Source organism: Myotis myotis, unplaced genomic scaffold (genome assembly GCF_014108235.1).
Source record: "Myotis myotis isolate mMyoMyo1 unplaced genomic scaffold, mMyoMyo1.p scaffold_m19_p_9, whole genome shotgun sequence".
Lineage (NCBI taxonomy): Eukaryota > Metazoa > Chordata > Mammalia > Chiroptera > Vespertilionidae > Myotis > Myotis myotis.
Genome location: NW_023416401.1, coordinates 44,048,746 through 44,192,924, shown reverse-complemented (window position 1 = coordinate 44,192,924; position 144,179 = coordinate 44,048,746). Strand labels below are relative to the sequence as shown.

General features: G+C 39.4%; 1 protein-coding gene across 2 annotated transcripts; it reads right to left on the bottom strand.

Moving 5' to 3' along the window:
- Positions 1-56,077: 56,077 nt before the first annotated feature.
- On the bottom strand, positions 56,078-142,730 carry NETO1 (neuropilin and tolloid like 1). 2 transcript variants are annotated; one of them, XM_036323430.1, is made up of 11 exons: positions 142,475-142,730; positions 140,442-140,495; positions 140,066-140,203; positions 133,619-133,867; positions 85,078-85,119; positions 84,834-84,961; positions 76,913-77,141; positions 63,901-64,014; positions 61,290-61,848; positions 60,008-60,082; positions 56,078-59,178 (listed from the first exon to the last, which is right to left on the bottom strand). In XM_036323430.1, exons 1-10 carry the CDS (start codon positions 142,500-142,502, stop codon positions 60,022-60,024), a joined length of 1,602 nt encoding a protein of 533 aa, XP_036179323.1. In that variant the 5' UTR covers positions 142,503-142,730; the 3' UTR covers positions 56,078-59,178; positions 60,008-60,021. The 2 variants fall into 2 exon arrangements, with proteins under 2 accessions (XP_036179323.1, XP_036179322.1); XM_036323429.1 differs by having other exon boundaries at positions 56,078-58,771.
- Positions 142,731-144,179: the final 1,449 nt, after the last annotated feature.

Here is a 144,179-nt window from a genome sequence, read left to right as displayed (position 1 = left end):
TAAGAGCACAGAGGAGGAGCAATATAGAAGTTTATTAAAAATAATCTATGCTATTTTGTAAGGTGAGCTGATATTAAGGATTCATCTTTGTAGTCACAGTGGCCTCCTGTGGCCATAAGGTATTTTACAAAGTAATAGCCTTTAGTTATTCTCAAATAAAAAAGCACAGCTTATTTATATATATATATATATATATATTGACACTTACTCTAGGATATAGGGAACTACAGGAAGTAGCCCAAAGTGAACCCTCTGATTTGTCACTTCTGTTAACTTAGAATGTTTGTTTTCAAAGATTTAAGAAATTCAACTAAGTGGAATAGGCAAAATTGGCCACATGGTGGTTTTTTCCTAGACAAACCAATTCTTTCTTGATTATATTCCCTGAAGAATGTTTTTGTTTTCTTTTCTCTCTTTTTGCCATGGTTTACATTTGTTCATATTGGTGTTTTTATTAGGGCATGGGTTGTCTCTCAGTTATCTGCTCAATCTCTTTATATTAGCCACGTTTTCCTGAACAGAGTCCCCACTGGGAAAATTGTTAAATGATTAAAAGTATACCTGAACTAGAGTAGCATTAATCCCACTCTCAAATTAACATCAGCATCAACTCACTTACGTGGCTTCTTCATTCTTGGTATCAAAAAAACAAGGTCCCTAACTCTGACCAACAAACAGCCATAAAACAATTTACTGAGCATATAAAAAGTCCTAATTTTTCAAGTCGCTGGAGACAGAATGGAGGAAAATAGAAAATAAATTCCCTGTTTTTCTGTTCTTATATTCAAGAGGGGTTAGGATGGAGCTTTCGGCAAATAAGCAAATAGATGCATATTAGAGGGTGGTGAGTGCTATGCAGAAAGCTCAGCATGGGAGAGCAGTCATGTTCTACGCCTTGCAGAGTCAAGCTACAAATACATATTTTAGCAATTATGATTTTCTTTTCATTATTTTTTGCCTTATTTGCTTAGGCCAACTGATTTTATAATATTTTCTAAAAGAATATACAGCAGACATTTTCAGAAAAATTATCACCCTTAATTATATTAAAATCAAACAAGTAGTCAAGAAAATAAAAGTATCCAAAACATGAGACACTCCAATAGTTATCTTTCAAAGTCCAACTTGGTTGGATGGGAAGGCCCTCTTCAAAATCATTCTACTATGTTATCATTCCCAAGGAACCACATCACAAACCTGTCCTATCAGAAAATAAATCAGCAATCATTGCCCTTAATCTTCATGTATACCTATGGGAAAGTCAGAGCAAGGGAAATGACAATATTCTTATACCTGAATATTATTGTAAAGTCAAAATAAAGAGAGAGATGAATAGATTTATCTTGAGTTAAACAGGTTGTTTATTTTTAAAATTTGATGTCCACTGTTTAAAAAGAAAAATCACTCTGTTGTTCATTTTAGAAGTTCCCAAAGAAACAGGTCATGCCAGAAATATCCAATGATTTCTTCTATTAATATTTATAATTTACATTTTCCAAACTCAGATTTATTTATTTAATTTCAAAATAAAACATTATCTAAAGAATTTTTTACTTAAAGTATTTAAATGCAAATAATATTGGTCTTAGAAAAAAAAATCTCACGTTCTGTTATATTTGTATAAGCAGGCATTTTTTTCCTGACTCAGTACAGATTACACAACACAGCAGAAATGTTTAACAAGTCAAAACGCAGTAAGATGATGTAATGTGGCCAATAAAATGACAAACGAAAACAATCATTAACTGTTAGGCAGGTGACACATTAAAGAGGGGATTTATGTCCTCATCTAATCTGGATCATTTCTTTATCTGGGCACAAATATTCCCTCATCATCCACAATATGTAGATATGCAATGGCACCTTCCCCTGTGGCTCCCTCTGTTGGTAACTGCCAGCTCTCTGTGTAGCGCATCTCCTCTTTCCCCTCAAAAGCAACAGAAAACACAGAACCCTGGCTTCCTATGGAGTTTGAGAACTGTATGCAGTCTTTTTTTTAAAAAAGTGTAGAAGAAATTCTATTGCAAAATAGAACCATGAGCCATGGATTTTCACATGTAAAATTGAAAGTATTTCTACTAAAGATGGTTGTTATAAGGCAGAAAGTTATATTTGCAAAGTCCTGCCAGGAAAGATTCACTCGAAATTTTATAATTATTGTCATTTTTGACTAGGACAACAAATGGGACTTGAATTTTTACATTTAAAGTTTCATTTTCAGTCATGCAGAAGGCTATACATATGAAAAATATGCCTTAAATCTTTCTATCATTTAAGTTAATAAGTCCTGACATACTCCATGCTTAGAGAAAACAAAACTTCAGTAAAGTCCAGTGGCAATGAGAATTCAACCCCAGAAGCAAAGAGCAAGGGAAAGGAAGACAGGAAATTTTTCCCTTTCCATGAATTTTGAACCTTAGTCAGCAATTTTTTAAAAATATTTTTATTGATTTCAGAGAGGACCGGGAGAGGAAGAAAGATAGAAACATCAATGATGAGAGAGAATCATTGATTGTCTGCCTCCTGCATGCCCAACACTGGGGATCCAGCCAGCAACCCAGGCATGTGCCCTGACCTGGAATCAAACCATGACCTCCTGGTTCATAGGTGGATGTTCAACCACTGAGCCTCACCGGCAGGGCCTTAATCAGCAATTTAGACAAATAATTGTAAAATATTATATGTTTCATTTCCTGGAAGACAAAATTCATTTTGTGATCAATACTTGTACCTATCTCAAAGTCCTGTGATTATGCCATAAAGCAAATAGAAAACAGTCCTCAAATTTCATAAAGTCTGGTTACCAGCGACCATCTCCAAAGAAGAAATTTGCAAAGAATTGGATTGTGGAGCAGTTCACTTGGTGATAGCAAGTGGAAGATCCTGAGTCACTGATTATGTTTTCTGAGCCGAGGAGCAGCCCCGACACCGGCAGCTGGAAGCTCTGTGGGCATTGGACTGGTGTGAATGGAAAGGGACAGCAGTGAGCTGCATGTCACATTTGAGTGCACAGCTACCATGACAAGACGACTTTTCTTGTCAACACTATAACTGTGGCTCTGTGAGAGCCGAGGTATGTGTTAGCTTCCCCTGGAGGGAAATCGGTACCTGATAAATAGACTTCCTTCAGTGAAGTCAACATGTATATATTTATTAAGTGTCTACATGCAGGCTCTGTAGTTACCCAGGGCCCTCATTCTCTTACAGGGAGCTTTCCTTCTTGAGAAATAGGGGAGAAAGATGTCAACCTGAAATCAAATTCATACATAAGACAATTATGAGTCAGGGTATGTGCTATGAATGAAGTCAACCATACTAAGGGCAAGGAGATAGAATGAGTGGGATGCAGGGAGTGCCTTAGTCAGGACCAGGCAATGGGACTGAGATTGGAATAAGAAGGAGATGCCCGTGAATTTGGAGGAAAGAAACAAGGAGACAGGAACAGAAAGGCAATGGTCTTCAGGAGAGCAAGCCTGGGGGTGCTTTGAAAATCTCAAGTTTAAGAGTGAGATGAGGTTCTGATAGTTTCATCTGCATAATCTGCATAATCCTATATAATAAAAGAGTAATATGCAAATTGACCCTAATGGTGGAACAACTGGGAATGACCAGTCGCTATGATGTGCACTGACCACCAGGGGGCAGATGCTCAATGCAGGAGCTTCCCCCTGTTGGTCAGTGCACTCCCACAGGGGGAGCTCCACTCAGTCACAAGCTGGGCTGATAGCTGCGAGCGCAGCGGCGGTGGTGGGAGCCTCTCCCAAATCCTCGGCACTGCTAAGGATGTCCGACTGTGGCTTAGGCCCACCCTCCGCGGACATCCCTCAAGAGCTCCTGGGCTGCCAGAGGGATGTCTCACTGCCAGCTTAGGCCCAATCGCCCGGGAAGCTCCTGGACTGCAAGAGGGTGCTGACTGAGCTGAAGGACCCCCCATGCACTAATTTGTGTGCACCGGGCCTCTAGTATATATATATATATGCTAAGACAATGATCGTGACCCCTGAAATAAATTCATGTTCAGAGTCTGTGGCTTTTGCAAAGTTCTAAAGAAATGTTTATTGTTAAGCAAACACAGGTAAGAACTTTGTATTGCATTCAGTTCTTAATTATTTATCACATCTACTTCTCTCTACTCTCTCCAAGAGCTGACATTTTCTAGGATAAAATGCTTATATTCCCTCTGGCCTAGTTTCCTCACTTACCCACCCCACTCCAGCCCAACACTCTTGGAAAGGAAAAATATTTCCCAGGAGATCTGGAGAAGAGTTGCCAAGTCAACTCAACTTATTTCAGTCTATATCTAATTTCTTAGGATTAGCCCAATGACAGACCTGCTGTCCTTCCTGTTGGACGCAAACACCTATTGGAAACTCTTAGCTCATTTAGGTTAATGATGATGTTTCTAGCAGAGCTTTCCTCAAATGACACATACCACATGCTCTCCCATGCCACCACAGGAGATTCGGACATTTTTCCTGTTGAAGAGCCTCCAGGGCCGTCAGCAGAGGTACCAGTGCTTATTGGGAACAGGGGATCACACTGCCCAGCAGCAAGCGCTGTTATGCCTCAGAGACTAAAACTCAGTGGTATGCTGAGAGAGAGAGGAGCACTTTCCCAGCTGTGTGATAGTTGATCGGTGTTTCATGGCAAGAGAGGACTCCTTTGTGTCCATGGCCTCGACAGCACATTCTCAAACCCCTGGAAAAGTACCATGGTTTTAGACCAGACAGCTAAAGTTTCAAGAGATGTCATTCATTTTGAAGGTTCAGTTTTAAGCTCAACTCATTATGTGTAGACATTGCTATTCAACAAGTGAGTTTTAGGGAATGAAAGTGTTAAGGAGTATATCATAGCATTAGCTTGTCATGTATGAAAGTCAATTTTTTCTTAAGGTAAAGTTACTTTAATTAGAAAAATGCTTCTTTGAGCTCAACTAGTATTTTCTAATGTTTAGCTTATAATGCCCGTGGTGTCGTGTGTGTGTGTGTGTGTGTGTGTGTGTGTGTGTGTGTGTGTGTGTAAGAAGGGGTGTCTTCAGAGAAACAGAGGAAAGTGTACCGAGCATCCTCTGGATGGAGTTTGCTTCAAACTACACACTGGTGACAGGACGCTACTGAGGCTTCATGTTGCTCATCCAGACAGGAGAAACCCAGGTGGGATGAACTCAACTGAATGTTTTCTCTTATTGACGCCATACCAGATTTCAGAATTATGGCACCAACACAAAGTTATCTGGAATAATTAGGCATCTACATTTACTTTTGTTGTTAGTCCTATTATTTCTAGAGACTCTAGACCTGCTTAGTTAAGTCTGTTAAAATTTTGGGGCATCTTTGTTCAAGGTCATCTCCATCGAGTACCAGGATGGAGATAGAGGACGCACCTGCATCTATTCGTGCACGTACAGAATGTAGGATATTTGATAGCATTACCACCCATTGGCTCAGAAGGTCCAAGTTCATGTCTCTCGTGGAATTAATGGGATTCACACAAAGATATTGTAGCTAGCACTGGGTATGTGAGCATGAAATGGGCAACAAAATTGTCTGCATTAGTGCCAGCAATAAGCCTTGGCCACTTAGCATTTATAAGGGGATCATGGCAAATGTTGCGTTTGGATGGATGGTTCTTACTGATGCCAGCATTATTGAAGTAGGAATTATTGTATCGAAGTCATACATGGTACAAATATAGGACTTAATTTTTTAGAGTATTAAGCATAGAAGTAGAAATATTGAGTCAAGAATTATAAACATTTTTAAAAACTTCTGCATATATATTTTATTAAAAAATCTTCCACTAATTTTATATTTTATATTAAAGAATAGCATTCCTTTGTAATGTTGATCACATTGAGTATTATTTTAATTCATCTTTGTTTATTTGGTGAGAGTAAATATTTTTTAATACAATTTAAATCATGCATTTTTACTCTTAACTAGAGGCCCGGTGCACAAAAATTTGTGCACTTGGGAGGGTCACTCAGCCCGGCCTGTGCCCTCTCGCAGTCTGGGACCCCTCGGGGGATGACAACCTGCTGGCTTAGGCCCGCTTCCCGGGGGATGGGGCCTAAGCTGGCAGTCAGACATCCCTCTGGCAGCCCGGGAGCCCTCAGGGGATGTCCACTTGCCAGTGGGGAGCAGGCCTAGCTGCAGTCAGACATCCTTAATGCTACTGAGGAGGCGGGAGAGGCTCCCATTACCACTGCTGTACTGGCAGCCATCAGCCTGGCTTGAGGCTGAGCAGAGCTCCCCCTTTGGGAGCACACTGACCACCAGGGGGCATCTCCTGCATTGAGCATCTGCCTCCTGGTGGTCAGTGTGTGTCACCAGTGATTCCCAGTCATTCTGCTGTTAGGGTCAATTTGCATATTACCCTTTATTATATAGGATAGAGGCCTGGTGCATGGGTGGGGGCCGGCTGGTTTGCCCTGAAAGGTGTCCAGGATCAGGGTGGGGGTCCCCGCTGGGGTGCCTGGCCAGCCTTGGTGAGGGGCTGAGGGACGTTTTCAGGCTGGCCACACCCCCTTCAGGGAGGGGGGTCCTGCTGGGGTTCCTGGCCAACCGGGGTAAGTGGCTGATGGATGTTTTCAGTCTGGCCACAGCCCCTTCAGGGTGGGGGTCCCCGCTGGGGTACCTGGCCATCCTGGGTGAGGGGCTGATGACTGTTTTCAGGCTGGCTAAGCCCCCCAGTGGGGACCCTTACCCCATGAGGGTGTGGCCAGCCTGGATGAGGGGATGATGGCTGTTTCCAGGCTGGCCACAGCCCCTTCAGGGTAGGGGTTCCCACTGGGGTGCCTGGCCAGCCTTGGTGAAGGGTTGAGGGCCATTTTTAGGCTGGCCACACCCTCTTCAGGGTGGGGGGTCCTGCTGGGGTGCCTGGCCAGTCTGAGTGAGGGGCTGGTGGCTGTTTGCAGGCTGGCCAAGGCCCCCAGTGGGGACCCTCACCCCATGAGGGTGTGGCCATCCTAGGTTAGGGGCTGATGGCTGTTTGCATGCTGACCACAGCCCCCAGCCACCCAAGCTCCCAGTGGAGGCTGGCTGGAAGCAGGTATCTGGGATTTATATAGCTGCTATAATTGAAGTTTTGTTGCCTTTTGCGCAGGCCACAGCTGGCCAGGGCAGGCGGGAAGCTTTGCTTCCCCCATTGCCGGGGCAACCAAGCCTCCTGCTTGCTCCAGCACCCTGGCTGCTGGCTGCCATCTTGGTTGGGTTAATTTGCATATAGTTGCTCTGATTGGCTGGTGGGCATGGCTTGGGCATAGCAAAGGTATGGTCAATTATCATCTTTGTCTTTTATTAGTGTAGATGAGTATGAATATTTATAATTTTTATTTGTTAATGCCATTTACACTTTTATAAACTGTAATTTTATGTCCATTTTTTAAATCTGCTGCATCAGTAAAAATATGTTTATAAGGGCTTCCTATGAATGAATTCTTTTTTTATCACTTTTCATAAAATATTTTTTCAAATTTATATGTGGTCAAATATACTTTCTTAAGTGGTCAAATGTATTTTTCTTATATTTTTATTGAAAAATATGATGCATTTGAGTTTTATACATATACATGTTGAAGCAAGGATGAACTCAATAAAAATTAGAAAGCTGTACCAAAAAAAATTAATGTGCTGATAACATGTAAAACTAAGTCATATAGATGAGATGGTTATCAGACTGAATGAGATATTGAAGGAAATATCTAGAGAGAAAAGAGAAAATATGGGGAAAGTTGGCATAAATCCAAAACAGGAGATAAACCGGGAGGGAGTTGGGGAGCCACTTTTAGAAGAACAAATAGGAGCTTTTCAGATTTGGGGAAGCAAGGAAGAGAGTTAGTGGGAAGCGAAATTCCTGGGTGGAGTGTGTTCATGGAGGAGAGAGCCATTAAGAGTGTCAGATGAGGCAGAGCTGTCAAGAAAAACAAAGATTGAGAAAAAGGCACTTGACTCTATCCGCTACTTGTAAAACCCTCAGCTACCACTCAAATGATCCAAGACTTTCATAATAAGCCCGAGTTAATGACTAAAGCAATCATCTGCAATGCAAGGGAGGTATGCAGAGAATTCCATTTAATACTCTTAAGAAACTGACATTTATCACTCCATTCCCAGCAATAAAGAATTTGTTAAAATAAAAGATCCTGACAGTGGGAAGAGGATGGAAATAGAAACACTGGCTAGGAGAGTTCAAAATGTGACATTTGTTCGTGAAGTTGTCATAGTGTCTTAGAGTTATATACTTTTAAAAATCCAATTCCAAGTAGCATTTCCCCAGAATAAGGACATATCTTACAACAGTCCGGATTGTAAAGTACAGTTTCTATTTGGGGAAGCAACGTGGAATCCACCACGGGGGAAATAATCAACCTGCGCTTCCCATGCTTGCCTTGCTGAGTTGTGCATTAATCTACATCCCCTCCATGTGCCAATCACTCTTGCCAAAGCTTACAAAGCCCATTTTCTACCCACAAGCCACTGTCCTATACTTCACCTAATTCTACACATCAGACTTTTGAAAAACAATCAATGGCCATTACAATTATTTATGTCTTAGGTGGCTCCTTACATACCTTGAAAGTCTGACTTATGCCCCTGACCCTCTTCTCAAACCATTCTTTATTATTCTTTTAACCATTACCACCAAGTTCAATGAATTTTATTTTTTTCTTATGTAACATTATCCTCTGCAGCACTTGACCTACAAACTAGTTCCTGCTTGGCTGCTGGGGTGTGACAGTTTCCTTGTCCCCTCTCTAATTGTACTCTCTCTGTGTCCTTCAGCATCCCAACCCATTTCCATCTTCTTATATTACCAGTCTTTTCCAAGGTTACACATTTCTCTCTCTTTCCATACAATCGTCTTCACCCAGTACACAACCTTAACCTGCTACAAAGATTGAACTCTGTGATGTCTATGTTAGGATTCAAGAAAAAGCTACAAGAGGAAATGGTAATACATTTTAAGGATTTGCCTTAAGGGGCATTTGCTTCTTGATGTGGTCATTCTAAATCCAGAACCTGGTCGGCTGTGTCGATATTTCTTAAATATGTTTTTATCCATTTCCCAGAGATAAGTACTAACGAAGGAGGGAATCTTCCCTGTGGGTTCATGAGGTTTTTGAGAGGTGAGTGACCAGCAAGGCTACTTCCCCCAATGGGAACAAAGTAATGGCCAGGAGGCTGCTCTTAGAGCAAAGGGAATAGGAGGTAAATGGTTTTCAAAGGAAATATCAAGCCATACATAGTAGCTGGATACATCACATGGCTCTATTTTCCATTGATTTTCCTCCAGATCAGCATTGTAGAATTTTCTTTCTGCCGTACAACATGGCAGTGATACTGACAAATTAAATCTCCTAATTCAGGGTTTCCTGCCACTTACCTGGTAGGTGTTCCTCATTACAACACTTCCTGTGCTAGACCTGTGCCCATTGCCAACAACACAGCTTTATGTTAATTGTTTTACATTTGGAGTTAAGATGCTTTATAAGACATTGGACCGCTCACTGAGATTTAGAAAACTGCTTCATCCTCTTATCACAACATGGAATGATCACTTCTTAGATGGGTTACTTGGTGAAATATTTATGAAAATAGCTCATATTACTCAAGTTGTTTGATTTTATTACTCTATATAAACATACAGTTATATGTTTTGATTTTAACCCAAGTGATTCCAGACATTTTTAAAAGCTCTCTGTAAGTTACTCTCTTGTTTCCACCTGTCTTTTGATCTCCCTACTATTTATTTAAACAACATCTGACATTTCCTCCACATTGTCATAAATAACAATTTAAACTAAGGCACATTAAAAATCAAATTTACATAGTCCCTGGCCCCTCCATCCTTTCCTCTTAGTCTCCCATATTTCCTGTTTTGAATATTATCAACACCTTACTATGCTTTGCAATATCACCATTGTCTTTGACTTCCAGTCTCCTACTTGTACCTGCCCTTGATGTGTTTCTAATTTCACCACTTCCATATGGTTCAAGCCCTCAATACTTGCACAGAATAGTGTAATGACCCTCTTCATTGTGCTCTACCTTCTAATTTCTTTTCAATCAATCTATTCAACATACTAGAGCCAGCAGAATCTTCCTAAACTACAGGCCTATTCATATTAAATTTCTGCTCTAAAGTCTTTATTGAATCTCCTTGGACTTACTAAAACCTAAAGTCATAAAGAGAATAATTAAAACTCAGGCTTGGTGAGGAAGAGCCAGGTCTGAATCTTCAACTGACCACCTTTTAGATCTGGAACTGGCCTACATCCCCTCTTTTGTCAGACAGCTTTAACAGCATTTCTTATCTCATGGTTCCTGGTAAGGACCGCACTGGTGAAATGTATAGTGTTTGGTACAGCACATGGCATGGCTTAAGCTGTTATCATTATCATATAAATTATTTATCAGAATATTTAAGGTGTCTGGTGATTTGTCTCCAAATAATTTTTTAATTTGAGCACCCTCAATCTATACTTTAACCAAACTGACCCCCAAATCAGTTCTCAATAGTCATTTCACTTCCCCATTTCTGTTATTTGTATTGCTACTTCATTTTTCTAAGAGAGACTCTAGGTGTCTACTTAGTAAATTCCTCTCATTCTTTCAAATCCAGATTCATTGCCATTATCTTTAATAACACAACTGTCCTCTTTATCTCAGCCAGAATAAAAGTGATAATATTGATGATAATAATAATGTGAATTGGACAATTACAACGTGCCTTCAGACCTTTACATATATTGCAAGGTAGTCTCCTTTTCTTGAATTCTCATAGCATTTTGACAACTCTAATTCATGTGCCAGTGGCAGAATCATATTTCCAAATTACTGTTGAGCCTGTGGCATCTCCCTGCTCAAAATCTTTTCCTGGATCCCAATGACACCCAATTACAAGAATGAGGCTAGAATTCCTCAGCTGCTGACTCATCACTACCCCTCACTGATGTGATACCCCTCTAGTGCCCTGGACACCCACACAGCCTTCTCAAGCTCCACACAGGAGCCTGCATATACTTCCTGCTTCTTGAGGTTATGTCTCTGCTCGTCCTGCTTCCCCTACCTAGGCAGCTGCCCATTTCTTCACCACCATTTTAAGACCCATCCTCCTGAAAGTGTCTTTAATTAAAGCTCCAATCCCTGTGATCTCACTCAATGAAGACGCAAACACTGTTTGAATCACTCCCTGGGCAACTAATAATATGAGGAGCTTTCTGTGTGTTTTGCTTTGTATTTGCTTCTTGAGTCTAGAGAAAATTCAGAAGATATTCAAGGACATGAATATGTTTCATGCTTGCTGTCTAATAGTTACTATTTGGGGATGACACACCTCCTGAGGTCATCTTCCTTGCAGCTCCCTCTCTCCTTGGCTAGGCCAAGAGCTGGAAGATCCCAAGGAGAGAGACTACAAGATTGACCAAAAGAGTCATAGATCAGCTTTGTGCTACATTGAAGACTGAATCCTATGCCAGACTATAATCTTGAAAGCCAAGTGCATGGAAATAAGGCCACACATTTCTCTGAAGTCCTTGAGCTGCCATTTAAAGTATCAAGAGGTAGGACTTACTAACTTACTCCTAGACCTGAAGAAGGAAGAACTTCATCTGTTCTGAGGAGGAGATGGAAAGCTGACCTGTCAGGGACCCTGAGAGCCTGCTTTCAAACTCAAGTCCTACAGGGAAGGCGTGAGGCATCCCTGTTACCCTGGGTGTGTAACACACCTCCCAAAATGGAATGCCTTGAAAGAACTGGCCTCTGCAGGCTGAGCCACCTTTGCTACTGTTTTGAAAAAATGGCAAGAATGACAACTCCAACTCAAAACTTCTTTCCACTTTTAATCAGTATTGGTGACTTCTGGTAGCAGAAATTCCAAGGGTAGAACACACTCAAGAGGCATGCTGCTTCAAGTGCAGCCTACTTCTTCAGAGCTTGTCCTGGAACATCTGAAGCAAAGTGAAAAATTGAGTACCTCGTCCAGAGGGGCTTATGAGTTATTTTCTCAGGCTTAGGGGCCTCACCAACCCACACCACCCACACTTACCCGGAACCTCAGGCCAGTCTCTTGGCTGTGCCACAATGATTCATAAATCACAGCTACTTTTGCAATTTGTTTCTTACAGTCCCATGGTGCCCACTAAGGCTGCAGGGTGACCTTGACCTGACAGAATTTAAGGTAAGTAGTCAGCTCAGAACTCACCCAATTCACTTAACATGTATCCTAAAGGTTGCAAGAAACATCAGGGAGGCTTTTTATGTGGAAGGTAATTTTCTGTATTATTTGGTACCAACGTAGATATACCAGACCAAAGACTGGCATGATGAAAGGGATGGGATGAGAAATGGAAACGTGAAGCATCAATGAGGTCTGATGGGGAGAGACACAATTATCTAAAGAGTGCTAGCTAGATGAGATGGGGAGCCCCGCCCACAAAATGATGTATGGAAACAGGACAAGTGGGCGGAGGCAAAGTCACCAAACACACAGGGCCCGAGGACAAATAGCTAGAACCGGGGTTTCCAGTCTGAGAAGTTAGTACAGTCATAGAGGTTTGGAATGGAATCCAGAATGGGTAGACTGTCACCCCCACTGCCGCACCCCCATCAATTATTCTTTTTACAACCAAACCTATGGCAATGAGTATAAGTGAGTCTATCCAAAATTAGAGAGAAGAAGACAATTGGTGGAAATGGTTCCCTAACATGATTTCTCAGTTGCCTGGGGCCTAGATAAAAGTCATAGAGATTTTAAACTACAGATATAATAGAAAATGGTTAATTGTACAGTCAATACCTGTGCCTAGCTGATGGTGTGATTGTATTGGTATATAATTTGAGCTTAATGCTTTTTGTGTATTTTCAGACCCGTAATCAACACCATGCTGCCTCAAAGACCCACATGGGTATTATCTAAGGGATCGTCTTTTTTTTTTCTTTTTCTTTTTTTTATTGCTTAAAGTATTACAAAGGGTATTACATATGTGTCCTTTTTTTTCCCCCGCCCTTGACAATCCCCTGGACTCCCCTACCCCCCAGTGTCTTATGTCCATTGGTTATGCTTATATGCATGCATACAAGTTAAGGGATCATCTTGATAATAGTTGTATTAACTTCTTCTTGGTCAATACGCTCCCTCTATTGAGAAGTGAAGAACTTTGAGGGCAGGGGTTTTGGCTTCTGTTTATTCTCCACAGTGTCCACAAGAGAGTCATACAATATGTGTCATGGTCCTTGGTTGGTGTCTGTTAAAGTGACAGCCTCAGGCAGCATTTATTCTCTGCCATTTGTGCAAAAATTGATAGAACCAACTCTGTATAATAGAGGTCATCCCCTGACCCTCATTCAGGGCTGAGAGAAAATACAGGGTCAGGCTTGGCAAATGTTTAATTTCTGCCAGGATTGTGTAGCCTCTGTCAATTCAATTTAATACAAAATAAGACTGGTGTCTGAGCACTGAATAATTCATATGTAACTTACAGAAACATATTTCCTTTTGTGCTGTACTGTGTACATTGAGGTTAACTTGGGCTTGGGTCCTTATCCCCTAAAATACACTCTTATTAAATTAAGTATCAATGTGTTATTTTAAATTAGAGCCCCAGCATATGAAATCTTACATGGGTAGGGTCCCTAGGCCTAGCCTGCGATCAGGGCCATCTTCCACCCGCTCGCCAGTCCCCAGTCCAGCCCCGCCATCACCAGCCACCCGGTTCCCCTCGCTGGCACCCGGCCACCCTGTTCCCCGTTCACCATCCGGCAATTGGAGCCTGCAGGCTGCAGGGGAGGGACTGAGAGGTGGTCAATGCACCTCATAGCGACTGGTCTAGCGGTTGTTCTGGTCATTATGCCATTATGATCCCTGGGTTTTTATTATATAGGATGCACTTGTTATTCCACAGGAGAAGATCTGCTGTGTCATCTTGCAACCACAGATTTAGGCAAATTGCATTACTTTTTAGATGGTTAAATTGGGTCAACAATATTGCTTTATAGTCATACTAGAGGCCCGGTGCACGAAATTCATGCGGGGGGGGGGAGTCACCTCAGCCCACCCTGCCCCTTCTCCAATATAAGACCCTTCGGGGGATGTCTGACTGCTCCAGAATTGGGCCTAAACCGGCAGTCGGACATCTCTCTTACAATCCGGGACTGCTGTCTCCTAACCACTCACCTGCCTGCCTTTCTGATTGCCCCTAACTCCCCCCCCCTGCCAGCCTGGTCACCCCTAACTGCCGCCCCCTCCTGCCTGGCCTGGTCGCCCCTCACTGCTTCCCTCTGTCAATCTGGTCACCCCTCACTGCAACCCCTGCCGGCCTGGTCGCCCCACACAGCCTGCTGTTCGGTTGTTGCATGAGGGTGTCCTGACCAATCTTCATATTACTCTTTTATTAGTATAGATCAGTGATGGTGAACCTATGACACGCATGTCAGAGGTGACATGCGAACTAATTTTTTTGGTTGATTTTTCTTTGTTAAATGGCATTTAAATATATAAAATAAATATCAAAAATATAAGTCTTTGTTTTACTATGGTTGCAAATATCAAAAAATTTCTATATGTGACACAGCACCAGAGTTAAGGTAGGGTTTTTCAAAATGCTGACACGCCAAGCTCAAAAGGTTCACCATCACTGGTATAGATGATACAGTTCCCAACAACAAATAAGAGGCAATTCATTAATAATACAGGAAGAAAAATGACTTTGATTTAAAGATGTTAGTCTTGCATTATTTAAAAACTAGAGGCCCAGTGTGCAGATTTGTGCACTAGTGGTGTCTCTCGGCCTGACCTGTGCCCTCTCAAAATCCAGGACCCCTTGGGGGAATGACAAACTGCTGGTTTTGGCTCAATCCCCACAGACCAGACCGAGGGACCCTACCAGTGCATGAATTCATGCACTGAGCCTCTAGTATGCATATAAGATCTTTGGTTAATCTCTTCCATCCCTTCCCCTCCCCCTTTCCCTCTGACATTCATCAGTTTGTTCCATGTTTCCATGCCTGTGTATTGAGTGTCTCCCCCCTTGTGGTCAGTGTGAGTTATAGCTACTGGTTGAATTGTGGAATGGTCAAACAGTTGCTTAAGCTTTTATATATACTAGAGGCCCGGTGCATGAAATTTGTGCATGGGGAGGGTGTCCCTCAGCCCAGCCTGCACCCTCTCCAATCCGGGACCACCAGCAGTCAGACAACCCCTTCGCAATCTGGGACCACTGGCTCCTAACTGTTCACCTACCTACCTGCCTGATTACCCCTAACTGCCTCTGCCTGCCAGCCTGGCCATCCCTAACTGCCCTCCCCTGTCAGCCTAATCGCCCCCTAGCTGCTCCCCCTGCCAGCCTGATTGCCCCTAACTGCCTCTGCCTTGGCCCCACCCCATGGCTTTGTCTAGAAGGACGTCTAGAAGATGTCTGGCCTAAATAGAATATTACCCTTTTATTAGTATAGATAGCTACACTGAGTGGCCAGATTATTATGACCACCTGACGTTTGTAGGCAAATTAGCCATACACTGCATCATATGGGATATGGAAGCCGAAGGCCTGTTTGAACACCTTTGCTGTCTGCAGTTACCAAGATAAAATATCTCCAGTTCGCACAGGAACACAAGGATTGGACAGTCGAGCACTGGAAAAAAAATCATGTGGTCTGATGAATCACGTTTCCAGTTGCATCATGCAGATGACAGAGTGAGAATTTGGCGAAACAGCATGAAAGCATGCACCCCACATGCATGAGTACAACCCTTTACGTTGGTGGGGGCAGTGTTATGATTTGGGGCATGTTTTCCTGGCATGACTTGGGCCCTTTAATTCATGTGGAACAACATCTGAATAGCACAACATACCTAAATATCATTGCTGATCAAGTTCATCCTATCATGTTGATGGCGTATCCCAATGGAAATGGTTTCTTCCAATAAGACAACATGCCATGCCACGGTGCTCGTATTGTGCAGAAGTGGTTTCAAGAACATGAGGGAGACTTTATCTTGCTTAGATGGCCCCCACAATCACCAGATCTCAATCCAATTGAGCATTTGTGGGACGAAGTTAAAAGAGCCATCAGGCAGCTGGTTCCACAACCATCAAATCTCACAGAACTGGACAGTGCTATTCATCAGGCATGGTGTCAGATTCCTCGCATCACCTTTCAACATCTCGTGGAGTCAATGCCAAGAAGAATCGCTGCAGTATTGAAGGCAAAAGGTGGCCCAACGAAGTACTGATTGGGTGGTCATAATAATCTGGCCACTCAGTGTAATTCTTTTACATGTTTTCTCTATTTTTTTAATTGAACTTATTGGGGTGACATTGGTTAATAAAATGATATAGGTTTCGGGTGTACAATTCTATAATACATCATCTGTATGTTCATTAGTATGTTCACCACCCCAAGTTAAGTCTCCTTTCATCACCATTTATCTCCCCTTTACCCTCTTCTACCCCCTCCTACCACTCTTTCCCTCTAGTAATCACCTTATTATTGTCTGTCTATGAGGGTTTTAATATCTCTATTGAGAAATAATTCACACATCATAAAATGTGTAATGCCATGTTTTTAGTCTATTCACAGAATAGTAGTACAGCCATCACTACAATCCTCCCAAAAAGAGACAGGTGTCACTCCGAGCTCTCCTAATGCTCAGCTGTATGTGACCTGTATCTGTTTTCTATTTCCAGCCTGTCCTGGACAATTCAAATAAATTAGATCCTACAATACATATGGTCTCCTGTCACTTCCATCACTTAGCACGTTTTCACAGTTCATCCATGTCAGAGCGTGGATCAGTACTTCATCCTTTTAATTGTGAATAATGTATCACTGTATGGATACACCACGTTTTGTCTATCCATTCACCAGTTGATGGACATTCAGTTGTTTTCTTTTTCTGTCTAAATCCAGTCGTATTTTAAAGAGATGCATTTCCAAAAATGTAAAAAGCCCATTTTTGCTTTAACACTTTGCAAGTGTGAAAAGCAGCCTTCCTCCACACTTATTGGCAGAGCAACCTCCCAAGATTGTGCTGCATTTACTCTAAACACGGACTTTCCTAGGATTAAGATAAATTCCTTCATATTCTCTCATTCACTGGCTGGATCCACATCACCAAAAGACATCATAATGATGGAATAAAAATAAATACTTTCAAAGGTTTAACACAAAGAGCCCTGATATGGTCATTAGAAATACCAGTTTCTTTCTTCAGGTTCTGCCATTGTGTATTGGGGAAAACAACATAGTCTTCATTTCCCCTGTACTCAGAGTTGTATTACAGTAGAGCAACCTAGCTGATAGTCTACCCAATGAGTTTAAAACCTTGATGAGGAAGGAACAGCTCCTAAAATAGACACTTGCACCAAACCAAATGAAAAACCAAAGCCAAAGCCCAAAACTAACATAACCCGCATTGCTATGTGTTTTGTTTGTTTTCTTGCCCTGCTTGTTAATTTCTTAATTGCTAGCATTTTCTGTATCTAGACATGAAAATTTTAGTGCACACTCACACACACACACACACACACACTAAGCATTCAGTTCAGTTGGTAAAATAAGTTATTGAATTATTACTTTCTCTCTCTCTCTCTCTCTCTCTCTCTCTCTCTCTCTCTCTCTCTCTCCCTCCCTCCCTCCCTCCCTCCCTCTCTCCCTTCTCCCCCCAGAGCTGGTTTCCAGAGACTATCCCTAACAGTGTAGGAATTGAGCTCTCACTATAACCTAGTTTTGCTTGTTTTTGTGGAGCTGCCTGTCTGGGAAAGATGTGGCAAATGTGGGAAACTGCATGAATGGCCTGCCAGAAGTTAGGGACAATGCCAAGAAATAGAATGGGCTGGATCTATAAAGACATATTTGAGAGCAGTTATGTGATGCACCTTGAAAACAAAGTATGCAGAAAATTGGGGAGATGGCCAGCACCAACTAGGTTTAGGTTCTGTTGCATTTTACAAAAAAAAATGAAATGCAATAAAGTGGCTAATTACAAGAAAAATTGTTACCTCTCGTGTAAGATAAATCTAGAGGTCAGAAATCTATGGCTAGCATGGAGGTTCCTAAGTCTCTTTCAGGACAAGGCTGTGGTTGTTCTATTCAATCATCTCAGCTTCTATTTCCATCCTTCAGCTCAACTCATGGCACAAGATGACTGATGAATTTCCAGTCATATTGCTCTATTACAAGCTTCAGGGATGAGAAAGAAAGTGGGCAAAAGGAGCCATCAATCTTAGATGATTTCACTTTTTTTTAAGATTTTAAAATTTATTTTTAGAGAGAGAGGAAGGGAGAGGGAGAGAGAGAAACATCAATGTGAGAGCAAAACATTGATCAGCTGCCTCCTGTATGCCCTACCCCCCACTTCGCCCCCTACCACCACCAGAGACCAAACCCAACCCAGGCATGTGCCCTGAATCAAACCAGGAATGGTTTGGGTACATGGGACCACACCCAAACAACTGAGCCACTCTGAAGAGGGCAATTTAGCATTTGTTAAGCTCATCTTCCCTGATGTCATGCATTAAAGTAGCTCAAACTTAATCACCCATTCCAATCTATTTGCAAGAGAAAAGGGAAGGTAGCCCCTTAGCTAGCTTCACAGCTGCCCCATTTAGAACCTGGTGGTGTTAAGGGGAGAGTGGAGACCTATGCTGGGCTGTCTCTGCTGCAGGGCCCCTCTCCTCAGGTCTTCACAGAACGCAGCACCCATCTGACTGCCCGAGATCTTGACTTCTGGGTCCTTCATTGAGAGCAACATTAACACATTATTTGGAGCCTATGAGCACAAACATGAACAGGGTCCAAAACTCAGTTCTGGGGGCAGTGCACATCAGCCTGGGGGAGATGGCATGAGAGAGTGTGACTGATAGCATCTTCTGGACTTGTCCAGAGGAACAAAGAGAGGAATTAGAAAGATGGAGCAGGAAAACAAGATCCATTGCCAAAGCAGCCAGAGTCCAGCTCCAACAATTTGTTATGACTCTTAGGGAGACCCTACCCCATCCTCATGGACTATACACACTCATGGAAGCAGTCCATTCTAGCATCCTTCACATGTTTCCATCATGTCCACACCTCTATCAAAAAGATGGAGTCAAGCAAACACTCTCAAAGTATGCATCTATAAATTATGAATTAAATATGTATACTACAAATACATATATTTTATTTAAAAAATTATGTACAAAATAGAGATTTGAAAATAAATATTAAGATAATTTCTAATACTCCCCCTGAATAGTCTCCTGCCCCAATGAGATATTATCAATGGCCACTATTTGACCAGTCTGCTGACAACTTTCCCTGATTTAATTCTTATATGAATTCCAATCTACTTGTCATGCAGCAGTTGAAGAGTTTTTCCACATAAATATGAGTATGTTAGTCCACTTCTCAACTTCTTTTTACCATTCACTTGGGATAAACCTGACTCCCCACCATAGCCCACAGGACACTTGGTCTGACCTGGCCTCCACTCGCCTCTCCACCCTCAGTTAGGTTTCTCAGTCCTACACTTGAACCTGAATGATCTCCCTCTGCTCCCTCCTCCCAGGACTCTGACCTCCTTTCTATGAAGGGCCTATGAGGAAGCCATATAGTCCTCATAGATGACTCTTCCCCTACTCTTCACTGATTGACTGTCTTCAACCTTTGCTTTTCTACTTAAACTGACTATTCAGAGATTGTCAATGGTCCCCTAATCAAAACTAGGTCTTCTTGGTACACTCATTCATTTCCTATGTTCTCTTTATAATGTGTATCATGAATATAGATCTCAAATCACAAACTCATGTGGATAAACACATAGCTTTTGTTGTATATATTGTACATTTAGTTGTTGTTGTTTTTTTTAAATAAACTCATTTGCTAGGTCATCAGAAACTTAATCATGGACCTTTGAAGATGCTCTCCATTCCACAGGTTCTGAGGGGCTGTGTTTCACCCAGGCACTGTGGGTTGGGTGTGACTTTCTGGGAGGGAATTGTTCTTCATTGTCAACCTCTGTGTGCAGTAACTTCCTTGAAGCCCTCCTGGCCCTCAATCCCTTCTGGTCTCCACTCAATGATCCTCTGAGAATCTATGTGCCAGACCTCTTGCCTCTCTCCCCAGGTTCCAGGTCATAGAGAAGAATCTTGGCTCACCTACCACAGGAAGACAGGAGAACATCTGTGAAGCTGTGTCTAGTCTGCTGAGATCAACCATGGGCAGTTTCTGAACTTGGGTGTCCCTTTCTTCCCAGATATTCCCTAGGAAGAACAAATGTGCCCAATGTTCCCAGATTCCTCAAATCTATTCAGGAGTTTTATCCCCCTCTGAGGAACTTGGTCAACAGTAGGTTGAGAAAAACCCCATTCTCAGGAATTCTCCAACATAAAAAGCTTTCTTTCCCTCTGACTGTTTCTCTTCCCACATTTGGGGATATACTTGCTCAGGGGCCAATAGCTTTATTCTGAGTGTGGCGTGGGTGTTTTCAAAGTTGTCACTTTTGCTTGTGTGCTTTCTCATGTCTGCCATGGCCTTTGGCCTGCCTTTAGTGTTGACTATTTCTGAGTTTCTCGGAGACCAGGATGGAGTTTGGTGAACACAGAGCCCCTTAATCATGTCATCATACATAACACTGATTTCTTTTAAAATTCATAAGAAATCTCAGCCAAATAAATGAAAGTTCATTCAACTGAGAACTAAATATAAACGTAAATGTTTAATTGAGCCTCTCCCACCTCTGTCCTCGTCATCTTCACTTAGTGATGTGACGCATAAGCGAGTTCCCCACTCGCTGCTTAAATTAACTGTGAAAACTGGTTGAAAAGAATCCACTTTTCCAGTTACTGTGGCTCATCTTTCCAGAGAGATGACAGCAGTTACTCAGAGAAAACAACATTCTTTTGACGCTGAACTTCAATTAGCATGACCCACCAAGAGTTCAAGGGCTGTATTTTTTTTTTTTTTAACACTAGATAAACTTTAAATGGATACCCTGAGGAAGAGTCATTGCTTTGAAATTGATTCGGCTGTTCAAGTGACTGTTCACTTTGGAAAAACAAAGTTTTCCACTTCTGGGCCTCAGTTCCTGGGATAATTGGGCATCAGAATTCTTGGGGATGCACGTAAGAGATGAGGGGCAGAGGAGCATACAAAGATCAGCCTCGTGCTGACATCCTTTCTTCATTGCTCTCTCGTGCTCCTGCAGCCAGCTCTGAAGTAGGAGATGTTATGTGAATGTCAGAGCCCTACTGGCGTTGATGGCTGCATACACATTTTTGCATAATTAGTCCAATGTCCCCCAAGGCAATGTAAGCTTGATGTTTGCAAATCCATCAACACTCATAGCGTGCTGCAGGCATGCAAAGCAAATTCCAAAGTATGGAAGCGGGTGTTCATTCTGTGGGCTGCACAGGAAACAGAGGGATATGGATATTGTTGAACACAGGGCCAGCTGAAATCAGAAATTATGGGATGTTAGTCCTCCACGCTATCATTTCAGATATAGGTGGCCATGGAAATTTTTTGTTGTTGTTGTTATTGTTTTTTCCTAAGATTTTTGGACAATTATATCTGTATCCAGAAAACTTTTGTAGGGATAAACATATTAGTGTATATATATTATCTAAATGTCAAGTTATCATTGCATAATAAGAGATTGATACTACAGATACACACATAGAAAGTCTCTGCCCATAGTGTTATTTCTTTATCAAATGGAATTAAGATATTGATATTACTTAGTGTAACCAAATTGCTTAAGTTCACCTTCTGAGGTTTGGGTTAAATCCTAGTTGAATAAACATTTACTTTTGTTTATTCAACTAGGATTTAACCCATTTACTCTAAGTAACTACTTAGATGGTGTTATAATAAAAGGACAATGGTGGAATGTTTGTTATTTCCACACAAATGGAACCCACTAAGTTCCTCTTTAAGTCAGCCACTGCACTTCAGCAGTAATACTAAGAATTGGGTTCCTCTGTCCCCTCCTCTAATGATACGCCACACTGCTTGGCATGTTCAGGAGTAGAGAGGTTTTAAATGAAGTTTCTAGAAATACCTGGTCAAAGCAGGCACGCTGCTCAATGTACATGCCTGTTACCACTAAATGTCACAATGTATGGAAGGGAGTTAATCTATTTCGGACCCATCATCTTAAAAAAAAAAAAGTTTCTATTGATTTCAGAGAGAGGAAAGGAGAGGAAGAGAGAGAGAGAGAAACATTCATGGGCTGCCTACTGGGGATCAAGCCTGCAACCTGGGCACATGCCCTAACTAGGAATCAAACGAGTGACCTCCTGGTGTATAGGATGAGCCACACTGGGCAGGCAGACCCCTCACCTCTTCTTTCTCTCTCTATAGGTAAAGCCCTAGAAGAATCCACCTGGCTTACAGCATGGATTCAGGTCTCCTCCTTCGAGTAAGATTAAGAACTTGAAGAAGTAAAGGGTGACAGTGCTTTTCCCCACAATCACAAGCAACTAATCTAGAATCAGTGCAGGACCCTCCATGTCCTGCCACTTGGCCACAGACCACAGGTCTGAGGGGCACAGAGGTCCACAGCCACTTTCCCACTAGGGCAGTGGTTCTCAACCTTCTGGCCCTTTAAATACAGTTCCTCATGTTGTGACCCAACCATAAAATGATTTTCGTTGCTACTTCATAACTGTAATGTTGCTACTGTTATGAATCATAATGTAAATATCTGATATGCAGGATGGTCTTAGGCGACCCCTGTGAAAGGGTCGTTCGACCGCCAAAGGGGTCGCGACCCACAGGTTGAAAACCGCTGCACTAGAGTGTATTTTCACAGTTCTGTCACATTGGGGGAGCCCTAATTGACAGAGTAAGATGTTTGTTTGTTTTTATCCTGAAGTTTTAATTGGCTCGATAAACAATGTAAATATAGAGCCCTCCCCCATTTTCAAGTTATTCTGAAAGAAGAGTTCCTTTGGAAATATGCTTTATCCTGAAATTACACCACAAAACTCACACAGCCAAGAAAATCTTTGTCATGGGGAAACCACCTAACAATTTGGAAATAGGAAGTGTGAATTTGTGAGTAATGAACTGTCCCAAACAGACAAAATAAAGTAAATACGACCAGGGCTGATGTGACTTAGGAGTGAAAAGAAGATTAGGGAGCTGGGCAACATTAATTATGGCAGGAGAGGGCTTAGACTGGCTGGAGAGGGGTCGGGGGTGGGCAGCATCAAGGTGTGGCACAGTTTTATGTGGGTTGCCATAAGAATAAGCAGTTTGCAGTTCAAATTGATATTTTGTCCTATTTGAGAAAACAGCTACTTACAGAATTAATTATTCAATAATGTCACTTTTGGATAAGGTGATGGTCAGTTGAGACCCTGGGATAACTTATCCACTAGAAAGTCCTCGCTTTTATTTTAGACCTACTTGTTGACTTCCTTTCCAATAGAATAGTTGGTAGATTTTTTTTTCATGTGAGTCAGTACCTAGTTACTCAGTTGCCCTTATCAAGTATATGTTTCATATTAGACTTGCTTCATCTGTCTGCTTTCATTATTGTCATTGACCTCTCAGGATATTAAAGGAAGAAACATTGACTATTTTTTTTTAATGTTTCTAGTCCATAAGGTGTGGTAGTTGATCAATTTATCAAAAAAGCAGCTTAAATTGGGGAATCAAAAATGTGATACTTACATATGTTAAAAAATCATATTGGAACATGAAACAAATGTGAATATTCACTTGAAGTCTATTGATACAGGCCAGAATCTTTGACTTTGAGCCCACTTTTCAGGTTAAATCTAGTCTATCTTTAGTATATTATAGCTGCGTAGCTTCTTTTACCATTTTTTGATTCATTTCTTCAATGTGGAGTGGGAATCTGCAAGATTGTGAAGACTCTGACTTCAGATTCAGAATGAGTTTTTACATTTTTCCCATCTTTTCAATTTCTACTCATACATAAACAGTGCTTTTATTTTACTTATTCTTATAAAGTTTTTAAAAAAACATTTCAACATAATTTTATAAGAAAAAACCTTCTAGATTTGCGCCACAGTTTGTCTCTCTAGATCAGCGGTTCTCAACCTGTGGGTCGCGACCCCTTTGGCGGTTGAATGACCCTTTCACAGGAGTCGCCTAAGACCATCCTGCATATCAGATATTTACATTACAATTCATAACAGTAGCAACATTACAGTTATGAAGTAGCAACGAAAATAATTTTATGGTTGGGTCACAACATGAGAAACTGTATTTAAAGGGCCAGAAGGTTGAGAACCACTGCTCTAGATGATATTTAATTGCATCATGTAATTAAAATAATAAGCTCAGCCACTACAGATATCATTTTGAATAAACAAAACTATCTCTTGGTAAGCACACACATTCACTACAGGAAGCAGAAATTCTAAACTCTATAATCCAGAGGGTGCTCAGCGAGCCAGGAGCAGCCCTAGGCCAAGGGCAGACATCAGCACGTTTAAGAAACAGAAAAATAAAATGAAAGAAGCAATCTGAGTTCTAGGATAATTCATTCAAGGAACATCTCCATGAACTCCAATTCAATTCTGAAATAATTATTGCCTAATCTCTTCCAAGAAGCATAAAGTAAATCCATGCTCACAGGACCTTGCTTGATATATAAGGGAACTGAGGTCCCAGAGGTAGGATAGCAGGTTTCCCTTTCACACCTGCATGCACACACATTCCTGAATGCCCCACCTGCCCAGGGGTAACCATAAGGCGCTTAAACAGGCATATAAAACAAGCGGTTTGTAAGCTTGTCTCAGTTCTACTCTCAAATGCCTACATTCAAATAGGCAAGTCAATTGCAAAAAGAATTTATTAATAGCAAAAAGTTACTGCATTAACAAACTAGAAGCTAACCATGAATTTTTAATCTGATTTAGAAACAGGATGTCCAGATCTATTTTGCAATTAATATTGCATTTATATTATTCGTGATCAATATCTGTATAGAGCTATGAGTGGAGTGTGGAAGGTGAAAGCACTTATTTGTACATACAAGTGTCTGGGCAGTATCTCCTTTAACTTTCGTTCCTACTACACTTCATTGTTTCTGGAGGCAGAGAGAGGGGGCAGGCATTAGCACAAAATACTTTTTTTTAAGTCTTGAATTACATTAAGAAATCTGTACACACTTTTGTAATTTTAGTTCATTGGATGAGATACAGCATCAAAGTAAAATTTTAGAACCTCTGTGTTTATAGGAAAGTTTCTGCTTAGAAATAATAGTTCATGTGAAGTTCACTTGCCCCCTCTGGTGGCATGTTGAACATATTACCACCTCTCACCTTTGGAAGGGTTTTAGGAAGTCCCTGGATTTTATCCTATTACTGGGAAATCATTTGGAAGAGGTAATAGAGATTTTTGTTTGTTTGTTTCTATAATGACACCCTACTTTAAATTTTTTAAAATATATTTTTATTGATTTTTTTACAGAGAGGAAGGGAGAGGGATAGAGAGTTAGAAACATTGATGAGAGAGAAACATCGATCAGCTGCCTCCTGCACACTCCCTATTGGGGATGTGTCCGCAACCAAGGTATATGCCCTTGACCAGAATCAAACCTGGGACCCTTCAGTCCACAGGCCCACGCTCTATCCACTGAGCCAAACCGGTTAGGGCACTCTACTTTAAATTTTACTAACTAATCTATATTTGTACTAATACAAATGATCATTTTCCCTTAAAAAGTCTGACTCTTCAATACATCTGACAGATAGATGTCTCTGGTTGGAGACTGTTAAATCATTTTTACCTGGAGCAAACCCTGAAATGAAAGCAGAAGTATGTCAGTGGTCATCTGGAGATTTTGAGCTGAAGAGGCTGACATGGTGAGACAAGCGTTCCCGCTTTGCTGGTTTCTACCCAGCCAAGCAGAAGATTACACACAATCCCGCAAGCACTCACAGAGAGAAAGGGCACAGAAAACCCACACATGCCGAATGAAGAAGGGCATGAGGGCAGGGCCAGCTGGAACCTGACCGGAGGCCCCATGCGGCCTCATTCCCCTCTGCCTTCCAGTGACATGTGGTGACTGACAGCCTGGGGAATGTCATGGCTGTCACCTTGGAGGCTCAGAAGCACACACAACATGCAGGTGAAGGAAAGCTTACAAGAGATTTAATATGTTGAGTTACACCAGTGTGGTTCAGGTGTGTACAACACATTCACATAGGGACAAGGAGGCAGCCAGATGACAACCTTAGGTAACTGGACTGCAAAAATGAGTGTCAATGCCCAGCTGGTGTGGCTCAGTGATTGAGCATCATGGTTCAATTCCCAGTCAGGGTACTTGCCCAGGTGCAAGCTTGATCCTCAGTGTGGGACATACTAGAGGCAGTCAATCAATGATTCTCTCTCATTATTGGTGTTTCTATCTCTTTTTCCCTCTCCCTTTCTCTCTGAAATCAATAAAAATATATATATATTTTTAAAAAATGAGTGTCAAGCCTTGATAGATATTTCTCTGCTTAATAATAGGTCCAAATTAAAAGAACATGATCAAAATAGAGCTTAGAAAGCATGTTAACGAATTGCTTGTGCCTTGGTTCCTTAACAAGCTGAAAGAGAAGTGACTGTATTCACCAACATACTTGGAGGTTCCCCAATAACTCTTCTATCCCTTTTATGTTCTCAGAAGTCACTAGGAATTTTCCCAGGGATATGAGTGCAAACAATTTCATTCTGGATTCACAGAGGTCAACCTTTCTTTGCAAAGTGAGTAAGGAGAGACTGGGGGTGTCAGGAAAGGAGAAACACCATGCAGCGGGAACACACACTGATATTGGGGTGTTGTGGGGATTAATTGAGTGACTGCATGGAGAGTGTTCAGAAAGCACCACAGAGAGCAGATCCAATAATGTTTGCTCTCTCTCTTTTTTAAAAAAATATATTTTATTGATTTTTTACAGAGAGGAAGGGAAAGGGATAGAGAGAGTTAGAAACATTGATGAGAGAGAAACATCGATCAGCTGCCTCCTGCACACAGCCTATTGGGTATGTGCCTGCAACCAAGGTACATGCCCTTAGACGGAATCGAACCTGGGACCCTCCAGTCTGCAGGCTGACGCTCTATCCACTGAGCCAAACATGTTAGGGCAATGTTTGCTCTCTTATTCATTATCGGTTAAAGTCTGTCTCAAAACTGTTCAGGAGGACATCCTGCATTGGATGCAGGGAAATCATATGATCCTGAAATGGATGAGACATCCTATGTAATAGTAGACATTTAATAAACATTAGCTGAAAATTGGTATCTTCCAAGGGAAAAAAAATTACCTTTTCTTTGAACAACTTTTTCAGAAAATACTTCTTTATATAAAACTTGAATGATTCACCCTATACGCTCCACAATTTTTATTCATATTTATATACAAAACAAGCAGAACATGAATCCATGTGGACGCTCTTCCAGCTGAAGGCCACTAGACTGTCAATATTCTCTATATGACTCAGGATTTAGTCCCACCCTGATCCCTGCCCTCCTGAACCCCTGCAGCTCATCTACCTTCCCTCCATTAGGGGACACACTACCCCAGATGCCATGTGACTAGAATAGAGTTTTATTCTCTTTTCAGATTCTGTTCTTGTATTTAGACGAAGGCTGTATTAGAAGGTCCTGTAGCCATTGCATTTTGTGGCCGCAAACAGAGGTGACTTGCCACATAACACTGTTTTGCATTCACAGCTCCTCCTTATTTCTCTCACACCTTTTATACCCAAATCTAAATGCTAGTTTTGTGAGATGAATTTAATGTTTTAAAATTCACTCTTTTATTCAAAGTTGTTGAGTGCTTTTGGCATTCTTATTCATTTACTAGAGGCCCGATGCACACAATTCATGCAAGAGTAGGCCTTTCTTCCCCTGGCTGCCAGCACTGGCTTCCCTCTGGCACATGGGACCTGGGCTTTTCTTGCAGCCCTGGCTTCATCTGGAAGGTAGTCCGGAAGATCGTCCAGAAGGATGTCTGGTCTAATTAGCATGTTACCCATTTATTATTATAGACTAGAGGCCCGATGCACAAAAATTTGTGCACTCGGGCCGGGGGGGGGGGGGGGTGGTCGTCCCTCAGCCTGGCTCATGCCCTCTGAGTCTGGGACCCCTCGGGGGATGACCACCTGCTGACTTAGGCCCACTCCCCGGGGGATTGGGCCTAAGCTGGCAATCAGACATCCCTCTGGCAGCCTGGGAGCCCTCAGGGGATGTCCACTTGCCAGTGGGGAGCAGGTCTAAACTGCAGTCGGACACCCTTAGTGCTGCTGAGGAGGCAGGAGAGGCTCCCACCACCACCGCTGTACTGGCAGCCATCAGCCCAGCTCGTGGCTGAGCAGAGCTCCCCCATGTGGGAGCTCACTGACCACCAGAGGGCAGCTTCTGCATTGAGCGTCTGCCCCCTGGTGGTCAGTGTGTGTTATAGTGACCAGTCATTCCCAGTCCTTCTGCTATTAGGGTCAGTTTGCATATTGCCCTTTTACTATATAGGATAGAGGCCTGGTGCATGGGTGGGGGCCAGCTGGTTTGCCCTGAAGGGTGTCCTGGATCAGGGTGGGGGTCCCGCTTGGGTGCCTGGCCAGCCTGGATGAAGGGCTGATGGCTGTTTGCAGCTGGTCACACCCCCTTCAGGGTGGGGGTTCCCACTGGGGTGCCTGGCCAGCCTGGATGAAGGGCTGATGGCTATTTTCAGGCTGGCCACACCCCCTTTAGGGTGGGGGTCCCCACTGGGGTGCCTGGCCAGTCTGGGTGAGGGACTGAGGGCTGTTTTCAGGCTTGCTGGCGACTGAAGCTCCCAGCCTCTCCTTTTTTTAATTTTTTTTATTCTGGGATTTATTTACCTTCTATTATTGAAACTTTGTTGCCATCACTGGAGCTAAGAGTGGGGCTCCTGCTCACTCCAGCTCTGTGGCCACAGCCTGCTGAAAGAAGGTATCTGGGGTTTGTTTAGCTCTATAATTTAAACTTTGTTGCTTTCGGAGCTCAGAGCCGGGCCGCGGCAGGCAGGGAACCTTGGCTTCCTCCATCACTGGAGCAAGCAAGCCTCCTGCTTGCTTCAGCTGCACGGCTGCCGGCCGCCATCTCGGTTGGGCTAATTTGCATATCTTGCTGATTAGCCAATGGGGGGCGTAGCAAAGGTATGGTCAATTACCATGTTTGTCTATTAGATAGGATGCTATGTATCTTCTCTAATATTAACCAATCTTAATCAGTATATTTTTATTAACAGATGTATTGAGGTATAATTTTTTTAAAAAGCATATATCTAATATACATATTAGATATATGCTAATATATATATTAGATATGAGTTTGGACACATGCATATCCCCATGAAGCCATCATCACAATCAAGGTAATAAACATATTCCTTTTTTCCAAAAGTTTCTTCATGCCTCCCTTTTTTTTTGTGGTAAGAACACTTAACGTGAGATTTATTCTCTTTGCAAATGTTTTAAGACAAGGTACAGTATCTTTGCCCAGGCTGGGTAATGGTTGGAGCATCATCCTGTATACCAAAAGATTGTGGGTTCAATTCCCAGTCAGGGCACATACCTGATAGGGGCTCAAACAGGAGGCAACTGATTGATGTTTTTCTCTCACATCCATATCTTTCTCTCGCTCTCTCCATTCCTTTCTCTCTAAAATCGATAAACATATCCTTAGGTGAGGATTAAAAAACACAGCATTGTTAACTATAAGTGCAATGTTGGACAGCAGGTCTCTAGAACTCATCTTGCATAACTGAGACTCTATCCCCGTTATGTTCTCCTGCCCCAGCCCCTGACCATCCTCTTTCTACTTTGCTTCGATGAATATGACTACGGTAAGATCTCAAATAATGGGGCACATAGAGGACTTGTCCTTTGGCAAGATGAATGAATAGTTGATATTTAATACTTGTTTTTAAAATGTTCAATTGATATGTGTCCTCTATGATGGCTTCATTTGGTATCAAAGATTAATACAAATGATGTATACATGGACCTACCAAGATGATAAAATTGTGCAGAACTTAATTCTCACATGTGAGTACACATATAATGGGGAAATCTGAATAACATTGGTTGATTATATAAATGTCAAAATCTTGTTTCTTGAGTTATATATAGTTATGTAAAATGTTACCATTTGGGAAGCCAGGCAAAGTATACAAGAGATTGTCTGTATTATTTCTTATAATTGCATGTAACTAACTATAGAATTATCTTAATAAAAATTTCAATTTAAAATTAATGAAAGTACTTTAAGGCCAATGAAGTTAAATAAATCACATGCTTTACCATGCTAAGATTATTTTCCAATTCAATATTTACAAAATTCCCATCTTAAAATTCCAGAAAATAGGTTCTATTAGAATAGTCCCAGATATCTAAATGGCCTTTGCTCTAGTTCTAAAGATTTAAATCCAGTATTATGTAAACCAGGCTTGTCAGCATGAGAGCAAACAATGTGGGTGATTTCTGAATATTATGGGCTGAATGTTTGTGTCCCGGCAACGTGTATGTTGAAACCCTAAGCCCCGATGTGATGTTATTTGAAATGGGAGCAACTGAGCGTCCAGGTTTATGTGACTTTCAAGTGCTTGGAATTATCCATCCACAGACACTACAAATAGTGAGTGAGCAGGACCTACAGTCGCACCTTGTTATGTTCTGGAAACTGTTCATTTATCAGCTGTGTATCTAGCTGGCCTTTCTTCTGGATCATTCAGAGAAGCAACACTTGTTGGGTTTACCTAAGTGATTTCTATATTCAGCTTCTGAATCAGAATTAGTCATCTCCTGACAACTGACCATATGGTGCTCACACATTTCTATAAATGAATCTACATAACTATGGTAACATGCTGATCTTTGAACTATACAGTATAAAATTCTAGGGCAATGGAAATATCATTGCATTATTTTCCCGGAACTGAAAATTCAACTGATAACATCCTGTTCTCACCAGTAGATGTCTCTCTTATATTTTCTTAAGAATCGAGAAAATCCAATGGGTAATGATGTCTTTAAAATATATATTTCTATAGGTGTTTAGTGATACTTCCCATTCTGTCATCTTTGTGATTTTTGAAAATCAATTTCAGGACATGTCACCATTAGGGAAATATTTTCCAACCATTTACACATAACTTGAAATAAATTGGAGAATGATTGGAACAATCACAAAAACTGGACGACCTCTCACTTATTCCTGATTCTGACCAAAAATGTAGGAAAGAGATGCTCTCTATGCCCTGATATTTGCAATCTCGATTTCCACTTATTGACAAGGAGGAGAGTGGATCTGCCAGCTTCTGTAAATGCAAATGTGATGGTCATGCTGCAGGCAGCCCCTGGGGATCAGATCCTGGTGAACTTCAGGCTGCTACCTCACTTGGCAGAAACATCTGGCTGCAGCTGCTGGGTAGCAGGTGGCATTTTCCTCTAATGTGTAAAATGAGTCTTGAAATCAGGGTAAGAAGTTGTTCTCTTGAAATGTTTTCTTGACGTTAGTTCCCACTGAATGTTGAGTGAGACAATGTGTGAAATTACTCTTCAATGTGTTTTGAATTACTCTTCCCCAAAAAAGGTTATTCCAAATCACTCAAATCTGCAAAATTTATAATCCATTTCCCCCCATTTTATAAGGGAGGCAACTAACTGAATGGATAATGAGGAAATTGAAATCTGTGCTCAGAAAACACATAATTTGTATGATAATCACTTAAGTTGTTTACCTTAAATTTAATAAGCCTTCTTTTTTACTATGTTTTTAAACTAATCTCAAATAGGAATATGAAAATAGAAATCTTATCTTAGACCAAGAGTTTGGATCCCATAGATTTCTGTACCTCCAAAACATGAAGTTTTATGATTTTACTTATCATATGTCTTTCAAGTTACATAAATATAGTAACATTTATTTGAAAGCTTTCTTCAATTGTCAATTCTGTCCACTGAAAAATATCTTGATAAAGCTAATAAAAAGGAACAACAGCAACAAAGTGAACCAGGTGCCTCTAAATAACAGATATTGAATGCTAATGTGCAAAATCTAAATATTCAATTAGCCTGTAGAAAGCCAACATCCCTCTAGAATACAATGGTATTGACAGTACCTATTTCAATGTTAAAGGTTCCAAATTATACTCAACTTCCTTCAGTGAAGGAGGTGAATGAAAATGTTTATGCTAAACAAATTGTATACTTCTGCCTTACATAATAAAACAACCTGCATTGTTATCTCAGCAAGACTAGCACAGGGCAACATGAATCATAAAGATTGTGAAAATTGGGTGGGTCATCTGTAGAGGTACAAGTTTTGTTTGCTACTGATATTTCAAGGTCCTAAATAAGTTTCAGAGACAAATGGGAAATAATCCCAACAATAATAAAAATGTCTTGGTTAGAAGAGTATTACTTTTTTAATCACACTTATTAATTTTACATCAGTCATGGATACCCTCATGAAATATCTGAGTGATTATTTGTAGAGTGATATGAGCTTATGATTTTATATGTCACAGGTCTCCAACTCTTCCTCTATGAGTCAATCCCTATAAACTCTTGCTGTCCCCTAGAAACAATGTAATCTCAAGCTTTAAGGGTCCCATCACTCCAACTCCACTGCTGGCTATGGGAGGGATGACTCCACCATTTAAAAGAATTGTTTTTATTTTTCAATTATAGTTATTTTTCAATACTCAATCAGCATCAGGTGTACAACATGCTGATTAAACATTTATATACCTTACAAAGTGATCCCTCCCCAATGAGTCTAATACCCACCTTACCCAACACCATTCACAGTTATTATACACACACCACCATATTTAAATTGTTAATGGATAGGACATTTCACCTTTTTAATAAATTGATGGAATGCCAGCCTTGTAGATATTCTTTAAAAGAACTATATAGAGGGCTTCTGCTTTGGTAGAGGACTCCTCACCTTTTCCTTCTGCTGAACCTTAAGAGAGCTTTGAACATTGCACACAATACAATCATAAGAAGACTCCAAAAAGCGGAGAGAAGGAATCAGACCAGTTGAAACTCCAGGAAGGAACCCACTGAGTTTCTAGGTTTCCTTTTGTCTCAGAGATCCCAGGCCCACCAGCCACCAAGAAGCAGGTGAAGGAGAAAAACAAAATTTCTTTTTTAAGAGAAATTTGATTCCACAACCCTGATTACAACAGGGAAAAGTTAGCTTCAGCAAGGAAAGGAAGACAGTCCAAGTACTTTCTAAACATATTACAATACATTTTAAAGCATTGAGTTTACACACTGGGAGGGGAAAGGGTTCCAGGACCCAATTCCAATGTGTGTGTGGTCTTCCTTCCACCAACAAACAATTCTCAGATGTCACCACCTACCTGGAGATTACATCAGATTCCATAGATAAAGGGCTCAGTCCCACCAGAACACCCTCCACATATGAAGCCAGTTGTTACCTGTGCTTCTGACCAACCTCCTACAACAACAACCCCCTTCTTGGGTTCAATTAATTAGCTAGAATGGCTCATAGGAAACCCATTTAATCACTAGGTTGCCGATTTACTATGAAGGCTATTAAAGAAAAGGAATCAAGAGATGAAGAGATACAAAGGGCAAGGTCAGGAACAAAGGCGCTCCCACCCTTGTAAAGCTTGAGGCCTGGCAAAGGCCTGCTTAAGGGTCTGGTTCCCCAATATGGAGGCTCCCCCAAAGAGCTGTCCTTTTGAGTTTTTGTGGAGATTTCATTCCATAAGCATGATGATTGATTAACTCATTGACCATTGGTCATTGGTTCAACCTCCAGCCCCTTTCCCTGCATAGGGTAGGACTGGAGGGTCCAAGCCTCTAATCCCTATTTTGTCTTTCCTGGTAACCAGCCCCCTCAGTAGGTGTGGTCCAAAAATCACCTGCTAAAATATCAAAAGTCACCTTCCTTGTTCTCATCACTTAAGGTAAGTTTTAAGATCTCTCTCTGTGCCAGAAATTGGACAAAGACAACTCCATATTATGAATCAATGGCACAGGTGGAGTTAGAGAAGGTACCTCAAAACCCTGCTAATAGTTGTTATCTAAGATAAAAAAAATAAAATGCCATCTGCTATTCCTAATAGCAAGTGAATACTATGGGCTCTACCTAGTGCTGTTGATGTAAAATGCAAAGAAGATGCATATACACCAATCAAAATATGAAGATTGATCAATAGGACATGCCGCTTTCAACAGCCAGCTGCCTCAGGCAGACAAGACAACTGCAGCGTCCAGTAGGAGTCACACCAAGAACATGCCCTCTCCTGGGAGCCCCCTGCTAGGTGGTCACAACTGTTCTCCTCACCTCCATCCGCATTCCCCCAGTGAAAGCTCACCTGCTTGCCTAGCTCAGGTGAGAAAATAGCGTAAACAAAAGATGAGTCAAGTCAGAAGTCAGTGCCACAGATAGGATAATCCTATCTAATAATAGAGAAACATGGTAATTAACCATAACTTCGCTACCCTTCCCATTGGCTAATCAGCGAGATATGCAAATTAACTGCCAACCAAGATGGCGGCCGGCAGCCAGGCAGCTGAAGTGAACAGGAGGCTTGCTTGCTCCAGTGATGGAGGAAGCCAACATTCCCCGCCTGCTGCTGCCGGCCTCTGAGCTGCAATCTAAGAAACAATGTTGCAAATATAGAAGCTTAAACAATCCCCATGCTTTCAGCCAGCCAGCCAAGCTGGAGTTGCAACAGTGTTTCAATTATAGAAGGTAAATAAATCCCAGAGACCTGCTTTTAGCAGCCGAGGTCTCAGAGCTGGAGCTGAGCCTCAGAGCTAAAGCCGGCTCTCAGCTCCAGTGACAGCCATAGAAAGTAAATAAATCCCAGAATAATAAAAAAAAAAAGAATAAAAGGAGAGGTTGGGAGCTTCAGTCACCCGCCAGCCTGAAAACGGCCCTCAGCCCTTCACCCAGACTGGCCAGGCACCCCAGTGGGGACCCCCACCCCAAAGGGGGTGTGACCAGCTGGAAACAGCCATCAGCCCCTCATCCAGGCTGGCCAGGCTCCCAAGCGGGACCCCCACCCTGATCCGGGACACCCTTCAGGGCAAACCAGCCAGCCCCCACCCGTGCACCAGGCCTCTATCCTATATAGTAAAAGGGTAATATGCAAACTGACCCTAATAGCAGAAGGACTGGGAATGACTGGTCACTATGACACACACTGACCACCAGTGAGCAGATGCTCAATGCAGGAGCTGCCCCCTGGTGGTCAGGGCACTCTCACATGGGAGGAGCTCTGTTCAGCCACAAGCCAGGCTGATGGCTGCCAGTACAGCGGTGGTGGTGGGAGCCTCTCCTGCCTCCTCAGCAGCGCTAAGGATGTCTGACTGCAGCTTAGGTCTGCTCCCCGCTGGCAAGTGGACATCCCCCGAGGGCTGCCGGGCTGCCAGAGGGATGTCTGATTGCCAGCTTAGGCCCAATCCCCTGGGGAGCGGGCCTAAGCCAGCAGGTGGTCATCCCCTGAGGGGTCCCAGACTGTGAGAGGGCACAGGCAGGGCTGAGGGACCCCCCTCATCCCCTGAGTGCATAAATTTTTGTGCATCAGGCCTCTAGTTAGTATATAATCAGGATATGATTAATCTAAAATTAGGGTATGGCAGGGAGAGAGAGGTAATTTATTTATTAGAAAGTAGTTGCTTGGGAGACTGTGAACACTATATTAATGCCTTTAGGCAGATACTTTCGATTTGACATGTAAACTGAATTTTAGAGCTAGGAGGGTCCTTGGAAATCATTTGGTTTTTCATTTTACACAAGGGGAAACTGCAGAGTTCAATGACTTCCTCAAGGTCACAGCAAGTCAGTAGCAGACCTGATAATAGAATCTCTGCTTCCAATTCTCAACTTATTTCTGATCAGACTGTTTATCCTTCTCCCCAATGCAGGTGTCAAACAGAGCTCTGATTTCTTTTTTCAGTTTTTATATACAGAACTGTACTTGCTTGGGCTGACAAATAGCAAGTCTGCCGATCCATTCAGGACAAGGTGAGAAGTGGATGCTTGTGGCCTAGCCAGGGAGGAGACAAGTGAGTGCTCCCTGACCCCAGAGACCTGTGGAGTCTCTGTGTCTACGGAGAAAATGCATTGTTGTGTTGTAAACACACCATACACCTGGCCTTTGCTTTTTCATCAACAGGCATAGCAAGAAGAGAAGGACCACATAAAGGAGGAGGTAGGTAGTAAGATATAAACCAACAAAATTCTGGCTTTCCTGTTTGTTCTGCACATACCATGAATCTCATGAAAGTTAAGTTCTACACTTTGCATGGTCACTAATTAGGCAAGTCTATCACCACTTAGGCTCTTAGTTTCCTATGTTTTCAATGAGGAGTATGATTAGATACATTTATGTTTATATACCTGATTCCTAACTCTGCAAATTCAGGGTTATTATTTACCTTTCTCTGAGCTATGGCTGAGCTGAGGAGATTTCCTTCTGCATTATAAATGTCAAAAAACAAAAGTAGGCCACATTAGTGATGACTGGAAGGGAAGAGACCTTCGAGCTCATTGCCTTTATTCCTCTAGCAGAGCAGAGTGGAGATGAAAAGGATCCTTAGCTATGATCTATGACCTTAATAAGCCAAATCCTTATAGTTAATCATTCACAACTCCCCACTGTGATATATCTAAGCCTTTGAATTTCCATTTTTTAGATGGAGAACTGGAGTCTGTAATAAATCTGCAGCCTCCTGGGGAAGTTATTTTCAAGCCTCGCTTAAATTTTAGGCTTACAAACTTTGTGATATGTTATTCGACTGGAAAATCCCAAATCATGAACTGGAATAGAGGCAGAACCTATGGGACTCATTGTGCACCAAGACACTTAGGGCCTTTGAGTCAAAGGACCAGAGTTGCAATCACAGGCCCCCTCCTGATTTTTCTTCAACCACATACACACAGACAAAAGGCAGAAGGGTAGCCTAACCACATGGATAACTCCCCATGGGGTTTCTAGAAAGCCAACCTATTGAACAGTCAATGACGTGTAATTATTCCCTTAGAAACAAGAGTACATTATTTTTTAAAAAAAAATATATAGGAACTCTTACCATTGGCAACAGCATGGATGGACCTGGAGAGCATTATGCTAAGTGAAATAAGCCAGTCAGAGAAAGATAAATATCACATGATCTCACTCATTTGTGGAACATAATGAACAACATAAACTGATGAACTAAAATAGACCCAGAGACATAGAAGCATCAAACAGACCATCCAACGTCAGAGGTGATGGTTCTGTTCTTCGCCCTGACCTCCTGGTTCATAGGTCAACGCTCAATCACTAGAGCCACACTGGCCAGGTCAGAAGTACTTTAAAATGTTATTCTCATCATATACATTTCAGAGACCATTTTTAAAATCACAAAGAAGAGTATTAACCAGAATCACAGAAATAAAAGTCTTGTACTAAAAAGAAATAAGAATACAAAACATTGGCAGTATATTGTAGGAGCTTTGGAAACTAAAGCTAAACAGACGTGGGTCTCAGCCCCGCTGAGTAACCTTTGGCAAGATCCTCACTCTTACTAAAGCTTCAGAACTTTAAAATGGGAAAAAGCATAAATTCCTTTCATAGGGCTGCTGTAGGCCTTAGGATGATGCCTGTAACTTGGTGAGCACAATGCCTGGCATACTGTAGGCACTTAATAAATACTAACTACTAGAAAAAATATTTAGGATTACACTAGTTTGTACCTATAAGTGATAAAATGTGTTAATCTTAATTTCAAAGATCTAGTTATTTCTAAAATCTATGAAAATCTCAATCTAATTCTTTAAAGAGATCAATAAAGTCAGTGTATTTTTATGGCATCATACCTTTAGGTTTTATATGTTATGCAAGTATTTTTAGTAACACTTCTTTCATGAGGAATTCCTGCTTCTAAAAGAGGTTGATTATATCTGTATAATGTTGCCTTATCTGTTTTGGACTAACGAACAACATAAAGTGTAAGTTAAAAATAAGTCATCAAATAGTAAATGGTTTTTATATTTTAAGCTATTTTTTTTCTCTGCCATTTCAGCATGTGTTACTAGGATTGAGAAAGACATTCTGCATGATGAGAATAGTGATATGACCACAGAGATATGTCTTATTTATATCAAGGACATTTTTAATCCAAATTTATTTCCTAAAGCAATATACACCCCTCAACTACAGACGACTCTGTGTCTCGTGCCAAAATAATTGGATAGTGAAGGAAAAACATTCACTTACCTAATCAGAGGCATATATGAGAATTTCAGGATGAAATTGGAGTTTTCTTTTTTTGCAAAAATTAAAAAGCATGAGAAACATGTACCTATTTTTATTTATTTGATTACCTATTATTTCTGGAATAAAAAAAGAAAAAAATGCATTTCTCTTTTCTGGATTATACATATAATCTTGACTATGATTCTAAAATACAACAGCTCAGCCCTTTCAGAGGGATCCAGTGATGAGTATTCACACCACACAGAACGCTGAAATCCCACAGTGGGAAACCCTTCTGCCTTTATTCTGCCTGGCAGCTCTATAGACTATGGGTGCTGATTTAGGCCAATAATCCTCAGCTGCATCACAAACTCTTTAAATCACCTATTTTATCTTCTCTCCCTATAACTACCTGCAAATGGTTTCACTTGCAGAGAAAGGGAGTATCACTTTATAATGAATCATCCTGAGTTCCACACAAGTGGGGTGCATTCTGTGAGGAGTTTTCCACATCAGAAATCTCTATTTCAGGGTGTTTGTTTGAGAGCACTGGTTTCCTTCTGTGTTACTGTTTAGCAGTGATCATTACATAGTAATGTGCTACAGACTGGAGTACCTATCACTCCCTGGAATAACAAGCTCATTTTCTGAATTAATGCTCAATAGAATACAGGGTGGGGCAAACGTATATTTACAGTTGTGAGTACATAAAACACAGAGTTTATGATGTATTATCATTTATGAATTATTGTATTATTTTCCATACAAACAAACCTACTTTTGTCAACCCTGTATATCTTGAAAATGGAAATCTAAGGCAAACTGCAGTGATCAAGATTCAGATCTAGTTTGGGTTAAAAAATTATAGTTCACAAAGTGAAACTTAAAAAATAAGTCATGAAATAGTAGATGGTTTTCATACTTTAAGCTATTTTTTGTCATCTTTCTCAATAGAAAACTAAAATTTGTCATCTTTCTCAATAGAAAATCAATAAAAACACCTCTACCATTTTACAGCATTTCTCTGTTGTCTCAGGCAGGCTGTGTTTATAGTCTCATTGACCTTTGAAACTATCTAATGACCATAGTGCTATTATTTGTTGAGTAGATAAAAATTCAAGATGATACAAAGATACAAATTGTTGCATAACAACTCTCTTCTAAACCATGTGAGTTGCCTGCTATGCAACCCTTCAAAACCTTCTGAGATTCTACTGATATTTTAGGAGACATTTCTAAAGTCTATATCTGCCCTTTGAAGTGGAAATATAATTATGATGGCCCATGTAAATATAAAACTAAATCTAAATCCATATTAACATGTATTCATAAATTACTCTTTTATGTATAACAAAGTGAAACAATCTTTATCTCTTAACACCTGAAACCAATATTTTTCCTAATAAACAACAAAATATTTTCTACCCAGTTGAGGTAGAAAGTCAGGCTTTGTGTGGTGTTATGATGGCTTCCAAAAGTAAGAATCCAACTATTTCTCACAAGATAAAGAGAGGGAGTTGTTTTGAAACTTTCAAAGAGAAGTTGTAGGTAAACAAAATGTGAGCATTGAGGGGTGGAGAGAAAATCCCAGGGGCCTAATCTTTACATGGAAAGTTGTCCAGAAAAATCTCCATTTTGTGAAATCCAAGAAAACAGACAAAATTAAAAATCTCTGTTAGGTAATTTAAAATGTGTATTGGAATTCAACAATACAAAACCCTTCTTGTGATCCTCAGCTCTTCAATGGAGTCTTCTTTACTCACAAACACTTCTTGGGGGTAGAATGTGAGTGTGCTGAGAAGAGAGGGGCTGCATGGTTTCACCTGTATTTTCAGGATGATGGGCAAACTCATCATCATACATAAGCAAAGGTGAACAATAAGATATTAGACTTGTTGGCTTAATTGACAAAAGTATTCCAGGAAAAGTTTAGATACCCTGGGGTTTGATGTGTCATTCTGATCTGTCAGAAGGGGATTTGGGTCTCTTATCACCCTGGGCAGTCCAGAGTGGTGCATGGCCACAGGAGGCCTTTCTATCTTGGGCTCTATCCATTCTTCTGCACTTTCACTCTTATCATGAGGATTTTGTGCTCATGAAATCAAATTAACCACTTTAAATTCAGGCACTATATCTATAGCCAAAGTGGGAAAAAGAGAAAGTAAAAGTTATAGGATACCTGAGTCTTTTTGGGTAAAGATGGTCTTCCCAGAATCCACACTCAGTGGACTTTTATTTAGCTACTAGAGGCCCAGTGCACAGATTCGTGCACTGGTGAAGTCCCTTGGCCTGGCCTGCAGGGACTGGGCTGAAACCAGCTCTCCAACATCCATGAGGGGTCTCAAATTGCAAGAGGGCGCAGGCCAGGCCGGGGCACCCCACCGGTACACAGGCACCAGGCCTTCGACATCGTCCGATGGGTCCGGGGTGCAGGTGAAGCAAATTCAGGGCTGACAGTGCCCCAGCAGCAACCTAACACATGGCCTATTCCTCGAGGAATTGGGCATCTTCCTCTACTGGTCGGTGTGTCTTCCCTCTGATGGTCATTGCATGTCATAGCTACAGGGTTAATGGTCAGATGGTCGCTGAGGCTTTTATATATATAGATCATGGACTAGAACTGGTTCTTGTGGTCATGCCTAGTTGGGGAGGTGAACGTTTCACTGGGAACATTGATGCCCTGAACAAAATTGAGATTCTATCATGAAAGGAAGAGGGTGCTATAGTGATGACCCTTTCACAGGGGTTGACTAAATACATCCTGTATATCAGATATTTACATTACGATTCATAACAGTAGCAAAATTACAGTTATGAGCTAGCAACGAAAAATAATTTTATGGTTGGGCGTCACCACAATATGAGGAATTGTATTAAAGGGTCGCGGCATTAGGAAGGTTGAGAACCACTGTTCTAAAGGCTAAGGGGTTCCCGATGGTACTGGGGATGGCATGCTTCTTTAAAAAACAATCATAAATTGGAAGAGTCTGAAGGTTCAGAGAAATGAGAGTTTGTCATTGTCACCTCAATTTTAACTACCCTCTAAATGCTCCCTATTCATACCATGCAGTTAATTAATGTAAATGGTAGTTTCTTGGAATAGACTCATTAGGTAAATCCCAAATGAATCTCAGGCTGCCAGTTAGAAATAAAAAGAAGTAGGCTGCATACAGCTACTGCATTAATTAGAACCCATCTGGTTTCAGGAAAGGACGCCAACTCCTCCACAGGCCAAAAGGACTTGTTTTATCTACTCTGACAATATCAACACCTAAAGCTCTGTGTCAACTGAGTTGATGATTGGTATGCCAAAGGGGCTGCAGCTGTTTCTTCTGGGGCTCCCACGGTTCTCTAACTCCAACTTGCTTCTAGGAGTCATTAAATTCCATAACATTATAGCCAAAGATATGTAGTATTTAAATTTGCTTTATAAAGAGACAACATTTTCTCCTTTGAGATTTTGTTAGTATGGAATCAAACGTGGTCTTGGGAAATGAAAGCCTCTTTGCAGATGTATTGGGATCTGTCTTGTTGCTTCCCAACATCATTCATTTTGTAGACTATGTGGGGCATTATTCAAGCAGCACTGAACGAGCAGTTGGGAGAATGAAATTGTATTCTCTGATCTGCTGCAAGACATTTCTGGCCCTGAATTTCTCATGTCTAAAGCCAGCATTTTGCAGCAGATGACTCCCAGATGGCTGTCATCTCATACACACTCTCCACCATAAGGCAGGCCTTCACTGTGTGCCTTTCAATATACTCTTCAGATGCCCACATGTCTCTATGGAGACCATTTGACATTGTTTTCTTTTATTAGAAGGTAAAGAGTCACATAAGTGGTGTGGACTTTGTAGTTAGGCCAACTGCATTGGAATCCTCCCAGAGAAGATGGTGGTCACTGTGAGGTCAAGAGGAGACAACATACATAAAACAATATCCCAATATCAGGTATGTGGGAACATATCTTTTTAAATTTCTCAGGGAAGTAGCTGCTTTCACATATTCAATTTATAGTTACAGTCTGCAATATAAGTTTATATACATCATTGCATTTATGCCTTCCTACAGCTTGAATCTATGATACAAGAGTTATCTATTGACTTATCTTCCATATGAGGATATGTTCATATTTAAATTTCTAGTCCCAAATAGGTGTCTGGCACAGAAACTGCACTTCATAAGTGTTTATTTCATATATGAACCCATGGTTGAAGGATTAAGTGGACACATATGTAGTTTTTGGGATACAAAAATGAGAAAGCTTTTCCATGAGCACAAATTATTTTATTGCAAAATGTTTTACGTATATAATATGTACACATATAATTACATATACATTAAAGCACTTTCAATACTTACCATAAAGATATATTTTAGGGTTTTTTTTTTTGGCTAATCAAATTAATAAACAATCTTGTTTTTTTACCAAGAGTCTGAGAAGACCTGTAGAAAAGGATCAAATTGTCATGAAGCTACATAAAATCTATGTGTACAGGACTACTCATATTTGTTAATTAAAGTTTAACATTTTAATTTAAGTTTAGATTCTTTTCAGGAGCAATCTGTCAAATTATTTCAAGTTGGAAGACAATACAGTACTTTATTGCTTTGGAAGAATGTGGGTGGGAGACAAGTTTCTTCGTGAACAAAATTGAAAAGTTGAGTTTCTTGCTTCCAATAACTAAACTCTTACATATGGTTCTCAATACCTTTTTCATAAAAGGATTCAGGAAAGGACTGAGGCAATGGCAGAGACCTAGGACAGCTCTAGAGTGAAAAAGAAAAAAAAAACGAAAAAACAGCCCTCTCTCATTTATCTGTAATACTGTACTGTGGGGAGATGGACAACACACCTGAAACCATGGACCTGGAGGTGAGAACAAAGCCCCAGCTTTCAGCTCCATCAAAGCCAGCTGTGAAAAGTTAGCTCAGGTGTTTTCTTATTAAAAATGCTAAGAGAAGATAGAGTTCAGAAAGGCAAAAGTTACTGAGCAAAGCATAAACATATTTGGAGAAATGAAAAGAGAAAGAGAAGAGAGGGAGAGAGAGCGAGAAAGAGAGAGAGAGAGAGAGCCACTCCAAGCAAGTCTGGAGTTGGCCTTGGAACTTTTTTATATTATCATATAATTTACACAAAAACTCTATAAGGTGTGTATTTTAGTTCAATTTTTTTTACATATACTGACAGTAAGGCTCAAAGAGGGCCATGAAACTTACAAAAGTCACTGATATTTTCATTTTAAATCTCAAATTTAGTGTGCTGCATGCCAAAGATCTTTCTAATTTCTATTATTTTAATTAAACATTTTAAATAACAAATTCTGGTCCTTGAATTTCACACTTCAAATTAAGATATCTTTCTGAAAGACACCTGCCCTACAGGACTCATGTCATAGAGAGGTGAGGTGGATTGTGTAATTGTCTCCAACTATTTGTTCTCCCTTTTTTCTAAGATAACCTTACATCCCTCCCATTGAGTCTGGGTCTGGTCATGTGACAGTTTTGGCCAATGGAATGTGAGCAAATGTGCAATGAGCCAAGACCAAGCAGATGCCTCAGAAATATCACTGGAGTTTCCTCCAACTCTCTTGGTTTTTCCTCTCCAATGAAGATAGCATGTCCTGAGTTAGGACTCCTCCTGCAGATGAGATTCCGGAATGAGAACCATGGGGAGCAGAGCTGGTGGAGCCCACTCACAGCCCCTGACAGGCCAGGAGAGTAAAATCAATGTGGTTCACATGAGCCATTGAGTTAGTATTTTACTGATGCCAAGCTGAGCATTGTAGCAGAACCATGCCCTGGTGCATGAAACATCAAAGCTAAAGTAGTCCATCTAGAATATTGGCCCTTGATATGAAAAAACACACCTAAACCTAAACTATATTTAAAAATATATTTAATTTAAATCACTGATACATTCATTTATCAAATATATATTGATAGTCTGGTCTGTTCCTTGGCCTAGATTAGACCCTGCAAATAGACAAATAATTAAAACATTCAATACAGAGTGCCTGCCTACTATGGAGTTTTCAGTCAAGGGATGACTTTTCTATCCTAACTGTTGGCACCTAGGAGCAATGTTTATTTCCCTAGGGGTGGGATTAAGGAATGGACAGTGAGCGCCACCCAGCAGGAATACAGGAGTGCAGTACTGAGAGTTCACTGAAGACCAGTAACAGAATTTCAGCCAAAAAGAAGGTTAAATAACAGGGTTACACAGGAAAAGTGGATACTTAAAAGCTCTAAAATTTAGTAACCAAGATAGAAGTCTCCCAAGACCACAGTAACAAGTGTGTGTGTGTGTGTGTGTGTGTGTGTGTGTGTGTGTGTGTGTGTTTCTGAGACAGTCGTTTAACTCTTTAAGTTTACATATTAAAACTTGGCATGACCTTGTTGAACACATGTAGAGATAAACACTATCAAATAAATTTCCTCTTTGGCATTTGTCATCACTCATGGTGGTGAGTGCAAGCAACGGAGCATTCTAAGTAAAACAGGCAGAAACCAGGGACCTTTGTTGTAATTGGACGTGATATTCTCCATTGGGAATGGGCCCCTAAGACATCCTCTATGACACTGTTTGGGAAAGTTTCACTATACGTTTGCCATATTAGAGACCTCGGTCTTTCTCAAATATACATTGATAGTCTTGTAAATAGTATCCTCAATAAATCACATTTTGAATTCACAACAGCATTCACTTATGTCTAACCAGATATTGTCTATCATCTGTGTTGATCAGAAATTGGCAGTGTTGTATGGAAGAGTTTGATAAGACTATGGAGTGAAATACTAATACATTTGTGTATACCTTGATAGTAATTCAATGATAAATCCACAGAAGTATAATGGATAAAGAATATTTTATCCCTCAGAGACATAGATAGAATAGGAATAAGAAACACCTGCGGTGGAGAGACAGTCATTAATCTTTATTTAGTGAATGCTGATAGATGTGTCTGAATCTCATAATGTTAATTGCATTGAGCATTTAATAGCAGGTTTTATTTTCAAAACATTTCCTCTGCATTAATCTCCATGACAGCATCATGACAGTAGGCATCCTTTTATATGCCTAGGTTTGTATACTCTGCAAAAGAGAAGCTGTTTTTTCCCACCATACTAGCATTTAATAGGCTACCACTTGGTCCAGAGTAAGACCTTATATTTACAATAAAAAATTCCAGACTTTAAAAATATATGCTTACCTGAACGTGTTATTTTTATGTTCTTGTACTACATTACCTATTAAAAAAATATACAATTTCAGGTAATCTCAATGGGCTCAACATTTGAATACACCGATTAAAAGGCAGCCATATTAATAATAAAAAGTAAAGTACATTCTTTAGAGTAAAATTTTTTAAAAATATAGTCAATATATACCAGAATCATGATCAACATATTAAATCATTAGTCTCATTACTAGATATTGATAAGAATATTGTTACTATTTCTGTTTTTATGATGTTCATAGCCATTCCCAGATGTGTGTTCAATCTACCTCTTCTCCTAAAAGTGCTCCTTGACCTGTAAAAGCAATTAGGGTAAAGCATTCACTTCATTTCTGCAGGCTTCTTTGCACATGTTAATCATTTATCTGGCACCTTCTACCTTTCTCTCCCACACTCAATTATGTAGAATTAAGTGAACTTATTGCAATTTAAAAAAAAATTTTAAGATTCAAGTGTCGCCCTAACTGGTTTGGCTCAGTGGATAGAGTGTCGGTCTGTGGACTGAAGGGTCCCAGGTTCGATTCCAGTCAAGGGCATGTACTTTGGCTGCGGGCACATCTCCAGTAGGGGTGTGCAGGAGGCAACTGATCGATGTTTCTCTCTCATAGATGTTTCTAACTCTCTATCCCTCTCCCTTCCTCTCTGAAAAAAAAAAATCAGTAAAATATATATTAAAAAAAAGATTCAAGTGTGATACACCAAAGACCGTTCTTTCTCTTTCAGAAAAGAATCTCTGCACCTACCGGGGTGATAGCAGAATTGGATTAGGCCACAGGACAACTCTTCCATCCTTATCAGTCAGGAAGACAAAGTTTCTATAGCGTTATAAGAATAAGGGGTTTACTAGAGGAACGGGATTGCACAGACATGATAGGAGATGGGGAGTGCAAGTCCAGAAGGCACAGCTGAAGGAGTGGAGAGGCCATCCCTTGGACCTTTTATAGAAGCTCAGTGGCCGGACAGAAGCCAGAGCTACTGGGTGGGATGTTGGAGCCTCCATGTGTGATCATGACAGTGGAGAATGGAGAGCTTGTAGATGTGGCCACTGAGCTGCTGCCTTTGCCTACCATGACCTTGAGAAGAATGACTTCAACTCTATTGTCCTTCCAAATCCTGCATGAGTTTCTCTCACTGAAAAACTCCACGCAGAGCCAGAGAGGAAAGGAATGCTTCTAAAATTAGTCACGTGATCTTGGGAATGTTATTTAACTCCTTTGGACCCATCTCCTCATCTGTAAAACAAAGCTAATAATTATACCTTATAAGGTTGTTGTGAGGCTTAACTGGGTAAATACCTGTAAAAAACTTAGAACAATGTCTCCCACAAACTGAACATTCAACAATGGTTACTTGGAATATATGCATGTGAGTGTTTTGGTGAAAATCCATCTTTAAGTACTGTCAAGATTATTTTTTTGTATGGAATGAGTTTATCATGTCAAGCTATAGTTTCATCTTATTAAGCCAGAAAAATGAATTTCCCCCCTATATAATCAGAAAGTGCAGGGAACCACAATTTAAACAGACCACTGGCTGGGTCAAAATTACTCAATTCATCTATCAGCCATGTTTCCTTGTCTCCCTGTCCCCTTGAGATAAAGTTTGATGGTGTCTGACTTTAGAAAGATTAAAATCCTTGTCACTGGGTGATTAGATTTGGAGTCATTCCCTGTGAAAAAAATGGAAGTTTTAAAATTTTAACTTTTCAAGACCTGTGGCTAATTAGTTGGAATGTAAGTTTTGAACCCTCCTAGGAAATGCTCTGGAAGTGCTAGTAGACGAGGGGAGAATCTGTAAGGCACCAGTACCTACGCATATACTGCCCTGCCATTTTGAAAAGGACTTTGTTACTAGAGAATAAAGTAAAATTTTGAGACCTGCAATAATTAATTAGGGTGCCCATAAATAAATTACGAAGTTGCCAAGAGTTGGTCAGGTCAGGAATATAAATGAGAACTGGTACCCATGTTGCTTTTTTATTTTAATAGAAATTATATCCCTCCTATTCAGTCCCCATGAGAACTGAGGAATACCCACTCCACAGAAGAGAATATTATAAACCTATGTATTATGACCATATCAAATAGAATAGCTCATGCTATAGAACTAATATTTGGGAAATAATTTTGCCAAATACTTTTTTTATACTGTGAAATTTAATTAGGCAAAGTACCGGGGTTCTTATTCCGGCATCTAGAAGGGTTCAGGAAATCTGGAAAAGGGGCTGTGCGTATCTTTTTTTTCCAAATTAAAGGCATTGGGGGTCAGAGAAGCTTAGCTAAAAGGAACTAAGGTCGCCTATTCTCAGGACCCCATGCTCTTTATTAACACAATTTGTCCTGAGGTGAGGCAGAGATATACAACACTTCAAAGGGGTAGGGTTTTGTACACAAAGGCATTGTCAGAATGGGGGAATTAGCCCATGGCTGTTCAGGTGTTTGGCCAGTAGGAGCCAATAACATGTAGATTAAGATGCCCTGAGCTGTCTGGCAGCCAAGCAATCATCCCTTTTCAGGTTTGGGGAAATGCTTTTAGCCATTCCCAACAGGTGACAACATATGTGACTCAGCCCTTGTTGAGACCTCAAGTTCCATCAACCTTTTGATGAAACTCTTGAAATTATGACATGCTAGAATTGGCTTCCAGCAGCAAAGTTTCATAAGTTAAAAGAATTTCAGGAGAGAATTTAAAAATGTCCTTAGTGATGGAAACTATTCTAGTTAAAATTCATCCTAGTCCTCTGGTTAGTAAAACAGAAAACACACTAGCTATATATCAGCAGGTAAAAGGAATATTACACAACTTGAAAGGCTCGGAAAACAAAAGGGAGTGAAGAGGTAACACATGGATAATAAGCTCTACGAAGCTTGACCCGCCCTAAGACAGAGGAAACAATAGGAACAAATGGGAGGCTTCAGACTCTGGAATCCAGAAGGCTTTCTGCAGAGGCAGCAGTCAGGGCTCCCAGGAGGGCACCTGGCCTGGTGCAGATGCCTCTGAGGACAGCAGGGGGCTTGGTGCAAGTATTAACAGCAGCTAGAGTTAAATCCATGTACCATTTCTTAGACCAGTGGTTCTCAACCTGTGGGTCGCGACCCTTTTGGCGGTCAAACGACCCTTTCACAGGGGTCGCCTAAGACCATCCTGCATATCAGATATTTACATTAAGATTCATAACAGCAGCAACATTACACTTATGAAGTAGCAACAAAAATAATTTTATGGTTGGGTCACAACATGAGGAACTGTATTTAAAGGGCCAGAAGTTTGAGAACCACTGTCTTAGACGATGCTCACAGTAACAGGAAGAAACCAGAAAAGCAAGTCCTTAATGTCCCCTGCCCTGATTGAGTCTTTCAATTTTCCTCTGCTATCCTCTGTTAGGAGATCTGAATGGGGGTCAGCTGGCAAAGGAGTTGGTTAGTTAGCAGAGTCCCAGGCCTAGTAATTAGAATTTGAAGGTGAGACATATCTCACCAACTAGTATTGTTCTTAAAAAAAAAAAAATAGATGGCCGAAACCGGTTTGGCTCAGTGGATAGAGCGTCAGCCTGCGGACTGAAAGGTCTCAGGTACGATTCCGGTCAAGGGCATGTACCTGGGTTGCGGGCATATCTCCAGTAGGAGATGTGCAGGAGGCAGCTGATTGATGTTTCTCTCTCATCGATGTTTCTAACTCTCTATCTCTCTCCCTTCCTCTCTGTAAAAAATCAATAAAATATATTTAAAAAAAAATAGATGCCTATTTCTAAGTGCCTATAGGAAAGCATCTGGTCAGAAAATACCTACATAGTTTATCAAAGTCTCAGGATAGGTGGGAGAAAAAGCTTGGCTCTAGAACAGGAATAGAGAGAGAAAGCATTTTCTCCTCAGTGCATCAACATTTTATAAAATATTTTAATAGTATTGAGTAATGAGAGTTAATTAACTGTTTAAATACATAAAGACTATCCCTTCAGAAAGTTGGGCAAGTTTATTATATGCAAATGTGTTCCTAGAATACATAATTTAAAACAATAATCTATTTGGAACAGCTACCTTTTAAAGAGTAATTTTTAAAAAAAACAAAAAAAAACATTTATTCATAACCTAGCATATGTGAGAAACAAAAAATATCGACTGACCAAAGGTTTCTAAGTACCTGAATTGATATATACATTGAGCAATTCTACTTGAATATTATTCTAAGTTTTGTTGTTTTAAAACTTGCTTTTTTTTTGTATTTTATGTGTTTGTTTTGAAAACAACCTATAAATTACATGTGTTTTTAAAAAAGTATGTGCCCATAACTGGACTACATCAAAATAAAAAGCTTCTGCACAGCAAAAGAAACCATCAACAAAACAACGAGGAAACCCACTGTGTGGGAAAACAGATTTGCCAATGTCATATCTGATAAGGGCCTAATCTCCAAAATTTATAGGGAACTCATACAACTTAACAAAAGGAAGATAAACAATCCAATCAAAAAATGGGCAAAGGACCTAAATAGACACCTTTCAAAAGAGGACATTCAGAAAGCCAAGAGACATATGAAAACATGCTCAAAGTCACTAATCATCCCAGAGATGCAAATCAAAACAACAATGAGGTACCATCTCACACCTGTCAGACTGGCCATCATCAACAAATCAACAAACGACAAGTGCTGGAGAGGATGTGGAGAAAAAGGAACACTCGTGCACTGCTGGTGGGAATGCAGACTGGTGCAGCCACTATGGAAGACAGTATGGAGTTTCCTCAAAAAACTGAAAATGGAACTCCCATTTGACCCTGTGATCCCACTTCTAGGAATATATCCCAAGAAACCAGAAACACCAATCAGAAAGGATATATGCACCCCTATGTTCATAGCAGCACAATTCACCATAGCTAAGATCTGGAAACAGCCTAAGTGCCATCAGTAGGTGAATGGATTAGAAAACTGTGGTACATCTACATAATGGAATACTATGCTGCTGTAAAAAGGAAGGAACTCTTACCATTTGCAACGGCATGGATAGAACTGGAGAGCATTATGCTGAGTGAAATAAGCCAGTCAATGAAGGAAAAATACCACATGATATCACTCATTCATGGATAATAGAGACCATTATAAACTTTTGAACAATAATAGATACAGAGACAGAGCTGCCTCAAACAGATTGTCAAACTGCAGCAGGAAGGCCGGGGAGGGTTGGGGGGCAGGAGGGAGGGGGTAAGAGATCAACCGAAGGACTTGTATGAATGCATATAAGCATAACCAATGGACATAAGACACTGGGGGGTAGGGGAGGCTAGGGGACTGTCAAGTGTGGGGGGAAAAAAGGACACATATGTAATACCCTTTGTAATACTTTAAGCAATAAAAAAAATAAAATAAAAAAAATAAAAGAGTATGTGCCCATAACCATGGTTATTACATAGTACTTCTGGCTTTCTTTAGAATCTGGCTTAGTTCTGCAACTTCTAGAAAGAAGGGCTAAGCTGTACAAGCCAGGCATAAGGTCCGAACTGTGCTTCTGTGACCAATAAAGCAATTTATTTATGTAAAGTTATTTCTCTACTCATTTGCTCAATTAACAGGCTCATATTGACTATGCACTTAGCACCTATTTTGAAGGGTACCCAGATGGGTCAGTCCTGATGCCTGTGTTCAAATACTCTTGTTCTACAAAGGAGCCATTCTCAAGGCATGTTAATAGTAGACCTGTGTTGGTATCTGCTCCAGTATCATCCTCATTGATGCCAAATGATGACAGTAGAGCTAACAGGCCACGTGTGGGCATTGTTCTTTTCCATCTGACTATCCCTACATTCCTTCCAGTGACCTTGCTGTAACAACCCCTCATGAACTGATGCCAGCTGATGAGTGCCTTTGAAAGGTGAGGCCTTGTCCTGAGTTGTCTAAACCTAAGGCACTGACAAGATAGGAAGCTCCACTGTGTCAGTGATGCCTGGTTCACAGACTTATAAAAGCACAGCATAGAGGAGACACTGGTCCCACTCTGAAGGACCAACTGGTAAGACACAAAGGTGAAAATGATAGCCTCCACCCTGGCATCACTGATTTCACATTGTTTATGGACACCATCTCCAGTACTTCTAGCAACTATCTTCACTAGCTATAGTTTTCTCTGTCTTACAGAAAGGAACGTGAAGCTCAGAGGATTCAGACATTTCAGAACATACACATTGTACAAAGTAAAACTAAAATTTGAATTAGTCCTATAGAAAGCTATTTTCACTGCCTTATACCACATTTGTAGGTCATAGCTATGGTCACAAAACCCCAGTTATTGACATAACTGTGAATATGTGTATATAGGTGTGCTTATCCAAGATCGTGCTATCTTGGGAATTTACACAAGCAATTGTTGGGATCGAAAACAGGACTTTCTTTCAAGTGTTGCTATTTCTTGTATACTTGATGATGAGGGCTTTTGGGGTCACTTTGGAGCTCTGGAGTTCAATGTTATTGAATAAGATGTTACAATAAAATGTCCAAAACGTCACACGGGTGACACAAGAAAAAATCTGTGGACTCTAGAAATCACTCTTCATCATTGCTCTTTATAGATGGTACATTTGCTACATTAACTTTACATACAACTTAGAAAAAATATATTTATTTATAATGTACTAGAGGCCCAGTACACAAAATTCATGTGGGGGGGTGGTCCCTCAGCCCAGCCTGCCCCCTCTCACAGTCTGGGGCCCCTCAGGGTCTGTCCTACTGACGGCTCAGGCCCACTCCCCATGGCCTCCCTCTGCTGGAAGTGACCGGGTTGATCAAGGGAAGGTGCCACCCCATCGCCCCACTGCTGCTGCCACTGCTGGCCACTGCAGATGCCAAGGTGTTTTCATCAACACGGACTCCAGTCCCTTCACCACAAAAAAATGACAACTTTCTTTAGGCATTTTCAAGATGTCTCTTTCATAGGATATGACATTTCTTTCTTTCTTTTTTTTATCCTCACCTGAGGATATTTTTCCATTGATTTTTAGGGAGCATGGAAGAGAGAGGGAAAGACAGAGAAAAACATCAATGTGAGAGGCACACTTCAATTGGTTGCCTCCTGCATGAGCCCTGACCTGGGCCCCAGCCAGGGATAAGCCTGCAACCTAGGTACATGCCTTTGATCAGAATCGAACCCAGACCCTGCAGGCTGAGGCTCTATCCACTGAGCAAAACCAGCTAGGGCAGGATATGACATTTCTTAGCCCCTCCAGCAGCAGACCTTCGTTTATTCCTCCAGCAGTGAGGTGGAAAAACCCTAGATCACCTTCTTGGGTTCTTATTACCCAAGTTACCAAGAACACTGTGAGTAGTGTACAGGAAGCTTAGCCAATGAGCAGTAAGAAAAGCTGTTTCCTCTGCAGCTCATGCACAGAGGCGGGACTGCTGGCACGTGTGGCTACTGGGGTGGGCCCCCCTGTGTGTGTCTCCACTCTGGGGAAGGCCCCTCTGTCTCTGGGCCTGTGCCACCCGTGGCTTGCCTCACCACGCATGCAGCCTCCTCCTGAGCTGGTCATGACTGTTACAGCATCCTGGCAACTTTGAATATTACCTCTTTATATAGAGAGATTAGAGTATAAAAAAGATCTTCCAATGCTTTGCCATATGATCTCAAATGCTGTAGGGCAGAGAGAAGGTATGAAAATACATAGTTTTATAGATGAGGAAACAACCCTTTGGGGTTCCTATGAGTAAGTATCTACTTCTTTCAGGGAAACATACCATGTTGAGCACTGAAGGGCTGTATCACACATGGTGAGGGTTGCTGGTTGATTCTAGGGTGAATCCGCTTGGATTTAGGGCTAGATTTAGTCCCTATGGTGCAATCTTAGAAAAGTTACTGAAACTCTCTGGTTTTCTCATGTGTACAATGTAATTATAACAATAACCACCACCACCACCATAGAAAGTATCATCATTACTAGTGACAGAATTGCTAAGATTGCTAAGAGACTACTTACATGTAAAACGCTCAAATAGTGTTTAGCATATAGCATTTAACACAGTCAGCCATAATCTTTAAATGATAAAATATGGCAGAAAGTAACTTGAAAAGCAAGACAGATTTCTAGATACCAAACAATTCCATCAGTTATATTTTAGTGCTTTTTCTGTACTGTTTTGATTTTTCCTTTATTTATTCCAATCTCATTCAATTTAGCAAACACACTTCTGTCCAAGGATTCTACCAAAAGTACAATTTTAAAACCATCTTTTGCTGAGATACATGAAAATATTCTCCTTTGAATAAAATATAAACTCCTCTGGATGGCATGACACACACTCAGAAATCATGAAAGATAATGTCAACCTACTCTTCCAACTATATTCCCTATTTCTCCTTTTGTCTACTCCTATGCTCCTGCCAACTCAAGCATATGGCCTTCCAAGGCTGCCTCCACTCCAGTCTCTCCAGGTGGAAATCTCTCCCTGATCCACATCTGACAATGGTCTCCAGCCTTTCAGACCTGCTTAGAAGGACAACAATACAATAAACCTCTCCTGATCTCCTTAAGAACATATTTGTATCCCCATATTTATGCTACTTCTTCATTAGAAAACATCATCTGCATTACATTCTCTTATCAGTTGAATATATGTTATCTTCCATACAAAATTAGAAGGCAGAAATCAATTAGCTTTTCAAGATGAAAAACTTAAATAATTGTGGGCTTCATTTGCCTTATCTAGATCTTCTAAGCACACTTCCTTCTATAAGGCTCCATAATTATGGTTCCCTCTGGATCATCACCTTTCTTTCTCATCCCCAAAGCACTTAAGAAGAAGCTTGGAATATAGATTGTGCAGGCTCAAAAAAGGTTGCTTATGTTTAATATTGCACTTAAGTTATGAGAAAGCGAATAAAGAGCACAAATTTTATAATGTCATACAATAGAAGTGTTTTCTTTTAAATACTTTGTACATTATACCTTCTGGTCACTTTTAGATTTTGTGTCGATATCTGTGACTATTAAGAGGACAGGAAAAAAAAGTATTTCATAGAGTGAACCAACATAAAAACAGCATGCCTCAGGGCTGGGAGAGGGGTAAGAGTCGGAAACAAATAAGAGCATCTTGACTGGCCCTAGCCAGTTTGGCTCAGTGGATAGAATGTCGGCCTGCAGACCAAAGGGTAACGGGTTTGATTCCACTCAAGGGCACATACTTTGGTTGCAGGCTCCTCCCCTACCCGGGCCCTGGTCGGGGCTCCTGCAGGAGGCAACCAATTGATGTGTTTCTCTCACATCAATCCTCGGGTGAGGCTTAACAACAACAACAACAAAAAAGCATCTTGACTGGAATTGTCATGGATGTAAGGAAGTGGTTTAACTTTATGATCATGCTGGTGCAGGGATAAGAACCTTCTGGAAACCACCCCTAGAAAATGACAGGCGTCTGAAGTGGGTTGAGTCTATTATTCACACTTCTGAGGAACTGAAGACATAATCAGAGGGTGTTTACTTCTTTAATAACACACAAGGAAGTACAGAACCAGAGGCCATGATAAGAAATAATGAGAAATTAGGAGTGTCTGACATAATTACCCTGTTTGATTTTTTTGAATAATAAAACTAAGTGAAAGAAATCCAAAATACAACTTAAGTTCATTAATAAAATTAATCAGGATAATTCTATATTAACGAAGGGCCTCAGATTTATTGAAAAGGATTTTTAATAATAAAACACACTTCTGGCTATTTTAACAATATAATTTATTTTGCTATTTTACTCAACCTTTCAGAGGAGCATGGAAAATAGTAATTAAATGACTAAGAATAATTAATTCAAATCTATATAATTTCTTAACTAACAATTTCTTGGCTGGGATCTCTGTGTCATGAGTGATAGAAATGAGCAAAGGGAAGAAGTGTCAGTAAACATGAGATAGAAAGTCACTAATTGGCTTCAGTAAAGTTGTATAAAACTGAAACCTACTCTTCAAATCATACACATTTAGGATTCAGATAATTTTAAAAATTTTGTTTATTAAACCTACCCCCACCTTTGGAGTTGGATTCTGACAGAACTCATTTTCATCACTGAAATATACAAACTTCATAAAAAGATAAAATACTATTATTTATTTTATCATCAAAACACCAATAAAGTATTTATTATTATACTAGAGGCCAGTGCTCGAATTCGTGCACGGGTGGAGTCCCTCAGCCTGGCCAGCAATTGGGCCCATGGGAGGTTGGTCAAGGGGAGGAGCTGCAGGAAGTTGGCTGGCAGGGGGAGGGGCCTCAGGAGGTTGGGGCTATTGGGGCTGGCCGGCAGGGGTGAGGGGAGAGGCCGTGGGAGGTTGGCCAGCTGGCTGGAGGGAGGCGCCGCAGGAAGTTGGCTGTGGGAGCGCACTGACCACCAGGGGGCAGATCCCATGTTGATCATCTACCCCCTGGTGGTCAGTGCACGTCATAGCGACCAGTTGACCAGTCATTTGGTTGTTCAGTCATTTGGTCGCTTAAGCTTTTATATATATAGATTAATAAAGATAACAGAAACCACTATCATGTTTTGTAATTTATTATGATATTCTGAGGTCAAAGAAAATCCCTTCACGGACTTCTTTAAAAAGCTTATCTAATTTAAGGAAAACCCAAATTCCTAAGGGAAAAAATAGTTTAGGTGACTATTCAGATAATGTCAAAGATCTAACTTTATTAAACACCAAGAAAGACAATTTATGGAGTCGGACCCATTGAAATAATTCTAGTAGAAAAAAAATAACATGAAACAGAAAAGTCAGCATCTCCACAAAGTGGATTGGTCTCCTTGAAAAGTCCAACAACATGATCTCCAATTAGATTTGTAGCCACATTTTGATTTTTTAATCAAAGGGAAGTTAATTATGGCAAATCAAACATTGCATGCCTATTATGCAATATGATGCATAAAACGGCATGTGCGTAAAATCAGTCACAGAAAAATCACACAGGTATTTCCTAGTCAGCACATCAACCTGAATTAGGCCATTGAAAAGCACTTGGACAGAAAGAAAGAGCTCAGTTCAGGACCTCAGAGGCATTTCACATAATGACATGCCTCCCAGGTCTTGAAAGTGAATTCAAACAGAGAAATAAAACGGAAACAGCTATTTCCCAATTAACTAACATCATGTATAATTACATTATTGAAAACATGGAATTAGGATTATTTGAAATCACTTTATCAAAAATATAATTATTTCTTAAAATAACATGACTTGAAACATATTGAAACATCTCCAAAGTCTTGAAACCACTCCTTCCTTACCTACCTGAGTCTGCCCAATTAGGTGTAAACCAAAGGCTGGTATTCAGGTGACCTGGCCTGATATCGTCAGTAAATTGGAGTTTTTGACATATGGATATATTTCAATACTGGTCTTTAAAGAGTCTGTTCTGGGGGCATCCAAAGAACATCTCCCTGCTCAAAGACAACAGCCACCTCCAAGACTCTGCCTCAGCATTACCACTACTATCCTTTCTGATTAGTCAATGCTCACTGATAAGAATCTTTTAATATTACCCCTAAAGGGGCCTATTCTTCATTTGTTTTCCCATGAAGCTGATGTGTATTAAATAAATACATGCAATCCAGTGTTATTATTATAGTTGGTGTAGTTGGATATTTGTTTTTTAAGTCTCTATTAGTGGATTTCTGGTGCATATATATTTTATGCATTGAACTAGCAAATCAGAAGACTTCTGTATATTTAGAAGGAACTGTAGAAGAGCAAGGCCTTTGGATGGCTATGGACAGATGACTGTAGAGGGTTCACCTATTTTCCTGCCTTTTTGCTATTCTAAAGGGCCTTGGCATGTAGATTATACTTTTCTGATTCATTCAAAGTGTAAAGGGCCCTATGATGATGTCTAAATAAAGTAATATGAGTAAAATATAGCTAATCGCTTCCAAAAAATAATATCTGGATGCATTAAACTTGAATTACAGGGCATAAATATAGCCATGCTAATAAATAAACCAGTCAAGTCAAACAAAAAAGGCTAAATTTTAACATAAGCAATGTATATAAAAATATGTAGCAAAATAAAAACATATCTTTATTGTGCTCAATATATTTTTTTCTATTCACCAGCTAATCACATTCATGGGAGTGACTATTTCTGGAAATTGACATTTTAAAAAATATAGACTATTCAGAGTTATGATATTTGTTTATTTTTTCTGTCACTACATTTTTCTTTTTTTCCCCCATTTATTTGTGTGTGTGACATATATAAAATTGAATCCCTGATGGGGGTGTATGTGAGTAATTAATCTATTAGGTTTGTGAAGTCAACTTGATTTATAAGGTTTAAATTGTGATACATCAGACACCTTTGCTGTTTAAAGGACAGAATTCTACAGAATTCTGTAATTTTAAACATGTTTGCAAGCCAATTTATAATAATTATTTTTTAAAAATTTATTTTCTAGGAATACATATTCAATATTTAAAAAGTACCCAATCATTGAATCAAATTTAATAGAGTGTGTATATCATTCAACAGCACTTAAATATATTGCATGATTTGACTTTACTTATATATAAACACATCTTAATTAGTTAAGACTTCACGTATCATATGTGTGCCTCAGTATAAGAATGGTGTAATTTGGGTCCTAAAATGGCTGGTGGTTTAAAAGCATTTATAAAAGACTTTCCTATTCTAAAACCAGAATGCAATCCATAAAATTTTGGAGATAAGCCTCAATGCTAAAGGGCATCCTGACGCCTACAGTGAGGAAAAAGTTGATACAAAGTGTGTAAGTCATTTTTTTTTCACTCTAATGGAAGAAAACATTTCTCTTAACTCAAGTTAGGAAATTATTGTACATTTTTATATATCTTTATATAAAAAGTTACAAGGAGCAAGCAGATGATACAAAGACATGGAGGAGAGACAGCAGGGTTGGCGAACGCATGCTTTTTACAATGTGTCTCAGAGAGAGGGTATGTTCCAACCGAAATATCCAGAACTGACATGCAGGGGTTTTCTCAAACTGTCTGTCAATTCAGTCAAATTGCTAAGTGCTGAAGCAAAAACATTGCTATTGAAGGGTATAATAAATGGTGAAATGCTGATTTCAAAAACTATTTCTGAAACTGGGTATTTTCCTTTGAAATAAAATAAACAAAATAAGGAAATCAGGGGTACAGAAGAAATACCAAAGAATGAGACTTTTCTTATTGCCCTCTGGTCATTTTACTCATTACTTCTGGCTGCATTTATTCCTAATACAACAGACGTGTATTCTCAGTCCAGAAAACCTCTGGCTGCTGTTCCCATGGTCCACATTTTCACTGTTGCATGTTCAGACTCACTCAGGACGACTATTCTCAATCAGTCTATGTAATAAAAACAACGTACATGTGACACCAAGTTCATCCCAAATCGTGTTTTTTTCACATACCACACAATATACAATTATATAAGAGACGTGAAACAACATAGAAACAAAGTGGAAGTGAAAGTAAAAATGAATAGTCTGAATCAGGAACTAATTTCTTCTTCAAGTTTCCAGTAAATCTCGAAATGTATTTAAATACTAAGGAGCACTTGGTGGCCAGCAACCAAATTACGAAATGAACACATCATTGTGCAGCGGGGATGTCTTGCCGAAGAAATAACAAATGTCTGTAATTCTTAAGTTTGGGTAAAGGCAGTGGAATGGATTTAGAAATATGTCCACTTTTCACAATTCACTATAGAATTTTCTTTGCACAGTGCCCATGTTTGTATAAATAGTTCTTCTCTGAAAATGAAACACAGTTAAAACAATTTCTGCCAGTGAAAAATACATACAAATACACCAATTTATCAAGGTCATCTAGACTCAAGGTCATCTAGATTCTAGAGCAGGGAATTGCATTCACCTATTTTAGGAATAGTTGGTAGGTCTGAAGAATTTTTAAGAGACTAGCTGTCAAACAAATTTTATTGGAAACAAATTAGTCTAATATAGATATAGACTATTAAGTGATACAAGTAAAGCCATTCTGATACTCAATGACAAATAAGAGGCACACAAAGACAGCTGGTATTTATGAAACATTTTACATGTCAAGCATTCAACATAACTTGCATTTAATTTTCATGACATAAGCTACACGTTCATGCAAAAATAAGAGTGCACAAATTGTATGAGAGCCACAAAATTCTTAGTGTATGAATTTGGAGTAACATATTGCCAAATTATTATCTCAATATTAATATATTGAGACAATACTCAATTTTCAATTATGAAAATCTTGGGTTTCTTCTGGTATTTCTTTAAAGAGGTCACTAATTTTGTATCTTTAACTTAAATCATGTAAAATTTATCTGAATTGAATATCCTTTTCAATAACATTGCAATACAATGCTTGATGGTAAGAATATGAATATTTATTTTAAAGATACAGGTACTAAGAACCATCCTCCCATCAGCATTGAATTCATTCTATGAAATGTTATGAAACACATATTTAAAGAAATAATCAATAAGTAGCCCGTTCCCTAAAGAACTGCAAGACAGTTGCAACAAAACAAAACAAAAACGGAATACAACGAAGAAGGAGAAGGAACCAAGGGCATTTGCTTACCTTGAATTTTCTTTTTAGACCCTAGTGGTGTTGTATTCAGATTCGTGTTTGCTTAGAGACCCAATGAGGCAGAACCTGGAATGTTACGGCTGTTTCATTCAACAAAGTAATATTTGCACAAAAAATAAATGCACACACAAATATTTACTTAAAACCATTCCTAAAAATTCTCATAACTATGAAAATAGATTTTTTTGCTATCAGCATGCAAAAATATTAAATCAACTAAAATATTTTAGGTTTTGAAAATGTATGGTGAGTTGAGAAAGAATATACATTTATAAAACAAACCAAATGCTGGTGAACATGCAAAAGAACAAATCAAACATAAGTAGGTGGGAGTTGGGGATTTAAAATATTTTTCCCTAAATTTAAATTTTCTTTGCCTCAAATTTTTATAAATCTTAGGGCTAACGATACAATACAGATCACATTGCCTTTACATTAAAATAAAAATGAATCAAATGTTTCTACTAATCTTTGCTACACTTAAATATAAAGATTAGTATTTTAGCATACCATGCTATTCTATGCAATTTGTAATATTAATATTATGTAATATGTGGAAAAAAGTATTTCCATTTTCAAACCAAAAAAAATAATACATTATATTGAAAAAGTGCTATTTCTATATTAAAATTATTCAACAAGATGGGTTAATCATCTTGGTAAGGAAATTATTTCCAAATATCATTTCATATATTAAAAATATAAATATTGATTGGGACAACGTGGAAGCAAATTAGCAATGTAAATTTGTTATATAAATTAAAGCCTAAGTTTTGTAGAAATCAATGCTATGTATGTGTAGAAATAAGTGAAATATCTTTGTTCAGTATGTGCTCACAAGCACAGGTACACATATGGAGTTTTTGGAAGAGTCTGGATGGCACTGAAAAAGAAAAAGAGGAAAACATGGAGACATTGGCTTAAATCATTGATAAAAAGGAAAACTGAAGAATGAAGACAGCCCCGCTGGTGCGGCTCAGTGGTTGAGCATGTACCAATGAACCAGGAGGTTACAGTTTGATTCTTGGTTAGGGCCCATTGCCTGGGTTGCGGGCTCCACTCCAATAGGAGTGTGCAGGAGACAGTCGATCAGGGATTTTCTCTCATCACTGATGTTTCTCTCTCCCTCTCCCTTCCTCTCTGAAACCAATAAAAATATAGTATAAAAAAATTTAAAAAGAAAAAGAAACACGAAGACAAAACAGAACTCAATATTCTGGAAGCATTGCAGTCCTCAGGTTAGAGTTGTCATAAAATATCTACTGATACTGACCGCTGGACGGCTTTCTCGTGTCGGGACAGCCTGTGGCTCGTGGTTGGCACCTCCTCGATCTCGTCGATGTCGCAGGCGTCTGCAGCATCTTGTGAGTAGTTGTGTTTCATGACCAGGATGTTCCTCCTGTTTGTGGGCGGGACGAGGGGTTTGACGGGCTGGGGCGGCATCTCCGTCAGAACAGACGCGTCTCTTGTGCTGAGGTTGCTGCGGCTGCCTTTCGCGCTGGACAGCTGGGATCCACAGTGATGGTCATGGATGCACTTGGAAGAGGACCTCCGCAGTTTATGGTAGTTGTCAAAGTCATCGCCCACGTCCGCAAAGTCGGCCGTGGCCCCCGCCCCTCTGAGAGTGCATAACTCGTAGTGAGGGGGCTCAAACACCTCCTGGAAAACGGTCTGGTCAAAGTCTGACTTCCTCTGGACATATTTTTTACGAGGCTGTTTGATCTGCACGATGACGGAAATGATAATGAGGATGATGACAATGCAGGAAGTCACCCCGATGACGGTCCCACTGGTGTTGGTCAGCTGGTCCAGCAGGCCCGCTTTCCTCTTTTCTGTGGGTTGAAAAGAGTGAAAACAAATAAAGCCAGACACAGCCCATCAGGTATAAACATGGCAGCCACAGCATCTACGGATAACTTTAAGATGAACTGGGGTGAGCCTGGAGTTTTTAAGAATTAAAAATGTTTACTAGTAAAGTAACACAAAGCGATATTTAAAAATAAACCAAAATGTTCACTTTTTGCAAGGACCTTATTTTCTAGCCTCAGCCATGGCCAACATCCCTGCCTTAATGTAAATTTATGTTTGGAGAAGGTCTTAGGAGACCGTTTGAGTGACCTTTGGGAATGAGATCTTAATTTTAAAAGCAGTACATTTTTTTGCCCTCAAAAGCCCCCAAAGTCAACCACTGAGCATGTGATTACATCTATATTCATGTGAGCTAATTCCTGATTGGATAACTGAAGTCAAAGCAGTAACAATATTCTGAACCTGAAAAGTAACTAACTTCAAGACAGATGTTTCTGGGATGGCGGCATGGAGGCATCTGTCAGCCATTTCCCCAATGAAACAACCATCATTGATAAAAATTATATTTAAAACCCAAACAAGTTATTGTCTGGGAACTTGTCCTAATGGTGAATGGAGGTAGATTTATTTTTTAAAATCTCCTTAATTTCCTTAAGGTCAGTGATGGTCTATGGCATGGAAGCTCCCGCAATCCCCAGGTCATCCTGAGCAAAACTCTGCTTGGAAAACTTCAGACAACACAGGCTTCCTCTCCCGGCAGCACCCAGAATAGAGCCACAGCACCTCCCCAGGAGGGCAAGACACCAGCATTTCTCACCCCCACCGATGTTGCAGATGCTCCATCTCAGGCAGGGGTGGCCCTAGTGTCTGGGGCTCCTTTCCTCCTCTCAGGCCCCCTGCTAGCACCGAGGCTCAGACCCAGGTGCAAAGGGTGAGGAGGCCGGGCCCCCACTCACTCACAGAAGGAACCATCTGGAGAGGCCAGTGGAGAAGACCAGGGCCCTGTTCATAAAGGGGTGTTACTCTAAAACAGCTGGCCACTGTCCCTGCCCCTTCATCCTGAGCCACGGTGCAGAAGTTTTGCCCATGAGAGAGTCAGACCACAAGAACAGACAGACTACAGCTTCCCTGAAGACTTACTCTATTGGGTCAGAGTGTAGAGGTGCCCAAACCAATGGAAATCTCAAAAACAATGGAAATGACCAGGACGGTATTAAGAGTCTTCACAAAATATTTACTTTCCCATTGATTCCAAAATGGTTCCTGGGACACAAAACTGACCATCGCCACATCTACTTTCAGATATTTGATGCCAGGTCTGCCTTCTTTATTGACCGCAGGAACCACAGCTGCTGTGGTCACCTCCCTGCTTCTACCCAGAGAAGGCGTTTTACTGGACGTTACGGGACTTGGAGTAAGAAAGAGTTGTCTGCCTGCTTGTCCTTTGCAAATTGGTTCTTACTGAATCTGAATAAAAGATGTCTGGCACTTTCAACTTCGCTGAAACATGCAACATTTATAACCAAGCCAAGGACTGGAAATGCTGTCGACAGAAACAGGCCTTTGTGCATCAGCCAGAGTGGGGAGCAGGGGATGGGAGCTACTTCCATTGCAATGGAAGAAAAGCATTAGGTAGTTGAGTTGAGTTGAGTTTAAGTGGCTGGAAGTAACTGAATGCTCAAGCACGCCTTCAATAAGCTTTATCTCTAGAGTATGTGCACTGTACTCAATGAAGACAAACTGGAATAATGACAGGTCACCCAGACGAAGGGCCCTGGGTCTGATAGGAAACCCCACACTGCATCTAAGCTCCAAGTGTCTTTCCATGTCCTTGCAGGCTCTCCTATGAAGACGCCTCCATGAGCGTTCAAGGGCTCTGGAGAGTCCACTGTGTGTTAATGAAACTTCTGGTGACAGCACCTGAAATGGCAAAGAACAAGGCTTCCCAATGGATTAGAAGAAACCCAAAGTTCATAAAAGCCTCTCTACACTCTGTCTTTACGATGGTCTGATACATAGAACATTGGCATTTGTATCCTTCCCACTCCAGACGGGGGGAGTCTGCAAATCATTACCTTTGCAGTGGTTTTCATCCCAAGGATACACACAGTTCTGGAGCCCATTGCACACCAGGGTGCTGTTGATACACATGTTACTGTGGCAGAAGAACATGTTGCCTTCACAGGGAGCTGAAAGCAAGAAGAGAAAGATGAAGAAATATAACTGATGCTCAGTAGTAAATCATTCACATTGCAAATCTAAAAGCAAAAAGATAACAGTGATGATTCACCCTCAACTTGAGATAAAGGATCTGACCTTTCATTCTCAGAAGTGTTGCCAAAGTGGTAATTATTTCTTGAGTTACTAACAGACATGATGTCCCTCTAGAGGTGTCCAGCTTATAAAACAGGCATGGAGATTTTCCATCATAAAAATGAAGTCCATTATCCATACAGTGTTGTTGTTTTTTTTAACAAAGTGGCTAAGTTATGCCTTACATTATATCTGTGTAAACTTAGCTATACTGAGCAAAAAGACTCAATTGAAATACTGAGTTTGAAAAGTACATGTTTGCAAAGTACTAACGAAAAAGTTACATATTAGACAAAACCCTATGATGCTATTTAAGCATATGAAAAAGAGAGTGTCTTGGAAGTTCAGAACTGGAGAAAATTAATCCCAAACAACATAAGGAAAAAATATATTATTCTCATTGACTTTTAACAGGTATATGGTGGTGAAATTAGCCTACTTTGCATGAATTTCACACATTCTGGTAACGTTAGGTATCATGGTCCATGACTCCCAGATTACAATGCACAGTCAGGTGCTGGAGGTAGCTCTAAGAAGATCTACATAAATATGGGAAATTCAGTGACATAAATATGATAAACAAGAAGATTTTAATATAGCAAAGGAAAATGTTAGATATGACTTAAATATTAGGAAAATGCATTTCTTTCATTATCATAGTAATAGAATACTTAGAAGAATGAGTTTCTAGGGTAATACTGCATTAGGAATCATGGTATACAGTCAGTGCTTTATGCTAATTCTTGTTTTTACCTTCACAATTATTCCACATACCTCATATAATGTAATTTCAGTGTTTACCTTTTCCAGTAATAGTTTCTGTGACCCTTGTAAGAACAGACATTCTAGAAATACTAGATACAACACATATTCAGTACTACATGCAATTTACAGTGGGAATCAATCAGCAAAGGTTTATTAGTGATCAATATTATCTAAACACTGCAGTCACATTATAATGAATTTTTCACCTTCAAACTATATATTGCAGATATTTTAGAAAGTTACCATCTTTCAATGAACATTGACCTTTAAACACATGGGTTTGAAAGGCACAAGTCCATGTATACATGAATCTTTTTTTCAATAAACACTGTAAATGTATTTTCTCTTCCTTATGATTTTCTTAATAATGTTTTATCTTCTCTAGCTTACTTTATTGTAAGAATTCAGTGTATAGCACATATACAAAATATGTGTTAATCACTGTTTTTGTTGTTGGTAAGGCTCCTAGTCAACAGCAATTAAGTTTTGGGGGAGTCAAATGTGGGGAAGTGGGGGGGACTAGTAATAACCCCACATTGTTCAAGAGTCAACTGTATTTGCTATATTAGTCAAAATGGTCCAGAAAATACTTTGCATAGGCAAAATAGTGTATTTTAATATACTAGAGGAATTCTTAAAAAAATATAGTCAAGTCTTGAAAATCAAATCAATAGAGCAAAGATCTGGCCAACTCCAGCAAAGTGAATCCTGGCTAGCCACCCCTTCCTCCCACCGCACTCTCCCCCAACCCTCAGCCGCTTCTCAAAACAGAGTTCCTTCTTCCTTCTGCCTTGTTTGACTTGACTTTAGGTCCCTGGTTAAAGAGTAAAAATATGTAACAATCATTTTAAAAAAGAAAAAAGGATTAAAGTGTAGAGAATGTTCAGTAGTCATTTAGAAAAGTATTCTGCTTAAAATTTTATTGGGCCAATGGTTTGTTAAGCATCGTATAACAAAACTTAATGACCCCATATATTATTGCAAAAATCTGCCTTTTCATAAGAAGCTCAATTTGAATGTCTGTAGTCCACAATAATGGCTGTTGCAGAACTGATATGGTCTGTTTAGCAGATAATGAGTGTTTTCAAAATGTGTACAAGAACAAAAAGGAGTTTTCTGTGAATTGATTGGGGTGGCTGCAAAATGATTTAGTAAAAATGTGCAAGACATCAATTGCAGTAGCTTTGAAAGTAGAGTTATCCACCAAGTAAAGAATACCTTTAGAAGAGCATAAATATTTATTGACCTTCTAGAATAAGTTGGAAAAATTATAATTACCATTAAATAGGATGGGTTTATAAAATTTAATATATAAAAATGACTTTGCATTCTATGATTGAATGAAATACAATAGTGTGTTGGTAAGAGCACTGAGATTTGAATTCCAAGTGTATTCTTGTTCTATATTCTGCGGTTTTATAGCAATGAAAATGTCGTATAAACTCCCAATCAGTGTCCCAGTATCAGTTGTTAGATGTTGGGGGTTAAACTGGAATGTAACAGGTAAGCCAGGACTCTCAATAAATCACATCAGGACCCACTTCTTTACGTCAAATAATTATACAAATGTGCCAGTGAACTTGAATCATTCTTGTTCTTAAAAATTAATATCATTCCAGGTATTATCCAACCTTTTCCCCTACCTTTGCTATTATACATAGAATTGCTATGCAAACAATACAACAAGCAATCTTGTAAAGGCTAAGAAACAAATGTATAACAACTTACACTCCTTAAACAAAAACCAGTTTTGTTTCATAGACACCAAAAATAAAATCAATTGGAATCTAAATTTTCTCCATATTGCATTTCTGAATATTTCTCTCATGTAAATCCAGATATGCAGTGGATTATGAAAGAGTCATTTCTATCTCTTGCTAAAAAAAAAAAATAAAATGGCATCTTCCTGCCTCCCAAATCAAGGTATGTTCTCATTGGTCTTTTGAGGATGTCAGATACACTCTATCACTCCCATCACTTCCCACGGCCACCAGCACACTCTCGGTATCTCTAGAGCAGTGGTTGCATGCCCTTCTCTTCCTCTGTCTGCCCTGGAATCCCTATCCCCACTCAGCTATCCAAACCATATCAGAACTGCACTATCAATACAGCTTTGAAATATTCCAGTCTAACAGAAAATTACCTTTTTCTTAAATCCTGTTAGAGTTTGTAAAAAGTTCAACACTTAGTATATACTTATCATCTTTCCCACAAGTTCTCTTTGGCTAAGGGCATGACTTAAAAGGAAGATAAACAATCCAATCAAAAAATGGACAAAGGATCTAAATAGACACTTTTCAAAAGAGGACATACAGAAAGCCAAAAGACATATGAAAACATGCTCAAAGTCACTAATCATCTGAGAGATGCAAATCAAAGCAACATTCTCACACCTGTCAGAATGGCTATCATCAACAGTTCAACAAAGGACAAATGCTGGCAAGGATGCGGGGGGGGGGGGGGGGGGGAAGAACCCTCTTGCACTGCTGGTGGGAATGCAAACTGGTACAGTCTCTGTGGAAAACAGTATGGAGTTTTCTCAAAAAATTAAAAATGGAACTCCTATTTGACCCAGTAATCCCACTTCTAGGAATATATCCCAAGAAAACAGAAATGCCAATCAGAAAGGATATATGTACCCCAATGTTCATAGCAGCACAATTTACAATAGCTAAGATTTGGAAACAGCCTAAGTGCCCATCAGCAGATGAGTGGATTAGAAAACTGTGGTACACAATGGAATACTATGCTGTTTTTTTTTTTTTTTTTTAAAAAGGAATTCTTACCATTTGCAACAGCATGGATGGAACTGGAGAGCATTATGCTAAGAGAAATAAGCCAGTGAGAGAAAGATAAATATCACATGATCTCACTCATATGTGGAATATAATGAACAACCTAAACTGATGAACAAAAATAGAACTAGAGACATAGAAGCATCGAACAGACTGTTCAACCTATGAGGGAAGGCGGGGAGTGAGGGGGTTACAGATCAACCAAAGGACTTGTATGCGTGCATATGGGCATAACCAATAGACAGACAGTAGGGGGGCGAGGGCATATGCTGGGGGGGGGGAGCGGCTGGGGAGAGTTCAATGGGGGAAAAAGGAAACTCACATAATACTTTAAACAATAAGGAATTTAAATTAAAAATAAATAAATAAATAAATTTATATTTAAAAAATCTATTATATTGCTTACCATTTTTAGGTGTGTAGTAAATACTCAGCAGATACTATTAATTGATAAATATTACTGAGACGAGTTTAACACTGGCTAGGCTGCACACCTGAGTATCCCAGAGAGCTGATTACTCTGATAGGTGTGTTTGCAGGTGGAAAATTAACCTTTAGTGCCACGGTTTTCAAATACAACACAAATTATGATATTCTCAGAAAATGAACCTCAGTATCATTTCTTTGCTCTCTTACTATTGCAGAGAAGGCATTCATTCTACCATTTTGCAGAGGATGAATTCTACTTAGAAATTCAGTGTGCATATATCAATATCTATTGCCTCTTAAAAAACAGCAACTTTATTTCCTAAGTTTACATGGAATAAACTTGAAGTTTAGGTTTATTTGTAATAAAATGGCAGCTAAGGAAGCAATACTCAAAATTCAGAGTAACTCAGATTCCATGATTTTTTTTAATCCTCACATGTTCCCACTCTCACCACGAGGTGGCAGTATGCACCATATTTTGGTAAAATAGCGTTTCAATCCATCATGATGCTTAAACCATGAATCTAATGCACCTGGAGTAAACAATGTTTATATCTATTTATTCCTGATTCTTAAAAAGTAAAAACTTTAGAAGGAATTAAACAAAAAAAATTCTGAGCATATCTGAATTAGGTAAAGGAGCACAAGATAAAAAAAGGCAGCCACAACACAACAAAAAGGAAGTTTTATTTAAAAATTTAATAACGAATCACACAACATGCTATTATGTTAGAGGTTTAATCATGATGTGTCATCAGTTTTCAGTATTGTGTCAAATTGTTATAAATGTTGTTCCAATTGTGTAATTAAAAGGCTTTTAATTTACAATGCTAAAGGCATTAATGCTCATTCTAACTATTAGAGTTTTTGTTTTTTTCTCTCTCCATTGCATTTTAAATTCAGAAATCCATTAAATACTATTCAGGAAATAGTAAAACAAAATGGAAATAAAAGTGGCAGATATCTCTCTGAAATATTGATGCTTGGGATACTTATTGATTTATGGTTAATAAAACTTCATTGGTAGATTAGTTCAAAGCCAAAGGACATCAGATTTCATCAGGAAAATCTGGAAATAGAAGTGATGCTTGATTCTATTTTTCTTTAAAAATCATGACATCATTTAAAAAAAAAAAAAACACCTTAGGACTTAAGGCCAGGTGCTTCCCTAAAGTACCCCAGCCACGGTCCCAAATCTCCTATCCATACATATTCTCCTTGTTTCTTGCTTTCCTCAAAACCTTCTCTTTCAGCTTCTTTAATTTGAGGTTTGTCAAATGTTCACAACCCCCCCCCCCTGTCCTTGCCTGTGTGTGTACAGCCACACACACACACAGACACACACACACACACACACCATCATGCACACTCACATACATGTGTGCATGTATAAACACACACAGGCTCACACACGCACACAGCCTCACACACTCACACATGCACACACACACTCACACATATATGTGATCTTCTGCAGATGCTCTTTTTATTCCTTACTTCCCTGATCTTAAATTGGAATGAAATGGTCACAACACTGCATGGAAAGGCAGCCCAAGAGAACAGGCACGTGCCCTTGCTTCATTTCTTGAATTCAACTCTGATCAGCTTTGAAGACTTTGATTTATTAAAACTTTCTGATACTCTAGGTTCTCTTTGTTGCTTCAGAGATGAGAACAAAGCTTAACATTATTATAAGTTTGCATAGCTTACTGCAAAGTATCATTTTCAACAGTAGTATTCTAATTCTAGAAAAAAGAAAATGTAGAGAATACATATTTGGCCATCAGAAATAACCGCAAAATAAAACTTTTTCCTTGTTCTTCCCAAAATAAATGGAAAAAATTTCCCTGCCATCTACTTTAAAGTTAAAATGGCCCCCGGGCTATTCAGTCAAAAGAAATGACATTTTACTTGAGAAATGATGACCAGATTTGAGGCCAGAAATAGATTTGTGCATCTTCACTTCATCTCCTTTATCATCTTCATATTTTTTTTTTTAAAAAAAAATCAATACCTGCCTCTAAAACTCTATGTTCCGATGTGACTTGGTTATCAGTCAAAATATCCAGTATTATTGAGGAAGATATATTTCAATCCCCTTTTTTAATAGAATAAATTCTATTCACAAATTTCAAATTAATAACAATCACATTAGATCTCTCCAAATATTTCTGCTAAAATTGCATATTCTTACTGTGGCAAAAAAATACCATATTAAGAAAAGAGAAACACCTTCATGTGAAAATTATGTTCCATGGACAGAGAACATTCCCTTCCTGACAGAGGGTATGAACCACATCATGATTTAACCATTACTACTTGGAGTGCAAGGAATTATTACACACTCTATACTATGATTATGTCTACCTTGGGTCAGCTACACAATTTATTCATTGTGTGCAATGAGACGTGACTTGACTCTCAATAAGGAGGATGCTATATCTCTTTGGGGTCCAGACTTTGATTATTATTGGAACTTGGACATGTGGCCCAAGCTTTGTTTCCATGACTGATGAACACATATCTAAAACAGCCTTTAGTTTAGACACACAGTTCTGTTAAAGATGCTATATTTCATTTCATCATTGAATGTGCCAACTCCCAAAAGGAGGGCTTATCCTATACAATAAAAGGCTAATATGCAAATCGACCAAGCAGCAGAACGACCAATCGCTGTGACATGCACTGACCACCCGGGGGGCAGATGCTCAATGCAGGAGCTTCCCCTGGTGGTCAGTGCACTCCCACAGGGGGAACGCCGCTCAGCCAGAAGCCCTGAACCAGGCTCACTGCTGGCAAGTGCAGCGGTGGTGGCAGGAGCCTCTCCCATTGGGATGGGCCCAAGCCATCAGTTGGACATCCACAAAGGGCTCCTGGACTATGAGAGGGCACAGGCTGGGCTGAGGACCTCCCCACAAGTGCATGAATTTCGTGCACCGGGCCTCTAGTAAGAAATAACTATTAGAGCCAAGCATAAATGGACTACTCTCAGGGTTGTGACTCTGCAAGTTCAAAGGCTGACTATTTAGAATAATTGTTCCCATCTCCATACGACAAATGCATACTGCCTATTTTCAGAAATAGACATAAAGAACAGTGGCTATAAAGCCAAAAACCAAAGAGATCAATGTATATTATATCCTAAAATCCCACCCAAAATTACAAGGACTGAGCTGCCTTCATTCATGTCCACAGGATCCCTGGCAGATCCCTGCTCTACTTAAGACAATGTTGATCTCAAAAGTTCAATGACAATTCTGCAATTTCTAAGGAATTCAATAAAAAAAAAAAACAAAACAGTTCAAGGTCATAAAGTATCAATCTATCCCATTATCTTAATAGTTAATCTGTATATACATGTTTCAAGAACAATTTAACCAAGCCATTCAAACAATTTCCACTTTTTAAATGATTTTAAACACTCACTACTAGTGTATATTCTTAGGTTATTTTTTAGATCAACAGATGGGGCCATCTATATCTATGTCTATATTGATGTCTATGTCTATGTCTACGTCTACGTCTACATCTATGTCTCTATCTGTATCTATAATTTTGTACCTAGTTTAGAATTTTGATATATAGGGCTAAATTTCCCTTTTGAAAACTTTTACTTTCCTACTAGCCTACATATTTATTTCATCACATCATCTTCAAAAGCAGGTATTTCATTATTGCTATTTTTGAAACATTTTTATGGAAGAAAATGATGTCTCATTCCTGTTTGGTTTACATATCCTTGTTTACCAATATGCAGAGTTGTTTGTTTCCTTTACCAAGAGCCATTTATGCTTCTCTATAATTTTGTTCACTTCATTTGCCCCATTTTCTATTGGTATGCCTATAGAACTTTTTCCTATTGTCTTATATAAACTTTATTCTTTATATCATAACAATATTTACTCATTGTCTCTCCTTTATGCTGCCATTTGGTCTCCAGTTCAGTGTTTCCCTTTTTATTTGACCTATGTTTATATACAAATGCATATTTTAAATTTTGTAGGTTTGTGCATAGTGATATGTTCCTTTATCCACACTGTTCTGTATCTATTTTAGAAAGATGTACCAAAATATGGCACATCCCACAATTTTTCCAGCATATTTTGTATATTGTTGATACTGAAATCTGTGCCATCTGTTACTTATATGGCTGTATGACATATATAAGTAAATATTTCTGTATTAATACAGTGGTCTTAGTACTTTTAAAATACACAAACTCATAATGGTGAGGCTGGAGATCTCTATCAATAAAACATCAATTTACATTTTAGTCTATGTTATAATTGGTAACATTGCTTCCTCTATGGGCAATATTTTCTTTCCTTGGTCAAGTACATAGTGAGCATAATGACTTTTGATCTTAGAATTCACCCCTAATATGTAAGCATATTTGGTCTTGCTTTTTCTAGTGGGGCAATTAAATATTATGGTTTCAAGTTAAATATAATTAATATATATTAAATATAATTAATATTAAATATAATTAATATTTTTGGTGTATATTCACAGTGTTACTGAACTCTGTACTTTTACATTAGTTATTGAATTATAATTTCTATACTTTTTTTCCATTTAGGATCCATCAAATTAGTTAATTGAGGTGATATGACAATTTTATTTGTATACCAAAAATTAGGAATTTGCTCTATCCAGTGTAGAATGCAAATTATGTGCATAAGAGGCAGATGGCAGGTTTAACAATGGTCAAGACAAGAAAAGATAATAACACTGAGCTGTGAAATAATAATCTATTACCTCGCAGAAGAGTAGAGATCCAACTTAAAAAAAATGATGGAGAAAAATCTCTACAAGGAGAGAATTAGGCTTTTTAGAATACGCTTTAGAGTAGATAACTTACTAAAGTAAATGAGGAAGTGTGTGGTGGGAGTGTGGAGCAGAGTACCAGATATAATTGAACATTTTCTAAAGTAAGTCACACCCTTGAATTTAATTTGAATCAGTGTGCTAGCATCTTAAAGGGAACAAACATCTTATCCATCTGGTTGCCATCAGTGCCTGGGTGCTTGTGTGCCTACTGAAGGAACAAATGAATGGACTGAGGAATATGAATAGTGCAAAAATGAAAACTTACTGATTATTCGGTTAATAAAACTATAGTAGATACCCAACTTTAAGGTTAAGCTGATGTTGGGGTGAATATTTTTCTTATACTGCCTACAGTTATATCTTTCTATATCTCCTAAACAATCAAATTTAGGAATAAAAATATATTAAAAATATAATATAGTATTTAATATATTTAAGTAATATACTAAGTAACATAGATTGACATTACAAACTTACTGGCTTAAAACAACACCCATTTGCCCTAACCAGTTTGGCTCACTGGATAGAGCATCGGCCTGTGGACTGAAGGATCCCAGGTTCGATTCTGGTCAAGGACATGTGCCATGGCTGCTGGCACATCCCCAGTAGGGGGCGTGCAGGAGGCAGCTGATCGATGTTTCTCTCTCATCAATGTTTCTAACTCTCTATCCCTCTCCCTTCCTCTCTGTAAAAAAATCAATAAAATATATTAAAAAAAACCCAACACACCCATTTATTATCTCAGTTATGCAGGTCAGAAGTCTGGTTTGAGTGAGTTCTCTCCTCAGGGTCTCAGAATGTTAAAATTAAGGATGCATTAGAGGTAAAGAATTGTGGATTGGGTTCTTATCTGAAGCATGAGAATCGTGGATTGGGTTCTTACCTTCCAACCTCATTCAGGTTATTGAAAGAATTCAGTCCATTGGGGTTGTAGGACTGAGGTTCCTGCTTTCTTACTGGCTGCCAACTGGGGGACATTCTCAGCTCCTGGAGGTCCCCCACCATTCTCTGCCAAATGGTTCTATCTATAACACGGCAGTGTGATCCCTTAAGGCTAGGAGTATTTGCTACAGCTTAGAGTTCTGACTTCTTCCATCCTGACATTTAGACCTTTTAAAGAGGCATAAAAATTCTTACTAATATATTTTGTATATAATTAGACCAATCAGGAAAGTTTCCTTTATAATTAATTCAAAGTCAAGTGATTAAGGGTCTTACCTACTTATGTAATAACCTTTTGGCCACATAATGTAACATGCTCATGGAATAACACCCCATGATATTCACAGATTTTTCTTGCACTCAAGGGGAGAGATATATATATAAGGCTTGTACACCCAGAGTGAAAATATTGGTGTCATCACAAAATTCTGCTTATCATAGGACACCCGCTGGCTCCAATGCTTCACTTCCCTCTCAGGTACAAAATACATTCACTCTTTCCCAAGGCTCACAAGATTATCACTCCATTACAACACCAATTCAAAGTCCAAAATATCATCTTAATTTCACCAGCTCAAAGTCAAAACTTTCCCCATCTCAGTCATCTAAAATGGTACAAATGAGGCTCCTGAGAGCAGACTTTGAAGAAGCCTGACCTTCAGTCCCAAAGGTATAGTCCCCTCTATGTATGTACTCATGAAACCAAAGAGACAAGCTACTTGCCCCAACACTCCCAACACACAATGGTGGGACATCCATAAGATAGCATGTATAAAGATTCTGGCTCACCAAAAAGAGAATAGAAAGTGAACAGAAGCCACTGGTCCAAAACAATTTTAAAATCCAGCAGGGGGGAAATGTTTGATTTTTCTTGATTATGTTTCAGGTTCTATGACTTAATCCTCTGTAGCTGTGGACTTTTCTTTCCAAGCTCTTGCTTCTGTTGTCTGAGTCATCCTTCCTTTCTCATGAAAGGCAACATACGTTTGCAGCTGAGTAGTTTTATCACTTGCTTCACACCATTAGGATTTTGGTTTTCTGACAACCTTTCTGTATTTTGTACTTGCTGTCCCTTTCAGTCCAAGTTGACAGTGTTTATGCTGAAATAATTTTCTCAAGAACCTTGTGGACCTTGCTTAAAATTCACTAGGTTTTGCTCTCTTACACTAAAGTCACACCCATAAATCTGTTTGTGATCATCCCTTTTCTCTCCTTGGCTCCTACTGAGATCGCTGAAGGTCATTACCTTTAATTCTCCAGGAGGCCTTCTGTTAGGCATACCATTAACCTCTCAAAATGACCTCTTAGTTACTGACACTGTGATCTTTTGATATTTCTCATGATTAAACAAAGGTTGTGTGGTTACAATGTTTAATCAGTTTTACAGTTCATTTCAGAATATATTTAAATGTTAAATAAGTTATCTTTCTTAAAGAATACAAGTCACACTTAATACTTAAAAATGTTATGATCTCTTTTGCAGTACCTCTAAATGTGCCCATCTCCATTAGATAGATATTAAAGCAAAACTACAAAGGCAATGACTAAATTAGTTTCAATAGAAGATTATTGTAAATTTATGAGATAATCACAAAGAATGCCATTGTAATACTCATCATTCAAATGAGAGTAATCATCTGTTACTGTGTAGGAACATAAAATGTAGAGTGTTTTTTTCCTATGGAGAAAGAGGACTCTGTGTCTTCTGGATTAGTCATTGAAAAGTCCACCCACTTGAATGACTTCTGGAAATAATTTAATTATATATGCATGGAAACTTTTACCTTTTTCACAAGTAGGAATATTTCTAATAATATATGCACAGTATAATATCATTCATCATTTCTTACATAAGAAAAAATTTAAATACTCATAGATCTTCATCAATCTGAGTTGGAAGGGACCAATATTGCCTGAATTTCTTCAAAAAAACATGACAAGAATTTTGGGTATTCTTTTTCCCCAAAAAAATACCTTGCTGAAATAAAGACAGACTATTTCTAACATTTTGATCAACTACTGAAATGAAGACATAGATAGCAACCTGCTTTTTAAATCTGCAAAAATGCTGGGTAAGTTATTTAACACACTCTATGATGGTATCAAGATTTAGAAAGACTGAGTGACATTCAATACTTCTGGGGTCCTAGAATTCTCCAATTGGATAATTAGAGAGGAATTTAAGACCTGAACTATTTATTCACTATACGAAATAACTGTCTGATAGATTTAGCATTTATGAATTGAAAAAGATTGGCTACTGTGCCTATCATTGAGAAATCCTTGACATTTCAGATATATTTGAAAATGTATAGCTTCAAATTACAAGGTGCCAATTTGTTAAAGGTAGCCAATTTCTCAGGATTATTTTCTATTTGCATTCATTTATTAAGCATGAATTATTCAAGGTTTCTAAAGAATATCCCAAATATATATCTATTATTATGACTCATTATTTGTTAGAACACAATTTTCTGAAATTGCTATGCTTTGTACCTAGGTCTGGGTATCACACATTGTGCCATTTTATATATTTTTTGAAACTTTTTATATTTACTCCCTTCCCAAGCATTTCTCTCTCTTTGCCCACTTTAATAGAAACTCTGTAGGTGTAGACCTATTTGAAATAAATGGGACTTCAAGAGAAGCTTACTGAAGAGAACCTACCAAATATTTCTACATATGTTTTTAAGATTTATACTCAAACTTCATCAGACGCTGCTGTATCAGTTCTGTAAACTTTGTAGAAGCTCAACCAAATACAGAGAACTCATTTCCTAGCCAAATAGTGGAAATCGTCTTTAGCAAGGTTTTGATACATAAGTAGACAGAATGTCATGGGTAAAACTCTCTCCTGTCACCGGATTCCAAAGAAGGAAAAGGACTTTCCATGATTCTATAAGTTACCCAACCACACCCTGCTGAGCTCAGACTGCACCGAGAAAACACCACTAACAGCTATGAGACTTGCATCACTGCACACATGGGAAGGACAGCCAGCCCAGAAGCTTACGTTCTTGAAAGGATGTGAAGAGCATCTGAAATCTGCTGTTCCGACTGCCCTCGTCCGCCCACATGCGGATCACCCCCAGGCCTGTGCGCAGCATGACGTCATTGGCCACAGTGCTGCAGAACTTGGCTTTCAGATCCTCCACAGAACTGCTGCCGTCATACACGGCCACAAAATTCCTCTTGCATTCATTTGAGTTCTGCATCTCATAGTCCAAGAATCGCAAGTAGATCTGTAACACAAAAAGGACACAATAATTTCCCCGAATCAAAATATGAAAGAAGTAGAGTACCAGAACTCCCTTTCTCTTTCTCAGACTCACAAGACAGTCTTGATTGCAATCAATGGTATTATTTTTCCCTGTGGATAGCAAGAATGAAGGATGTATAAGTTCAAATTGTGTTTCATATTTTTTCAAATGTTATTATCCTTTCTTTATGTAAATGTCCCATTTTCCAAGGCTGAGGATTTTTACCCCAAATGGTCCTATTTCTCCCTATAACAGTACAAATATGATGCATTCCTGTTAAAGTTCCATGGCTCCCACTTACTTGCAAAAATCTATGGATATAGATAATTTGTATTAATACCAAAGGAAAAGAGAAGGTTATTAAAAGGTAGTCTCTGTCTTCACTATGTTGAAATTATTTCACAGAACTACATTGCTTCACTTTTGAGCTAGATTATATATATAGCTAACCTACGATTATTTTCAACCTAATATAGAGAATAGTCATTTAGTTAAGGCCACATAAATACAAATTAATTAACATTTAATGAATATAAGCTATTATGCAATCTACTTTATAGGTTATTTTTAAAGACTCCCAACAACTCTATAAAGTTTTATTGACACATTCAAATGAAAAAAACCCCAGATGATATAAATTGGAAATTAGACATGAGGTCCCTCTAACTCAGTGGTTCTCAACCTTCTGGCCCTTTAAATACAGTTCCTCATGTTGTGACCCAATCATAAAATTATTTTCGTTGCTACTTCATAACTGTAATGTTGCTACTGTTATGAATCGTAATGTAAATATCTGATATGCAGGATGGTCTTAGGCGACCCCTGTGAAAGGGTCGTTCGACCGCCAAAGGGGTCGCGACCCACAGGTTGAGAACCGATGCTAACTCCTTGGTCTATAATCCTCCCACACAATCACACGGCTTCACACATACTTTTATGATCAACAGTTAAGATTTGACTCTGTTCCAATGTGCATTAAAAACTACAAGCAATTAATTCAACCAATGATAGATTTTAAAAATTTTAAAATAAGTCATTTGTCCATTTATCCACTAATTCAGCAACATCTACCCCCTGGCCTCTTACTTTGTCTTGGACACTACTCAAGGCACTGAGGATGGGATGGGGAACACGAGGATGAGGGCCGGGGATGAAAATGTGTGTCCATTAAATCACGGCAGAAAGATGAAAGCCAAACTGTGAGAAGTGAAAACTCAGGCACCCTAAGAAGGCTATCTGGGCGGGTTCTGGAATCAAAAAGGCATCTTCCATACAGATGTTTCTGAAGTGTTTCACATTTTTTAAAACATGAATGCCTATAGGCTCTTTCCTCTTAAACGCCCTCTTATTAATGTATCACTTATAAACTAAAGACAATGCATTCAATTAAAAATTCAACTCTTTCATCACTCAATATTCTTTTTTTTCTTATTTTTTCACAATCTATGAATCTTATAAGACAATTTTTTCCAGATCTCCTTTCCCCGCCCCCACATTAATAAATTTTATTAGCCCAGCTGGTGTAGCTCAGTGGTTGAGCATCGAGCGATGAACCAGGAGGTCATCATTCGATTCCTGGTCAGGGCACGTGCCTGTGCTGCAGGCTCAATTGCCAGTAAGGGGAGTTCAGGAGGCAGCCGATAGATGATTTTCTTTGATCACTGATGTTTCTATCTCTTTTTCCCTCTGCCTTCCTCTCTGAAATCAGTAAAAACATATTTAAAATTTTTTTTATTATTTCAGATAAAATAAATCTCTCTTCTGTCCTTGATATTCTCATTGAGAGGGGCACTAATGCTTATTAACTTAACCCTCAGAAAAGTGTTTTTTAGCCTCCACTGATACTTCTGTGATATTTCAAGTTTCCCAACTGTCCTGGGTGTTTTGCCAGTTCACCTCCAATGCCTGCCCCAGTAAAAGTTATGCTTCTAAAAAAGCAAATCTAATACTCATACTAATATCTTTCCCTGGCTTCCAAATGGTTATAATGAAAAAAATTAAAATCCATAAACTGGCAAATTTTCCTTCTTATCTTTGAACATCACATAGTTATTTTTATGTACATAACAGAACTTCTACAAGAAGTAAGCATTTTCCATTCTCTGTCTACCAACTTCTTTCTGAATTTTCAAGATCTAGTTCAATGGCTGATTGGAATTTCTGTTTTCTTTATGACTTCATTTGTTCAACATCCATCACATATTATTTAAATGCTAGTGTTTTAAGTGCTACACATAATAATGATATAGAACAAAGGATATTTTCATTATTTTAATATTATAATTCTCAAAATAACATATTTATAAAACTCTAAACTATAACATAAAACTAAAAGACACAGTGTGTTGCAGAATTATAAGGAACAGTTGCCATAACTCTCTTAAAATGAAACAAATAAGGTTTAGAAAAACCTAAGTAACATTCTCAAAGTGACACAGGCCCCTAAGAGTGGTAATGAATTCAGCTTGTCCTGACAATATGCCCCTCAGTATCACACTACACAGCCTCACATATGTATTTTTAAAATTCTCACAGGCTTATATTCTATAAAGCAAGTTAAAATCTTAAAGTAAACAAGCTACAACAAAATTAGTAAATAAGCAAAACCATCTCCCTTTTCCTAAAGGGGCAAAACCATCTCCCTTTTCCTAAATTGACCACTGAGATATAAGTGAGGTTCAGTGAAAATAAATGTGTCCCTCTGAAGTCAATGGCTGTCTTCAGTTTTCCCCAGAGATACAGTGATTTGAAAGAAGAATATTGCTACCGTTAGAGAGGCAGTGTGTATATCCCGCCCACGTTTGCTCATGTGACAGTTCTGGAGAGAAGCTGTATTTTCCCTAGAAGGTGATTGATTTGCGAACTGCAATGACCTATGTCTATGTGCCTTCTATAGTTAAGGGCCATTCTTGTTAAACAGAATATTAATTTACAGAGGAAGTGAACAATTTTATTCTTCACTTCTGAAGTATTCAATTATTTTTTAACTTTTTCCTTATCAATCAAGAAAAGAAATACAACAAGCCAGTGGGTATGTAGCTTTGCTGGGTGCAGGGCTGTTACTACAAATATCATTAGCCAGAAAAGTGACCCAGGTTTCCCACACTCACTCTCCCAGGCCTCAAGTAAAAGCCCTCCCTGCATTACACTTTAAACAATATTCCAGCAATTAAAGCTAGTGCCATAGCATCACTGAGGGAAAGGGTGCCATATGACAGTGTTTTTACTCAGGGGAGTAAATGACAGAAAGCCCCCAGTCTCTCTGCTGAAAAAAAGAGAAAATGACCAACAGAAACATTTATAACTCCAGTAAAATAGTCCAATTATAATCTCTCGGTAAATCATTTGGATGCATTCTTCTTTCAAATCAATCACGAAGTTCGAGCTGACAAAATGATTTATTAAACACGACTTGGGAAGCTTCGGAACGCGTAAGCAATTTCTAGCGATATCTGTCTTCCCATCACATTAATAAGGAGAGCAGGGTCCCTTTTGTATACTTACAGCAGGTAAATCTAGCCAACAATTTGCTAAGTAATATATTTACAAACATTTAATCCTGACCGTTCAACCTGGTGCCTCCCTTCACATCACAGTGATGTATAGAAAACGCGCATTGTTTGGGGCAGTTATTTAAGACTTGCCAGAACACTTTTCTCCAATAAAATACAAATTAAATACACACAGTCTGAGAAACACTGTCCATGGTTTCAAAACTTTACACTTTGATAAAGCCACATTCAAAAACTTGTGTATGCAGTCCCTGACACTGAAATATTGCCGGTTCAATTTCCGGTCAGGGCACGTGCAGGAGAGAGCAGGTCTATGTTTTTCACATTGAACCTTCTCTTTCCCTCTCCCTCTCCCTTCCTTCCTTTCTATCTCTCTCTAAAAAATAAATAAATAAATAAATAAATAAATAAACTCTCATATATATATATATATATATATATATATATATATATATATATATAGATTCCTCCTATAGAATCTCACTTGATCTTTGGGAAGCTCCATTATTCAAATATATATATATATATATATATATATATATATATATATATATATATATTGTGTATATATAGCCAGGACTTGTGCAGTTGCTGTTTGATTGTGACTGGATATGCTGGGCTATGTCCAGCAGGACACCCCATGAGTTTGGGAGGCAGCAGCATCCAGAAGAAAGCCAGAATGTCAACCTCTTTTCTGGAATGTTGGTAAAACACACACCCTACAACAAATCTCAATATAACATTATAAACATTATTTTCAGATCACAATAAATAAGTATCAAACATTTAAAAAGTCCATCTGAGTAGCCCTCCAAATTCCAGTAGTGCAAAACTGAGATATCATTGAAAAACAGAATTGAACTGTGACATTTTCGTTGGTAGTTACCTAGCCAGTTAAATTTTTCACTTTGTTTACCAAATTCTCATTTCCCTTTTTTGAGATAATGAGGGCAAACTCAATCTTTAGAACTCTAAAAGGTATCATTGTGATCCATTAGAGTTACTATTCTTTGTCTATTGGATTAGTTTTCTCCTTGCTCTGTAACAAATTACCGCAAATTGAGCAGCTTGATTTATCATCTCTGTAGGTTAGAAATACTAGGAAGCTAACTGCGGTCTCTGTTAAGAGCATATACTAGTATATGAGGCAGAAACCCCAAGTCTTTATAGCTCGTTTTCTTAACCATTTGCCAGGGGTCTGTTTTAGCTCCTAGAAGTCAGCCTTAGCTCTTCACTCTGACTTGCCCTTTGTCCACAGCAAGAGAAAACTCTGATGTTTAAAAAGCTCCCGTGATTACATTAGGCTCACCTGGATAAACTCTCTTTTAATTAACTCAGAGTGAACCGATTGGGAACCTTAATTGCATCAGCAAAATCCCTTTTGCCAGGAATTTAACATAATCAAGTGTGTGATATTTTATCTCACTCACTGTCCTAGGGACTAGGCTGGAAATCTCAGGGGTCATCTTGAAGATTCTGCCTACAGCAATTAAGTTCATTATATAATTAACACAACATCACTATGAAATTGACTTATTATATTTGTCAAGGTTTCTGATTACTTTATCCTAATTTTATTCAAAATATTTTTGAAATAAGGAGCAATGTACTCAAAATTAATTTGAAGTTTTAAATGTTGGGTAATTACTAAAAGCTAGAGTTTTATTCTCCCAATACCTAAAGTCATTAAATTATCTCCATTTATACATTTTTATATGCCTTTGACCAATTTCTTTTCCTGACTTACAAATTTGACCATGTCCCCGCATAGTGTGTTTTTGTGGACTGTACTGGGAATTAGGAGATGAAAATCTTTTTCAGCACTGTTACTAACTAGCCAAATATTTGGGCAGTCATCCATTACAGACTCATCAAGTTTTGGCCTTGAAAGGAGTTTAATATTATCTGCGCCCAAAATTTACTTGATTTTTTAAATTATTATACAAAATTCCTGCCAAACTCTACTTGGATTCCTCCTATAGAATCTCATTTGATCTTTTGGAAGCTCCATTATTCAAACAAAAGCAAAAACCGTATCTATGTTGAATCAGAAGCTATATTTCTCCAGTTTCAAACATTCAAATACATTGCAGTACTAAACCCCAGCAGACTAGCCTAATCCTATGATTCCAGTCAGATGACAGCCTTCAAAATTTGGAAGATTGCTACCACATCCATTTCTCTAAGATAGATATCAGTTTATTTTTTCCATGAGTTTTAACTGGATGACAGACATTTTGCTTGGCACTAATAAGTAAGCCAAATTTCGTGAAATTAACATTCAAGTAGTTAACATGACTTGATTTCACCCAACATTTGTTTCTGTACCAGACCCAGAACAAGACAGCATGATCCCCTTCTACCATCCTTGCCCTAGAAGCTATATGAATACCAAAGACTTGCTTACAAAGGCATTTTCTCTCATCCCATTGTTAACCCTTATAAAACTTCATCACCCTGACTCAGCTTATCCATCTGTCAAATGAGCTAATGAGTAATAGATTCCCAAAGTTCTCCCTGACTGGTATTCCAAATTCTAAGAAACTGAATTAATCACATTCTCATTAAAGGTGACCATCTGTGTTACTATTCTCAAACAAAGCAGATATCATTTATTGTATTCTTAATTTATGTACTTCACATACATTTTAATAGAACCCAAAAAAGCAAGATGTCTCAATCACCAGTTATCATTCAAATATTCACCCAGAGCCAGTTCGAGTTTAATTTTTATTTTGATCGTCGTTTCTCATAAGCTGCTCGGAACTCCATAAAAATAGAAAACCCACATAGGCAGTCACCACCAGTTCTTGCTTGTATCCAGTTATTCAAAGCCATTTCCTATACTGTAACCTTTAATTTAACAGAGAAAGTCTGTCACAATTGAGCCATCTTTGTCCTGCTCTGCAGGTGGCTTCCCATTTGGGTAGTAGAATGTCAAATTCTGTAACAGACAGGTTCATTGGGTATTGTTCTGAGATTGTACAAAAGACAGCCTATTTACCAGCTGGGAAAAGGTGTGTGTTTATACTTCCATTAAAACCCTCTCTGTAACAGTGACAGTGACAAAGATGCTAGCTGTGACAATAAGGTGGTACTCATATGTGTCCAGCTGGAAAAAAATACTTTAAAAAAAATCTTTCATTCATAGAGTTTAAGAAAAATGTAGCACGTGCACATGAAACCACAGATTATGTCAAAGAACATAAAAGAGCAACCCAGCTCTTTTGTAAATAGATGAAGTGAGTTGAGTTTTATGGCACCAATAGCCTTTTATATTTTTTTAAGGAGGAACCACTGCCTTTCTTTGCTATGCAATTAATATTTTCAAAGATTTGTTTAGATGCAAAGTGACCTGCAAGTGACAAAGCTGGGAGGTGGACCATGGTCTCTAAATCTCCATACTGAAAGTGGGGAAAGGGTGTCACACTTCCAAATTATATGCAGATCCCAGAGTCCTAGCAGGAGAAACCAAGTGAAGAAAGACAAAAATATATCCTGCAATACGGACTCCCTCAAAGATGACTCTTCTTCCCCTTGTCTTAATATCCAGCCACCAAATTCTGTGGTATCTACAGGTACAGTTCCCTTCATCTGTCTACCATCATAAGCTGGTCTCCATGATGGGGATTACTACTTACTGTTAACCCCTCTGTCACAGGGGAAACTGTTTTCCCTAATATGGATCTGATCACATCATTCTCCTGCCCCTCACATTTCCAGGTATCACTAACACTCTCCTAGGTCCTGTTTGCCATGGACCTTTTTACAGGTCTATTTTATCTGCCAGAGATCTGTGGATTTGTAAACCCTGGATTATTTCTTTCCTCAATGTGATTTTAGGTTAAAAAGCATAAGTTTAATTATACTTAGAACCATTGCTTAGGGATAACATTTCAATCCATTTTTCACAGGAGTGGAGCTATGGTAGTGTCTATTGTTCAGATTATAAAATGATCTTTGGCACCATCTGCATATTTCTTATGATGTGAAAGTTACACTGAACAGGGGAAGACAAGTTGCAATTCAAAACCCAAATAAAATGATAGCTTATTGTGGTGTTCTGAAATGCACTGAGCACATCTCATTTGCTGGAAGGTTGTTCAGGCTGTAGACACTCCCCAAGTCAACTGTGCAGTCTGGGTTTGACCTTGAGACTGACCTTGGATCGTGGAGGAGCTCGGATGTACCACTTGCAATCAACGGCCTCGCTAGCAGAAGCTTTGCCTTCCTTCATAATCTGTATAGATTCCACAATTCCTTCTGGACCGCCCATTTCAAACTCACACACTACATAACAAAATGCCAAACAAACACAAAAATGGAGCTTGAATAATAAACCAAAAGTATATTTCATAGCAGAAAACAAAGTCCTCTGAACATTATTAAATATCTATTTTACCAACCTGGTAATGGTTTCAAAACTCCAAGGTCCTTAAAGTCAGGATCTTAAAAATTGAGAAAAAGACAATTAATGTTATTCTGCCTTTATTACAGAATAATAAATGTTGAGTAACATACCGTTACATGATGTTGTGTAACATACCATTAAATGATTCAGAAATCTGCCTAAAAATCCACATTAGGGATAATTTAATGCTTAAATCAGAACTGCATGATAATATTGACTGAAATGTTAATTTATGTAACGTATTGTTATTACTATAGAGTTTTTATCAATATAAAATAAGCTGTTGTGTTGTTGTTGTTTAAAAAAAAAAAACACACAAAAACACCTTCCAATGCCATTCTGTCCTCAGATCATCAGATATGAATCTTACTCATTATCTCTAACTCCATAATTGGACAATAGATATATTGGTAAAATATATGCTTAGATAATTCAAAGTCTGGGTAAACTGCCATTTATTCTAGATACAACTATTTTGTCTGATTTGAAAGATTCTGTAAATTGTTGAAACACAATTTTCAGCTGAAATATTGGAAGCACAGAGTTAATGTAAAACCTAAGGCTCCGCACACGTGGTGGACTGCACAATCTCTTTTTCCTCTATTCTTTTCCCTAAGTTTTCATTCCATGTTGTAACTACTCATCACCCATTCTCCTCAGCTTCCTCTCAACCTACAGCAGGTCCAGGTATCTGCTCATAGTCTTCACATAAATGCCAGAGAAGCTTACTTTCTCATGAGTCTCAGAAAAGTCCGTAGATGATAAAAACCCAAAATGATGGTCTCCCTTCTATGCCTGGGAATTGATTTTGAGATAGGCTTATGATGATGAAAGTTACACTGACCAGGGGAATCTCCCAATTAGTCCATGATATAATTTAAAGGTATTATGATATAAAGGTCAGCCCACGGGAGGGCTGCTGAGAAAGTTTTCCTCAATAATAATAATAATGACAAGGCAGGTATATTGACAGTGAGCTCATGATGAGCAGAATGGAGAGCTGGAGAAGTGAGTCCTTATCTGTTCACTGGGCTTGGTAGTAACCTGCAGTCACCCCCTGAGGGTCTTTGCTTTAAAAACAATATGAGTCCTTCTACTCTCAGTTACTTCGAATTGGATTTTCTTTTATTTATGGGCGAAGGCTTCAAAGCCTATAATTTATCTTGGAGACCCATCATGTCCAATTTAAAAAATGACTCTGAAATTTAATTTTATTTTACTACTAGGATATTTGTTATAAATTTAAAATCTTGTAAAGTTAAATATACAGGGTGGGGCAAAAGTTGGTTTACAGTTGTGAGTATTCGAAATACAGAGCTTATGCTTGTATTGTTATTTATTCATGATTGCATTATTTCTATAAAAACAACTGTAAACCTACTTTTGCCCCACACAGTATTTTTCAAGGTACTGCTCAGCAATAGTCTAGGATTGAAATATGAAAGGAGAGTGCTCTTTCTGGAGGGAGTTAGTTCTGGATGTTAAGACTGTGTGTGTATGTACATCCGTGTGTCTGTGTGGATGCGTTAAACCCACAACTGCAGACCCACAGTACTCGTCATAGGTTGTTGTTTGTGCGCTTGTTAAACCATAGCATTCACTGATCTGTTGAAATGGAAGGCGTGGGTCAGCCATGCTACAATTTAGTCATATCGCCTGCTATTTAGACTCAGTTTACTATGGGACATTATTAGAAGTGGTCATACATTTTGCATCAAGATACAAATTCCTTTATTCTTTTACCTTTCTGGAAAAAAAAGAAAGAAGTACCTGAATGCAATTTCCATGAAAGTAGACATGAGAGCAACATAATTACCCAGGATTAGGACACCCCTAGCAGGCTTTTCCCCTTCATCTAACTCAATAGGCATTTGGTTATTCTTTCAAATGATGTATATTTAATACCAACTGTACATAAGAGCAGAGCCATGTTTTGTATACAGTTACTCAGATGTGTTGTCACCACAAGGCAGTTTTGTTGATATTGAAGAGACCATCCACATTGTCTCTTATTTTGACATCCAGTTTGCTCACCTCAGTTATTTAGATTTTTTATTATTCATTATAACCTTTTCACTATTTTGAATAATGCTTAATAGTCATTATTATTCACTACCTCCTTTTGGATTAGTATATTTCAGCCTTGCACGGCTGTTCCTATGATCATGTGGAAATGTGGCTGGTATACTATTTTCTAGTTGAAGGCTAACATTTGTCATTTTTATAACTCATGCCAGACAATGTCGAGAGAAATGCCAGTTCTTGCAATTGAAAATTTATTTTTGTCTTTGTATAATGCACTGATAGTTTAAAAAAAAGTTAGGAAAAATTATCTCTGCAATTCCATTTGAATTAGCCACCAGTCATGTCATCATCACCATAACTAATGGCCCATACAATCTGTGAAAACAAACAAATACAAACAATACAATGATTTTTAAAAACAGTGGACACTGAATTTAAGAATACTAAGACGGACTAATTGCTCAGGTTGTTCAAGGATAATGACAAATTGTTATGCAGAAGTGCAATGAAGTTGACTAAGTTATCTCCTATTCTAGGACCCCCCCCCCCCAATCTACTCTCCACTATGCAACTGGAATACATTTTTTAAAATATAAATTTAAATCTAACCATGATACACTCTGGCTTTCCATTGCTGTTGGAATAAAACCAGAACTCTTTTTCATGGACTATAAAGCCCTGTGTTCTTGCCCCTACCACCTGACCCCAAATAACCCCCACTGCTCACCTCTGCTCTCTCCTCTCAAGAACATTGACCCTTTCTCTTTCCTGCCGCTTCCCAGGACCCCAGTCTGTTCTTATTCTCAGGGCTTTGAACTTAAACCCTTTCCCATCTGCAATGGTTTTCTCTCAGGTCCTTGCAGAGCTGGATCTTTCTCATTTTTCAGTTCTTAAATCAAATATGATATTCTTAGAAAGGTCTTCCTGGGGCGACCCTGTTTACAGTGGTATTGTTTCTTTTGTTACTATAGTTGACTATTATTTTGCTACTTGTTTTGTTGACCACATTCTCCCATTGGACTGACAGACACTTTCTCCACCACCATTGCACTGCCCATGTCTAAAGGTGGTGAGAAGGATCACACAGAGCATTTCAAAGAGGCCTCCTACCTATGGAAAGGAGAAATCTACTCCAAACGAAATGGGAAAGCTGTGCACGAGGAACAAACAAATGACAGAAGCTATCAGTCCTTCAGCTTTATAAATGTCAGTAATTTGCCTTATTGTGATTCCGGCAGAAAAAATATTTTCTAGTAATTTTATTGTGACAGTTTGATTGCAACATTATTTGGAAACAAAGAATTGCTTGAAAAGTATTGAATATTTCAAATGTAGACATAATTAGCTCTTGAAAAGCGGAATATCTCAGCTACTGTGTGTGCTTCTCCAACCGATATGATAACTCATCCATGAAGATGCGTTGGCAGTGTTGTTCACTGCCAGTTTGTAGCTATAACAAATATTTGTTGGATTTCAAAGAGCTCATCATATTTATGTTTGAAAAATTTGGTTCTTTTTCTTAAATGATTGATCTCAAATTGAGGCTACAATGGAGCTAGTTCTTGCAATCAGTTGATTCAAAAATGTTGTGTTGCATCACACACAATAAGTTAAATTTTAATATCCAGAAAGCCTGGAGAAGAAAAGATTGTCTTATACTTTTGTTTCTTATTTTAGAATTTTGGCATTTGCTTTGGTGTAGATTCTTCACATCCTTGAGTCAAAGAACTCTGTTTTGCAAATTTCTTTTCAGCATTTTTAGATGTGACATGGTACCATTGAGTCAAGAAAGAAAATAATCTACTTTTCCCTTCAAAAGTCTGCAATGCATCTTTTCACATTAAAGAAACCACATAAATAATTTTTCATTTGTTTTATAATGAAATAATAAATGTTAATATAATAATTGTATAAATATATAATAACATGTTTCATATTAAAGAAAACTAGAGGCCTGGTGCACAACATTCATGCACTGGGGGTGGGGGCATTCCTCAGCCCCACCTGCACCCTCTCACAGTCCGGGACCCCTCAGGAGATGTCCGACTGCCAGCTTAGGGGAGCAGGCCTAAGCTGGCAGTTGACATCTCCTGAGGGGTCCTTAGTGCTGCCCCGGAGGTGGGAGAGGCTCCTGCCACCGCTGCTCCACTCGTCAGCCATGAGCCCAGCTTCTGGCTGAGCGACGCTCTCCCTGTGGGAGTGCCCTGACCACCAGGGGGCAGCTCCTGTGTTGACCATCTGCTCCCTGGTGGTCAGTGCACATTATAGCAACCAGTCGTTCTGCCGTTCGCTCAATTTACATATTAGAGTTTCATTATATAGGATAGTTATTCTATATTATTTTTTGTATGGAGGAAGTTTTTTGAAAAAGTAGTATTTCAAAACAAAAAGAAATAAAAGCTTAAACTTGTTTGTCACCACTCTGAAACTCAAAATGACAAAGTTGCTGGAATATCTTACAAAATAGGTTACTGTGTTGCATTGACTGGAGAAGCCCACACAGATTCTCAGGAAACTAATCAAACAGCTGCCACTGCTGAATGGCTACTGGATAAAAGTCAGTGGGAAAAAAATCCCAGGACACAGCTGCTGTCTAACCATACAGTAGCACTCTGATTTTCAATTTTAGGTGAAGCAAGAAGACAGAGTTAATATCTTGTTTGTGTAACAAATAGACAAATGTGCAGACATGGTTGAGCTGGCTTATTTTGCTTGAATTTGTCCAGTTTCAGCATGGGGTAATCATCGAAGGCTGCTTTCATGTGGCTGCTTGGCAGCAAAATGGAGTGATGAAGTATTCAAAACATTGGATAACTGGAATCTTATGACTTGTAGGAGAACATCTGTGTTGATGGAGCAAAGTCAATGGTGAATGAAACTGCTGATGCCCTAACATGAGACAACAGCACCAATCTTCATGGTTAGCATTGCCTGTACAACTTATCCCTATGCATTTGTGGGCAAAGAACTATTTTACTTGAAAGTCTCCTTAATGAGGCCTGGCCGGGTAGTTCAGTTTGTTAGACCTTCATCCAAGGTTGCAGGTTCAATCCCTGGTGAGTGCACATACAGGAAGCAACCAATGAATGCATAAATAAGTGGAATAACAAATCAATATTTATCTATCTATCTATCTCTCTCAAATCATTAAAAAAAGTACCCTTGATGAAGCACTAAAAATTACTTTTCTTAATTTAAAATTTTGAATGCACATCTTTGCTTCAGGCTGAACATAGTAAATTTGTTGATTTTAAGGGGAACAATTGACAATGTTGGCTGCAAGTGATAAAATTCAAGCTTCAAGCAATCAATGTATATTTGACAGTTTCTCAAGCCTTAAGAATTTTTAAGTGTGACTGTTGATCTGAACAAATATTATTTTTTGCCTTAAATAATAAAATGTGTCAACATTTGGAAGATATGTATAACTGTGATCCAATAACTGTCAACTAGTAAGGCATGATGTTAACCACATGGGGGTTAAAGAGGCATTCAAAGAACAAAATACATTGATAGATTTTAATGTAACAGAATATAAAAATTCATTGATAGAGTTTCACATTCTTCATTGCAACTAACCTTTAAGAAACTATTGCTTTTTGAGGTTTGAAGTAGTATCCATCTGAAAAGACTACAAAAATATTTTTTTTTCTAGTTATATATCTCTGTGAGGCTAAAGTTTCCTCATATATTTTACCCATGAAGACACATTGCAACAGATTTAATGCTGAAGCAGATGTGAGAATCTAGTTGCCTTCTAATAAGCAAGATATTAAGTAGATTTACAAAAATGTGAAACAATGTAACTATCTAGTTTTTATTTTAATATTTATTAATTAATATTTCAATATTAACAAAATGTTTAAAATGTTTTTATGTTAACACATCATTGGTTTATTAATGTAATTTTTCTATATATTAATAAATAGCTAATTAAAATTTTACCCTAAGTGTATAATATGATAAATATTGAATGATATAGCTACATAAACGAAAGCACTTTGAGGTCTTCAGTATTTTTTAAAAGAGGATAAGCCTTTTGAAACTCCAATATTTCAGAATTTCTGCTCTAACATAACCCATCTTGGCATCAGAGATAAATGCCTTCTCCCAACAAAACTCTAAGTTACAATTTAACTCAGGCTTGTACAATGCCTTTATTTCATATCCCAAAGGAATTTCCACAATACCAGCCATGCTATAGATGGATTTTCAGTGAATCATTGTTTATCTGATGAGAATATTACTGAATCAAATCAGAAGCATCTTCATTTTACAAATAAATAAAATGGGAGTTCAACAACTTTAGAAATATGCAACTTGTTTTAACTTATAACCTAAATAACTTAGTAGCTATCTGTATATCTCAAATCCCGAAATATTTCTAAATTTTTTTTTTTTAGCTATAATGAGGATGTTGTTTGTATACAGTTCAAGTATTTCATTACCACAGGACACAGTGACATTCCCAGAACAGCATTTATGAGGAAAAGTAATTGCCTGACTTGTCCATGTAATTATATTTACAAAACCTTCTGATTATAGAAATCAACTTTGATCCTTTGATGTTTGCTTTGCATAACTCAACTACCTGACAGCTGTCTTAGAAAAAGTTAATCAATATTCTTCTCAATCTTTCACAACCTCATACATCTCAAATTATGTCATTAGCTCCATAATGTCTCCACTTCTCATCTCTACTGACTTTTGAAAGCCCTGTGATGTCTGTGGGCATATCTGTATTAAACCAGACATGGCATCGATAACTGTCCATGTCAATGGCCACTTTCCCATTTCCATCCTTCTTCGCTTCTCTGCAACCCACCCCACTGTTAATCCCTGGCTTCCTACTCAACATAGAAAAGCACTGTGTTTATAGTTTTTGAAATCTTGAAATCAGTTAACTGAATTTAAGATGCTGTTTTAAAATTATTTGCAAAAGAATCTTGACAGCACAGTATTAAAATAGTTTGCTCCATCAAATCTTAAGAATCTGATTTATTTCAATCTTGTCTAGAAGCAACATCACTCCAGTATAAAATCATAGCAGAACATTTTAAACCTTTTTTAAAGGTCTACTGTTACCTCGAAATATTGGGTTGGCAATTATAGCTTTACATGGAGTTTGCCTTTCAGTCTTAATGGCAGCACAGAGATCAAGTTCACACACCTTGCCTTCTTTTTTCATAGTGTAACATCTAATTTACTCATATATGAATTTTAGGAAATCAAACTTTACAAGAATTTCAGGAAGGAAATTTTCAAGTCCTTTAAAATGTTAGTTAATATTTTCATGGCTTTCTTGCTTCCTTATTTTATTTATTTAGCAGTAAAATATGAAGGTGCCTCGTGATGCTTGTATTTATATTATTAAATAAATTGGGAGAACAACTCTTACAAATGAGTGCACAGACGCTGGATTTTGCTTATGTTCACATTAAGTAGGTTTTTACTATGTTTGTTTTTATTTTTGTGTTTTTTTTTTTGATAGTCACAAGGCAATAATATTGTTTTGTGGGGAAAATATGCATTTACTTTATAGAATAAAAAACAGCTTAATGGAAGGAGGGAAGAACTCATTGGAATGACAAGAAATAAATAAGATTTAAAGAAAAACAGATTGTTCAAAACTGGTGTTTGGTGTTTGCATATTTGAATTAGCTATCATAGAACAATTTTTTTTTTCCTATCCAAGATAAACCAGGGAAGTTCTTGATGGATAATTAGCAAACTTCACTCCCCCAATTCTCTCAGAACACTGTCATTCACTCACCCAAGTTAGTCCATCCTAAATCACATGAAACCCAAAATGAACAACCCTCCCCTTTGAACCACCCTTTTCACTAGAGCTGGGTTAGTAGAGCACTTTGCACAATGGTGGTGCTAACGCTTAGTTATAAAACATTTCTGAAGCCCTCCTCTTTCTACTACTTCCCATTCACTCCTTTCCCATTATGCATTCATGTTTATTGATATGCACAACTGTGTTGATTTGCAATCAGGGAGAAGATGTTGACCACAGAAGAGGTTAGAGCTAATACACAGTGGTAGTAAGGAGCGGGGTCTGAACTTTTATGCCCAGAAGAGTGGGAGCACTTTTCATGATGCCATGTGAGAGTCTGGGAGCAAATAACTGCATTGCTTGGGGACAGGGCTAGCGAGCGTGCACAAGGCTGCAGAGGGATAGCATGCAGCGGCCAAAACCTGAATGTGGGGTGACAGCACAAGTGGTGTGTGTGTGTACACTTGTGTGGTGTGGGGGTGGCTTATCTTCACATCAGCCTCTTTCATCCCACTCTGTCACTGTGTGCTAATAAACAATGTCACATAAAAATAAAAACATTAAAACATTTGATAAGAAAAGGTAGATTTTCTCCATTTCATTTAAAAAAATACAAATGCAAGCATCACAGGAAAGCCTTAAAGTTACAGCTAAATAAATATAGTGTGGACACAATAAACCTGTATAAGCCATGCAAATGGAGCCTCAAGATCTATTGTGCTTCCTGAATTTGGTGAGCCTCACCCCTTCTACATACAGCTGGAAAGACCTTTAATTGGCAGCATTGGGAGCATTCTCTGCTGGTGGCCTTGGCAAGGACACCAGAATGGATGTGCCAGGCACCAGCAGTACAGAAGGGCCAAGGGAGCCAGTGCAGGACGGGGGGGAAAGCAAATGTGAAAAGCCAAGTGCTGCCCTCCAATAGATTGGAGTGAAAGCACACAGGAGGCCCCTCTTGACAAATCCTGGAGAAAGCCATGGAATGAATAGAAGAGGATACATTCTGCTTGTCTGGAGAAAGGGCTGAAGTTACCATATTCTGTTATTAAAAGTAAGTGTGTCCTCATTTCTAAGTCACAAGGCTCATCTCTTTTCGCCAAGGTTGGAATCTTTGAGTTCTAACCATCCGTCTGCTCTTCAAATCAACAAAATGCTGCGACACACTTTTTTTTATAAAAGCCACGTGCAATGAGTAATGATATAGGACAACTGAGACTTAAAGGCTACAAAATGATATACCCAGCAAGTAGTTTAAAGAAGCTTATATAAGAATTTTATGGTAAACAGAATGAGCTTAAAAGCAAAACCAAAACATACAACCAAAAAGTAGGTTGGATATTTATTTTGAAAAGAATTCAGCAGAAAGATTTAATGATGTTAAGCCTATATTATGTAACAACAATTATTGACAGAATCCTACCTTCTCAGGCATCAATTTCCTTCTTTCTAAAATATTAGATAAAAATATCAACTGGGCTTGATGTGGAAAGGGGGGGGAACTTGGGAATATTGACTAGATAACAGATAACAATATAGATTTCTTCAAGTATGCAGTGCTCTAGAAATATGAGTTATCCCATGCAAATACAATTCTGAATTTTAGGTCCGGGGTGATAAATGGGTAAAAAATACCTAACATATTATTTTTAAAATATATTTAAAATATTACTGCTGCTCCAAAGTGATTATTTGCAAAATCAAATACCATTGTAGCCTCACTGTTTACTCTGCACACTGCACTTATTTCCACTAGACAGCATTTAACTTTGGGGTTAATAAGGAGTTCACCTCACTTCCCCAAATGATCGGCTGAAGAATTCCTGCCGAAAACTCTGACATAGTTTCTACTGCATGTTTACAAATAGCCAAATAATGCCAGATACTCATAAATGCCCAAATATCTACTTTTTCCTTAATACATAACAACATGTACTAGGTACAAAAAGACATTTTAGCTTAGAAATTACACCTACATTTTAGATAATGTTAAAATTGAGCTAATCTAAATGGGTATGAAGGCACTACTACAAAAGCATTGTGTCTAATGTCACAGCTGGAAATTCCAGGTCCTTAGATGCAGGCAGCTATCTGAAAGAATCATCACTTACTTTTATTCTCCTCTAGCAAATAACCTTGGCCCATTTTAAGTATAGGGGAATTAATATTTAAAAAATTTTTCAAAATCCTTTCATCTCTATTGGACCTCCTGGTACTCATTTCCCTAATATTACAGTGATTCAGGAAGTATCAGTGGGTCTCTGAATAATGAGTATGCCACTTGAGAATACAAGTGATCAGGGTCAGGTCTCCAGTGTTGAACCATATGTTAAGAAAGACCAAAGCTCCTCAAACACTTCTGCCTCTCAGAAAGAATTCCTTTTTAGAAATGTAACCCCCCTCTTGGTGAACTGGATAGAAGTGTAGATGCTAGAGCTCTAGACAGAGCTAGACTGCTGGGGTTCACTTGGACCCCAAATTTATCATCTGAGGATTGTAAAAATTAAGCACATTTCCAGCCCCTATCACATACATACAACTCAGACAGTTCTCTGAAATGTATCTTAGAATTTTTAGTGGTGCTATACTAACATTTCTTTCCATTGGCTTTTACAAAAATTTGTATAATTATAAAAATCGTGTTGCATTATGAAAACCTTGAGTGATTCAGGTGCCCTTGAGCTGCAGTTGAATACCAAGCTGTTTATTAAGACATTGGCTAAATCTGGACTCCCTTTGCTCAATTTTCTATCACTCAAATATAAGAGCACCTAAAGTTATTTCATTAAGAAGTCTGAAAATAATCCAAGTCTTCCCCAAAGTAATGGTCTAAAATAGTATAAATCAATATCATAATTTTTAGTTTGGAAGGGAGAATTAGGTCTCTCCTGTTTAGCCAGAGTATGATTGATGAGCTCGCATCAGTTATATTCCCTTAGACTTTTCATTTTTATCAGTCGTTAGCCTTCTCCTGATTACCTGAGCTGAAAGTTCAAAAATAAAATTAACTTGACTTTACACTTTCTTTCAATCAAAAAGACACCAAGAGCTTTCAATTATTCTTTGTAAAATTGCTCACTACAAACCTCCTTTTCCATCTACTATGGTCATCTTAGTACCAGCCTCATCACCTTAGAGCAGTGGTTCTCAACCTGTGGGTTGCGAACCCTTTGGGGGTCAAACGACCTTTTCACAGGGGTCGCCTAAGACCATCGGAAAACACATATATAATTACATATTGTTTTTGTGATTAATCACTATGCTTTAATTATGTTCAGTTTGTAACAATGAAAATACATCCTGCATATCAGATATTTACATTACCATTCATAACAGTAGCAAAATTACAGTTATGAAGTAGCAACAAAAATAATTTTATGGTTGGGGGTCACCACAACATGAGGAACTGTATTAAAGGGTCACGGCATTAGGAAGGTTGAGAATCACTGCCTTAGAGCATCTGAATCCTGACCAGCCTCTTCACCTTAGTCCTTCCTTCCTCCAGAACTTTGCATATAATGTTTGACCTAAGCTGACCTAAAAGGCTGTGGCCAACACCAACTGCCAAGTATGGGAATGGGGGTATTGGACCATCCCCATGCTCATCATCTCATCACATGCATGTACTTCTTCCTCAAATGAATATTCTATTCTGAAAATGCAATTTCATTTCAAGTTAAACATGAGGCAATTTTTAGTCCAGAGGATCCATCACTGATTGAGATGTTATGTTCAACTTAATGATTACAATGTTTACATTACAGTATTATTTTTAATATTATGATAGTTCCTTAGGAAAAAATATAGTATAAAATATTATAATTTATAAAAATTTCTTCTTTATCTATTAGTCAAATAGAGCAAACAAGCAATGCATTCTTTTGAAATTTCTGATAGTCATTGAAAATTTATTACATGTTCAATTTTCCAATATTAATAGCACAAAAAAATCTCTAAAAAGCAGCTAAAAGAAAAAAAACAGGAGAACAAATATATCACATACCTATATATGAGTGTGCATGTATACATATACTAGAGGCCCGGTGCACAAAAATTTGTGCACTGGCAGGGGAGGGGAGGTGGGGAAGGTGTCCTTCAGCCCCACTTGTGCCCTCTCACAGTCTGGGACCCCTCGGGAGATAACCACCTGCTGGCTTAGGCCCACTCCCCGGGTGGCAGATGGCAGGCCCAATCCCTTGGTGCCTGCCCCTCCTCCCTGGGTCACGCACGCGGCAGGGCTGATCCAGGGGTTGAGGCGCTGCCCCAGGTTGTGCACATGGCAGGGCCAAACTGGGTGTTGGGGCACCGCCCCGGGTCGGGTCGCACATGGGACACCCTGGGCAGGTCACACACAGGACGCCTGGGCGGGCCAGCCGATTGCTGCTGCCCCACCCGGCCGCCCTGGGTCGGGTCGCACACGGACGCCCTCTGCCCCAGGTTGCAGATAGCAGGCCAGGATGGCGGCAGGGCAGGCGGGATGGTGCTGTTCTGCCCTGCCTGCAATATGCAAATTAGCCGCCATCTTTGTTGCCAGTTAATTTGCATATCATGCTGATTAGCCGATGGGAGGCATAGTGAAGGTATGGTCAATTACCATGTTTGTCTATTATTAGATAGGATATTCTATTCCTAAAACACACAGACATATCTCTATAATAAGTTCTATTTTCCACTGATTTACATAGAAATGTCCTTTTTATTTTTTATCTGCCATTGACTTAAGCCCTGATGAATCTAAATTACTTCTCCATTTTCTCCCTCCTCTCTCTCATCTTCTTTTCTGCTTACTTTCTCTTTTTCGCTGTGTTTCTATACTTTCTTCCCAATTTCTGGTGAGAATTACTCTGGAGAGCTCAGATGCAAGGCCCCAGCAATCATGTGGCAATCATGTCCTGTTCAGCAAGAATAACAGAGGTCTGCCATGTAAAAAAAATCATGCCACAGAAAAACTGTGCCACATTTCATTCCAAAGATGTACATACAATGACAACAAACCTTAGTTTACTTATTTATTTGATATTATTGGCTTTACAGAAAACGAAGGGCTTATAAAAAGCTATATAAATGCTGAGATGTTGAGAACTGATTAAGCAATGTTATGATTTCAAAAATATTTTATATCAATGCTGGATTTATGTTTCCCTCATAATAAAGCCTTTAATTAAACTTAAGAATGCCAACACCAAAATACATAATGAAACCTGGAATTGAGGAAACTGACTTAAAATATTTAAAAACATTGAGGCATAATATAATTGTAATTTAATTTGTTAATTTTCATGTTAAAACTCCTTTCCTTAAACATTGAAATTGCTTATTGTCAACTACCATGAAAATTTCCACAGGAAAGATGCAATAAAAATAAAATAATATTAAGCATAAAAGGCGATGTTAAATGTAGAGAAACTGCTAAATAAAATACAATGAAAGCAAAAATGTATACTTTTTCTTTAAGTGCATAACATTAAATTTGAATTATATTTTATGTGAAAAAGATCATGATTTCTTGATGCTAAATTTAAATATTTCAAGACCTATTTTTCTTAGCTTATTTTAGTTAAAGAACCATTCCGGTCTCCATTTTAAAACTTATTTTCTTGGCGAGAGATGCACACAATAAAAACTTAAACATGTAGCTGTTGTGATTCTGGCACCAGAAAGATGAAAAGGTTTCTGGTTTTGCTTTTGTACTACTAGGAAGTAAAGAATATGTTTTCCATTAAAGCTAAATAAGTGAAAAATATAAAATCTATAAGGTACCTTAGAGAGGCCTTTTGACATATGGATACTTCATTAATGTTCATTTAATTTACATATAGAAACTAAGAGGAGAATAAATGATTTGTACTTTTCATGTTTCAGGAAAGCCCAGCAGTAAATGTGCTAGGATCAAATTTTACAAGCTTGTTTCTAAAATTTAAACTCATTGCAATGGACCTCAATGTGGAATTAAACAAAGAGATTGACATGTTGAAAACCATATATTTGGAAAGGCATATCAATTACAGAGCATGCAGCCTGCATTCTCCTTTGCTATCTTTACCTAACTACACAATAGAACCCTGTTCCTCTCCGTGCCAGCTCACTGACTGTCCTACTACTAGTTCTGTTTGCCCAACAGACTTTTTCTCTCCTTGCTGCAGCTTTGAGAACTTCAAGGATTGTGTGATGGTTCATGGGTCAATCTGGCTGGGCATTGGGTGCCCAGACATTTGGCCCAACATTATTCTAGGTGTGTCTATGAGGGTGTTTCCGAATGACATTGATTTTGAATCATAGAGTAAAGAAGATTGCCCTCCCAGGTGTGGGTAAGCCTCATCAATGGGTTAGTAGAGGACTTGAAGAGAACCAAAGGAAACAAAATAAGAGGGAAGTCCTCCTGCCCTAATATTGAGCTGAGACATCAGCCTTTTCCTGCCTTTGGACTTTGACTAAAAAATGGGCTCTTGTTGAGTCTAGAGCCTGCCTGCTTCTGACTGGCTCTCTTGGTCCTCAGGCCTTTGAATTTGGGCTGAAACTACACCATCAGCTCTCCTGGGTCTTCAACTGTGGATACATGGACTACTCAGCCTCCAGATCATGTGATCCAATTTCTGATCACAAGTCTTACATATATGCATATATAAATGATTCTGTTTCTCTGAAGAACCAATAGGGATGACACAAGGCCCTTCATGACCTATCCCTGTCTATCTCTCTTGCCCATTGCCTGCCCAGGAAATAGACCTAAATCCCCTGGAAACAGCAGCCCTGCTTGACTCCCTATATCTTCTCGATCCCTTACCTCTCGGTTTGTTGTCTCCTGAAGCTGAGCCTTCTGTGTTCTTTATGTCCTTCTCTTTATATAAGTAAATACAAGTTTGGGAATCAACCTCAGAAGAATCCTATAGTGTGCAGCCAGCCTTTACAAGGTGTCAGACCCTGTGTAGAAACTTTACCATTGATGGTTTCATTAATACTCAAAGTAATACTTAACTCATTAAGGTGGTTATGATTCTACATTTTAAAGCAAGACTGGAGTAAGAAAATTGATAATGATCATACAGCACACATTGGGCAAAGCTGGAATTCTAATATAGGTAGAGTTCCCGCCCCCCTTATCTGTAGGCCATACGTTCCAAGACTCACTGTGGATGCCTGAAACCAAGGATGGTACTAAATCCTATACAAACTATGTTTTTTTCCTATACATATATACCTATGATAAAGTTTAATTTAAAAATCAGGCATAATACCAAGTTAACAACTATCCTATATAATAAAAGGCTAATATGCAAATTGACCGAAAGGCGAAATGGCCAGTTGCTATGATGTGCACTGACTACCAGGGGTCAGATGCTCAATGCAGGAGCTGTCCCCTGGTGGTCAGTGTGCTCCTACAGGGGGAGCGCTGCTCAGCCAGAAGCTGGGCTCAAGACTGGCAAGCACAGTGGAGGTGGCGGGAGCCTCTCCCGCCGCCACAGGAGCACTAAGAATGGGCCTAAGCCATCAATTTGACATCCCCACAGGGCTCCCAGACTGTGAGAGGGTGCAGGCCAGGCTGAAGGACCACCCCTGAGTGCACAAATCTCATGCACGGGGCCTCTAGTAACTAATGATAAAATAGAACAGTTCTAACAATAAAATAAGGGTTACTCGAACACAGCATGGTGATACCAACACATTGACCTAATAACCTAGGTATCCAGGAAGTAACTGGGGCTCCAAGCTAGAGGGGCAGGGAGAGGTGATCGCCAGAGAGATGCTGGTCTTGAGGTGGGCTGGGTGGGACTGCTGACTCCCATGGGCTCACAATGCCAGGAAGCTATATACTATCCAATTTGCCATGTAGGGGAGGGAGCACAGGACACAACCCATGCCACCGGCAAGACTGCAAAGGTGGCACAGATAACAAAAAAAATGGGGTGCTAGCTGGTTTGGCTCAGTGGATAGAGTGTTGACCTGTAGACTGAAGGGTCCCAGGTTCGATTCCGGTCAAGAGCACATGCCCGGGTTGTGGGCTGGATCCCCAGTGGGGGGCATGCAGGAGGCAGCCAATCAATGATTCTCTCTCATTGATGTTTCTATCTCTCTCTCCCTCTTCCTTCCTCTCTGAAATCAATAAAAATATTTTTTTTAAAAAAAAGAAAGAAAATGGGGTCAGAGCACTACTGTCCTCCTGCCCCCTTGCAGGTCTTGGGGCCGTGAGCAGTGAGCAGTGAGCAGTGAGCAGTGAGCAGGGAGCAGGGAGCAGGGAGCAGGGAGCAGGGAGCTGGAATCATTTATAGAAAGGGCATCAAGTGGAACTGAGTTTAATCGAGAATATGACTTTAAAAAAAAAAAAAGAAATTCACTGGATCAAATGAAGTTGTCTATTGCCAAGCAAAACTATGAGCTGAGACGCAAGAAAATTATTTTAGTTTTGGGAGTGACATTTTTCTATGCCTGCATTTTGTGCATCTTGTAGCTGTGAAATAAATAATAATTGTGCTCCTATTATCAGAACAACATAGATTGTCATAGGAATAAAAGCTGAAAACTCAACTCCTGGCAGACACTGTAAGATTTTTCTGAATTATTAAATTTGCATATACAATATGATTTCTGGAAAAAGATGGGCAATGAAAGCAGCAGTAGCAATAAATTCCCCAACCTCCGTCTATCTCTTCCTCAGGAAAAAAAAAAAAATTCCAAAGCACACCCATCCAAGCCAGCTCATTTGTGTGTGGCCGGAGGCTGCTTTCCCATCAAAGGACAGAGCTGAGCTAATGCCACAGAGATGATATGGTCCCAATATCTACTCTCCAGCCCTTTACCCAAGAGAAGCTAGGCAATGGAAGGACTGATCAAAAAGAACAAGTGGGTGGCTCTGTGGAGGGACTGGCTTTGACTATACCTTTAGACTATATCTTCTGGCTGCTTTGTGGAAAATATTTGTTGGGAACAAGGGCTTGACTTTACTACACAATATTATGTGTAGCATTTCGTGCTACAGTAATAATGTTTACTCCTCCAAAATACCTAACGGATTCGATAGGCACTTTGCATGCAGGTAGAGTTTTGTGGTTTGTTCTCATCTCAGTAAATGGAGTTCTCAAAATTCCTAACATTCAGTAGGAACTCATGAAATAATTGTTAAAGAAAGAATACACTCAACTCACATGCTGGGCCTTGGCAGGAGATCAAGTTAGTTCAAATTATATTTCCATGGCATTCAACTACAACTATGTTTTTCTTCTCATAAAATATTTGTAAGTCGCAATCTTAGAATTATGGTCTCAGATTGAATTTATGATCACTTGGCTCTGCATGCTTGGTACAGAGGGATTCGATGTCCCTTCTGAACACTAAGAAATATCCTGGGAAATGCTCATTAACGACTGAGGACATCCCCCTAAAAGAATAGTTCCCAAATATTTATTTGATTACTTGAGACTAAAGAAGCTGCTTAATTTACCCTAAAAGAGGTGTGGGATTAAATATACAATTAACATTTTCATTTTAGAATAATAGGGCAAGAACAGTTGTCAAATGTTCTCGTGGTAGTTCTAATAAAGTGAGACACCTCCAGCTGGGGACTCATTAGCCAACCATAATAGACATAGGGAGAGATCAGAAATGAGTGGCTTTCATGTGCTTAATGCCTCACTGTCTTTCTATATTCCTTAATAGTCAACCATCCTGCACGTGCATAGTTTAATTTCAGCTGTGTATCCTATACGTGTCATGTTGCTGGATTTTTCCCCTTAGTTTAATTCACTGCTGACAGTTCTTTAATTAGTGAAGTTCTCTATTTTTATTTTATATTGATTAGTAACATATCTGGGTTTTTTTACCATCATATTTTGTGTTTCCTTGATGTCCCTTTTTGTTCACATGTTCTATTCCCTATTTTTCTGCCTCCCATTTGATTTATAAAATTTCTGTAATCCCTATTAATTCTTCAATGGCTTGGAAACTATTGACTGTATTCCTATATATCTAGTGCTATTCTCAAGTTTGTAAGTTACCTATTTAGTGGTAACCTTCCAATATTTGTAAAAGCTCAGCAGTAGATTTGCAGAACTTTAGATTCCTTATATGTTTATTTGATGTTTAACATATTCTTTGTAAAATAATTATTTGAAAATAACTCTTGAAGCCCTAACAAGTTTGGCTTAGTGGATAGAGCGTCGGCCTGCAGACTGAAAGGTCCTGGGTTCGATTCTGGTCGGGTGTGTGCCTTGGTTGCGGGCATATCCCCAGTGGGGGTGTGCAGGAGGCAGCTGATTGATGTTTCTCTCCCATTGATGTTTATAACTCTCTATCCCTCTCCCTTCCTCTCTGTAAAAAATCAATAAAATATATTTTTTAAAAAAAGAAAATAACTCTTGAAGACTTCTGTTTCTTGTCATATGAATGACTAGAAGTTCTGAGAGCCACCACACATACACACAAACATGCACAGACACATGCACACTGACACAAATACATGCACACACATACATATGCACAAAGATGTGCAAACATGGATGCACCTGTGCAGCACCCACACACACTTGCACGCACATGTTCAGGCACACAATCCTATCTAATAAAAGAGTAATATGCAAATTAACCATCACTCCACAACAAAGATGACGGCATCCATAGCCACAAGATGGCCGCGCCGAGTCCTCTCAGCCCTGCCAGACTCCCCCAGTCCCAGGGGGGGCGGCCGCTGAGAGTAGGCAGCTTGAATGGCCTGGTGGAATGCTGCCCAGAGGCCCTCATGACCCTTTATAAAAAAAAAAAAAAAAATTCACTCCCCACGGAGTGATCCCCCCAACACACCCCTGCAGCCTTAGGGCCTCAGCCTCGGAAGTGCCCATGCTTCCACAGAACTATTCCCTCCCAGCAGCAGCCTCCGGGTCTCAGCCTCGGAACCTTGTGCATCCCCAGCGAGTGATCCCACGCGCACACACACCTGCAGCCTCAAGGTCCTAAGCCTCGGAAGCGTCATGCCCCCAGCAAGTGATCCTGCCCCACCTGCAGCCTCAAGAGTCAGCCTCGGAACTTCCCTCACCCCCAGCCAAGTGACTGGGGGGGGGGGGGGAGCGGGGGTATCTGGGCGACGCTACCAGAAAACCTCTTCCATTGGGCAGAAACTTGTGACCAGGTTAGGGAGGTAAATGGGTTTTCTTTAAAATCTTTACACACCGCAAAGGAAATGTCTGAGAAAGGGTTTCACATTGGAAGTAACTTACAACTAATTTCTGAAGGCAAATTGCTACATTGCAGTTATATTACTAGAGAGTACCCCATGGTCCAGAGGTCAGGCTCTGCAGCGGTGGTGGCTGGCACTCCCCACCCTGGTTCCTCAGCCCCTTGGGCCGGGTGTGAGCCCACCCAGGAAGGCCTTTTCCCTACAGTTTTCACCAAAGCAGGCAGGTTTTGTAGTCATGAATAAGAAGTGCCCATGCACAAGTCCTGAAGATGCTGGGCCGGCAGAAATGACAAATGAGGAAAAGAGCAAATCCAGAAACACCACCGATCCATAGATCATCTTTTTCTTCAGATGACGGTGTGTTTCCCTCTTCTTCGTCTTCTGAAAGTGAGACAGATTCAAGTACTGACTATTCTACAATGGAAAAGTTAAGAGAAAGAGAGGACAGAAAAGGAATAAAAGGAGAAAAGAAAGAAAGGACAAAAGATGAAGTATCAAGAAAAAGAAAGAGAAGGAAAAAAGGAGGAAACAACCACATGATATCACCTTTCCAAGGTCTCATGAGATTCCTGTTTAAGGAGTTTATATTATGACACTTTTAGTTTGGGTTTACATTTTTACTGGTTTGTCAAGACCGTGGCAGGTATAGTGTCCAATATGTTAAAGAAAAAACCCTATCTAATAAAGAAGGAATATGCAGGGTAGGGCAGTTGGGGGTGACCACACTGGCAGGGGAGGGCAGTTAGGGGCAATTACCGGGAGGGTAGCAGTTAGGTGTCGATCAGGCTGGCAGGGGAGTGGTTAGGGGGTGATCAGGCTGGCAGGCAGAAGTGGTTAGGGGCAATCAGGCAGGCAGGCGAGCGGTTGGGAGCCAGCAGTCCCAGATTGTGAGAGGGATTGGGCCTAAACTGGCAGTTGGACATCCTCCAAGGGGTCCCAGATTGGAGAGGGTGCAGTTTGGGCTGAGGGACAGCTGCTGCCACCCCCGTGCATGAATTTCATGCACCAGTCCCTTGACAATCACATTCATGGAGGCCTCACTGGTCTCTACACCACAGGATGTGCCGGGAGCCGGTCCATGCTTGCTGTTTCAAGGGACCTGGCATATATGGCATATTGTTCTTAATATGTTTGCTCACCTTCTTGGCACTATGTGTTTTAACCAAGGTCTCTGAGAAAGGTTGTTTCCCCAGGTAGGGATTTTCCCCTGAAGTTAGGGAGGGAATAAAACCTCTTAACTAGTGCCAGGTGGGTAATTAATCACTTTAACTACGAACAATCATGCTTAAGCTACATAATCTTTACTCCCTGGAATGGAGATAAGAAACGCCCTAACCTTTGTAATAGAGATTGATAGGATTGAATCAACTGGTATAAATACAGATGCAACAAGACAGCAAGAGACAGAACTTAGAACACAGAACTTAGAACACAGAACTTAGAACACAGAACTTCGCTGGAGAGAACATGGCAAAAGATCCTGGACTGAACCTGACTACAGAAATTGGCAAGAGAACCTGGTGACTGAACCTGGCTGGAGAACCTAGCAAGAGAACATGGACACAGAACTTGGCTGGAGATCTGAAGCAATATGCCGGGGTCCAGCCCCAGCAGGTCCAGGGGTCCCCAAAGGTGTGGACGGACTCGGCGAAGAAGGAATGACACGGAGACAGTGTTCAGTTGATCAGCAGCCTAGCCAGGATCTCTAGCCAGGATCTCCAGCCAAGTTCTGGTCTGGATCTCCAGCGAAGTTCTGCTTAGGATCTCCAGCCAGGATATGTGTCCATGTTCTCTTGCTAGGTTCTCCAGGTCCTCCAGCCAGGTTCTGTAGCCATGTTCCCTCGCTAGGTTCTCCAGCCAGGTTCTGTCCAGGTTATCCAGCCAGGTTCAGTCACCAGGTTCTAGTCAGGTTCTCTTGCCAATTTCTGTAGTCAGGTTCAGTCCAGGATCTTTTGCCATGTTCGCTCGCTAGGTTCTGTCTCTAGGTTCTGAGGCCAGTTTCTGTCCAGTATCTTTTGCCATGTTCTCTCCAGCGAAGTTCTTCTGTCTCTAGAGAACGTTCTGTATAGGTTCTGTGCCTAGGTTCTGTCTCTCTTGGTTCCGTATTCTAAGTTCTGTGTTCTAAGTTCTGTGTTCTAAGTTCTGTGTTCTAAGTTCTGTATTCTAAGTTCTGTCTCTCTTGGTTCCGTATTCTAAGTTCTGTCTCTTGCTGTCTTATTACGTCTGTATTTATACCAGTTGATTCAATCCTATCAATCTCTATTACAAAGGTTAGGGCGTTTCTTATCTCCATTCCAGGGAGTAAAGATTATGTAGCTTAAGCATGATTGTTTGTAGTTAAAGTGATTAATTACCCACCTGGCACTAGTTAAGAGGTTTTATTCCCTCCCTAACTTCAGGGGAAAATCCCTACCTGGGGAAACCACCTTTCTCAGAGACCTTGGTTAAAACACATAGTGCCAAGAAGGTGAGCAAACATTTTAAGAACAGTATGCCATATATGCCAGGTCCTTTGAAACAGCAAGGATGGACCGGCTCCCGGCAAGGATGCTTCTCAAGCTCAGACAATTCCATGACCCTAGGTTGAACCCCTGCTGTGCAGATGGGTCTTGGGCTGGAGTGACCTACTATAGCTGGGTCAGAAACAGCTGGAATCCAGAGCAAGTGGACAGGCCCAGGGGAGGAGGGAGTTGGGGATCCAGAATGCTGAAAATTAGTCTGCATGTGTAATTGTCTGGCAGCCTGCAAGGGAGGGTACCCACATGCATGATTCCTGCAGCAAAACTTCTGTGGGGATTCTGAACTCTGGGAAGACACATAGGGAAGCTGGGCCAGGGACTTTTTGGGCAGCCACACTTGGTGCTACGGTGGTGTCACTCAGGTGGTGTCACTCAGGTGGTGTCACTCAGGTGGTGTCACTCAGGTGGCAGCAACAAAGCAGTCGGATGACAAGTCGTCTTGGGAGGAATGCTTCCCAAAGTGAGCAGATACCAATAGATTAAAAGGGCAAGTCAGAAGCTGACATTAATTAAAGAACATATGTGCATATTAGCACATGAACATAGATGATAATGTGTGAAGGCTTGGGGTGGGTCAGGGGCTGGGAATAGTGGGGCTAAGAGGGTAGGAATGTGGGACATCTATCATATTGTCAACAATAAAAAATAAAAATAAAGACCTGGCAGAAAAGAGAAGGTGAGTTACCCTCTATGAAAACCAGCAGAAACAACACACCACATATCCTAGAGTTTGGAATTGTCAGCCAAGGAATCTACATTCTGTAGCTATACGTGCAATGTTTTGAAAAGAGGCATTTACAAAAATATTTACTCAATAAGAAATTATAAGAAACAAAGAGGTTAATTCTTACCATTTGCAACAGCATGGATGGAACTGGAGAACATTATGCTAAGTGAAATAAGCCAGTCAGAGAAAGATAAATATCACATGATCTCACTCATTTGTGGAACATAATGAACAACATAAACTGATGAACAAAAACAGATCAGAGACAGAGAAGCATCTATCAGACCGTCAAACCTCAGAGGGAAGGTAGGGGAGGGTGGGGGTAAGGGGGAGAGATCAACCAAAGGACTTATATGCAAGCATATAGGCCTAACCAATGGATACAGACAACAGGGGGTGAGGGCATGAGTGGGGGTGGTGGGGGGACAATGGGGGGATAAGGACACATATGTAATAACTTAATCAATAAAAAAATTAAAAATTAAAAAAAAAGAAACAAAGAGGTTGAAAATGAATTTCTATATCTAAATTTGGTAAAGGACAGAATTGAAAATTAATAATATTTAAAGAAATATAACCACAATTTTTTCAAGATTGATGAAAATATGAAGCCACTAATCTAGAAAGTATAGCATCTTCTACAGAAAATTCCAGCCAAGGTACATGGTAATGGAATTGGTAAACACAGAAGGTGAAGATAAAACCTTGAAGGGCCAGCAAAAGAAGGCCATGTCAATTAAAGAAAATGACAGAATGATTGCAGACAGTTCAATGGCAAGAACACAAGCCAACAGTCCAATAATATCTACTCAGACCTGGGAGAAAACACCTGTCAACCCAGACTTGACAGTCAGCAAAAGGATCTCTCAAGGTTGAAGGGGAAATGAAAACAGTTAGAGAATAAGTAAACACTGAGAAATTTTATCTGCATGAGATCTGTTCTAAAAGAAAATTTGAGGGTGCAGTTTCAAAAGAAAAATTATCTGAGAACATTCTCGAATGCAAGAAAAATCAGTAAAAAACACAAAAGAGTGACAAGAAATGGTCCACATTTCCAATCAAATACAACTTCCATTAGAAGCTCATAAAAGCATATAAATTTTATTGAGAAATTGAAAACTGCACTTTTAAAAAATGGGACAAAAAAGAAATTTTAAAAGATTTAGTTAGAACAAAATGGAAATGGAAGACATTAGATAAGACCTAAAGAGGAGGGGAGCCACACAATGTTCATGAAATATAAACTCAACTTATTGGAAATAGTCGCTCTCCTCATCAATCTAACCAACCTATCAACCACCATCCCAAGAGTGCTTTCCTTTAAGGAATATGACAGGCTGACTCTGTGGAAGAATAAAGGGTCAAAAATGTCAAAGATACTCCAACCAGTCATTAAATCTTATCACAATACCATTTGTTATCATCATTATTCATAGCACATTCTCAACATACCTGATGAAAAATTTAAATGTGTATTTTAACATCCAGCTTCTACTTCGGCTGTTCAAATAGATCCATGTTTGTTTTAACCTAACATACTTACTTTTGGGAATACAAGCAAGTAATTTTCTCCTTTGCCAAAGAATAGATTGAAAAGTAAATGGAATAATGAGGACAGAACAGGAGTCCTAGGGAAGAGAACAGTGTTGGGCCAGCCCCTGTCCAGGTGTCGGGTAGTCAGGAGTGTAGGGTAGCCCTGCTCTTCTGTTGGGTTCTATGCCATCCCAGCAGCTCTGAAGGCAGCATGGCCCTGTGCAGTGGTGACCATCCTCTTATTCTAGCTTGACACTAAACTGCATTACCTAGGATTGACTCAGGCAGGTTAAGATGCTTCTGAATATATTTGGAGTGTATCCACGAGGGAATAAAATAAGCCTCACTCCAAGGAAAGTGAGACTTGCGGTACAAAGAAAGATGGGTGATTTGTAAGAGATCAGAGTGCAAGTTTCAGAGATCAGTCCAGCCCCTGGTTCTTCATACTCGATAGAAGTCAAGGAGAAAGTAATGAAAGATGTAGTAGAGCTTTATCATTTCCTCCTATGGTGGATGAACTCATGCACAGAATTGAAGCAGCTACCGCATGGGTGAGGAAGCAGCCCCCCAGGAGACAGGATCAGCAGTGCTGTATGGGAGTGGGTGAGAAGGGAAACAGGGCTGCTGGTTTGGTACATTTCCACATGCTCAGCATCCTGGACAGTATTCACACACCCGGAACTAGATTGGCAGCCAGGTGTGAACTTCAGCAACATCAGCAGCTCTACCTGTGTCTTCAGAAACCACTGTCCTCTCACCATGATTAGGCACGGGAGGGGACTGGGGACCTCTAAACCAGGATCCAAAGCAAGAATTAGAAAAATGACAAAAACAATGACAAAAATGCTTGCAGCTCTCCACAAGCAGATAGAACATTGCTTTCCGTGACAGATTCAGGATGGGTGGGGAGGAGGTGGATTTCACCAGGTAGAAACAAGGCATAAGAAAACCAGTCTTAAGTCTGATGCCTCGTGGAGCCAAATCTTACATGAAGAAGTGACACAATACCAATGTTAACCCAACCACCCAGGACTCGGCTCTGCCCCTCACATTCCAGCACCTACCCTCTTTATCCTCAGTCACATTATTCATTTTACAGACAAGGTTCCTGAATGATTATTCGGCACGTATGGGCTCCAGCTGCTCAAGTTGATTCACTACTTTGTTCTCTGCAGGTAGGCTGCGAGCGGGTCTGACTTTTATTTATCTTCAGTGCCTAGTACATAAATAAATAAATACATGACTGATGAGCTAGGTAACAGCTTTAAAATTCCTGCTGGCTGCCCCATGTGCTTATTGTTAAATTTTGATGCACTGTCAAATACTAGTATGTTGTCATTTTTAGAAAATTAAGTTAAAATGTGGTCCCTAAACTTTATTTTTAAAATTATTTTGCAATATCCTAGAAATCTCAGTGTGACTCAAAATATTTCTAGGAAGAACATTATTGTTTGCAATTATTAAGACCTGTCAGGTTTGAAATTAGAGTAATTTGTATCACTGCCATAAAGATCAAATTTCTTTCAGGACAATATAAATACCTCCGATTTTATTCATTTACATTTACTATTCAGGAAGAGCCACTTCTATTATTATAGAAGTGCCCATTAATTATATTGCAAAAGAATTAGGAAATAGTCAAATAGTTTTTGGGGGGCTTTTATTAACCCATACACTACAATAAGCAGGTCTTATAACTGTCTCTTGAGCTTCTGGAAACATCTGGCAGCTGATGTGTCTAAGTCTTGTTATACAACATCTTCTGGCTTCTTAGCATCATCTAAGGAATTGAAATGTGACCAGACGATCCTTATGTATTCTGCTGGCTGCACACACTTATACAGGCTGTTAGTGCTTCACAGCTAACATACTGTTTATTATAATTCAGTTTTTTATTTAAAAATTTATAGTTTTGGTGTTTGCATACATATTTTGCTCTTATATAGCAGAGTAATAAAAAGCTGTTTTATTAGTGCTGTATTTTTACTAGCAAGTGATATCATTTCATTCTTTTTTTTTTTTTAAATCTTCACCTGAGGATATTTTTCCCATTGATTTTTAAAGAGAGTGGAAGGGAGAGGGAGAGACAGAGAAACACCGATATGAGAGAGACACATCGATAGGTTGCCTCTAGCATTCCCCAGACCAGGTCCGGGAGCCTGCAACGGAGGTACATGCCCTTGGCCAGAATCGAACTCAGGACCCTTCAGTTCACAGGCTAACGTTCTATCCACTCAGCCAAACCAGCTAGGGCTCATTCTATTTGTTATGTGTAATTTATAATCCTGGTTACTTGAAACTTAAATAAAATGAACAAAAGTTACAAATGCCTTGGATACTCAGAATATCATTTAATGGAAATAATTGTTACTAATTTAAAGATTTTAAAAATATTTATTCTGCTTTATTTTCTCTGATCATCAACAGCGGTTCTCAACCTGTGGGTCGCGACCCCTTTAGAGGTTGAATGACCCTTTCACAGGGGTCGCCTAAGACCATCAGAAAACACATATATAGCCGAAACCGGTTTGGCTCAGTGGATAGAGCGTCGGCCTGCGGACTGAAAGGTCCCAGGTTCGATTCCGGTCAAGGGCATGTACCTGGGTTGTGGGCATATCCCCAGTAGGAGATGTGCAGGAGGCAGCTGATCGATGTTTCTCTCTCATCGATGTTTCTAACTCTCTATCTCTCTCCCTTCCTCTCTGTAAAAAATCAATAAAATATATTTTAAAAAAAAAGAAAAGAAAACACATATATAATTAATTACATATTGTTTTTGTGATTAATCACTATGCTTTAATTATGTTCAATTTGTAACAATTAAATTGGGGGTCACCACAATATGAGGAGCTGTATTAAAGGGCCGTGGCATTAGGAAGGTTGAGAACCACTGACTTATAATCATATTGATTCTAAAAGACCCATGGTAGATGCTATGTAAGATACAGCCTCAGATCAAGGAAGTAAAGCCTACGAATATTTAGCACATCCACAGGAAACTGTACAAAATGAAGTATAATGCTAATAACTACTGCCAGATTTGGGGGAAGGCTATAGGAATTTCAAGCAAAATCCCAAGGTGGGAAGACTTGAGGAACATTTTCTCTCAATAAGGTAAAATGCAGGGAGAACTGTACTTTTGATGATTAGTGGTAATGAATCTGACAAAAATATGGCAAAGGGTGGTAAAAATATTTGCAGAGAAAAAAATTTTATTATTTTATCACTTTCCTCCCCTAATTTTGCCCCTCTGATGGCTATGGAAACCACCAAGTAAGTTTTGATATATAAAATCAAGAGAGGGAAAAATAAGGCAAAAATAATCATTTAATTGAATAATTGGTTCAATCAAAACAGGGAATTTGCAGATTGTATTTAGTTCATGATGAAAATGCCCACTAGAAATATTTTTCTGCCCAGGAGACAGATCTCGCTATGCCTGATGCTAAAATGTCCACTAAAGACTCAAGTATTTACATTGAATCTAGAGAAGAATAATGGTTACAATAAACAATGTACCAAAATTTTCTATGTCTTACATTTTAAATTGTCACAGTAACCCAATATGTTTGATACTGTCATCCCCACTTTATAGGTGAGAGATCTGAAGGTCACTAAAGGCCACATGTGGACACAGGGATGGAGCAGGATTATGACCAAACCCTCTGAGGTCAGATACATTTCCCTGAACTACAGGGTATATTTTGCTGCAGCAAAGTCTTCAGAAAACCAGCCTAAAGGATCTGAATATGTTGTTAACTTTATACCAGATTTTTAGCATTTAATACTAACCGTGTCCACAGAAGTACAGTCTATGCTACACAATATAACACAGAAAAATATATTTGAGCCCAAGCTCCAACTTCATTTTTAAGTTACATGTTATATTAAAAAGCTTGCCCTAACCGGTTTGGCTCAGTGGACAGATTGTTGGCCTGTGAACTGAAAAGCTGATCAACTATTCCTAACATTCATTTATTTGGGATTAATATAGAAGTAGTGAAAATAATTTAGTTTCAAACCCATAACACTGTTCAGATCATCATGAAGTTGGAGCTAGAGGAAATTGTTCTGTTGTAACTCATTAATTATGTATTTATGTTTGGTCCTGAAATCATCTCCAAATTTCTCATTGATTAGAGAAATAAAATACTATCTTGCATTTTTACTGGCATACTATTTGGGCAAAAATATGACCCATATATGGTAATTGCTGGGCATGGTGATAAGGAAAAAATTGGGCATAATTTCTGGGCTAAAGAAACTACAGTATGCTGGGTGGGGATGGGGTGAAGTTACCACTAACATTATAATAGAAAGATCATGAAGGCTGGAGTAGGAATAATCTCAAGAACTGCCTCACAGAGGAGGGTTGTCTGCACCTGAGTTTTAAGTCAGGAGTTGGAACTTGCTAACTGGAAGAACTTTCTTGGTGGAGCATACAGCATTTTCAGTGGCACAAATGGTGGATTAGGTGTTGTTAGTGCATGTCAAGGTACTTGAGATCAAAGTGCTGGGCACTGGAGCATCCAGAAATGAGGCTGAAGGAGGGAGATCCCAAAATGCTCAGCACATCCTGCTAAAGATCTTAGATTTCTATGCTGGAAGCAAAGAGCCACCAGTAGATTAGTTTGATTATGCTAGCATCATGATCAGGTGTGGATTTTAGGAAGCCCACTCTAGTAGAAGTTTGGCTATTATGGGAGGGGCAATTCTAAAGTAGGAACACAAGTTAAAAATCTGTTTACTAACTCAGGTAAGACATTAGGAGGGGCTGAAGTTAGTGCTGAGGTAGAAAAAAATAAGGCAGAGATTCAAGAAATAATTGAAGGCACTTCTGAAGGATGTATGGGTTGAGAGTGAACAATGAAATACAGAAGGAAAACATCATTTTATAGGAAGGAAATACTGATATTCTTGAACTTGAAGGGGAAATGAGACATGCAAGTGAAAACAGCAGTAGGTTGAGAAATAAATGGGTGAGAAGGAGGTAATCCTTAAAGTATTTGCATCCTTATGTTGACACTGTGGCTCATGTTTGGGACACAAATATGACTCACAGTTACTTCCTTTTGAATCTCACAGTTTAGTGGGAGAAAAAGTTATGTAAACAGATAATTATGATACAATGAGAAAGGGCAACAGGTCACACACACACAAACAGGGATAACACTTAGAGGAAAAGGTTCTTCTTGGCCTGGAGAGAAGAAGAGGGAACATATAAAAGGAGAGAAATAACCTAGGGGGCAGTATTTAGAAATGCAGAAATAGTAAGGATGTGAGGATGAAGGTGTTAGGTAACATTACCGAAGTAATTGCTTCTCAACATATATGTATTAAGTTAATATGTTGCACACCTTAAACTTACACAATGTTACATATCTCAATAAAAATAAGAAGTAAATAAATAAGTACACAAATGTTTATCAAATTGACTAGGGAACCAGAATGATCTTCATAAATATCTGATAACATTATGGCCCTCTCACATTTCTAACCTTTCAACAAAACCTTACTATTTTGTGAAGATTGAAATTAATATTGCTTACATCATACAATGTCATGCATGGTTTGGTTCTGCTCCCTCATTTCCTCATCCTTGACCATCCCTGGATCTCAAATGTGTCATGCTGCTTCTTCACCTCTGAGACCTGCACAGGCTTCATCACTGGCTAGAATGCTCCTTTTTTCGTGGCCAGCCCATGATTCACCTTCCTTTTTGCATAGTTGAGCTGTCAACCTCAACTCAAAGCTTCTTTTTCAGGAAAGTCATTTCATAAATGAGGTCAGGTCCACTTGTCATATACTTTTGTTAACATCATATTCCTCTCCTTTATCCTACTTACTTGTTGCCACTCATTAACATTTACGATGTGTTATTTCAGACCTGTAACTAGACAGTTAAGGTCTTTAACACTAAAGTTCATATTTGTCTGAGTTACCACTGGACCCCCAGTGCCTAGCACAATGGAACCTCAGAGCAAGAGTGCAACACTTGCTTGATTAATGAAGGCACAAATCAATGTGTGTGTTGAGAAAGACATTCCAGGCAGGAGAAACATGAAAAAACACAGACTATTATAATTGCAGATAGTTTTATATGAATGGAAGACTTGTGTCAAAAGGAGAGTGGTGGAGGACTGCTGAAAACACAGACAGGAATCAGATCGGTAAGGCCCTAATTGCCATGATAACTAATGGTATACTGAGCTACTGAATGCTTTCTTTGGGGAATGCATACAATTTGACTTTTGTTCCATATAACCGGCTACAATGGGTTAGATAAATGGGCAACAGGTGTCTGACTGAGAGGAGACAGGCTATTACACTTGACTGGATGAGACATATTGAGGATCAGAAGGAGCATAATGTGAGTAAGAATGGAGAAAAGGAGAAGAATAGGAGAAGTTTTAAGGATGTTGGTTCATGATGATTTAGTGAGTGATGCAGACACAGTGAATAAGAAAGAGAAAATCAGATATATGATGTGGACTTGAATTTCTGGGTGAACAATGGTGCTATCCATCAATAACAAATAGAACATAGGAAAAGACTTGGGCTTGGGGAACATTTCAGTATGTGGTGTTCACCTGGGGATATGGAGCCCATGAGTTCAAGGTTGGGCATCATAAACATGTCTAGAGTGCATCTTGGAGATGCCTAGTGAGTAGCTCTGAATACAGAACTAGATTTCCAGTGGAGATAGAGTAAGATGAAGGAGAAAACACCAAGTGGTTAATAAATGATCATTGCAGTAGTCAACAAAGTAAAAACTGAGTCAAAGTATTGTTCTTCCTTATGAATATAGCTGTGACTAAATTTATCATTTTAATTTTCATAGAAAATACTGCAGAGGAGGTAAAAGCAAGAGTTTAGGGTCAAACTGCATAGGATTTAAATTTTTCTGCTGTAATTTGCAAACTGGGTGACCTTAGGTAAGTTTTTAACTTTTCTAAGCTCCTATTTTTTCTTTCTAATATAGAAAACAGTTTTACACCTAAATGGCTCACTAGGCTTATCTCTATGGGTTTCAAACAGAAATAATCTTACTTTACTCCCAACTGCAGGTTTGACTGATGGAGAATTTCCTTTCTCTGTCCATGGATAAGAGCTTCGGAGGATCCAGTAGCTTTTCAATGTCTTATTATGACCATTAAGACTTACTGTCAGATATTTCTGCTGTTTGAAATCTGATAGTTTCACATCACCAAACATCTCCCTCCCTCATCTCCATCCCTGTCAGTGTCTCTATGGGACCCTGTGGAGGGAAAGGGAGACAAGCCTATCTTTCTTCTTCCTAGTTCCCTTATCTGTTTCATCTTCTGTAATCACTTGTTTGAAGAACATATTAAAGGGAAAGAGACAAACTGTTGTATGTTTAGTGGATGATATTTGTATTTACCACTTGACTATTGATGAAGCACCACCTGAGTGGCAGGCATTTAAATAATGGTTCTCACACAAAGTTCTATGAGCAGTTCAGACTCTTCTTTCCTGACCCATTCTCTTTGACTGACATCTTGAGACAATTCCTGGGACCATTAGGTTTTAGCTCCTTGGTAGTACACCTGGCTGTGCAGTGATCACTGGACCCACAGAAAACATATTCATTCTTGCTGCCCCAAAATATTTGAGTGCAGGCTTGCAGGACTCTTCCCACATACTCCACTGCCCTCACAGGCCACCCCATCCAGACTCTAGGCCACGAAATTCTTTAAGTAAGAAGCATTAAGCATTCCTCTTGCTTGCATATGCTTCTGAACCCCAGGGCATAGATGAACCAAGAATCGTCTAGTTGCACTGCTCCGGGGCTTCTGGGTAGGAGATGGTCTGGCTCCACTGTCAGCAGAAACCCACATTTTTTCAAGACTGGTTTTCTGGAGAATCCCTAGCCAGGAGAAAAATGCTCCTACCTGAAGACTTTGTGAATTTTCAGTTTTTATTTAATAAAGGCTGTTGGGAAGCTGAGGGTGAAATTTGAAGCACAAGCTTAATCCCTGAAGTTCAATATGACTATACCTAACTGCTGTCTTTATACTTTAGGATTACTTTTACCTATTTGTCTCAATTGTAGCTTATTCTACTAGATTTCCAGTGGGTAGGCAAAATTACATCCTATTATATTCATAGAAATGCTTAAGATTTTAGGGATGTTGTAGAGGTTAAAGGCAATAGTGCATGAAGGACCTAAATTGATGTTGCTTATTGTTATTTTTCTACAGTTCCACAAAGCACTGATAACCACATGACCTTTAACAAATTTAAACTTCCATTATTATAATATGTCAAAATAAAGTAAATACAAGAAATGATCATTTTTATTGCATTTTTAATGCATTTTTATTTTATGTAAAGAACTGAAAATTAAGGGAAAGTTCTGCTGAGTGCACCAAGGTGAAGATTCTGAATCTGTCCTCCCCCAATTTGAATAAGAAGCAGCCATGTAGAATTTAGAGAAAGAGTAGGTGTAGTTATTAGCTGCTTCAGGTATTAGTCATATCAACGTGTATAAAGCACTTTGCTCTGCTCTAGACTGAGTGCATGTGTCTCCCCAAATTCATAAGTTGACAACCTAATCCCCTAGGTACTGGTATTTGGAGGTGCAGTCTTTAGGAGGCGATTAGATCATGAAGGCAGAGCCCTCATAAAAGAGGCTAGTGTCCTTATAAAAGAAGCCCCAGGGCGCTGCCTTCCTCTCCCACTATGTGAAGTCAGAGGGAGGAGACATCATCTGTGATCCAGGAAGATGACCCTCACCTGACACTGAACCTTCCAGTGCCTTGACCTTGGGCCACTCCTCCTCCAGAACTGTGAGACATAGATTTCCTGTTGTCAGTAAGCCACTCAGCCTATGTTATTTTGTTATAGTAGCCCAAACAAACTAAGACATGCTCCAAAGTTCAAATCACTCTCCTATAAAACCAGGCAACAGGGAAAACAATTCAATTTTGTGTTGAAAAATCAAGTGACCTATGTTTTTAATAGATTTTTTTGTTTTAATGGAATAGTGAGTGATTCTACAATTTTAGCCTTGGGTGACATCAAGCTCTGCTTAGTCCAAGTGGAGGCCTAAATGGGTGAAGGACTTGCCCAAGGTCACATGGCCAGTTCTTAATTCAGGGCCCATCGCACCACACTGTTCTGTAAGTGCCTTGAAGGTGAGATAACTTTCATTGCAGCAGAACACCTCAAATGTCTTTAAAATGCCTACTTTTATTTCTTGTCATAAAAAAGGATAGATTCTCCCTAAGGTATACAGAGAGAATGGAACTGCAAGGATATTCACATCAAAGAAATAGAAAAGGGGAAAAGGCTAATTTTTCTGAGGCTCCAACATTCAAGCACAATTAAGAAAGGTATTATTGTTTTTCATTCAACCACAGCTCTTTCAATTCACCATGGTGATTATATGTGTCTGTTTGTCTCCTACTCCTGCAGGATAGACAGTCTCTGTTCTGTTCGCTCCAGTGCCTAACATATAGCAGGTGCGCAATGAGCATCCAGTTAATGAAGGCATGGAGCCTATGAGTGAAGGATTTTGCAAAGTTCTCGTATTCAGAAGTCTCTATCTCTCCATCATTTATCCCATTGCCGAGAAGTATAACCTCCAAATCTTATTCTTTTAAGATGAGCAGGCTTTTAAGTTCTTAAGATTCATCATTAAAAATGCAGATTGCCTTAGCTGAGGGGAACAACATTCCTCATCAGCTAAAATTCCTCCTCAGTAGAGATTGGATTATAGGAGCGTTCTCCAGCCAAGACACTGGCTCAGAATAAACATCTGCATGAAAGGACTCTAAGGTGAGTGCTGAAGATGGAGGAGGGAGAGAAACATGGTGGATGGGAGTGGGAAGGTGCAAGCATGGAAGATATTGGTAGGCTATACACAGCTCCCTCCATGTCTGCCTACACAAGTTTGCCTCTTATTCTCATGTATGCATTCTTGGTATAGCAACATTCAATTGCTACATGTAGGCAGTTATTGGACCAAAACTCAGAAACCATCACACATATGATCAGAGTGCTAATTAAAGATACACAAACACCCCAAGAAACAAATCTTTGAGTGTCAGTCAAACATTTCACATTTCAAGAATCAGCCTTCCAATAATCTGAGCATTAGGAGTAGGATTATTGAGAAAAATTAAGAAAGATATCAGAAAGTCTGATAGTAACCTAGAGAAATTTTCCACAAATATGCATTATATAACCCCAAAAGAAGTTTGAGTTTGTTCCAACAGCAAATTCAGAAGTAAAGGGGGGAGGGAGGAAGAAAAAAGAAAGCTTCTTAAAAATTCTACTCTGGCATTAAACCAATAATATAGATAGAAGACTGTGGCTAATTTAAATTAAGGAAGGTAATCTTCCTAGTGAGGTCAGTGTTTGCTTTGGGAATTCAAAGTTGAATGACTGACACTAGATAGGATCACAAACATATAGTACTGACAAGCTCTGTGGGCACCAGGTAGAGCAGATGCATGGTGACTACCCAAACAGGTGGGTATAAGGCTGTTGGCTACCTCTCCTGGAATGCCCACTAGCCACATAGTTCCAGGTTCTGTATCAACTATTTTCCAAAGGATGGAGCCCCTTCCTCACAACATAAATTTGGGGGACCACTGCTGTTTGATATGTAACTATCGGAAAGCTTGTATTTTGGTGACAGCTCTTCTAACTGGTCATCCAGGGGATGGAGTGAAGGGAGTGGGAGGTGAGGGCTAAAGCTGGGTTTACAGAAGGGCTTAGAAGAGTTTGAGGTAACGGAGAGGAACAAAATATCTGGAGGGATAGAAAATATTTAAATAAAACATCTTAGAAGTTTGCTTTTTGAAATAATTACCTAATCCAGCTCCTGGAGAATCCTTCAGCAAATCTACATTTGTATCAATGATGTTGCTGCTATATTTGTGTGTTGGTGTGGTGGGATACAATGGTTTCTGAGATCAGTCTATACATGGGCCCAAACTGAAAAAAAAGATGCTGCAAAGGATCCTAAGAAAACAGGTTACACACATTATCTTCCTTCATCCTTGCAAAACTGGACTGAACAGTTAATACAGCAAGCACTTGGCAAACCAGAAGTCTAGAACTCAGAATGGTAAAAGGTTTTGTTTTAATTAATAGCTGGACAGTGTCCTAAAAATACAGCTAAAAGATAGGCTCACTTTACTTCCCAAATCTGTGTTCTTTCAGCCAAGGGGCTTCCATGCTTCCCAAACCTAAAGGCTTAGCTTCAGCTGGCTGCTCTAACGCTGTGTTCATTTCACGCTGTCTCATGGCCCTCTCACCTGTAACACCAGCTAAAACGAGGGGCCAAAGCACTTTGACAGTCAAGGTCAAGAACAAGTGGTTAAGAGAAAAGACCTTGAGCTCTTTTAAAATTTAAGGAGAAGGTAAAGCTCGATTGATGCTATTTTTTCTGCTTAGTGAAATGATTAAAACATATATAGCAAACTTTCCAAGGTGGGAAGGAAGGTATTTTTATTGCAGTTGTAAATTTGCTCTAAGTTTGAAATTATTTCTGAAATTAATTTTTAAAAAGTCCACAGAAACATAAAGTAATATCTATAGGTGGATATATTCAAAATGAAGATGCTGAGGGCCCACTATTACTTGAGCATTTGAAATTGTCATTCTTTTTTTTAACTGGTTGATAACATACAGATTATATGAATTAATCATTTTCTATGGCAAATGCATATTATGTACTTTAAATATGAATATTATTTTATAGGTTTAAAGTTGATTCATAAGATGTAAGTTATAAGCAATGATATTATCATCATTATTATTGATTACTAATATTGATGACTAAGATGATGGTGATGATGCTAATGATGAAAGTAAAATATTGTAATTAAGATCTTAAAAATCCAGAGGAATTTTTTTTTTGCTTAATGATGACATAAAATGTTATAGCACTAAATTCTAGGATTACTGAAAATATCTCAAAGCTCAACAATAAAAATCACAAAGGGCAGAATAAAGCCCTCAATAAAATAGGTAATGACTTGTTGACAGTGTAGCATAATGCTAAATATATATACTTCCTGTGTTCAAATCTCAGCTTTGCTAGGGAGATGATGTTGAGCACAGCATTTAAACAGTTTGTCTATTTTTTGAAAACCCAAAATAAGATTGGCAATGATATAGCTCATGGGTGAGCTGTAACATCAAATTAGATAATGCTTGCTAAGTGCTCAGAACAATGTCTGGCATGTAATAAGAACTCAATAATTCATTGTTTTTAATGAGATGACTATCTTATTATGAGATTGTAGAAAGCAGGAATCAAATATACAGGAAGCTCTGCCAGAACAGATTCTGCATCTCAATTATTTTCATATTTCAGCATGCAAGGTAGAATCTGAAATAATTGCAGGTCAAAAATCATTTATGGGTGTTGAGTGAACCTATGAAATAATGAATCAAAGATTTAGACTGATATCAGGGAATATAATCTCATGTGTGAAGTAATACCAGTATTTTGACTGTATCTTCATGTAGAAAAATTCATATTGATATTTGTGAAGTGCTGATCTCAAGAGGATACTGAAAACTCGAAGAGAATAAGTAAATATCTGTTGCCAAAAGTCATACAATAAGAATGTTTCAAAGTCAGAATTTGAATTTAGACAATCTGGCACTATGGCCAATGCTTCATCATGTTTCATGAAACTATGCATTTTCACACACACACACACACACACACACACACACACACATACATACACACACACACACACCTTACATGAAACTATAAAAGTATGAAAAAAATAGGTTTATGCAGAGACAAAAACAAAAAACTGAAGACCTATCCAAATAGACCATAGCAATGATTAGGCATATTGCCAATATTCACTGAAGGGAACTGAGTGTCTTCCAGTATATTTTAAAGGAAAGGCCTAAATTACACTCTTTTAATCAAATGTGTATTATAAATTATGGCCTCAAATGATTAGTGATTTTTTTTTTCTGATGAAGAAATACAGGTTACATTTAACATAATTTGAAACCACTGAAAAACTTTTCTAGAACATGGGTACATCATGGGCATAAAAGAATATTTCAGCCACAGATAATGAGAAGGCCACACAGAATCACATTCTTAGAACAATTTTACCTTAGCTTAGGTTAACAGAAAGTTGAGCTTAATTGTGGACTGCTTTATAATCTAGAACAGAACATATAAATTGTTGTTAGAAGAAAAAAATTGTATCCTATTCAAGCTAGATAGTGACATTTAGATAATGAACTAAATGTCAACTTTGGACATTTTATGCAGGACACTAAATATCCTGTTTTTCATATAATTGCTACATGTCTCCTATATTAAGGGCTCACAAATAGTTCAGATGAAAAAAGTATCTGGATTTTTTTCTGGAAAATGGAAGAATGTAAGAAACAAAAACAGAGGCTGTCAGAGTCAACAGGTGCAATGGAGAGCCTGGAGATTCAGCAGCCTGGAGAAGTAGTGAGTGGCAGGTAGTAGAGGCACACAGCCTGAGAGTAATCAAGGAATGAGATACACAACCCTTGCTTCAGTGAGTGAAAGGAGCTAGGAAGGGAAGGGTGGCAGGCAGAAAACAGCAAGAATCCAAGAGGATAATGAACAGAATGGACAAAATGGAAATTACTAGTATATAAAAGGAAAAGTAGTTAAAAGAAAAATAAGTATGGTTGTATATATTTTAAATGATCTTTCTTTGGAATTGGATACAAATATTATTTCAAAATGAGGTAGTAGGAGGAAAAGGGGGGATAAATGGGGCTGGAAGGAGACTTGATTTGGGGTAGTGAACACATAATACAATATACAGATGATGTATATAGAATTGTACCCCTGAAGCCTATGTAATTTTATTAACCAATGTCACTCCAATAAATTCAACAAAAATGATTATTAAGAGAAAGTAATATACATGTGCAAAAAAGCTAGACGTAATGTTACCAGTTAACTAATTATCTACACCAGCAGGTCTCTCTACCAGTGTGATTCATTTTAAGTCCTTGGAAACCCTCTATTTCAGACTTCACTTATCATTGCCATGACAACCCTTTGCTAGTTCATCAGCACAGCACTGACCATTCTACAAATTCTCCTCTGTCTGCCACCAGATCTCCTAAAGGAAATACACTTTCCTTTCCGAGGGCACCAGCAAGCATAATAGAGTCTGGGGATGTTTTAAGGTAGCATTGATTTCTCTCTGAATCACTCAGCGAAACTCCTTGGGGCTTTGAAGTGAAAATTTCAGAAGAAAAGTTTCCAGGGAATAGAAGTCTTCTGATTCGGGCTATGATCGATAGGGAACAAAATAGAAGTGACATATTTATGACTAATATATTCTCCTGCTGAAACAAGTCAAGTTTAAGTCTTTTGTGGGTAACTGCCCTGCTGATTGTGAAGAGTCCTGTTACATTATAATCACTCTGTGATTCTCGTGGTTGTCTAGTCAAAGTGAAGTGTCTGAAAGTATTCGGAGAGGGAAAATGCCATAAGGATGTACTGAAGCAGAATTTCAAGCAAGTCAGCATAGCTATGGAATGGTGGGAAGCTAGCCAATTGAGCAAGCAAGAACCCACAGCAGAGCTCTTTGGAAACAAAGGCATCAGGCAAATATGCCATGAAGAAGGAGAGGCTTAAAGAATGCCAGGTTCTACAAATAGCTATTGTTGCCACAAACAAAAATACCACCACCCCATGCACATCTTTGGAAAGAATAGCAAGTTGTTATTTTGTTGTGGTTGTGGACATATTTATGCATAAAGATAACGTTCAAATAAAACCAAATTTTACACACACACACACACACACACACACACACACACACACACATCCTATATAATAAAAGGCTAATATGCAAATAGATCGAACGGTGGAACAACTGGTCACTACGACATGCACTGACCACCAGCGGGCAGACACTCAACACAGGAGCTGTCCCCTGGTGGTCAGTGTGCTCCCACAGGGGGAGCGCCACTCAGCCAGAAGCCGGGTTCACAGCTGGCAAGTGCAGCGACGGTGGTTGGAGCCTCTCGCCCCTCCTCAACAGCACTAAGGATGTCCGACTGCTGACTTAGGCCTGTGGGGAGTGGGCCTAAGCTGTCATTCAGACATCCCCTGAGGGCTCCCAGACTGTGAGAGGGCGTAAGCTGGGCTGAGGGACCCCCCCCCCCTGAGTGCACAAATTTCATGCACCACACCTCTAGTATATATATATATATATATATATATATATATATATATATAGAGAGAGAGAGAGAGAGAGAGAGAGAGAGAGAGAGAGAGTTAGAGAGAGAGAGAGAGAGAGAGAGAGAGAGAGAGAGAGAGAGAGATGATAGAGATAGAGTATTAATTTACGTTTAGGAAAGTCCAGCTAAGTGTACTGGGTATCCTGCATTTGGGTCTGAGTTAAAATCAAGGTTTGTTAGGATTTTATTTCTTTTTTGGAGGCTCTAGGTGAGAATCCATCTCTTGGTTTTTCTAACTTAGAGGCTGTCCACATTCCTTGGCTCCTGGGCCCCTTCCATCTTCAAAGGCAACAGTGACCATTTGAGTCTTTCTCTTGGTGCACCATTCTGACACTGACCCTTCTGCCTGCATCTTCCACATTAAAAGAGCCTCGTAATACCATTGAGCACACCTTGATCATCCAGAATAAACTCTGTAGCTTAGGGTCAGCTGATCAGCAATCTTAATTCAACCCACAGTCTTCCTTTTCCTTTGCCATATAACACAACATATGCACAGGTTCCAGACTTTCAGATGGAGACATCTGCATGGATCACTTTTCTTCCCACCACAGTTCAACCTGGGGCCCATAGAGATTCAAGTCCCTCCAACAAGCAAAATACAGTCACTCCATTCCAGGTTCCCAAAAGCCTCAACCTATTTCAGCATCAACTCAAAGTCCAAATGCCATCAGCTCACTAGTCCCATATCTCAATGTCTACAGTATCAAAATCAGGTACTGATGAGGCATTGGGTATAATACATTCTGAAGGCCAAGTTCTCTCTACCTATGAAGCTAATTCAAGAAATATCTTAGCTGTTCCCAAAACAAGATGATGGGAAGGCATAGAATACTAACATTTACAGATATTTCTGTACAAAAAAAAGGAGAAAGTAAAAGAAAAAATAAACCTACAGGTCCCAAGAAATTTTGAAATTCAGATGGAAAATTCCACTTCCAGGTACCAAAATCTGTATTTGTCTCCTATTGCTGCTGTAACAAATTACTATGAACTTAGTGGATTTTAACAATGCTGAGTTTTTTTTTAATCTTATAGTTCTGATGTCAGATATCTAAAATGGGTCCCACTGGGTTAAAATCAATATGTTGGTAAGGCTGTGTTCCCCTCTGGAGGCTCTAGATGAAAACCTATTCCTTGCCTTTTCAAGTGTCTACCGGCTCCCCACATTCCTTGGCTTGTGGACTCTTCCTCTACCTTCAGAGCTAGAAATAGTCATTGGGATCTTTCTTAGATCACATACTCTGACTCTGACTTTCTGTCCCTCCTTTGCACCCTTAAGGACTTTTGTGGTTACATTGGCCCTCCCAGATAATCCAAATTGATCTCCCTATGCTAAAGTCAGCTGATTGGCATCCTTAACCCAACCTACTGTCTTAATTTCCCATTGCCATGTAACCTAATATATTCAAATTCCAGGTCATAGACATATTTTTGTTGTTGGTGTCTACTATACCTAGTTTCTCTCTTCTTATAGTCTATGAAGTCATTGTAGGGAAGGTGGGGTCTTTTACATACTGTATTTCTGCAGTGTTAGCCTAGTAGATCAATAAAAATTTGTTGAATAAATGTAAGCAGCAAATACACCCTTGTGGAAATTAAGTTATTCTGTGCATTCTTATAAGAATAGTTACATAGCTATAATGGCATACAAATTCTAAAACAGGAAAACATTTTCAGTCAAGGAAATAACCATGTGGGTAGTTTTCCTAATAATTCCTTGATTTATTTTGCACATAAAATAATAATAAGCCTCAAGCTATCTGTAAATTTCTATGAAAGAAAAATGTTCTAAAAAATGAAAAGGCCAGATAATATTTTCTTAGGCAAAATATATAGGATATTTACAGTTCAAAAAGCATAGTTTGAAAAGCATACTTCTTGAATATACAATAAGTTAAACCTCAGAGTTTTCTAAAAGATTTACCAAGACAACGAATAATGACAGAAATAAACAAGTGAATGAAAAATGAAGGTAGAGCATAGGCATTATTTCTCTTTTGAACAATTTATGTGAAGAGTGGATTCTGGTCCTTTGATATGGGGACTACTGTGTAATTGGGTGCAGAGGTGATGCTATGATTGACTGAAGCATGACCTTGGCTAGTTCATAAGACACCATGCAATTTAGTAAACAGGACTCAGTTCCGGCTGTAGATACAAATATGATTTGTTCCAAGGTTTCTGAATGAGAGTGGGATCAGCCCTTCTCTCCCTTTCCACTGAGAGTCCTTAATGCGCACAACTGTACAGCAGAGCCAGAGAGAGGGATGTTGTTGGTGACGGGAAGCAACTAACACCACAGAAAAAAGTCAGAGAGTTGTGTGAAATTGTGAGGGGTCTAGGAGGAAGAAATGATTGTTTCCCTTTAAGTGTTTAGCATGGTTTCAAGTCATGAGACCATGATGCACAACTGACCATGTCAGTAACAGCAGAAATTTGAGAAGTACAGGAAATGAGTCACAGTTCATGAAGGCTCAGTGGGACTGCAAAGGCAGAATTTTACATTAGAGGTGGAGAGAGGGGAGATTGGTCTATGTGAATTGAGAGACATTTCAGACAACATGGAATAGGTGACATTTTAAATTCATACACCAGTGAATGATAAAATGTAGGTGATATAGTATTATCCCTTAATTAAACTTCTTAATGTAACTATAACAACAGTACTTGCAATATGTGCTGTAATTAAAGTCGTGATTTCTACCCTTTCTAGAAGGCAAATCAGCACAGTGGTTACATAACTGATGCACAGGGAGTAGCTTAACTTCTACACAGCGTCCACGAATCCAGGCTACTCGTCTTCTCTAGACCTGTGATTTCTTTATCTTTAAAGTGAACAGGGTGAAGGAGATGAACCCCAAGGTCTCTTTCCGCTCTAAAGAGAATATGCATCTACAGTGGAAATACACCCGAGGCTCTCTGTGGTCTAGCCCCAGGTACACCATATTAAAAAACGTGCAGTCCAGCAATTAACCACTAAATAAACAGAAACACATCAACACATGTCTCCACCTCTGCAGGACACAGATGAGGAAGGCATTCTTTCTGTGCAGGAAACTTCTTAAAAATCTTCCTTCCCCTTTGCTACTGCTTTCAATATTCTCTGCACAGATGGGAGCTAATCCTGGAAATTTTCTCTCCCACTCTCAGCATCTCATCTCTCCTAAACACCCACCTAGACCAACAGCATTCTCTCTCTCTCTCTCTCTCTCTCTCTCTCTCTCTCTCTCTCTCTCTCTCTCTCTCCCTCTCTCTCTCTCTCTCTCTCTCTCTCCCTTGCTCCCTTTTTTCTTCCTGAACTCTCTATTGGATACATTAGATCAGCCAAGTCAAGGGCTGGCGGAATGAGAGTAAGGGATCGATGAAATTGCCCTCACGTGGTTCCTATTAGACATTGATAAATTTGTCCCTCCATGACTCAATGTTTTAACTTTATTTCTTGGAAAATTTCCTCAAGAAGACATGTGACTTTGCCTCATACATTTTCCTTTTGTCAGCCGATGCTGGAGCTGAAATTAAAATATTTTGGGTCTGTAGTGTAAATATAATAGAAGGACAACAAACTATCTGATCCAAATTTCTTCCATATTATATTTCTATATGAAAAGCAATTAAAGTCTTTTTAACCTTAGCCTCTCAAACCTTTTATTCTTTCATCTTTAGAGCAAAATCCAAATGAAACTTCATTTGTTGAAATACAGATGTATGCATATTTTTTCTTATTTACCAGAGCATATATCAAAACTCTGATTATCTAGACAAGAACATTTAGGAACTTTCAGCATGGTTAACACACATGCATTTACATTTTAGATCAAAAGGAAAAGTATTGCATTGAATAATTACAATTGCATCAAATCCATGACACTATTTTACCTAAATAATAGATTTTATTTCATATGCATAGAAATCTTTTTAAACTCTCAATTTAAAACATTGCATGGCAGTGTGCTCTCTCCATTGCTTTGAAGTCTGTCAGACGGAGTTTGCGAGGAGGCTAGGAACTGGGCAAAATGTTCCTAAAACACTTTGAGCTCCTCAGATGAAAGGTGCTATTTAAGTACAAAGTAGCATCAGAAATTAAACTAATTTAACAACTCCACTCATTTCCATGCCAAGACCTAACTCAACCTCACCTATTGGGTGCTTTGAGGCATAATCCTTACATTAAATTTCTCCAATAAGGGTGTTATAACTGTGTTTCCTAAAACTAGTTCAGAAGACATATCATCCAAAAAGGAAGACTCCATAAACATCAATGCTATATCTGTACATGGCAAAAAAAAAAATCAAATCTCTCTATTAGGGAGTAGAAAACAAGTTGAACAAATGATATGTGTTTCTAAAGTGATTGAAAGGGTTACTCTCCCCCTGAGTGGACAGCATCCCAGATGTTTTTCTTTAATATTGAACAAAGTCCCTGGTAATAGCCACTGGACTGAGGGTGGGTAGGAAGCTACTGCTTCATGTTTTCTCAGTAGTTGTTATTTTCTATTGGAAAAAAAAAAGAGGTTTGGAAGCAGCTGGCTAGAGGGGAAACTCAAAGTTGTTCTTTGAGTAAAAAAAAAAAAAAAAAAGAACTGTGGACTATGGAGAAATGGTAGTCATCATCTAAAAATTCACTTAAAATTACATACACTGACAAGCCTGGCTCAGTGGTTGAGCATCAACCTAAGAACTAGGAGGTCAGGGTTCAATTCCCAGTCAGGGCACTTGCCCACTTGCCCTACTGGCTCAATCCCCAGTAGGGGGTATGCAGGATGCAGCTGATCAAAGATTATCTCTCATCGTTGATGTTTTTATCTCTCTCTCCCTCTCCCTTCCTCTCTGAAATTAATAAAAATCTATATTAAAAAATAAAATTATCTACTATATTATTTTTTATCCTAAATAATTTTATTTACACAAGTAATACCAAATTTATGGTCTCTTTTTTCAAAAATTAAAGCATTATTGATCATGCAGATAAATTTTCAATCTACCTCTATCTTAGTCCCTTCAAACAAGTTAACAACAGGAAGACAAACAATCCAATAAAAAAAGGGCAAAGGACCTAAATAGACACTTCTCCTAAGTAGACATACAGATGGCTAAGAGACATATGCAAAAATGTTCAAGGTCACTCACTAATCAACAGAGAGATGCAAATGAAAATGACAATGAGGTACCACCTCACATCTGTCAGAATGGCTACCATCAACAAATCAACAAATGACAAGTGCTGGCAAGGATGTGGAGAAGAGGGAAACCTTGTACACTGCTGGTAAGAATGCAGACTGGTACAGCCACTGTGGAAAACAGTATGGGGTTTCCTCAAAAAATTAACAATGGAACTTCCATTTGACCCAATGATCCCACTTCTAGGAATATATCCTAAGAAACCAGAAACACCAATCAGAAAGGATATATGCACCCCTATGTTCATAGCAATGCAATTTACAACAGCTAAGTTCTGGAAACAACCCAAGTGCCCATCAGTAGATGAGTGGATGAAAAAGCTGTGGTACATTTACACCATGGAATACTATGCAGCAGTAAAAAAGAAGGATCTCTTACTCTTTGAGACATCATGGAGGGATCTGGAGAGTATTATGCTAAGTGAAATAAGTCAGTCAAAGATAAGTATTACATGATTCACTCATATGTGGAATCTAATGAACAAAATAAACTGATGAACAAAATAGATCCAGAGACATAGAAGTATGGGAAAGACTGATGAATCTCAGAAGGAAGAGGGGGGTGTGGAGAGTGATTAAGCGGGAACTTATATGCATATATGCATAGCCCATGGACACAAACAATGGTGTGGGGAAGGTGTGGAAGGGGTGGCTATGGGTAAAAGGGGTGGGAGGGGAGGGACATCTGCAACTTTCAACAAAAAGATGAGAAAACAACTGTATTCTATTACTGTGAGCACTTTTATATGTTTTCTTATTTAATTACCAGTGGGTTATCAAATTTTCCAGGATGTAACTTCTAACATTTTCAGTAATCCTGAATTCATGTCTGTTCTCAGGAGTGGGAGAGTGTACTGTTGAGGAGACATCACAACACAACTCTGTCTACACAGGAAGAAGAAAGCTTTTTCCTACATGTTCACCCCGGAGCCTCCTGCCAAGCCTCTGGGCCCCTGGACCCTTCCTTAAAGCTCACCCCAGTCCTTTAGTTCTGCACACCCCAGGATCTACCAGCTGACTTCTGACCATCGCACAATCTCACTATCCTTCAGTAATCCTAGATGATTCATCACTGCACTGTGGACCCCGGTAATGACTCTATCCAAAAATCACCACAATTCCTGAAATAAATGGGGAATCATTGGAATGAGTCAGGAGATACAGGAAGAGCCCCTGGAAGAGTGTTTCCATGGCATCCTCGCTGGCTCTGCCCTCCTACCCTCCACACCCAGTTGGCTACTTCCCATTGAAGCAATCCAGGAGCCAGAGATGGAAGGATATTGTGTGTTTTTTAAGTTGGGTAGAGAGGAAAGTCAAAGAGACTTTCTTTGACTTTATTAAGATATTAAGAATCAGAAACAACTTTTGCGATGAGGGCTGATACAAATTAGTGTCCTGGACAGGGGAACCAACCCATGCAGAGTGAGACACAAAGCACCATTGACAAAAATGACACACATTATGGAGACGAATCAAGCATTGTGGCTGGATGCTACTAAATAAGCGTGTCATCTACGCCTCAATTGGATTCCACATGCACCATCAACCTTCTGATTATAATGTGTGTTTGCTCATAAGGAAAACTGAGCCTTGTGATTCTGAGAATTCTTAATGTTTATAGGTGTGTACATGTATGTGTATGTGTATATGTGAATATATGTATAAGCATATAGTCAGTCTCATTAGCTTGGTTAATGTGATTCATCCCTGTGGTGGGAGTATTCTCAGTGTGCTGACATCATGAGACTATAAGGTTAGGGTCCAGATTGAGACTCTAGTAAATTAATAAAATTAATAAAACCACCTGGCATCCCCACAGCTATTTCTGCTTTGACATATTTTATGACTGCCATCAGAAATAACTATAACCCCCATGGGGAGGCCTAGACCCAATTAAATAAACTTAAGAAAGAGTGACATCATATAGATAATTAGTTTTGCATATCAGGGGACACTTGTTCTCTTAATAATCTCTACCAAAACTCCTTTGCTTTTAAAGAACATCTGATCAAATTAATGAAATGAATAACTACAATGGTTGAGATCTTATAGGAAGTGAATAAATTCATCAATACATATTGGTTGACAATTTGTCTTCAAACTAATCCTATGAGGTGGTTGATATTACCCTGACTTTAAAAATAAAAACACTGAGGCATAGAATGTTAAGGATTAGGTGCAAATTTTATAGCAAGCAAGAAACAAAAGAGGCAGGACAGGAAGCCAGAACTGGTTCCAAGCCTCACAGCCAGGCTGGTGTCAGGTCTCCAGGTGACCAACACACAGCCCCTCCCCTCCAGTGTGCGGGGCCACTCAGGTGCCCCAGTGATGTCATCCATGCCTTATGAATTCATGAAGTTGACTTTAGGATCTTCCCTGTCAGTTTCCCCAATCCCTACTTCAAGCCTACCTACCACCAAGAGAAAATTAAGCCAACTTAAACCGAACCTGCCTGACTCCCTATTCCCTAAATGCTGTCTCAATTATCATCCATCCCTGGCCCCTCCCTGTTTCATTAACCAATTGGCTTCCTCAATACTGCCTCTTTATGGAATGCACTGCGGATTATTGTGCCATGAGGCAATGGCCTGGGCCTGTAGACCATCAACTTCCACTGCCATGGAGGTTTTACAAACCTCCTCCTGACAGTCCCCCTCTTGTCTCATAGGCCCAGTGTCTGCTTCCGTATATGAGAGTGAAAATCAAGCCTAGGCCAATCCTTAATGCATCCTTAATTTCACGAACCCATTCGTCATGTTCCCTCCTGATTCAGTTGTTCCTGGTAATGAAATTTCCTTCTCTAGATGAAATGAAGCACCTCTAAAGTAACAAGGAGTGAAAAACATTACCCTGGGATCCACGTGGCTGCTCTCAACCTAGGGAGCTGGCTGAGCTGCGCCCTTCATGGGCATCTCCAGGAGAGCCAGAAAGGTAGGCTGCGTTGCTTATGTTGATAGACTATGTGAATTGAGCCTCCCTTCTTTGTGAAACCACAATTTTAAATCCTTGACATTATTCCCAGGACCACCGATTCCAGCGTTAAAATATAACTGGTAAAAGCCACCATACCATACACAGCTATCTTTAGGCCCTGGTTACACTCAAAATGACCAGTTAAGGAAATGCATAATTCCATTTACAACTCTAGCATGAATAAAATCATCTGAATCTCTAGACCTCTTTGGAATACATCAAAATAATTTGAGTGCCACATATAAAATAGCCATGATTTCTGTAAATGATATAATATTAGCAAAACATAATTAAAGCCACAATCTCCTAGTGATCTTATGAAAATACTCCTAATGTTTAAGGTAAATATACATGGTACAGGTAATATCTGACTTATTTAACATAAATTATACTATCATAGTGAAAGTCATCATTAATTTTATATTATTTTTAAAATTTTAGTGCTTGAACTGAGCATCCAAGCCCCGTTCTGATATAACATAGAACAGAATCTGCAACAAAGTTTACATATATTCTAATTTCATCTATTGTCTGTTATAATCTAGGTAAAATAATATGTATTAACTGAAAAAATAATGCAATTATATTTAAATAATGTGTTTCATGTAATTTGATCTATTTTTCTATTAAAAGAAATACCTTCTGTTCATCAAATCTCAAGTTGCTTCAGCCTGATGTTCTTGAAGTTTAAAAATGTGATTACCAGTTTTTTCTTGTACTAAATGATAACTCATCATAAAGTGAGCCAGTCAACATCACAGAGCCTTTTTAACATTAGCAGGTTAAAAGGAGAATTGACATAAAATTCACAATTACATAATTACAGATAATGACTGCCAGGCCTTGTAAATGAACATTTGGCTGCCCTGGATCTCAGTTTTCCTTTCATCCCAACACTTAGGGATTTGCATTTCTATAAAGAGATTAGACTGCTTTATACTAAGATCCATTTGCTTTAAAAATTATAGTTTTCAGAACAAATGAATTTTTATTCAAATTCTCCAGTGATCGTTTTGATGGATACATTTTACAATACTACAATTGCCTTTTCGAGTTTATTGGGATTTAATGTGTAATTAGTTTCCTTATTACAGATTATCTCTGAAATTACACATTTCAGCATAATGGAAGTCCATTTAATAAAATGTTGCTGATGTCCATCCAGACCCCTGAATCACACTGCACTCTTTCTGACGTAGGCTTAAGGAACACTTATTTTCCTTTCAGAATTTATAAAATGAAAAGAGAGAACATTATAGGTTTGATTTTAAATAGAACTGCAAAATTCCTTGAAAAATTATAAAGTTATCTTACAAAAGTTCTTGTACTAGGAAGATATTTAACTAAGAAAGAAAAAGATATAAGGAAAAAAGATTTTACTTACCAGGTGTGAAATTGTATCGAGCTGAAAATCCCATAGATTCCAGCTCGCCATCAGCAAAAAATTTAATCCACAGAAATCTTCCACTGGATTTTATTGTAGGTGGATTTTGTTTTCCACAAAAACGTCCAATTATTGGAGAAAACCCAAAAGGTCCATCTCGAACTTCAATATGATCAAATTTGCACTCCCAAGATGGTTCAATAGAGTACTTTTCATCAAAATAAAGTTCAATGCACTGTCTTGGGGCCGCTGAAAAATAGAAAAATTATATCTAGAAGGCCCCTCTGAAACCTTTAATTTGATTTTTCTGATTCTACTTCAGATTTTGTCTGCACATCTATCAAACTTTGAGCATGAGACACTTGGAAAGACAAAGCCAGCATGCTATCCTTAGCTTTGAAAGTAACAGTTCCATAAAGAAGTCTAAGAGATTATCCTTAGACATCACACAAAATATTATACTGATATCAAATGACCATTTTGATGTCCAACACAGAAGTAAAAAATATCATAGTATTTTTGTGAAAGGCTGCTAACTCAGATTTAGAAAGAATGATTTCTGTCACGTTTTCCATATTTTCTGCACTACCCAGTTTTAAGGTCAGATGCCACTTGAGGCGGTGTGGCACAGAGTTATACAACAATTCAAATAGTTCCAATCGGATGGCCCTGATAATATCCACATGAGTGCACAAGGCAATGAAGAACAATCTTTCTTTGAATACAGATCTTACCTTATCACTCAGGTTCAAACTTACTCAGTAACCTTCTTAACATTTCCAGTAAACTGATCAAAACAAGACATAGGATCCTTAAGGTTACTCTCCAGCCCACACTTCTAGTGTCTCCTTACTTTGTGTGCAACCCAAGCTCAGTTCTCTTCAGCCAAGCCTTTTTTTTTTTTTTGAGAGAGATAACACACTCTGTGGGCTTTAATGTATTTTCCCACTTTCTTGAGTATTTAAATACCTCCAATTTGTTAACTCCCGTTTATACAGGCAAATCTCGTTTAAAGGAAATCTCTCTAAACCTACTCACTAAAGACAAGACCATATCTATTGACCTTTTTCCAGCACAGTGCTCCACACAGTGCTTGTCAGTGAGGGCTTCTCAAAAAAAAATCTTTGTTGGTGATTTGTACATGAGCTTCTAATCTTCATAAATGTGTTTACAGCTCTCTAAGGCATAGTGAACAGGCTTCTAGGGCAGCTCGAGAAAGCTCCGAGTGGGGGCATTTACTAGTTCCCTTTTATTCTTCCCTTGTGACGTCCACACAGTTCCAAATGCAGGCATTCTCGACTGATACTCAGCCAAGATACCCCAGAACAGCCAGAACAGTTGTTGAAATAGCCACACACATCTTTCTTAGTTTGTAAACAGCTGTTGACGTGAGTCCTCTGAGTGCTTCTCAGCCACTTGGCCCTCTTCAGGGACCAAGCCCCTCCAGACACTCGAAAGTTAACTCCTGGCTCAGCCAGGCCTGCTCCTCACGTGACCAGAAATCATTCTGAATGACTGCTGTTCACACCACACTGGTTCTTAGATATGTATTGAATATCACCCTTGATGGCTTAAAAATTAAAGCTTTGCATGCATGGATGTAAAAAATTTATGTAGACTTGAGATACATGATGAATTGGAAATTAGAGACTTATAAAATAAAAACGTAATCTTGATGCTTTCCAAAGATAAAATTGAAGCTTAATTGGAGAAAGGTCAATGCATGTTAAAAGACTATTTTGTGGATGATTTTTAACCTCTAAAATTGTTTCTGAGTCTTTGGACATTTACAAGTAAAATAAAAAATAGTTCTCTCTACTACTAATGTGTATCACATAGGTCAACAAATATAGTATCTACCAAAACAGATTTGAGGAAATATCAATGCTTTTTTTAAATCTGCAAATTGGAAAATATTATAAGGAATTACCTGGAAAACCACGTTTCCCCCCCTGAAGTCTAATAACAAAAAAAGCAAATGCTTAAGAAAAGACCTATTCATGTAGTAGCATCAAAGTGCCAATAGAACGTATCTGTTTATCTCTTCCTTGATAATCCAGTATCAGTTTTATGAGGAAACAAGCTGTCAGAATAAAGGATATTTCTTTTAGAAATAAATAACATGTTTAGGGAAAGGGGAAGCTAATTTAGCTAAAACTCTTATCAATCAACATAAATCCATGTATTGTCCCTATTAGGAAATACATGGTCATCTAACATGAATGCATTTCTTTGTACCTTCATTTTCATTGTTGCTTAATTTCTGTCCAACATGGATGAATCAACCTCTCAATGTTCCTTCAGGAAACATGCTATCATGCAGCATTGGGTAGACCACATCATATATGGACAACTCATTTTCTTTGGTCCAGAATGTTGAAGTTAACTACACACACACACACACATCTGAAATTCCACTAATTGAATTTTAGAAAGTAGTAGCATAACTTTAAAAAAATAAGTGTGTCATATAGTTTTGTGGCAGATGAAAATTTTAACAATTATAGTGCATGTAAAGCATGTGGAACTCTCTAGATCCAACTCCATAAACTTCCATTTCCATTTTCTTTTCTTTCAAATCTCTCAAGTCACAGCTGTCTTTCATAGTCAAACCCCCTATAAGCCATTTTTGATCTGAAATAGCTTCCTTTTCAAGAGGTCTTAACCTCTTTGGACATGTTGAGAACTATGATAAATACTACACATTCATATAGACTATGGCCTCCAATTTGAGGGAGTTTTAGGACATTCTGAAATCCATAAAAAGGATTCCGTGATTGAGACTCCACCTGCATTGATTACAACTTATCTTTTTAAAAAATATATTTGATTGATTTCAGAGAGGACGGGAGAGGGAGAGGGAGATAGAAATAGAGACATCAGTGATGAGAGGGAATCATTGATCTGCTGCCTCGCGAACACCCCACACTGGGGATCAAGCCTGCAACCCAGGCTGGTGCTCAGATCTGGAATCAAACCATGACCTCCTGGTTCATAGGTCAACACTCAACCACTGAGCCAAGCTGGCTGGGCACAGCTTATCTTCTACCATTTGCAACAGCATGGATAGAACTGGAGAGCATTATGCTAAGTGAAATAAGCCAGTCAGAGAAAGATAAATATCACATGATCTCACTCCTTTGTGGAATATAATGAACAACGTAAACTGATGAATAAAAACAGATCCAGAGACAGAGAAGCATCTATCAGACCGTTAAACCTCAGAGGGAAGATAGGGGAGTGTGGGGGGAAGGAGGAGAGATCAGCCAAAGGACTTGTATGCATGCATATAAGCCTAACCAATGGACGCAGACACCAGGGGGGTGAGGGCATGAGTGGGGAGATGAGTGGGGGAAGCAATGGGGGGATAAGGACACATATGTAATACCTTAATCAATAAAGAAAAATAAAATAAAATAAAGAAACTTGACCAATTCTTTATCCCTCTTTGTCTTGTATTTTTAATTTACCTCTTCCTACAGAACAGGAATCCTTTACAGAATTACCAGTAAAGATGACAATTTCCCCCATTAAAAGAAGAGAAGACAAAGGAAAAAAGAAACTTAATTTCCATGGTGGGGACATCAATACCCTCAAGGCTCCATTCACTGGGAGCTGGCTCCACCCCCCACTGTGTCCATGAGAATACACACCCTGCAATGACTAACAGATTCTAAACTACCTCACACAGTAGGAGCATTTGCTTTGAACTGATTCCCCCCCCCCCCCCCCCCCCCCCCCCCCGTGATATAGCAGCTGGTTTTTTGACTGTCCCCTGTTTCTTGAAACTTAGTCCACTCAGCTGCTGTGACCTTATACCTGAATTCCAGCCCATCCCTCTGACTTCTCTTTTTCTTTACTCTGCCCATCTCTTTCGCATTGTTCTATGAAATTCTGTGTCTTCTTTCCTCTCCCTGGAGACCAGTGCTCTAGGTGCCACTGTCATCCCAACAGAGAGCTATTGTAATATAATGATGCCTGCAGCTTTATCTAAAACCAATTAAATCAAAACTTCTGGGGACAGACCTAGGCATCTATATTTTTTTAAAGAGTTGAAAAACAGTGTTCCAAGTACTCTCTTGATGATTTGATTCAGTATCTTCAGCAGCAATCTCTATATCCTCAACAACAATTTCTACATTCATGACCTATAAATATATATTTTCAGCCCAGAACCCTCCACTCAAAGATCCATATATCCAATCTCTTATGAGACATCTTCATAAACACCAAAATTGACCACATTATTTTTCCTTTAAACACACTCTCTCGCTGAAACCGGTTTGGCTCAGTGGATAGAGCATTGGCCTGCGAACTGAAAGGTCCCAGGTTCGATTCTGGTCAAGGGCATGTACCTGGGTTGCGGGCACATCCCCAGTAGGAGATGTGCAGGAGGCAGCTGATCGATGTTTCTCTCTCATCGATGTTTCTAACTCTCTATCTCTCTCCTTTCCTCTCTGTAAAAAATCAATAAAATATATTTAAACACACACACACACACACACACACACACACACACACACTCTCTCTCTCTCTCTTTACCTATAGTCCTTGTCTGGTACAACAATTACATCTAAGAAGTCACCAAGTCAAAAACTTGAGGATGGCTTCTGCAGTGGGTGAGGATAGGAAGCAGCCGATAACACTACATGTGGGTCCTGAGCACACCTTACCTCAACTTCATTCCATAGAGAGAATGATCGTCTCCTACGTGTTCTTCAAAAAGGAGCCTGAAGATCTCCTCCTCCCTGTAGCCTTCTCTTCCTTCCCTATTCCACACGCTGTGCTAGTTGGGAACTTTCCTGAAAGTAGCATAGCCCTAGAGCATATAATAACTTCCACAAGTCAAGGGTCATGCCTGTGTTGTTTGGCACCCTCTAAACTTTACCTAGAAGAACGATTGTTCCTTGGTAGTTGTTGCAGGAAAGATTTGTTAAATAAATGTATGAATAAAAATGACTAGTATGAAGTATTTCAAAAAGGCTATAGAAATATGACTAATAGTAACAGGAGATTCTTGTGACCAACTTTAAGATTTGTCCTTCCTGTCACTAGGAATGAATGCAAATATGTGCATGATATTAAAATCAAATGTTAGCAATGCTTTTTAATTCTAAATAATGATAAACATAAAAGCCCATTAACATGCAAGGATTTGCTTCTGAATTAATTATTTAAATGAGAAAACTAGTTAATTTTATTATTTTTAATAATTTGAAAGTTAAAATATTGTTGCTTCAAAACACAAATTACATGAATTTAAACCTCAGTTTACTTATCTGTAAAATAGGCACAACCAACATACCTACTTCCTAGAACTAAATGCTTTAATCTATTATGTGATTTTAAAGTTCCTAACATATATCTACATAACAGATATGTGACATTAACTTAACAAAAAGAACTAATTTTAACCCAGAATTTCCATATTTCAACCTCCTTTTCTATTAACCACAAGAGAAAGAAACCATGCCAGAACTCAGTGTTCTCAGCTTATTCTTTCTCCTTCTAATAGAGAGGCACATCTCTGCTAAAAGTTCAACCTCAAGTACAACAAGAAGAGAGAAAAGACGTGGCCCAAAAATTACAGAAAGAAAAAGACTCATTTCTAAAGTGAAATCAGTTAAATATAAAGACTTTTTCTTTAAAAGATAAATAAAATAAATGTGTCCCTTGTTTACTAGTATAAGTAAATACTGAGCATACATATATTTTCATTAAGCTCTGTTGTCTCTCTGTCTGTGTCGGGTTGGGAAAGAGGTTGCAAGTTTTGGGTTATTACTTACTAACACATATTAAAACCAATCACTAGACAAAATGTTCATCTATATTTCTAAAAATTATACTGAATATGAAGATATCTACTCGGGTAATGGTAATAAAATGCTCAAAGAGAATTAAATATCTTTTTCAGCACTATTTATGTTTCCAGCTGGGGAAAAAAATGATGAAAGGAGGCATCACAACTTGGAATCTTGACTTTGGTGTTAAAGTATGATAATGTTGCCTGTTAGTACAAACTAAGGCAACTGCTGTTCAGACTAATGTTTGGAAAATGTGATTAGAGATTTATTTCTGACATTCATGTTTTTTGTGTGTGTTTCATATTAGATAAGAGAAAAATAACACATGTACAGGTTTTTGTCATACTTGTTAAACTAATAAAATACTAGTTTCCCAAATTGTGATACATTAGGTAATATTAGGCCAACTTTGCATCCATTCTATTAATTTAGAATTCCAAATCAATTAAATCAAATGTCAATTAAGTTGTTGATGTGTTTGTGATTCTCAGAATTTACTTGTTCTTAACCCATTACTACCGATTTTAATAATTAGCTTAATTCCAGATTTTAGTTATTTGATCAACTGAGAGATATTCATGCGCAGGGGCTCCAAAGCCAATTTCTGTAATGTGTCCATGCACACTGTCCATATGCTCCTCACCTTCTATGATGTAGATGCATTCTCGGTCAGGGGGGTACTTGCTGGGGTAGTTGGGAGAAGTAAAGACACCTCCCTCTGCATGTTTTGTCCAAGTTCCACACTGCACTGACTTCTGTGTTTCTGAGGTGGCTTGCTTCTCTGTAAAAAAAAATTTTTTAAAAGAGCCGTCATCCAAATTTCTATAGAGCTAAAAATAGAAAACACATTCTTATAATATCCATTAGCAAATTAATTTCTAAATGTGGTCTTAGTGAAAACCAATCATTTATAAACACTAACAAATGGTCATATATCCTGGAATATTAAGAATATGGGGGAGATGGGGAAATGTAAATAATTAGAGGCCTCTCACCCACAATTTTCCAAAGAAACGTACCTGTTCCTTTTTTGGTTGCCCCAGACAAATGGAGGATGATTAAACTTGCTACAACTGAAACAGAAAAGGAAAATTAGAAAGAGATAATATTAATATACACCAAAATGATCGAGATCTGTACCAACACAACATAATTTAACAATAAAATATCAAATCAGATTAATTTTATTGTTGTTAACTATTCCAAGTTGACTCAGAACTTGCACACACTGATTCAATTGCACAAATCAGGAAAAGTTAGGAATCCCTTCAGGAAGTAAATGCCAGTTAAGAATGGATGAGACTCAAGCCCCTCAGGCAAATGCCTGCTCCAACACTCAGAGGCAGTATTATTAATAACCTACTAATGTCCCATTCCAGTAGGATATCAGACCCACACTGCTTCAAAGCTGTGCTTCATAAGGGGCTGTGGTAGGGCCTCTTCTACAGGGAGAGAGCTTGGCAGCAGGTGAAAGGGTGAGAAGCAATCCGACCCCAGGACTGATGCTAACACTGCCAATGCTATTGTATTTTAGAAATAAACACCTTCCTATGGTGGAAGGGGGAGGGGAACAGAGAAAAATAAATTAAGGTGGATTGGAAGCATTAAGCAAGACTATAAAAACGTTCCTTATAAAAAAGGTGCTGTACTACCAAGTAAGCCCATCCTCAGCATTCTCTAAGCTATAAAATTCATCTCTTCTAACATAATTTTGCTTTAATATTCAGGATTTTCTAGAGATAGATTATTAATTTCACAAAGGTGATTATTTATAAGCATATTGTTGAGTCAGTTTTTCAGTCTCAGAGACTCTGATCTGTCACTTAAAGACCCTTATAACCTGAACTTTCTGTTCACATCTATCATTCTTGATTCACTCACCATTTCAACAAAAGCTAAAACTAGAAATGTGTTAAACTAATCTAGTCTTCATCATTCCTGCTTTTTCCTCTCCTACTTTATTTTCATTTTGCTGCTCAATTAACTGAAAGCTCTAAGTTCCATTAGGGGTACAGCTCCCTAATGTTTCCACTTAACATGAGTTTGGGAAAGGGAGGATAGAATTCACAACGATTCCCTACGCCTAACTCACTACAGGAGCTTATAAATCTTATGCTTAAAGATTTCTCCAAGAAAAAAAGTGTCTGGGCCTTGATTTTAGTATTTGAGAATTGCATCAATTATATGACTGTACTGTAGCCGGCTCATCAATTCTAAAACATTAGTTGTTGTTGTTATCTTGTGTGTTTAAATAGAACAAACCTTATTTTAACTTGCCAGGGTTCTGTACACACACAAGCACACGGGTATACAGCCATCAATATCAAGACATATGTTTGGTGTTCTGTTTACTCGGTTTCTCCTGTTTTGATGGAGTCACATTGTGGAACAGGTACTATTGGTAACATAGCAGCCAAACCGGCCTTTCAACTGCGTGGCCTGGGATTAACTCTCTAATCCTTGCTTCATAATGTGAAATTTCCAGCACACGTTTCTCATCTTGCTACTCATTTGATGACTTCTGCTGCTATTTTCCTCCAATTTCTCTCCTATCATTGCGCGCAGATCACACACTCCTAAAACCACACACTCCTAAAACCACACACTCCTAAAACCACACTAGCGGTCCACCGGCCAGAGTTGAGGGTCCTCTGCCCTCCGCTCCACTGCTGCGTTCAGATGTGCCCTAAACTATGTACTGGGGGAATGTGGGCCCCCTGAGCTCCTGAAGCCCCAGAAGGAGGAATGTTCCCTCCCATCCCGCAAACTGTCTGCTCCTGCGCCTTCCCTGGGGCCCACTCCCCAGCCGCTGCCGCACGTGCGCATCCCCAAACTACTAGCCATCCGCACCCCTGGGTGATCCTGCGCACAGAAAGGCTGCTTTCCCTGGCGGACGCTGATAGCCGGCTACCACTGATTGCGCTGCCCCCACGCCCCGTGGTATTCTGCTGCAATACAGAAAGTTTACACCTGCCCCACACTCGCGGGGACTGCGGGTTCTCGGGAGCAGCGGCCACCGGGGAGGGACCCGCGCGGCGGGAGCGGTACTCACTGTGAAGCACACTGCGTCCATAGATCATGTCTGTTCGTTACACCAGAGGCTCCGAGCTCCACTAATTCCATTTAGAGACGGGAAGACGTCCAGTGGTGGGGAGAGGACAGAGTCGAGAGATGTGAAATATGCAAAGCCAGGACCCAATGAAGGGGGGGCGAGAGAGGGGCAGGACGAGAGCCGAGCCCACACAGCAGAAAATCCGGATCCGTGCGTCCTCCGCCCTGGCTCGCTCTCGCCGTCACCGCTGCGAAGCCAGCATCCCCACCATGACGCTGGCATCACACCCGGGCGCCACTCGCCACCATCCGCGCCGCCGGCGGCAGCGCCCTCCTCCTTTGCATCATCGCCACCGCCGCAGCTGTCTGGAGGGCACGGGCGGTGGGCGCAGGCGGAGAGCCCGAAGCGCCCGGAGCCGGGGGCCGGGGACCGACGGCAGCGAAGGTGGTGGCGGCGGCGGCGGCGGCGGCGGCGGTGGAGGGGGCGCTCAGTCCCCCGTCTCATCCACCACGAGCAGCAGGTTGGGGCAGCCTCGCCCGCCGGGAGGACGACCGGCAGCCCTCCTCTGTCCAGCCCTTGGGGATCTTCCGCTGAGGCATTGGAGGCAGGAGGAAAGGGTCTGTCATCGGCTCGCCGGCTGCGCACCAGCTCTGTGATCTTGCGGGAGGAGAGAGTGGTGGGCGTCAGGGAGGGGGGCTGGAGGGTGGCGGAGGGGCCCGGGGGTGTCAGGGGGCGGGGAAGGGAGGGCGGGGAAGGAGCAGGAAGATGGCAGAGTTACCAAGTGGGAGCGTTAGTCATCGCCGTGGGCAGCGCGACCCTCCAGGCAGCCCCGGGCCGGGGTGAAACGGAGCAGCTCGGCTGGCGCCCCCCGGGCTGGTGCATGGCGGAATGGGGCGGCGGCAAGGACAGCACACCCTCAGGGATCCTTGGGGGAGGGAAGAGGGGGGCGGGGAGGAGGACCAGACTGGGATCCGTCACTCGCCACCCGGGCCAAGGGGGCCAGCAGGCAGCCAGCAAATCCCAGCTGCATCCTAGCGCCGGATAAAAGGCGAGCGAGGGGGAGGGGCCGCCAGGTGAAAATCCCCTTTGGGGGTTCATTTTTCACTTTTTAAGGGTCGGAAGTTGCAGTCGCTCTCTCTCCCGCCCCTTACATTCCTCGGGGGTGACGGCTTTGACCCGGACTCGGGTCTTGGGCCGGGAAAGCTGGCGGGGCGCTCGGCCGCCACGTTGGCCGGAAAAGTTTCCCGGTTTATCTCCTGGCTGGGTGCGGAGGTCGCCCGCACCAAACTGTTCATGCAAAGACTCGGGCTTCTCTCTATCTGCCTCCACCGTCCCCAGGAATTGAACACCCCCAAGGCACACACAGATTACCTCCTACCCACCCAACAGGGACCCGCTCTGGCGCAGGGAGTGAAACTCGGGTTGGGGGGCTGGGGGGGGGGGGGGAGAGGAGTTGCCTGGGAGACAGCCCGGAAAAGCCCCGGCTCCTAAAATGCAAACAAATGAATAGGAAAGAGCTGTAAACAGGGTGGCCACAGAGGACGGAGTCGCGGGAGTGTTCGGGCGTGCGGGGGCGGGGGGAGGGGGTCCCTCCGGGCTCAGCCGCCCGGCTCCCCCACCCGGCTCCCGCTCGCCTCCCTGCAGCTGCGGGCTGAGCAGCGCACACCCGCTGGCTGCCGGACCGGGCCACGCACAGGCCCACGAA

Bases quoted from the DNA above. Each gene is read 5' to 3' on its own strand.
- NETO1 (XM_036323430.1), bottom strand. From the start codon at position 142,502: ATGATCTATGGACGCAGTGTGCTTCACA. The intron at 84,962-85,077 runs GTTGGTAAAATA...TTTGTTATGTAG, and splicing joins AGTTTTGAAACCATTACCAG to TGTGTGAGTTTGAAATGGGC. The intron at 60,083-61,289 runs GTCAGTATCAGT...GTAACATTCCAG, and splicing joins CACGAGAAAGCCGTCCAGCG to GTTCTGCCTCATTGGGTCTC.